General features: G+C 43.1%; 1 protein-coding gene and 1 pseudogene across 1 annotated transcript in view; both read right to left on the bottom strand.

The window, feature by feature from the left end:
• Positions 1-28,459: 28,459 nt before the first annotated feature.
• Positions 28,460-99,732, bottom strand: LOC137562632 (zinc finger protein 850-like; annotated as a pseudogene).
• A 27,594-nt stretch (positions 99,733-127,326) lies between these two features.
• The window catches only part of LOC137562115 (zinc finger protein 850-like), a 161,977-nt gene continuing 145,124 nt past the window's right edge, over positions 127,327-144,179 (bottom strand). The window contains exon 12 of the mRNA XM_068273449.1: positions 127,327-127,367. Coding sequence (XP_068129550.1) covers positions 127,327-127,367 — 41 coding nt within the window. The remainder of the gene's footprint in view (positions 127,368-144,179) is intronic.

The raw sequence follows: 144,179 nt of genomic DNA, 5'->3' as shown, positions 1-144,179 counted from the left end.
CGCCAGAGCGATTAATGAGGGCTGCCATTGAGGAGATGATGGGGCCTGATGTGGAGGAGGAGGTCTGGCTCAGGCCAGCATCCCAAGTTAATGTTGAGGACGATGAGGGGTCTGTGTCTGGGGATGTTGGGGTGGCAGAGGTGGTGGGTGGGTCAGACTCAGGAGAAGAGTTGTATGATGAGGATGATGATCGGGACCATCTGTATGTGCCTCAGAGTCCGACCCCGGAAAACATGTTGTATCGTGTGTTTAGGTACTAAAATCTGCGTTCCCTCCCAGTAGTGTTGGGCGAACAGTGTTTGCCACTGTTTGGGTTCTGCAGAACATCACCCTGTTCGGGGTGACTATATAGCAGACTATATAGCATTGTGTTTAATGCCACTCTGTGTACACGGCTCAGCCACACTATATAGCATTGTGTTTACTTCCACTCTGTGTCTGCTGGGAACAGTAGTACACCGCTCACCCGCCACTGTATAGCATTGTGCTCTGTGTCACTGCTGACAATAGTGGTACACCGCTCACCCACCACTGTATAGCATTTCTGTACTGCCACTGTACTGCTGCCAGTCAGCGTGTACTTTAAGGATAAGTGAAATGAGGAAGAAATCCGGTGAAAGAGGGAGGGGCAAGGGAAGAGGTGTTTCCCCTGACGGTTCACGTACAGGCCACAGGGGAGCACCCAAGAAAACCCACTCAATACTGCCCATGTTGTCCAGGACAACAACCCTCACAGATCCAAAAGAACAGGACCAGATAATTACTTGGATGACCTCTCAAGCGTCCAGCAGTGGGTTAAGCAGCACCAGCACATCACGCACGAGGTCCGAGTCCTCAGCCAGTTAAAGTCTGGGCTTTCTTTGAAGACTGCACTGAGGATGTTACCATGGCGATTTGCAAGGTGTGCAAGACCCGCCTGAGCAGGGGGAAAAGTATTAACAACCTCTCCACCACCAGCATGAGCCGCCACATTCTATCCAAACATCCCACTCTGTGGGCAAACGCGGCAGGACAGGGTACCACCAGCAACACTGCCTCCCTTGGGTTCACCAGACTCACCACCAGACCCGCCTCAGCAGCAGCAGTAGCCCAGCCATTGCGTGGTTCACAACATTCACAAACATCAGACGATGCTGACACTGTCACTTTCCGGACTAGTGCTCTTGAGGTCTCCCAGTGTTCATCAAACACAACAACCAACAGCCCTTCGGTGTGCAGCGCTACGGTTGAGTTGTCTGTTTCTGAGATGTTTGAGCACAAGAGGAAATTGCCAGCAAATGACCCCCGGGCCGTGGCAGTAACAGCCAGCCAGCATAGCCAAGCTTCTGGCCTGCGAAATGCTGCCATATCGAGTGGTGGAGACAAACAGCTTCAAGGGCATGATGTCAGTGGCCATCCCACGTTACGTGGTTCCCAGCCGCTACCACTTTGCGCGCTCTGCAGTGCCTGAGTTGCATGAGCACGTGGTCAGCTAAATAACCCGAAGCTTGAAGAATGCCGTTGCCTGCAAGGTTCACCTCACCACTGACACCTGGACGAGTGCGTTCGGCCAGGGTCGATACATCTCCCTTACCGCGCACTGGGTGAACCTTGTGGAGCCTGGCAGCGATTCCTCACCTGCTACGGCGCGGGTGTTGCCCACGCCGCAAACAGCTGGATAACAACAGCAGCACCTACCTCTCTGACTCCTTCTCCTCCAACGCATCTCAAAGCTGTACCTCATCCGGAAATGCTAACCCAGCACCAGCAGCAGTAGGATCGTGGAAGCAGTGCAGCACAGCTGTTGGCATGCGTCAGCAAGCGTTGCTGAAGCTGATCTGCCTTGGGGATAAGCAGCACACAGGGGAGGAAATTTGGAGGGGAATAAAGGAACAGACGGATTTGTGGCTGGCACCGCTGGACCTGAAACCGGGCATGAAGCTAGACACCTGGCACGAACTGGCAATGTACGCAATAGAGGTGCTGGCTTGCCCGGCAGCCAGCGTTATGTCGGAACGCTGTTTCAGTGCTGCCGGAGGCATCATCACAGATCGGCGTATCCGCCTCTCCACAGAAAATGCAGACCGTCTGACTCAAATTAAAATGAATCAATCCTGGATTGGAAACGACTACGCAACACTCCTGGACCCCAACCAAGTAACATGACCGATGAACATCTGGGATGGTTTAGCGTTTCCGGTCCCTGTTTATTGAACCTCTCATCTGTATTACATTTATGACTGCATGGCGGCAAAAAGCATTGCTGCTATATCCGCACGCTTTTTGTCCTCATGCAAGGCCTGGGTTGTTGTGTCTCACAAAGCGTGGCCTTCTCCTCCTGCGCCTCCTCCTGTTCCATCACGTGTGCTGCTGCTGCTGCTGGGTTACCGTTGCCGCGTGGTCCCTGTTTATTGAACCTCTTATCTTTATTACATTTATGACTACATGGCGGTACAAAGCATGCTATCCGCACGCTTTTTGTCCTCATGCAAGGCCTGGGTTGTTGTGTCTCACAAAGCGTGGCCTTCTCCTCCTGCGCCTCCTCCTGTTCCATCACGTGTGCTGCTGCTGCTGCTGCTGCTGGGTTAGCGTTGCCGCGTGGTCCCTGTTTATTGAACCTCTTATCTTTATTACATTTATGACTACATGGCGGTACAAAGCATGCTATCCGCACGCTTTTTGTCCTCATGCAAGGCCTGGGTTGTTGTGTCTCACAAAGCGTGGCCTTCTCCTCCTGCGCCTCCTCCTGTTCCATCACGTGTGCTGCTGCTGGGTTAGCGTTGCCGCGTGGTCCCTGTTTATTGAACCACTTATCTTTATTACATTTATGACTGCATGGTGGTACAAAGCATGCTATCCGCACGCTTCTTGTCCTCATGCAAGGCCTGGGTTGTTGTGTCTCAAAGCGTGGCCTTCTCCTCCTGCGCCACCCTCCTCCTGTTCCATCACGTGTGCTGCTGCTGGGTTAGCATTACCGGTCCCTTTTCCTGGAACCTCTTATATGTATTACATTTATGACTGCATGCCGACAAAAAGCATGTTACCTGTGCAAAGAAAACAGACATTTCCCGCATTTAAAAGACAGTTTTCCCTTTGAAACTTTAAAATCGATTTTCTCAAAAACTATAAGCTCTTTTTGCAAAAATTTTTTTTCCTCTTGTACCCACTCCCAAGGTGCACATACCCTGTAAATTTGGGGTATGTAGCATATAAGGAGGCTTTACAAAGCACAAAAGTTCGGGTCCCCATTGACTTCCATTATGTTCGGAGTTCGGGTCGAACACCCGAACATCGCGGCCATGTTCGGCCTGTTCGGCCCGAACCCGAACATCTAGATGTTCGCCCAACACTACCTAGGTTCCAGACAGCGGTCGTGCAGCCCACATTGTGTCCAAAGTCCAACCGCACAACTGGGACATGACAGTTTTCATCCCAGACACCTCCAAAACATTATGCAGCAATTGTGTTTTGGGTTAAATATAGGTGATATCAGCACAGCAGCAGTCACCTGTGGCAACCTGGCGGTGGGAGCAGCACAGGCAGCAGGAGCAGGGCAATGCAGCAACAGCAGGTGTAACATGTGCCAGGGGCATGCCGGACGTGGCATGTGGCACATGTACGTGGCACGTGGCATGTGTATATGGCACGTAGTTTTGGTGGTACCTCAACTGTAAAAAAATTGTGAACCAGGCGGCTTAGTAATAATTAATCAAGAGGAGCCAGGAGGTTGTGGAGGTGGTGGTGGTAAAGGGTGGTAAGGCACTCTAGTTACAAGAAGGTCTGCACTCCCAGAACAATCAACTAGCACATATGCAACATTTTGGACTTTAAAAGCCCTACACATACTATAAACATAGAAAACGACTCACACACCAGGCTTTATAATGCTCAAACATTTGTATTGAAAAATTTGTATTCAAGATAAGAAAGTAGTGCAAAATACATCATACAAATTTATATAGAACTGAGACAAAGGTATACAGCAAATGCACAATGGTCACTCAGTGACAGAAACCCACAAGCTGCATCTACATTCAGCTATGGTCACAATGAGTTATGCAGCATACAAATGGAGAAGCATACGATCAGACTGCCAAATTGCATCATCACAGTGGCATCATGACATCACTTCCGGTTCTGGCGGGCGCTGCTCAGAGCTGCCAGCGAAGAGGAGAAAACGAGCCAACCCCTCAATGGCTGCAGCATCTGTGCATTGCGGCGCTCGTCGGCCAGGCTTAGAAGAGCAACATAGTCTATAGCAAAAAGAGCAGAATATATCAGTGGGATCCTCAGGGTAACCCCCTCCCTCAGATAGCTCGGGTGAAGGCTCCACTGGCTCACCAGATTTTTTAGGGCCTCGCCCCAAGGGCAAGGGAAGAAAAGGAAAAAGTCGTGGAGAGGGAGGAAACGGTCCGATCGAGCAGAGGGTCACGAGGAGCCAGACATAGGGGAGGACCTAATTGTGAGTTTATCCTTTCGGACACTAACTGAGACCGAGAAAAAGGTATTGAGACGGGGTTTAGGGTTTGTTCCCATTCATCAAGGTAGCCGTCTGGAACTTGACTGTGACCTGTTTAACTTTTTTAGGACCTTACGAATTAAAGCGTTTTTTAGTGGACAAGAATCGGCCTCCCGTCCTACCTCTTCTACTACAAGTCCCTTCCCATCTGAGATCAATTTGACAATGTGCCATGCAAAAAGTAAGTGGCTTCCACCCACTACCTCCCATGCAGTTAAGACTTTTATTAATTTGGTCAAACATGATATCCACCTTGTCGGCCAGCCGAGCCACCAATCTCACACCAATCTTTCAGCTACAGAGCAACAAGCACTCCGATCATTATGTGCAGATCCTGAGCTGGTGGTGAAGCCGGCCGACGAGGGTGGAGCTACCATGATCATGGATAGAGTGAACTATAGGAGAGAGGTGTTACGTCAACTCCATGATACTGATGTTTATCTTGAACTTCCAGGCTATCCAACTTCGACCATTAAGAAGGAGGTTGACACTATGATCACTCGGGCTCTCCAGGTTGGCATCATTACACAACAGATCCACGACTTTCTTTTGACTCCATTTGCTCTTATCCCACTGTTTTATGTTCTCCTCAATAGTGATGCTCGGATACCCCTTTTTATTATTCGAGTTTGGTCGAATTCGAATAGTAAATTATTCGAATTCAGTCGAATATTCGAGTCGGATATTTTTTACTATTCGATTCGACCTCGGACTTCGAGCTCACTATTCGAGTCGGTATTCGAGCTCATTATTCGAGCTGACTATTCGAATTGGCCTTAAATAGCTTTCAACACTTGTTTTGAGGGTGAATGATGCAAGAAACATCTTTTTTTCCAAGTAACAACAGCAAGTGATTATGTGGGGATGTTCCTTTAAAAAAAAAAGGTGGAAAGAGAAGTTGTGTCCAGAATTTTGTTCAGTACTGTATATACTTCTTCTTCTTCTTCTTCTTCTTCTTTTTTATCTTCTATATCTTCTTCTTCTTCTTCTATATCTTCTTCTTCTATATCTTCTTCTTCTATATCTTCTTCTATATCTTCTTCTTCTTCTTCTATATTGTCTTCTTCTTCTTCTTCTTCTTCATCTTCTTCATCTTCTTCATCTTCTTCATCATCATCTTCTTCTTCATCTCCTTCTTCATCTTCTTCTTCATCTCCTTCTTCATCTTCTTCTTCATCTTCTTCATCTTCTTCATCTTCTTCTTCTTCTTCTTCATCTTCATTTCTTTTTCTTCTTCTTCATCTTCTTCATCTTCTTCATCTTCTTCATCTTCTTCTTCTTCATCTTCTTCATCTTCTTCTTCTTCTTCTTCTTCATCTTCTTCATCTTCTTCATCTTCTTCTTCATCTTCTTCATCTTCTTCTTCTTCATCTTCTTCATCTTCTTCATCTTCTTCTTCTTCATCTTCTTCATCTTCTTCTTCTTCATCTTCTTCTCCATCTTCTTCTTCTTCTTCTTCTTCTTCTTCTTCTTCTTCTTCTCCTTCTTTTTCTATATCGTCTTCTTCTTCTTCACTTATTTCTCTTTTATATTTTTTTTAAAGAAATGCAGCTATTTTTGAGCGTAATAAATAGCTGGTGGCGCACGCATGTTGGAAGCGCCATTGTATGTGCTACCTGGCAGTGGAAACACACAGACAGCAGGAGGTAAATTCAGCAGCAGCAGCAGGAGGAGGCGGATGATTGTGTGGCAGCAGGCAGTCAATGAGGCAGGCAGCGAGACATAATAGGCTGTGTGGTACCTAGCGGTGGTACCAGGCCGTAAATACACAGCATGAGGTTCCAGACAGCGGTCGTGAAGCCCACATCATGTCCAATACACAACTGGGACAACACAGTTTTCAACCCGGACACCTCTAAAAATAATATCACACAGTATTAATAAAAAGTATATATAATTTTTTTGTTTTTTTAAAGAAATGCAGCTATTTTTGAGCGTAACAAATAGCTGGTGGCGCACGCATGTTGGAAGCGCCATTGTATGTGCTCCCTGGCAGTGGAAACACACAGACAGCAGGAGGTAGATTCAGCAGCAGGAGGAGGAGGATGAGTGTGTGGCAGCAGGCAGTCAATGAGGCAGGCAGCGTGACATAATAGCCCTGGTACCTAGCGGTGATACCAGGGCGTAAATAAACACAACAGGAGGTCCCAGACAGCGGTCGTGCAGCCCACATTGTGTCCAATACACAACTGGAACAACACAGTTTTCAACCCGGGCACCTCAGAAAAATTAAACCTTTTTTTTATGGTTTTTTGGTTTTGTTTGTAAAACAAATTACACAGATATATAGCTATTGTTTGACGTAATAGCTGGTGGCAGAGTGGCAGCAGAAGGTAAATCTGTGTACCCTGGCGTTGGGAAACACAGACAGACAGCAGCAGCAGCAGGAGGAATGGAGGAGTAATTATGTGAGCAGCTATTGTTTGACGTAATAGCTGGTGGCAGAGTGGCAGCAGAAGGTAATTCTGTGTACCCTGGCAGTGGGAAACACAGACAGACAGCAGCAGCAGCAGGAGGAATGGAGGAGTATTGTGAGTGTGGCAGCAGGCAGGCAGCGTGACATAATAGCCCTGGTACCTAGCGGTGATACCAGGGCGTAAATAAACACAACAGGAGGTCCCAGACAGCGGTCGTGCAGCCCACATTGTGTCCAATACACAACTGGGACAACACAGTTTTCAACCCGGGCACCTCAGATAAATTAAACCTTTTTTTTTATGGTTTTTTGGTTTTGTTTGTAAAACAAATTACACAGATATATAGCTATTGTTTGACGTAATAGCTGGTGGCAGAGTGGCAGCAGAAGGTAAATCTGTGTACCCTGACAGTGGGAAACACAGACAGACAGCAGAAGGGCAGTACACAGCAGCCCACTGTAGGTGTAAAATGTGTGGCTGCAGGCGACGTAATAGTCAAAGTGAACCAGGCTGGCTTAGTGAGCAGGAGCCAGGAGGTGGTAAAGGGTGGTAAGGCACATTAACGATGGTTCTTCAGTTCATGTCCCCCTCTCGCCGACAACAGGGGCCAGGAACTTGCCTTCCACCCACGCCTGGTTCATCTTGAGAAACGTCAGTCTGTCCACAGACTTGTGAGACAGACGTGAGCGTTTCTCGGTGACCACGCCACCAGCTGCACTGAAGCAGCGCTCGGACAGCACGCTGAAAGGGGGACAGGACAGCACTTACAGGGCGTACTGCGCCAGCTTGCTCCAGATCTCCAGGCGCTTGACCCAATACTCCATGGGATCAACAGGGGCATCGCTGTCAAGCCCGCTGTAGGACCCCATGTAGTCAGCCACCATTCGGGTCAGGCGCTGGCTGTGACCGGAGGAGGATGCTGCTGCATGCACCTCCTCTCTAGTCACTGCTGCCGGAGCCTCTACAGTCCTGTAGAGCTCGTTGCTGAGAGACAGCAGGTCTGTGGGGCGCTTGCTGCTGGATGCAGGCACCTGCTGCTGCCTCTGTGCTGGCTGGACAGTGGGGGTGGAAGGCTGGGGGAAGGCTTCCTCCAAGCGCTCAACAAGGGCCTGCTGCAAGCTCCTTATTTGTTGCGCTGGGTCTCCTCCTGCAGGCGGCAGGAACTGGCTCAACTTCCCCTTGAGGCGTGGGTCCAACATCATGCTGATCCAGATCTCCTCCCTCTGCTTCATCTGGATCACTCTGGGGTCCCTGCGCAGGCACGCCAGCATGTGCGCTGCCATTGGGAAGAGGCGGACCACGTGTGCTGGCACATCGATGGCAGTGCTGCTGTCCTCATCCTCCTCCTCTGCCGCCTCATCCTCTCTCCACCCCCGCACCAACTCAGCTGCGCTGTGCTGATCCCCCTCATCAGCAGCAAGGTCAGGGACCTCCACCAAGTCCTCCTCCTCCTCCCCCTCAGAGGTGGACTGTGCAGCTGCTTGCCGCTCCTGCTGGTCCAAGGCTGCCGCTCCCTGTTCCAGCAAAGCATCGAGGGCCCTGTTCAGCAGACAAACCAGGGGCACCCACTCGCAGACCATAGCATGGTCCCTGCTCACCATGTTAGTGGCCTGCAGAAAGGGAGCCAGCACTAAGCACACCTGCTGCATGTGCCTCCAGTCATCATCTGGGACGATGGACGGGATGTTGCTGATCTTGTCCCTTCTCCGAGCGGCGGAAACAGTGGCCAGGGCAAGGTACTGGTTGACAGCGTGCTTCTGTTCAACCAGACGCTCCAACATCGCCAGGGTGGAGTTCCAGCGAGTCGGAACGTCAAGGATCAGCCGATGGCGTGGCAGCTCCAGCTCCTTTTGCACGTCTTCCAGGCTCGCACAGGCTGCAGCCGAGCGCCGGAAGCGACGCACAACGTTCCTTGCCGTTTCCAGCAGTTCGCCCATCCCCTGGTAGGTGCGCAAGAACTTCTGCACCACCAGGTTCAGCACGTGGGCAAGACAGGGGATGTGGGTCAGGTTTCCCCTGTCTATTGTGGCAACCAGATTGGCCCCATTGTCGGCCACCACCTCTCCGACTCTGAGGCCTCTGGGGGTCAGCCAAATCCTCTCCTGCTCCTGGAGTTTGGCCAACACATGGGTTGCCGTCAGCTTGGTCTTCCCAAGGCTGGCCAAGTGCAGCAGCGCTTGGCAGTGGCGGGCCTTCACGCTGCTGCTGAGGCGGGGGGTTTGGCCAGGTGTGCCGGAGGATGGCAGAGGATCAGAGGAACCTGCTGCAGTTCCCCTGACCCTGCGGGGTGGCACCACCCACTGTGTTGCTGCTGCTGCTGTGCCCGCTGCTGCTCTCCCATCTTCACCCCCTTCCACCAAGCTGACCCAGTGGACAGTGAAGGACAGGTAGCGGCCTGTCCCGAAGCGGCTGCTCCAGGAGTCCATGGTGACGTGGACCCTTTCACCAACCGCGTGCTCCAGCTAGTGTTGGGCGAACAGTGTTCGCCACTGTTCGGGTTCTGCAGAACATCACCCTGTTCGGGTGATGTTCGAGTTCGGCCGAACACCTGACGGTGCTCAGCCAAACCGTTCGGCCACATGGCCGAACTAAGAGCACATGGCCGAACGTTCCCCGAACGTTCGGCTAGTGCTGTGATTGGCCGAACGGGTCACGTGGTTCGGACCCGAACGCGCTCTGATTGGCCGAACTGTCACGTGGTTCGGGTAAATAAATACCGGAACCACGTCATATCTCCGCCATTTGTCTGTGGGTTTAGCTTTGGGTAGGCAGGCAGGGTAGTTCGCGCTCCAGCCACGCTAGCCAGGGTCCCCCCTGTCATTGTGTGTCGCTGCCTGCTGGGAATAGTAGTACACCGCTCGCTCAGCCACACTATATAGCATTCTGTTCACTGTTCTGTGTCTGCTGGGAATAGTGGTACACCGCTCGCTCAGCCACACTATATAGCATTCTGTTTACTGTTCTGTGTCTGCTGGGAATAGTAGTACACCACTCGCTCAGCCACACTATATAGCATTCTGTTTACTGCCACTCTGTGTACCTTGCTCAGCCACATTATATAGCATTCTGTTCACTGTTCTGTGTCTGCTGGGAATAGTGGTACACCGCTCGCTCAGCCACACTATATAGCATTCTGTTTACTGTTCTGTGTCTGCTGGGAATAGTGGTACACCGCTCGCTCAGCCACACTATATAGCATTCTGTTTACTGTTCTGTGTCTGCTGGGAATAGTGGTACACCGCTCGCTCAGCCACACTATATAGCATTCTGTTTACTGTTCTGTGTCTGCTGGGAATAGTAGTACACCGCTCGCTCAGCCACACTATATAGCAGGGGTCCCCAACCTGTGGTCCGCGGCCCACTAGTGGTCCGCAGGACATTTTACAGTGGGCCGTGGCTTCAGACTGATTTTTAACTTTCTCAGTGTCATTTTTAGTTTCTATGCACGGCCGCGGCCGTGCACGTCATAGTTCGCCTGTCCCGCCCCCTCAATCTGTAGCCAATCAACCCCCCTGAAGCACCGGCGAAGAACTTCATCTCGGAGGCGCCAGTCCTGCCTCCTTCATTAGTGGGACAATCATCGCAGCGCTCGGAGGCCTTCAGTCACGCCCCCTCCATACTTGTGGCCAATCACGCTCTTCCTCAAGCGGCATCACTGCGGGCAGCGACTTTGGTCACAGATACAGATGCAATTGGGCGCCATTAGAGGTGTGAGCTGACGCTGGGAGCCTGACCCTGGGACACTGGAAGCCGGTCACTAGGAGCCTGACCCTGGGACACTGGGGTAACTACCTGCTACACTGGGCTAACTATACTTACTATACTGGGCTAACTATACTTGATATACTGTGGTAACTGTACTTGCTATACTGTGGTAACTGTAGTAGCTATACTGGGCTAACTGTACTGGCTACACTGGGCTTACCATACTTGCTATACTGGGCTAACTGTACTTGCTATACTATGGTAACTGTACTTGCTATTTTGTGGTAACTGTACTTGCTATACTGGGCTAACTGTACTTGCTGTACTGGGCTAACTGTACTTGCTATACTGTGGTAACTGTACTTGCTATACTGGGCTAACTATACTTGCTATACTGTGGTAACTGTACTTGCTATACTGAGCTAACTATACTTGCTATACTGTGGTAACTGTACTAGCTATACTGGGGTAACTGTAGTAGCTATATTGGGGTAACTGTAGTAGCTATACTGGGGTAACTGTAGTAGCTATACTGGGGTAACTGTAGTAGCTATACTGGGGTAACTGTACTAGCTATACTGGGGTAACTGTACTAGCTATACTGGGGTAACTGTACTAGCTATACTGGGGTAACTGTACTAGCTATACTGGAGTAACTATACTAACTATATCGGGGTAACTATACTACCTAACTAACTATACTGGGGCAACTATAGTCCTTATACAGGGGCAACTGTGTTAGCTACCTATACTGGGGGCAACTATACCTAGATACCTACTTACCTATATACTACACTCAAAATCTGGAAAAAAAATGCCCCCGGGCCCAGGAGAAAAGTTTGGTCGGGATAGTGGGCCCCGGGCTCAAAAAGGTTGGTGACCCCTGCTATATAGCATTCTGTTTACTGCCACTCTGTGTACCTCGCTCAGCCACATTATATAGCATTCTGTTCACTGTTCTGTGTCTGCTGGGAATAGTGGTACACCGCTCGCTCAGCCACACTATATAGCATTCTGTTTACTGTTCTGTGTCTGCTGGGAACAGTAGTACACCGCTCGCTCAGCCAGACTATATAGCATTGTGTTTACTGCCACTCTGTGTACACCGCTCAGCCAGACTATATACCATTGTTTACTGACACTCTGTGTACACCGCTCAGCCAGACTATATACCATTGTTTACCTCATCCGGAAATGCTAACCCAGCACCAGCAGCAGTAGGATCGTGGAAGCAGTGCAGCACAGCTGTTGGCATGCGTCAGCAAGCGTTGCTGAAGCTGATCTGCCTTGGGGATAAGCAACACACAGGGGAGGAAATTTGGAGGGGAATAAAGGAACAGACGGATTTGTGGCTGGCACCGCTGGACCTGAAACCGGGCATGAAGCTAGACACCTGGCACGAACTGGCAATGTACGCAATAGAGGTGCTGGCTTGCCCAGCAGCCAGCGTTATGTCGGAACGCTGTTTCAGTGCTGCCGGAGGCATCGTCACAGATCGGCGTATCCGCCTCTCCACAGAAAATGCAGACCGTCTGACTCAAATGAAAATGAATCAATCCTGGATTGGAAACGACTACGCAACACTCCAGGACCCCAACCAAGTAACATGACCGATGAACATCTGGGATGGTTTAGCGTTTCCGGTCCCTGTTTATTGAACCTCTCATCTGTATTACATTTATGACTGCATGGCGGCAAAAAGCATTGCTGCTATATCCGCACGCTTTTTGTCCTCATGCAAGGCCTGGGTTGTTGTGTCTCACAAAGCGTGGCCTTCTCCTCCTGCGCCTCCTCCTGTTCCATCACGTGTGCTGCTGCTGCTGCTGCTGGGTTAGCGTTGCCGGTCCCTGTTTATGGAACCTCTTATCTTTATTACATTTATGACTACATGGCGGTACAAAGCATGCTATCCGCACGCTTTTTGTCCTCATGCAAGGCCTGGGTTGTTGTGTCTCACAAAGCGTGGCCTTCTCCTCCTGCGCCTCCTCCTGTTCCATCACGTGTGCTGCTGCTGCTGCTGCTGCTGGGTTAGCGTTGCCGGTCCCTGTTTATGGAACCTCTTATCTTTATTACATTTATGACTACATGGCGGTACAAAGCATGCTATCCGCACGCTTTTTGTCCTCATGCAAGGCCTGGGTTGTTGTGTCTCACAAAGCGTGGCCTTCTCCTCCTGCGCCTCCTCCTGTTCCATCACGTGTGCTGCTGCTGGGTTAGCGTTGCCGCGTGGTCCCTGTTTATTGAACCACTTATCTTTATTACATTTATGACTGCATGGTGGTACAAAGCATGCTATCCGCACGCTTCTTGTCCTCATGCAAGGCCTGGGTTGTTGTGTCTCAAAGCGTGGCCTTCTCCTCCTGCGCCACCCTCCTCCTGTTCCATCACGTGTGCTGCTGCTGGGTTAGCATTACCGGTCCCTTTTCCTGTAACCTCTTATATGTATTACATTTATGACTGCATGCCGACAAAAAGCATGTTGCCTGTGCAAAGAAAACAGACATTTCCCGCATTTAAAAGACAGTTTTCCCTTTGAAACTTTAAAATCGATTTTCTCAAAAACTATAAGCTCTTTTTGCTAATTTTTTTTCCTCTTGTACCCACTCCCAAGGTGCACATACCCTGTAAATTTGGGGTATGTAGCATGTAAGGAGGCTTTACAAACCACAAAAGTTCGGGTCCCCATTGACTTCCATTATGTTCGGAGTTCGGGTCGAACACCCGAACATCGCGGCCATGTTCGGCCTGTTCGGCCCGAACCCGAACATCTAGTTGTTCGCCCAACACTAGCTCCAGCCCTCGCTCCACATTGGCCATCACAAAGCGGTGCAGTGCAGGAATGGCCTTGCGGGCGAAGAAGTGTCTGCTGGGGAGCTGCCAGTCTGGGGCTGCACAAGCAAGCAGCGCACGCATGTCGCTCCCCTCCTGCACGAGCGTGTACGGCAGGAGTTGGGAGCACATGGCCCGTGCCAGCAAGCCGTTCAGCTGCCGCACGCGACGGCTGCTGGGAGGCAGAGCCCTAACCACCCCCTGGAAGGACTCGCTTAAAAGGCTCTGGCGTGGCCTTTTGCTGGCACGGGAATCAGCGGACACAGCAGAGGAGGCCACTGAGGACTGGCTGCCAGAACAGGCCTCAGTGTCGGCGGCAGGAGTTGCAGAGGGGGGAGGAGCAGTGCGTTTCCGCACTCCTGCTGGTGCTGCTGGAGGAGCAGGAGGGCGGGTGGCTGCTGTTGCTGCTGCTGCTGCTGCTGAAGGCTGTGCAGTGATGGGTGTGGTGCCACTGCCAGCACCAGATGCCTTCAGCCTCTGGAACTCCTCATGCTGGTGGAAATGTTTTGCAGCAAGGTGGTTGATGAGCGAGCTGGTGCTGAACTTTAAGGGGTCTGCACCTCTGCTCAACTTCCGCTGACAGTGGTTGCAAGTGGCGTACTTGCTGTACACTGTGGGCATGGTGAAAAATCGCCAGATTGGTGACAAAAACAACCCCCTACAGCATGGAACCGCTGCTGCCTGTCTCCCTGTGGTGGTTGGGGGGGGGGGCTTGGGTGCGGCTGGTGGTGGTACTGGCAGATGCTGCTGCTGCTGCTGCTGAGCCTGAGACACCAGCAGGCTGTGGGACCTGCCTACTGCTGCCAATGCTTGCAATGATGCACCTCCTTGCAAGGCCCACAAGCGCATCCTCCTCCTCCTCCTCAGAGCTGCTGATGACGACATCCCCTGGAGCTGGTGGTACCCAGTCTCTGTCTGTCACCGTGTCATCATCATCCTCCCCCTCCTGAAACATGTTCTGCTGGGATGATGACCCCCCAAACTCCTCTCCTGATGCATGGATGGGCTGCTTGACTGTCGCCACAGTCTTGCTGTCCAATCCCTCCTCCCCCAAAGTGCCCATCAGCATCTCCTCCTCAAAATCGCCAACAACAGCAGACAATACCCTGATGGTGCCTGGGGTAAAAAGACTGCTGAGTGACAGGTCGGCGACTGACGGTGAACTGGCCTCCTCCCCAGGCCCTGCTGGGCGGCTGCTGCGAACAGGGGTGGTGGTGGTGAGGGTGGAGGCCTCGGATGCAGAGCTGATGGCGGGCTGCTCATCCTCCGTCATCAGTTGCACCACAGTGTCTGCATCCTTTTCCTCAATGGGACGTTTCCGACCCGGCTGGAGGAAAATCGGAGCAGGTGCTACACGCTGCTGCTGCTGTGTCTCTGCAGTGTGAGTTGCAGATGCTCCTGCTGGGCGGCGCCCAAGGCGTCCACGGCCAGTGGCTATAGGAGGAATGTTAGCCACTGACGCTGCTGCTGCGGAACTGTGCATGGTGGCGCGGCCGCGCCCGCGGCTTGCCACAATGCTGCTCCTTCTCCTCCTGATTCCCTTGCTGCCCTTCCCCTTGCCCAAACCGCGCTGGCTGCCACTTCCAGATATCTTCGATGTTTTGGGCGTAAACCCAAAAGTTTTTTAAAAGGGCGGGTGAAAAGTGGGGTACTTTAATGGAGTGGGTTGGTGGGCGAGGTGACTGAGTGAGTGTCTAGTACAGTAAGTAAGTAGTAACAGTCAGGAAGTACAACTAGCAGTTACAATAATCAGTAGTAATCACAAGGAAATAGAGTGTGTGTACACTACAGACAGTGAGTGCACGCACGCGCAAACACGCGCATGAGCTAGCCTATGAACAGAGACTGAGTGAGTGTCCCTAGTACAGTAAGTAAGTAGTAACAGTCAGGAAGTACAACTAGAAGTTACAATAATAAGTAGTAATCACAAGGAAATAGAGTGTGTGTACACTACAGACAGTGAGTGCACGCACGCGCAAACACGCGCAGGAGCTAGCCTATGAACAGAGACTGAGTGAGTGTCCCTAGTACAGTAAGTAAGTAGTAACAGTCAGGAAGTACAACTAGAAGTTACAATAATAAGTAGTAATCACAAGGAAATAGAGTGTGTGTACACTACAGACAGTGAGTGCACGCACGCGCAAACACGCGCAGGAGCTAGCCTATGAACAGAGACTGAGTGAGTGTCCCTAGTACAGTAAGTAAGTAGTAACAGTCAGGAAGTACAACTAGAAGTTACAATAATCAGTAGTAATCACAAGGAAATAGAGTGTGTGTACACTACAGACAGTGAGTGCACGCACGCGCAAACACGCGCAGGAGCTAGCCTATGAACAGAGACTGAGTGAGTGTCCCTAGTACAGTAAGTAAGTAGTAACAGTCAAGAAGTACAACTAGAAGTTACAATAATAAGTAGTAATCACAAGGAAATAGAGTGTGTGTACACTACAGACAGTGAGTGCACGCACGCGCAAACACGCGCAGGAGCTAGCCTATGAACAGAGACTGAGTGAGTGTCCCTAGTACAGTAAGTAAGTAGTAACAGTCAGGAAGTACAACTAGAAGTTACAATAATCAGTAGTAATCACAAGGAAATAGAGTGTGTGTACACTACAGACAGTGAGTGCACGCACGCGCAAACACGCGCAGGAGCTAGCCTATGAACAGAGACTGAGTGAGTGTCCCTAGTACAGTAAGTAAGTAGTAACTGTCAGGAAGTACAACTAGAAGTTACAATAATAAGTAGTAATCACAAGGAAATAGAGTGTGTGTACACTACAGACAGTGAGTGCACGCACGCGCAAACACGCGCAGGAGCTAGCCTATGAACAGTGACTGAGTGAGTGTCCCTAGTACAGTAAGTAAGTAGTAACAGTCAGGAAGTACAACTAGCAGTTACAATAATCAGTAGTAATCACAAGGAAATAGAGTGTGTGTACACTACAGACAGTGAGTGCACGCACGCGCAAACACGCGCAGGAGCTAGCCTATGAACAGAGACTGAGTGAGTGTCCCTAGTACAGTAAGTAAGTAGTAACAGTCAGGAAGTACAACTAGAAGTTACAATAATCAGTAGTAATCACAAGGAAATAGAGTGTGTGTACACTACAGACAGTGAGTGCACGCACGCGCAAACACGCGCAGGAGCTAGCCTATGAACAGAGACTGAGTGAGTGTCCCTAGTACAGTAAGTAAGTAGTAACAGTCAGGAAGTACAACTAGAAGTTACAATAATAAGTAGTAATCACAAGGAAATAGAGTGTGTGTACACTACAGACAGTGAGTGCACGCACGCGCAAACACGCGCAGGAGCTAGCCTATGAACAGTGACTGGGTGAGTGTCCCTAGTACAGTAAGTAAGTAGTAACAGTCAGGAAGTACAACTAGCAGTTACAATAATTAGTAGTAATCACAAGTAAATAGAGTGTGTGTACACTACAGACAGTGAGTGCACGCACGCGCAAACACGCGCAGGAGCTAGCCTATGAACAGTGACTGAGTGAGTGTCCCTAGTACAGTAAGTAAGTAGTAACAGTCAGGAAGTACAACTAGCAGTTACAATAATAAGTAGTAATCAGAAGGAAATAGAGTGTGTGTACACAGACAGTGAGTGCACGCACACGCAGGAGCTAGCCTATGAACAGTGACAGTGAGTGTCCTAGTACAGTTACAGTATATAACTACAATACAAAATACAATCAATCAGTAGTAAAGGACAGCAGAAATACTGGTATAGATGAAAAATAAACAGAGGACAGGAGAGAACAGCTGCCCACACAGGCAGGCCCTGAGGCCTAAAGCTGTAAGCCTGCAGCAGCTGTCTCTCTCTATGTAACACAAAAGCTACTAACTAAAATACAATGTCTATCTAACTAACAACAATATAGGTGTATATAGGAGGTGTATGTGAGCAAAAACGCTAGGTGATTGACCACAATAAAGCTCTTGCTAAGCCAAAGCACAAAGGAGCAGATCTCTCTCTGTACAAAGTCAGGCAAGGACGGAAAAACCGAACATGGCGGCCGCTATTTATAGGGTAGGGGCTGGCCAGGGTCCCCCTCAGTGATTGGCTGCCGTCAGAGGGCCTGGGAGCCCTCTGATTGGCTCTAAGGACATCAATCTGGGCTATGACGCTATTCGAGCTCGGTATTCGAGCTCGAATAGCGCTGTTTGCTCGAATAGCGCGAATAGTGAATGAGCTATTCGAGTTTACTCGAATAGCCCATTCGAATACCTGCAGCTATTCGTAGCTCGAATACCGAGCTCGAATAGCTGAAAAAGAGCTCGAATATTCGAGCTACTCGAATATTCGAGCTCTGCTGAGCACCACTGCTCCTCAAAATTCACAAATCTATGGTTAACCCCCCAGGTAGACTGCTAGTGGAAGGCACTGGTTCTATCTTCCAATCACTTGCTATTTTTCTTGACCAGGTATTCAGGCCAAGGGTCTCTGGGATGCGGTCTTTTTTGCTTGAGACCACTGATTTTCTTTCCAAAATTTCCAGCTTTGGGTCTTTCCACACTCCTGTTCTCCTCTGCACTATGGATGTCACCAGGGCCAGGCCGAGGCATAGGCTGTAGAGGCTCCAGCCTCAGGGCGCAGTGTAGGAGGGGGCGCAGATTTCATTCAGCTGTCATTCATAATTGTGTTTGAAGCAGAAAGAAATAAGAAAAGGGGATACATGGAAGTGACTACAAGCCAGATAACTAGATATTAAGGTGTTGGGGAGGTTGTGGGCCCTGTGGCCCTCTTAGTCTAATAGCAATCAGTGTGTGACAGCTGAGGTGGGAGGGAGGGAGGGGCGCACTTTGGTGTCTCAGCCTTGGGTGCTGGAGGACCTTGTCCCGGCTCTGGATGTCACCAGCCTCTACACTTCCATTCTCCATTCTGATGGCATCAAAGTGATCCGTGATGTACTTACGAATATGTCGCTAACTCCTGAACTCTCCAGTTTCTTTCTGGAGTTGTTAAATATGGTTCTGACCAGAAACTATTTTTTCTTTGAAGATGTATTTTATCAGCAACAGCGAGGCACAGCTATGGGGAGCAATGTAGCCCCAGCTATGCTAATTTATTTATAGAGTATTTTGAGTCAACTTTTGTCTATTCCCATACTATGTACCTCAGTCAGTCTTTGTGGTGGCTGAGGTACATAGATGACATCTTCTTTATCTGGACAGGTTCTGAAGCGAGTCTAATTTCCTTCAAAAATGACTTGGAACATTGTTTCCCGAGCATTACTTTCAGTCTGGAGTACAGTACCACAGAGGTTCATTTCTTGGACGTCTTGGTCCAGATGAGGGAGGGGAATCTGCATACTGCCCCTTATAGGAAACCAACAGATAGAAACACATACTTGTCTGCCAAAAGCTACCACCCCCAGAGACTAAAGAAGGAGCTCCCCTATGGCCAATTCCTTATGACCATGACACTCTTAGCAGGGCCTTGTAACGAGCAGCTAGCCATGATAGGTCCTCTTTGTTACAGTTCAATCCCAGGAGAGAACAATTACGCATCCCCATGGTTTTGACATATTCTCCGCTTTCTTTACAGGCACAAAGAATTGTGAGACAACACTGGCATGCCTTGGGCAGTGACACTTCCCTTTGTCACATTTTTCGAGAACAACCGATCTGCGCATTCCGACGGTCGAGAAATCTTCGCAACTCATTGGTTCACACTAGGAGTAAAAGCTCTCCACCCGTCACACAAGGTAATTGTTTTTCCGATTTACCTAAACTGAGAGGAATGTTCCCATGTGGACATTGTGCCCAATGTAGTTATGTGCACCGGGGTGAGTCGTTTCCTCACCCGCGTACGGGAGCACGGATTTCTTTATATTGCTTTGCCAATTGTTCTACGAAAAATGTGATATACTGCCTTCTATGCCCTTGCGGTCAGCTCTATGTGGGGCAGACCACAAAGGAGATACGTGCAAGAATCAGTGAGCACCGCTGCAACATTCGCTGCAGTGACACTGACTCGCCTGTTGCAAGACATTTTATGACAGTAGGTCATAATGTCACTCAGTTGAGATACAGGGTGATAGAGGTGGTGCATCCCTCCTACAGGGGAGGAAACATAGAATAAAAACTTCTCCAGCATGAGCTATACTGGATGTACAAGCTCAACAGGATTTCACCACAGGGGATGAATGAAGATGCTGATTTAACCCCCTTTCTCCATTGATTTAATGTTGTGCTCTCTGCTTTATGTATAAATTGGTGGTTTTAACAGTTTTCTGACGAAGGGATTTTGGTCCTTTTTCCTATTTATGCTGCTTCACTAATTCCTGGTGTTTTTATTCTTTTTCATAGTGATTCAACTGGACACTGCAATGAAAATCCCGCCTCCTGGACCGACTGATATATGCTGCTCTTTTTGCTATAGACTATGTTGCTCTTCTCAGCCTGGCCGATGAGCGCCGCAATGCGCAGATGCTGCGGCCATTGAGGGGTTGGCTCGCTTTCCCCTCCTGGCTGGCAGCTCTGAGCGGTGCCCGCCGGAACCGGAAGTGACGCCATCACGCCGTGGTGTGAGCCGCGTGACGTCCTTCACATCATTAGGGCCGGCCCCAGTGTCCAGTGCGGGTGTCACTGATTAGACAAGTGTATTTAAACGATGTTGGAAGCCAGATTGTACTGCAGCAGCCACAGGAAGCCATTCTTACACCACCCTCTGACGAAGGACTATAGGTCCGAAACAGCGCTGTCAGGGTAATGGACTTTCCACCACTATTCATTCAGTGATGAACTCTTTGCATACTTTACTGCGATGATGCAGTTTGGCAGTCTGATCTTATGCTTCTCCATTTGTATGCTGCATAACTCATTGTGATCATAGCTTTATGTAGATGCAGCTTGTGGGTTTCTGTCACTGAGTGACCATTGTGCATTTGCTGTATACCTTTGTCTCAGTTGTGTATAACTTTGTATGATGTATTTTGCACTACTTTCTTATCTTGAATACAAATTTTTCAATACAAATTTGTGAGCATTATTAAGGCTCCCTGCACACTGCAAATCCGTTTTCCGATTCCGATTCCGATTCCGTTTCCGATTCCGATTCCGATTCCGTTTCCGATTTTCCTTGAATACATTCAACAGAAAAACGGATCAAAAAACGCAGCATGCAGTTAAGATTAAAAATCGGAATCGGATGTAAAAACAGATTAAAAAGCGGAATCGGAATCGGAAATGTATGCAGTGTGCAAGAGGCCAAAGCCTGGTGTGTGAGTCGTTTTCTATGTTTAAAGGGTGGTAAGGCAGGCATAGTGATTCCCAGCCACTTCACGTCCCCCTCTTGCCAACAACAGGGAAAGACTCACCCAACAAGGTCTGGCAACGTTTTTTCCTTGTACGGGAAGTGGTGTAGGGAGCAGGGGAGGCGACTGAGGACTGGCTGCCTGAACCGGCCTCAGTGTCTGCAGGGGTGGCAGAGGGGGTTCTGGTGCTCCGAGTCTGACCACTGCCAGTGCCAGCTTGCTTCTGCTTCAGCCAGATGATGTGGGGTACTTGTACTTTATTAAAATCGGGGTTGAACTTTAAAGCAAATCAGCACGGAGTGACAGACAGCAGAGGAGAAGACAGTGCACACTAACTGTCACACTGACACTGCTCAGCATAGCAGAACTGCAGTAATCTGTAGTAAGATAAAGCAGTAGTACTACTCTAACAACAAACTAGCACTGCAGTACTAACTACACAATAACACAGTAATCCTATTCCCTAACCTATACTGTGGCTAATAGCAGGCCAGCAGTAGTGTTGGGCGAACAGTGTTCGCCACTGTTCGGGTTCTGCAGAACATCACCCTGTTCGGGTGATGTTCGAGTTCGGCCGAACACCTGATGGTGTTCGGCCTTTTTAGTTCGGGTTCGCCCGAACTATTCAATGCCCGCCGAACAGGGCCGAACAGGGCCCCTGTTCGGCTGAACAGGGCCCTGTTCGCCCGAACATGCCGCAATACGGCCCCCCTATGGGGTCGCAGGCATAAGGGGGGAGCATGCCCCGATCGCGGGGGGGGGTCGGAAATTCCCCCCACCCCCTCCGCTAGCGCTCCCCCCTCTGCCCGCTTCCCCATAACAAAAGTTTGTTGAAAGTTAATACTAGTACCAGTGGCTGGCTGCTGGCCTGGCAGTGGAGTGAGTGAGGAGGAGGAGTCCGCCTAGGAGAGTGACGCGTTGAGGCCGGGCAGCAGGCGGTTCAGCGGTAGTACCCTTGTGGTACTTCCGCCCTTTCTCTGACCTCACGTCCTCTACGTTATGACGCATACGAGGGTACGCGTCACGCGTATCCTCGTATGCGTCATAACGTAGAGGACATGAGGTCAGAGAAAGGGCGGAAGTACCACAAGGGTACTACCGCTGAACCGCCCGCTGCCCGGCCTCAACGCGTCACTCTCCTAGGCGGACTCCTCCTCCTCACTTACTCCACTGCCAGCAGCCAGCCACCGGTACTAGTATTAACTTTCAACAAACTTTTGTTATGGGGAAGCGGGCAGAGGGGGGAGCGCTAGCGGAGGGGGTTGGGGTAATTTCCACCCCCCCCGCGATCGGGGCATGCTCTCCCCTTATGCCTGCGACCCCATAGGGGGGCCATATTGCGGCATGTTCGGGTCCCCATTGACTTCCATTGAGTTCGGGGTTCGGGCCGAACATGCCAAACATCTGGCCCATGTTCGCCTGTTCGGCCCGAACCCGAACATCCAGGTGTTCGCCCAACACTAGCCAGCAGCAGGCCTGGTCTCTGTGCACAGCACACACAGACACAGGACACAATAGCAGCTGCTACAGGGCTGCAGCACAAACTCTGACTGTCACTGAATGAAATCAAGCTAGCTACCTAATAAACAATAGAACAATAGTGTAGTGAAGGTGTTAATCACTGAAAAGCTTTAGGTTTATCACTGTATACAGCACTTGCTAGGCCAGGCAGCAGCACTGGAGCAAGTCTCTCAGTGAGCAGTTACACAAGCAAGGACGAGATTTCTCATCATGGCGTCCCTCCTTATATACAAGGGGGGGAGGGGCTGGCCAGGGTTCCCTTCTGTGATTGGGTGCTAGGGCTTAGGCTGGGAGCCCTTTGATTGGCTTAATGAGGTCAGGAGGGGCTAGCTAGAGTTCCCCTCTGTGATTGGTTACTAGGGCTTCTGCTGGGAGCCCTCTGATTGGCTCAATGATGTCATGGACATCATCTCCATTGGTTACAGTATCTGGATTCGGATATCAGCAGTATATCCAACCAGATATCCGTATTGCATATAAATATCCGCGTTACCCGGTAAGTGCTATTCAGATTTGCAAAGAAAGCCAAAATCCGGATCCGGGTTCGGATAGTGGAAAAAGTTTGGATTATCTGTGTAGTTCGGATATCTGGAATCCAGATGAGCACCACTGGTTCTAGAAGTCAAAATGCAGAACTGGGAACATAGTCAATATATCATGAGCATGTATGATGGGTCTGATAACACTATGGAGTTTACTGCTATGGTTATATGTTTATTTTTATTTTTTTGTATCATCATTATAGACACAGATGGGGGTTGATTCACTAACAGAAATAGCATGAGAAACCTCCTGTTACTCTGCTATTTTCTGCACGCTACGAGCGCTAGTGGCCGCGCAACGTGCATAATTAACCCCCAGTGACAGGAGCACACACTATGCTACTGCAGTGCAGCATAGCAAGCGCTAGTAACTTTACACCCACTATGTGCCAATAACGGGCACCCTACTCATCCCGCCCTTTGCCCCTTCAGGTCCAGTCACTTTAAAGGACGTAATCCCTGCACTGTGATTGGCCCAATAGGCTGCCTCACACAGAAGGACACAATAATTGCGGGAAAACATCCAAAAGACGCTCCTGGAACATGGACGCACCAGGTTTAGTATATTGCTATTTCCTGTTTTTTGCATCTTAAATTCCAGAGCATCTTATACGCCAAAAAGTACGGTGAGTATTAAGTGCTTTATTGATTACCCAAACTTGTGATGTAAATGTTTTTGAATGTACTATTTTAATGTAAACAAGCAAAGTAATCTTCCTAACGTCACTTGACCCACATGATGTGTATTATGTTACTATAGTGTGCAGCTTCCCACCTTAAATGACACCCTCTCTGCCTGGCACCGCGGTACAGAAGGGGCTACTGTAAAATCAATTGGACACAAATGTCATCATGCCTTTGCTAAGAATTATATATTATATTAGAAACATATATATATATATATATACGTATATTGTCTCGTCACTAACTGTCCCTCAGAGGGGCTCACATGTTAGTCCCTAGACTATGATACACGCACTCCATGATACATACATATTGTGTAGTGCATGTATCATAGTCTAGGACCAATTTAGGGGGAAGCCTATGTTTTTGGGATGTGGGAGGAAACCAGAGTGCCTCCAGGAAACCCATGCAGACACGAGGAGAACATACAAACTCCTTGCAGATGTTTTACCTGGCTGGGATTTGAACCAGGGACCCAGTGCTGCAAGGCGAGAGTGCTAACCACTGTGCCACCGTGCTGCCCTTCCCCTGTAATGGGTGGCCAATGATGCCCCTCCCTTATAGATAGCCCTTCAGTATAGGTAGGTAGTCAAAGTTGCACCCCCCAGCATATATAGTCACTTCCAGTATAGGTAGCATGGTGGCGTAGTGGTTAATGTTTTCGCCTTGCAGCGCTGGGTCACTGGTTTGAATCCAAGCCAGGGGTCCCTGTGTCTGTGTGGGTTTCCTCCAGGCACTCTGTTTTCCTCTCACATCCCAAAAGCATACAGATTAGTTTATTGGCTTCCCCCTAAATTGACCCTAGACTATGATACATGCACTACACAATACATACATCGACATGTCTATGGCAGGGACTAGATTGTGAGTCTACCTTAGAAACAATTAGCGACAAGACAATATACTCTGTACATCGCTGTGTAATATGTTGGCGATATATAAATACTTAAATAAATAATAAATAAATCGGTAGCTAAAGGTGTCCTTCCACCCATCCTCATCCCCATACATTGGGGTCAGTGGCCTAGTGGGGATTTCTAGGCTCCTGCAATCTCCCTTTCCCCAACACTCGCAGACCTGCAGATCAGCCATGACCCAAAGTGATGCAGCACACAGTAACCTTATGACACACATAAAATGCAGGAAATGAGCAATGACCTCACTTCCACTGCTCCGCTCTCCCCTCTGTTCACATTACCGCCGATCTGAGGTCTGTGTATGAATGATGGGGAGGCAGCAGCAGCCCTATAAGTAGCAGACAGAGCAATAATGGCAGCACAGGAGGACCCTGCTGTGGTATACATGGCGTTTTGCCTCCCAAACTTTTTGGCGTAGGGTGAGCCGAATGACAGCTTACCCTGCTGCTGCACAAAGTCTGAGTGGCATTAATTACTATTCCCCCTCTGAGTCGCAGCAACTAATTTGGGGTCCAGCGATCATTGGATCACTGAATTATCCTTGCGTGGACATAGACATAACAACGTTATGTCTATGGCAGCCCCCAGGTCAGGCGCAATGCTGGGCAGTGCGAGCGCCAAAATTATCTTCTTCACCTGCTGTGGGTGCACACCTGCTTGATTCTCCTGGGCCAAGCAGCACCCTTGTACCACCACACCCAGATATACCAGTGAAAAAAACTGAAAACTGGAGCTATCACAAGTTTTCAATGAAAATAATGTACAGGAAGACTGGCACAAGGGTTTGTGCTGCTCTCTCTTCCTCACATGCTCAGTCTTCTGTTCTAAAACATTTTTGTATGCTCTGTTGATTGATTTTGGTGAACCATGTTTTGGTGTATTTTTAATAGACAATGCTTTGGCAATCAATCTAAATGCCCATTTTATAGAATAACAATGCAAACTATTTCCAGCTCAGTAAAATACTAAAGAAATTACAGATTTTATTGAATTAAACTTAAAACACATAAACACATCAATCAATGAGCAGATAAAATCACATACATGCAAACTATTTTAACTACGGCCACCACAATTAGTCAAGTAGGGATGACAAAACAAAAAAAAATAACTGTAAAATGACATCATTTTCTAAACCACTTCAGGTTCCGGGGGTTTTTACCCCTTACGGTTCCTGACAATGTTGGCATATTAGCGGTGTCGCTTTTGATACAGCAATAACTTGTTATTACCTATGCCATCAAAGTGATACATATATATTTTTTTAGGACATTCCAGGCTTTCTTAGGGTAATATTTTTTTTGAAGTTTTTAATTTCACAGGAATTGTATTGAGACAAATTAAACTTAAACAAAAAATTACAATTGTTTTCATGTTTTTACCTTCCCAACTTGTGCATGACAAGTGCCAGAGCTTTAAAACACCTCAAAGTACTTTATTTGGCTTGTCCAGATTGAAATGATACCATACGTGCCATATTTCATTGCTAGTCGGGCATGTAGCGCACCATTATCGCCAGCCTGTGCATCTGTAGCGACTTCATGCGATCGCTAAGGCGCACAATATGGGGACCCCAGTGCTGTATAGATGCATTGCTAGGCAACAACATTTCAATGCATCTATACAGCATTGGTTCCCCCGAGCTGTCGCCATAGTGATCGCATCTGATCGCTATAAACGGCAGACATTTCAGGTGTCTATAAATCTTAAGGCCAAGTATAGGGTTAATAAGTCATAAAAAAGCACTGTATTTTATTATTTTACACTGTCACTTTACATTGGAAAAAAAAAATTGTAACTTTATGTGAATGACTGCTGCTACCGTGTTTCCCTGAAAGATGTTGTGTAAAACTCACATATTGTGCACAAATACTGCTGTTTAACCACTTCACCACTGAGGGGTTTTACCCCCTGACCACCAGAGCAATTTTCACCTTTCAGCGCTCCTTCCATTCATTCGTCTATAACTTTATCATTACTTATCACAATGAAATTAACTATATCTTGTTTTTTTTGCCACCAATTAGGCTTTCTTTAGGTGGGACATTATGCCAAGAATTATTTTATTCTAAATGTGTTTTAATGGGGAAATAGGAAAAAATGTGGGAAAAAATTATTATTTTTCAGTTTTCGGCAATTATAGTTTTTAAATAAAGCATGCTACTGTAATTAAAACCCATGAAATGTATTAACCCATTTGTCCCGGTTATAAAACCATTTAAATTATGTCCCTATCACAATGTTTGGCGACAATATTTTATTTGGAAATAAAGGTGCATTTTTTTCAGTTTTGCATCCATCCCTAATTACAAGCCCGCAGTTTATAAAGTAACAGTGTTATACCCTCTTGACATAAATATTTAAAAAGTTCAGTCCCTAAGGTAACTATTTATGTTTTTTTTTTTATTGTATTTTTTTTTTTTTAATTACAAAAAAAAAAAAAAAAATTGGGGAGTGTGGGAGGTAATGAGTTAATTTATTGTGTAAATGTAATGTTTGTATATGTAAAATGCTTTTAGGGTGTAGTTTACTATTTGGCCACAAGATGGCCACAGAGTGTTTGTTTACATGCGACCTGTAAGCGTCCGGAAGGTTGCTTACAGGAAGCAGTAGGAGGCTGGGAGACGCACAATGATCTCGCTGTTTCTGAAAGAAGCAGCAGATCATTGCGGGGGCTAGATCAACGAACGGGAATGGATTTTCCCGTTCATTGATCTCCGGGCGAGCGGGCGGCGGCGTGCACGAGCGGCGGGTGCGCGCGCACGAGCGGCGGTAGCGCGGAAGGTACGGATTTCTCCGTCCCTGGTTTTTTGGGAGGGAAAAAAGGGGCGGAGAAATTCGTACCGCTGGGGGTAAAGTGGTTAAGTTTTCCCAATAGCCATGTGTTCTTCCTTAGTGTGTTTCTCCCAAAATAAGACATTCCCTGAAAATAAGCCCTAGCACATTTTTGGAGCAAAAATTAATATAAGACACTGTCTTATTTTTGGGGAAACATGGTAGCAGCAATCATTCACAATGGGATTAGTGCACGAGCACATGCACGAGTGACGGGTGCATGCATGCATGCGCACATTCGCAACGGCAGCAGATTTTAGTGCTGCATGTAAGTCTCATGTCCAGAAATCTACAATGGCTCAAATGTGGAATGAAATTTGCATCCAGGAACCACAACTGGTTAAACTGATTGTCCACACACTTCACGCAAATATAGAAATATATAAATAATAACATTCAATTAATTTAAGATTGAAAGGTACATTTATAGATCTTTTACATAAAGGACATTTACTTAAAAGGACCACTATCGCCAAAAGTTAGATTTAAAGTAAACACATTCTTTACTTATACTTATAAGAAGTACAATAGCTGTCGCTAGCAATAGGTAATTAAAATCTGACAGATCTGACAGGTTTTGGACTATTTCACCTCCTCATGTGGGATTCTAAGTATTTCCTTTATTCTTTACAAAAGAATACATTCCCTGAAAAGAAGATAAACAAGAATGTTGGCCAGCCTCCCTACATGTGCATGTTTGTGCACTTCACTGGTAGCTGGACTGAGCACCTGCCATTCAGTTAGTACTTTTGAAAATAAAGAAAAACATAAAAATCCCCTATAAGGAAATGGATTAGTCCCACACCCGTCAGATCTGTTAGATTTATATGTTTTTCTTTATTTTCAAAAGTACTAACTGAATGGCAGGTGCTCAGCCCAACTACCAGTGAAGTGCACAAACATGTAGGGAGGATTGCCAACATCCTTGTGTATCTCCTTTCCAGAGATATGCTTGCAAATGTATGCAATCTTGTACATGCATTTCATTTGCAAACTGAATTAAAGGTATTGCACCATAGCGGTGCTTTCTTCTCTCTCCTTTTTTTATACATGTTTTAGTATAGTAGCTGATTAAAGTTCACTTTATCTGCAGTATTTATAATAAATCTCTAAAAAACATGTACTTTCTGTGTATCCACGTTCTGTGAAGTTACATAAGCTTCAGAAATGGATATGTTAATGAAACTTTTATCATTAAAAATCCTGATCCTGTGATATTATAACAAATATGTTCATTAAAATTAGTTTACAGGCTGACATCCACTCGCTCATGTATCTTCTGATGACTTCTCAGAGATGACTGGTGTGAGAAACTCTTGTCACATTGTGAGCAACTAAATTGCTTTTCTCCTGTGTGAGTTCTCTGATGCAGAGTAAGATTTACCTCCCATGTGAAGCATTTATCACATTCTGTACATTTAAATGGCTTTTCTCCTGTGTGAGTTCTCTGATGCTGAGTAAGATGTCCCTCCTGTGTGAAGCTCTTGTCACATTCTGTGCATTTATACGGCTTCTCTCCTGTGTGAATCCGGAGATGAATGTTCAACTTGATTTGAGTTCTGAAGGACTTTCCACATTCAGTGCAAGAAAACAACTTCTCTCCAGTGTGAGTCCTCTGGTGAGATAAGAGGTTTGATTCCATACTAAAACATTTCTGGCATTCAGAGCAAGAAAATGGTTTCTCTCCTGTATGAATCTTCTGGTGCCGTATAAGGTCTGACATTTGATTGAAAGATTTGTCACATTCTGAGCACAAAAAATTATTATCTCCAGTATAAATCCTCTGGTGTACTGTGAGGCTTGATTTCAGGGTAAAGCATTTCTGACATTCAGAGCAGGAAAAAGGTTTCTCTCCAGTATGAATCCTCTGGTGATCTTTCAAGCTTGATTTCACAGTAAAACATTTCTCACATTCAGGACAAGAAAATGGCTTCTCCCAGGTGTGGATACTCTGGTGTCTAATAAGCTTTGATGGACGAGTGAAGCTTTTCCCACACTCTGAACATTGATGTGGCTTATCTCCTGTGTGACTCATCATGGGCTGCTGGAGATCCACTTTGTTGTCAGATATTTCAGAGTAGAGCAGGAATTTAGCTTTTTATCACACCTGCAATTAAATAATTATATGTTAATTTTACTATATTACGAGACGTTCTGACAGTATATATATATATATATATATATATATATATATATATATATATATACTGTATATATATATATAGTGTGTGTGTGTGTGTGTATTCTATAAAACTAGTCTTCATATAAAGATCAAAAGATTGGTTTCTTAACAGAAAGCAAATAATTTGTTTGCCATAACATTTTAGTAAGAGGACTTTTAGGCCCTTTGTAGCCCCTTACACTCTCCTAGGAATCTGGTTCGCCATGAGCTTGCTAGGTACTCTGTATGTCCTATAATAATCCTGTCAGGCATTTGAAATTAGCATGGGGCAGCTTATAATGTGGCTTGTTTCTCATTAGATCATCATTTTCAGGAGTTACACAGAAAAATCGTCATCTCAGAAAAATGCAATTTGAAGAATTTGCTCCAAATAAATGCTGACATTGCACATGCTGATATTGTTTTCAGAAATATTTAAATGTTAGTGTTCCTAAGAAATCACAATGTAGTCATCACTCAATATCCTTATCACTTAATATCCTCATCACTCAATATCCTCATCACTCAATATCCTCATCACTCAATGTACTCATCACTCAATATCCTCATCACTCAATGTACTCATCACTTAATATCCTCATCACTCAATATCCTCATCACTCAATATCTTCATTGCTCAATATCCTCATCACTTAATGTACTCCTCTCTCAATATCCTCATCACTTAATGTCCTCATCACTCAATATCCTCATCACTCAATATCCTCATCACTCAATATCCTCTTCACTCAATGTACTCATCACTCAATATCCTCATCACTTAATATCCTCATCACTCAATATCCTCATCACTCAATATTTTCATTGCTCAATATCCTCTTCACTCAATGTACTCATCACTCAATATCATCATCACTCAATATCCTCATTACTCAATAACCTCATCATTCAATATCCTCATCACTCAATATCCTCATCACTCAATGTACCCATTACTCATGTTAAAAAGAAAAGTCTTCAGAGCCAGAACACAAGAACAGATACAATATTATCATATAATAGGATTACTTTCACACAGTAAAAATGAAAAATTATTATGGTGTTTGCATTAAGGCCCTGTTCACAGTGCTCAGTTTTGTTGCATAATAATTCTACATGCCAACTCACTGCCTATACAATTCTATGGGGCTGTTCACAGTACTGCATTGTAACTGATTGCTTTAATCTAACTCACTGCATGCAGGCTTTGTGTTATATTCTATGTCCAGCCTCCATTGCAGTTCACACTCATTATAAAACATTGTACAGGGTGTGTTATTCAACTGACCACCAGGAAACTGGCCTAAAGGAACAATTTAACCTAAAATCAACAACACAACAAATATAAAAGACACATTGATAATGCCTTTTCATAGAAAAAACAATTCTAACATTGTAAAGATAAGGAAACAAAATGCAAAGATTATGACTAACACTTTCACTATTGTCATGGTATATTTGGAAAGTTCCAACATATTTCACATCAGTGGCTGCATCACAAATCTATATGCAGAAAAAACAAACATTGATAAATGTGGCTTGTGTACACTAGTAAAAAAAAAAATACTTATATATACATGCATATCAGTGCTTCAATTGTACAAAAAGTGGTGTAAATGACTTTTTTCTTATGAAGCTGTCACTTACCGTAGGTATTATTATCTCACAGCCATGAACCTTTTGCCAACAGGTTATAGACTTGTCCAAGTCCTCATGGGGTATTCTCAAGATTTCCTTTTTTTCCAAATGCACTCCCTGAAAAGAAGTGCCCCAAAGCAGTTAATGTGGATGCACAGACAGTTTGTTAAATTTGGTGCTGCTATAAACCTCAATGTAAATTTGTGACTATGGTGTGCCAAACAATCAAATTAAGCAACTGAACTCTGCTTATTGACATAGGAGTGCAAAATCAGTGTTGGGGTGTTATATCGCCAAACTCTAGATTTAACGCAGTGCAGGTATAGCCAAATACTGTTATTCAATAAAAATATAGCTGAGTACTGTTATTGGCTGCCATGTGGGATGCTGGTTGAAAAGCTTGGCCAAGAGATTTGTGTTTGGCTTAGTTATAGCAGGGTTAATGACTGTTAAGGGATGGGGTTGAATGTTAGGTTTAGGCTTAGTTATAGGAAGGTTTGAGAGAGGTTAATAAAAGGTTAGATATGATAGTGTTAGGCAGTATGGGTAAATGCAACATTAGGATGTGTTAGAGATGATTAAGTGATGGCAATAATGGCACACAAATTAATGATGCTTAAATAATATTACAGTATCTTGAATGATATTCAAAATAACAGCAATCAATGTACTCAATGAAACACACACTTCTTTTACATATATGCAGAATGCACTCTCCAGCTGCCAGAGTAGTTTGGCATGAGTAGGGAGGCTGGCTGTGGCTGGCATCTTTGTATAGGCCCTTGCCAGGGAGCGCTCTTAAAGGATATTATATCAAGTGGGTTAAACAGTGTAAACTTGTGCTTACATAACATATGTCACAAATCAAAGATGGGTAATCTACAACAGAACATAAACAAAACAAGGTATTGTTCCATGACAATTTCTTCATCTGTAGCAACTTCTATTTTGCAGTTGTGATTTGAATTACACTCGTTATGCACAATTTTATTTACAATTAATCTTAAAGGACAACTGTAGTGAGAGGGATATGGAGGCTGCCCTATTTTTCCCCTTTTAAGCAATACTAGTTGTCTGGCTGTCCTGCTGATCCTCTGCCTCTAATACTTTTAGCCATAAACCCTGAACAAGCATGCAGTAGATCAGGTGTTTCTGACATTATTGTCACATCTGACAATATTAACTGCATTAAATTAACTGCATGCTTGTTTCTGGGCCAAATAGATCAGCAGGTCTGCCAGGCAACTAATATTGTTTAATGGGAAATATGGCAGCCTCCATATACCTCTCACTACAGTTGTGCTTTAAAAAAATAATAAACAAAGTTGACACAAAGAGAAACTTTCAGCAAGACGTTACGTCTCTTGATCACAAGCAAAAAATAATAAATAAATAAATAAATAAATAATAATTTAAAAAAAAAAATATATATATATATATATATATATATATATATATATATATATATATATATATATATATATATATATGATTTTTTTTCCTGTACTGCCCGGGCCTAAGACTGGCAGCATCAGTATTTTCCCTCACTCACTTTTGTACAGTATAAAATCAGACATGTGCCATCCAGTTATAGTGGTCACACATTAAAAAGCCTTTTCTGTATAATATTAAATGTATTAACATAATTGATTATTTCTCTTAACACTACAATCTAAAGAAGTCAAAATAACACAATACAATCCTAACTATAATGTATTTAGATTAATATTACAGGTGAGGTAATCAGTATGTTTATAGTTACCTGGTAGAAAGTAGTATTGGTCCCCTTACTCCTGTGGGCTTATTGTTAACAACAAAAGGTTTATTTACAGAGGTATGAAAGGACAGTTTCCAGACTTCTTTATTTAAACCTGCCTCCATCCAGCCAGGTGCTAATTTCATTAAAATTTCACAGTATAAACAAAAGGCAAATTGAAGAAATTATCTAAGCTGAAAATCTATCACTAACATAACAATAGATGAATACAATGTATAGGTCAATAGAGGATGGACAGTTTCAGTGTTCTGCCCATACAGAAAAAAAGTTCAGAACTAAACTCACAAATTTGGAAAGTACTCTCCTCTAAACCTCTCTTAAGGTCCGTACACACGCCGGACTTTAGGCAACGACGGGTCCGTCGTTGCCTCCCGCTGGGTGGGCGTGCCAGCAACAGTCCGGCGTGTGTACGCTCTGTCGTCAGACTGATACGGCTGTTCCTGAGCGATCCGCCCGGCGGATCGCTCAGGAACAGCCGTATCAGTCTGACGACAGAGCGTACACACGCCGGACTGTCGCTGGCACGCCCACCCAGCGGGAGGCAACGACGGACCCGTCGTTGCCTAAAGTCCGGCGTGTGTACGGACCTTTAGAATCATAGTCGTATATGTGTATCTTTAAATGGAACTTTTATTTTATTTTTATTTTATTTTTTTATTTGATATTTAATTAAATTTGATATTTGAATGTGAGAATGACTAGCATACAATAGCACAAGATTCTAATTTCTAATTTAACTTAATTTGTTAACTCTGTGTATGTTCTATCAGATGACCTCCCGTAATTAGCACTGTTTCATATTCCCTGCTAGCTGTGCTGTATATTGATGTTATTTATACATTTGAGTCAGTTTTCATTCTATACAACTAAAAGAAATTTCACTATGGTGTAGAAAACTGGTCAGTTTAATTTAAATTAAATTATACTTTGCATTTCATTCTAAAATATGAGTAATTGTTTATCTTTTCTGGTTCAATTTAGTATTTTCATTGTTGTAAAATTCAAATTTGTGTGCAAACTTGTCTTACCAAAAACTGCTAAAGTTCACCACAAAAATAATGAACATTACATTTTCTTCTTTAGGCTTCCTTTTGCACCTTGAAAAGGCAGATAGTTTTACTATTGTTTAATCATGCACATCTATATTCTGCAGTATTTTTTTTTTACTGCTTTGTAATAAATACTGTAGTGCTAAAGCATCTAATATCACATGTCCTCTTGTTGAATACAGTTTGCACAAAAGACCTTCTCTGGAAATGACAAGGGCAATTTATCTTTTGTTGAGGATAAACTCAATATTTTCAGATTGTCTCTGTGTATTACATGGATTAATGTGAAACGTTTTACAAGTGTTAAAAAAGGCTTTCTTCAGGTTATCAAGGCAAACAGTGTTTCAGCGTAATCACTTTGTTTGTATGGGTTGAAAAAAAACCATAAGGAATTCACAGTGCTTCTAACAGAAACTGGCAGGTAGGAGTTTCAATTTTTTCCACTAGTGAAACGACTAGTCTGGGTGTTGAAAATTAGTTCCAAACACTCTTCCCCTGTGCAGCTAATTGCTTTTGTGGCAAGAAGGGAATTTCTGGAGGGTCTCATCATAACAGCTCCTTAAATAGAGTACAGAGCGTATTGCAGCTGAGGCTCCACTAAAGAATATTTTCAGCTTACGGTCGGTTTTAGAAATTTTAGAAAAAAAAAATAACGTTTGTTAAAATGAAATGCATGCCAAGTGACAGGCAGCCTACTGGGTAAATCAAAGTGCAGGAAACTTGTCCTTTGAAGCCATTAGACCCGCCGGGGCTCAGGGCAGGTTCAGTGGAGCGCTCATTAAGTTTAACAAAGTGTTCGTTAAACTATATGAGCATAGCGTAATTGAGCAGGGCATGCTATGGCTGCATAGCCTGTGCTGGAGATTATTACTACACGCTGCTGTAGCAGTGCAGCTTAGTGAATCAACCCAGTGACTAGTATAGTGATTGGCTTCTGAGTTCCTCAAAGGGGCAGTTAGTCCCATGACTAAATACTGTCTAAAGAACTGCAAAGCAGAGTAGTTCAGAAATGTGCAGCACTTCCCCAATGTGCTGACGCAGTGTGACCAAGTTACCAGAAGGACACAAAATGGCCGTTGATCTCCCACAATCTGTGCCCGCCCCCTCATCACCTCTGCTCACCAGGCTGCCATAGCCGCCAGCACCTACAGCAAATCTATGGGCGATTCAGCACTGCATAAATATAATTTAAACATTATTCTTATAAAATAATTGGGAAACCAAATTCAGAATTTAAGGTAGTTGATAGGAAATTAATATTTATACTACATAAACAAACAGTATATGACTCATCCCAGGCGGTACTGACCTAACACTGCCTTTAAAAGTCCTTTACACACGCCTGACTAAGGGCTGGTTCACATGGATACTTTTGTGGCATTTCAGACTTTTTTCGGGTATACTCTGCCATCCAATAAAAGTAAATGGGAGCGTTTAGGGCTGGCTTTTGCAGGCTTTCATGCAAGCCTGGCAGTTGATCTCGGCATTGCGACTGGTCTCGAAAGCAACATGCAGCTTTCAGAGGCGGTAAACGCTGGGAAATCAGTGTAGGGACTTGAACCGCTAGCCTTGAAAGCTTCCCAAAAGCCTTCAAATGCTGGTGGTTAAATGCCAGCGTTTGAACCCCATGCTGAGCAAAACCTCGGCAGACATCCATGTGAACCAGCCCTTAAGTCGGCTGAGGTGGTCGATAACGACTATCTCAGCCAACAATCAGGAGTTTGTACAGCACCCAGCTACCCCCGATGCCCATCCTGGGAGCGATCTACGAAAATTGTTTGTGCCACTCCCCCGCCCACCACGTGATGTCATGTATTGCACTGCTTGTTTTCTCTTTATTGCCCACCCACCCTCATAGCACAGCTGACACATGTTTGTGCAGCCCAGCTCAGCAATGTTCCCCAAGGGGATCAGGTGCTCATCTCCAACAGGCAATATGCATTGGAAGTGTGTACAAGCCCTAATGCTTGGAATACACAATGAGTTATTCAGCAGATTTACTGGTCAATTGATTTTCCAATCGATTCCCATCTACTTCTATGAGAAAATCGATCTAAAAAAGATCTAACTCAGATCAGACCTTTTGGAAAATATCTATCAAGCCATCTATCTGCCAAAAAACTTATGGGCCCTTATGCAATTAACTTTTTCTCCCTAGTTATCTCCTAGGAGATAATTTTTCATCTTCGATTTAGAGCACATTTTTAGCACTTTGCAATGGAAAAAGTACCAAAATGTAGGTGAAAAAGTTTGATCAAAATTATTTGGAGTTTTTTTTGCTTGCTGGTGGTGTAAAATTAATTTTATTGACAAGTTTGAAAATATCACTGAGGAGAAAACTTAGGAGAAAAAATGAATTGCATTTGGGGCATGGTGTATTCCCAGCATAAGAATTCACTTCAAGTGAGAGCTTTACACCATCACACACAAAGGCCTTGTTTATTTACATTCACTAAGGATCCATTGAGACACTACAGTTCCCCAGTATGTGGTGATTGTCTATTTTACATAAACGCTCCACCTGAGCTTGTTTGGAGAAACAACACCTGCATATAAACTGAATAAAGAAACTTTTAAGAACTACAAATTCCTCCTTCTTTTTCTACTGTAGAGCTGTGTCTAATGCCAGCAATAAGAAAAGAACACTCTGCATTTAATTTATGCATAGCTCATGCAAGGTAACGTGTAGATTTACATTTCTGGAACAGCTGAGCCTTAGGGTGCATATAGCCACACTATAACTGTCACCTGCAGAGATATAAACTCATTCCCTAGGTAATGATGGACAAATATCATCAAAGAACACTTGCAGATCGTAAATTTCTCTGTAACAAAAGAAATGTCAATGGCTGCTGAATTAAGCAGTGAATAGCAAAGCTCCATACATGCTGGGATCACCAAATTTGCAGGGTGTGTCAAAACAACACTAACTATTTCAGAAGTGATCCAAATAATGAATACAAACTGAGAATATGAGAAACTATTACCTCTCTCACAATGGAAATGCAATAGTTTTCTTGGGGGAGGGGAACGATGGTTATATGTTTAAAAATGAGTCTTACAGCTTAAAGGGACTCCGAGCAGTGCAGTAACTATGGAAAGATGCATACCATTTTGAAGCTCTCTTTCTCCTCTTTCCAATTATATATAAACCGCCGCCCTACGTCTTTCAGTTTTTGCTATTTGCGCGATCGAATTTGAGGCCGCCGCCCCGGTTTATATATCATTGGAAAGAGGAGAAAGAGAGCTTCAAAATGGTATGCATCTTTCCATATTTACTGCACTGCTCGGAGTCCAGCATTGTATTACACAGGACGACTTTTCCCCAAAGTCGGCAGGAGCTGCACAATGCAATGAAATACAAGAAACCAAGGGGGATATAATTACAAACATCATGCTGGGAGGTGTGAGGATATAATTAATTAGTTGTGGGTATGCTTAAAGGCATACCCACAGGCACTGCTCGGAGTCCCTTTAACTAGATTAGAATAACTGATAAGTGCTGGTTCTTGATGTTCTAGGAGTCAAAATGTAGAACTGGGAGCATAGTCAATATTTCATGAGCATGTATGATGAGTATGATAACACTATGGTGTTTACTGTTATGGTCATATTTGTATGGTCATAATTATTATCATCATTAATGTCCACTATATGCCAATAACGGGCGCCCTACTCATTCCGCCCTTTGCCCCTTCGGGTTCAGTCACTTTAAAGGATGTGATCCCCGCACTTTGATTGGCCCAGTAGGCTGACTGACACAGAAGGACACAATAATTGGGGGAAACATCGACAAGACGCTCCTGGAACATGGACTCACCAGGTTTAGTATATTGTTTTTTCCTGGTTTTTGCCATAGGCGTGTCTTAAATTCCAGAGCATCTTATACACCAAGAAATACGGTAAGTATTAAGTGCTTTTTTGGTTACCTAAACGACTTGTGTTTTAACTACTTCAGCCTTCAGTGTTTCACCTTATGCATCCGAGCAACTTTCACCTCCCATTCATTCAGCAATAACTTTATCACTACTTATCACAATGAATTGATCTATATCTTGTTTTTTCCACCACCAATTAGGCTTTCTTTGGGTAGTACATTTTGCCAAGAATTATTTTTTTCTCAATGCATTTTAACGGGAATATTAAGAAAAAAATGGAAAAAAATAGTTATTTCTCCATTTTCAGCCATTGTAGTTTTAAAATAATACATGCTACCATAATTAACAACAACACCCCCACTCACACTGCAGGTCATACTCTCGACCTTAGATTCACTAAATCCACCACCATTGCAGACCTTGACATCGCACCCTTTCCACCCTCAGACCATCACCTTCTCACCTTCAACCTCCTCACGGAAAGCACCTCCAAATTACCCACCCACCCACCTGGTCGATGGCAGTGAGACCTACGCAAGCTCAACCCTAGTGTCCTTGCTGACCCCCTCCATGCCCTCTCCTCCACTCTCCCCACCCTAACCTGTCCTAATCTTGCTGCAGCTCAGTATCGCCAAACTCTCTCAAATGACACCTCACCCTGCTGCCGCACAAAGTCTGGGTGGCATTAATTACTATTCCCCCTCTGAGTCATAGTAACTAATTTGGGGTCCAGCGATCATCGGTTCACTGAATTATCCTTGCGTGGATATAGACATAACAACGTTATGTCTATGGCAGCCCCCAGGTCAGGCGCAGTGCTGGGCAGTGCGTGCGCCAAAATGATCTTCTTCACCTGCTGTGGGTGAGCACCTGCTTGATTCTCCTGGGCCAAGCAGCACCCTTGTACCACCACACCCAGATATACCAGTGAAAAAACTGAAAACTGGGGCTATCACAATTTTTCAATGAAAACAATGTACAGGAAGACTGGCACAAGGGTTTGTGCTGCTCTCTCTTCCTCAGATGCTCAGTCTTCTGTTCTAAAACATTTTTGTATGCTCTTTTGATTGATTAAATGGGATAAACCATTTTATTTTGGTGAACCATGTTTTGGTGTATTTTTAATAGACAATGCTTTGGCAATCAGTCTAAAGGCCCATTTCATAGAATAACAATGCAAACGATTTCCAGCTCAGTAAAATACTAAAGAAATTACAGATTTTATTGAATTAAACTTAAAACACATAAACACATCAATCAATGAGCAGATAAAATCACATACATGCAAACTATTTTAACTACGCCCACCACAATTAGTCAAGTAGGGACGACAAAAAAAAAAAAATAACTGTAAAATGACATCATTTTCTAAATGATTTTTTACCCCTTAACCACTTGAGGACCACAGTCTTTTCGCCCCTTAAGGACCAGAGCCTTTTTCTCCATTCAGACCACTGCAGCTTTCACGGTTTATTGCTCGGTCATACAACCTACCACCTAAAGGAATTTTACCTCCTTTTCTTGTCACTAATACAGCTTTCTTTTGCTGCTATTTGATTGCTGCTGCGAGTTTTAGTTTTTATTATATTCATCAACAAAATGACTTTTTTAACTTGCTGTGCTGACATTTTTCAAATAAAGTAAAATTTCCTATACATTTGAGCGCGAAAGTTATTCTGCTACATGTCTTTGATTAAAAAAAAACCATTCAGTGTATATTTATTGGATTGGGTAAAAGTTATAGCATTTACAAACTATGGTGCCAAAAGTGAATTTTCCCATTTTCAAGCATCTCTGACTTTTCTGCGCACCTGTCAGGTTTCATGAGGGGCTAAAATTCCAGGATAGTACAAATACCCCCCAAATGACCCCATTTTGGAAAGAAGACATCCCAAAGTATTCAGTGAGAGGCATGGTGAGTTCATAGAAGATTTTATTTTTTGTCACAAGTTAGCGAAAAATGACACTTTCTGACAAAAAAAAAGAAAAAAAAAGTTTCCATTTCTTCTAACTTGCGACAAAAAAAAAAAATGAAATCTGCCACGGACTCACTATGCTCCTCTCTGAATACCTTGAAGTGTCTACTTTCCAAAATGGGGTCATTTGTGGGTTGTGTTCACTGTCCTGGCATTTTGGGGGGTGCCTAATTGTAAGCACCCCTGTAAAGCCTAAAGATGCTCATTGGACTTTTGGCCCCTTAGCGCAGTTAGGCTGCAAAAAAGTGCCACACATGTGGTATTGCCGTACTCAGGAGAAGTAGTATAATGTGTTTTGGGGTGTATTTTTACACATACCCATGCTGGGTGGGAGAAATATCTCCGTAAATGACAATTGTTTTATTTTTTTTACACACAATTGTCTATTTATAGAGATATTTCTCCCACTCAGCATGGGTATGTGGAAAAATACACCCCAAAACACATTATACTACTTCTCCTGAGTGCGGCGATACCACATGTGTGGCACTTTTTTGCACCCTAACTGCGCTAAGGGGCCCAAAGTTCAATGAGTACCTTTAGGATTTCACAGGTCATTTTGAGAAATTTCGTTTCAAGACTACTCCTCACGGTTTAGGGCCCCTAAAATGCCAGGACAGTATAGGAACCCCACAAATTACCCCATTTTAGAAAGAATACACCCCAAGGTATTCCGTTAGGAGGACGGTGAGTTCATAGAAGATTTTTTTTTTTGTCACAAGTTAGCGGAAATTGATTTTAATTGTTTTTTTTCACAAAGTGTCATTTTCCGCTAACTTGTGACAAAAAATAAAATCTTCTATGAACTCACCATACTCTTAACGGAATACCTTGGGGTGTCTTCTTTCTAAAATGGGGTCATTTGTGGGGTTCCTATACTGCCCTGGCATTTTAGGGGCCCTAAACCGTGAGGAGTAGTCTTGAAACCAAATGTCGCAAAATGACCTGTGAAATCCTAAAGGTACTCATTGGACTTTGGGCCTCTTAGCGCACTTAGGGTGCAAAAAAGTGCCACACATGTGGTACCGCCGTACTCAGGAGAAGTAGTATAATGTGTTTTGGGGTGTATTTTTACACATACCCATGCTGGGTGGGAGAAATATCTCTGTAAATGACAATTGTTTGATTTTTTTTACACACAATTGTCCATTTACAGAGAGATTTCTCCCACCCAGCATGGGTATGTGTAAAAATACACCCCAAAACACAATATACTACTTCTTCTGAGTACGGCGATACCACATGTGTGACACTTTTTTGCAACCTAGGTGCGCTAAGGGGCCTAACGTCCTATTCACAGGTCATTTTGAGGCATTTGGATTCTAGACTACTGCTCATGGTTTAGGGCCCCTAAAATGCCAGGGCAGTATAGGAACCCCACAAGTGACCCCATTTTAGAAAGAAGACACCCCAAGGTATTCTGTTAGGAGTATGGTGAGTTCATAGCAGTGGCGGCTCCAGCTTCAGATTTTTGGGGGGGCTCAAAGGGGGCACGAGGGCTGGCAGGCCGGGCCTGGGGGGGGGAGCGCCGCGGCGAAAATTTGGGCGTGGTCATGATGTCATGTGGGCGGGGCTAACTTTAATGTAGTTGTACCAGCTAACGTAGTTACATGAAAAAAAAATGAAGTAAACACACATAATGACAGGTAGCCTTTCACCAGTAAATGCACATAAGAATCAGCTTTTCAGCAGTTAATGCACGTAATGACAGACTGCGTTTCTGCAGTAAATGCACATAAAGGGACAGCTTTTCACCAGTTAATGCACGTAATGACAGACTGCGTTTCCGCAGTAAATGCACATAAGAGCCTGCTTTTCACCAGTTAATGCACGTAATGACAGACAGTTTCCCCATTAAATGCACATAAGAGCCTGCTTTTCACCAGTTAATGCATGTAATGACAGACAGTTTCCCCATTAAATGCACATAAGAGCCTGCTTTTCACCAGTTAATGCATGTAATGACAGACAGTTTCCCCATTAAATGCACATAAGAGCCTGCTTTTCACCAGTTAATGCATGTAATGACAGACAGTTTCCCCATTAAATGCACATAAGAGCCTGCTTTTCACCAGTTAATGCATGTAATGACAGACAGTTTCCCCATTAAATGCACATAGGAGACAGCTTTTCACCAGTTAATTCACATAATGACAGACTGCGTTTCCGCAGTAAATGCACATAAGGGACAGCTTTTCACCAGTTAATGCACATAATGACAGACTGCGTTTCAGCAGTAAATGCACATAAGGGACAACTTTTCACCAGTTCATGCACATAATGACAGACAGCATTTCCCCAGTAAATGCACATAAGAGACAACTTTTCACCAGTAAATGCACATAATGACAGACAGACAGTGTCCCCAGCATAGGTAGCCAGGTGTATAGATGTCCCCAGTATATGTAGCCAGGCGTATAGCTGTCCCCAGTATATGTAGTCAGGCTGGTGGTGGTGGGCTGGGGGCCCCAGGGCACCTCAAGCCTGGCTGGTGGTGGTGGGCTGGGGGCCCCAGGGCAGCTCAGGCCTGGCTAGTGGTGGTGGGCTGGGGGCCCCAGGGCAGCTCAGGCCTGGCTGGTGGTGGTGGGCTGGGGGCCCCAGGGCAGCTCAGGCCTGGCTGGTGGGGGTGGGCTGGGGGCCCCAGGGCAGCTCAGTGGGTAGGAGGAGGGTGCCAGTGTGTGGGGAGGAGGGTACCTGTGGGTGGAAAGGAGGGTGCCACTGGGTGGGGAGGAGGGTGCCAGTGGGCAGGAGGAGGGTGTCAGTGGGTAGGAGGAGGGTGCCAGTGGGTGGGGAGAAGGGTACCTGTGGGTGGAAAGGAGGGTGACACTGGGTGGGGGAGAAAGGTGCCAGTGGGTAGGAGGATAGTCTCAGTGGGTAGGAGGAGGGTGCCAGTGGGTGGGGAAGAGGGTGCCAGTGGGTAGGGGGGTCGTCAGTGGAGGGGGGAGAATGCCCGTGGGTGGGGAGGAAGGTGCCCCTGTGTGTGAGGAGATTGCCCTGGGGAGAGAAGACAGGAAGAAAATGATCGAGGCGCCAGCCGCGCTAATAAGGGATGCGGGAGCCTGCTTTATTCCTCCCTCCCTTCTCCCTTCCTCTGAATGCCCCCACCTGCTGTGAATGTCCCCTCCGTAGGCAGTGTGTGCGGAGCAGAGCGGAGCGGTAGGTCCTCTTACCGCAATCCATGCTCACCGGCAACTAGTCTCCTGCTTCCTGTGATGTCATGGTAAACAGGAAGCAAGAGACTAGTTGCCGGTGAGCATGGATTGTGGTAAGAGGACCTACCGCTCCGCTCTGCTCCGCACACACTGCCTACGGGAGGGACAGTCATTCACAGCAGGTGGGGGCGCATTCATAGGAAGGGAGGAGGGAGGGAGGGAGGAATAAAGCAGGCTCCCGCATCCCTTATTAGCGCGGCTGGCGCCTCGATCATTTTTTGTCATCTGACAGCCAGCAGGCCAGCCCCTCTCCAATCCTCCTTCTCTTCTGAAAATACGCAAGTACAGACTTGCGGTGGCCACGGCCAGCGGGGGGGCTTTAAGAGGGGCTAACAAGTTGCCAGCTGGGGCTGAAGCCTGGGCAAGCCCCAGTGTAGCGCCGCCACTGGTTCATAGAAGATTTTTTTTTTGTCACAAGTTAGCGGAAAATGACACTTTGTGAAAAAAAAAACAATACATATCAATTTCCGCTAACTTGTGACAAAAAATAAAATCTTCTATGAACTCATCATACACCTAACAGAATACCTTGGGGTGTCTTCTTTCTAAAATGGGGTCACTTGTGGGGTTCCTATACTGCCCTGGCATTTTAGGGGCCCTAAACCGTGAGGAGTAGTCTTGAACCCAAATGTCTCAAAATGACCTGTGAAATCCTAAAGGTACTCATTGGACTTTGGGCCCCTTAGCACAGTTAGGCTGCAAAAAAGTGTCACACATGTGGTATCGCCGTACTCAGAAAAAGTAGTAGTATGTGTTTTGTGGTGTATTTTTACATATAACCATGCTGGGTGGGAGAAATATCTCTGTAAATGACACATTTTTGATTTTTTTTACACACAATTGTCCATTTACAGAGCGATTTCTCCCACCCAGCATGGGTATGTGTAAAAATACACCACAAAACACATTATACTACTTCTCCTGAGTATGGCGATACCACATGTGTGACACTTTTTTGCAGCCTAGGTGCGCTAAGGGGCCCAACGTCCTATTCACAGGTCATTTTGAGGCATTTGTTTTCTAGACTACTCCTCACGGTTTAGGGCCCCTAAAATGCCAGGGCAGTATAGGAACCCCACAAGTGACCCCATTTTAGAAAGAAGACACCCCAAGGTATTCCGTTAGGGGTATGGTGAGTTCATAGAAGATTTTATTTTTTGTCACGAGTTAGTGAAAAATGACACTTTGTGAAAAAAACAATAAAAATCCAATTTCCGCTAACTTTTGACAAAAAATAAAATCTTCTATGAACTCATCATACACCTAACAGAATACCTTGGGGTGTCTTCTTTCTAAAATGGGGTCACTTGTGGGGTTCCTATACTGCCCTGGCATTTTACGGGCCCAAAACTGTGAGTAGTCTGGAAACCAAATTTCTCAAAATGACTGTTCAGGGGTATAAGCATCTGCAAATTTTGATGACAGGTGGTCTATGAGGGGGCAAATTTTGTGGAACCGGTCATAAGCAGGGTGGCCTCTTAGATGACAGGATGTTTTGGGCCTGATCTGATGGATAGGAGTGCTAGGGGGGTGACAGGAGGTGATTGATGGGTGTCTCAGGAGGCGGTTAGAGGGGAAAATAGATGCAATCAATGCACTGGGGAGGTGATCGGAAGGGGGTCTGAGGGGGATCTGAGGGTTTGGCCGAGTGATCAGGAGCCCACACAGGGCAAATTAGGGCCTGATCTGATGGGTAGGTGTGCTAGGGGGTGACAGGAGGTGATTGATGGGTGTCTCAAGGTGTGATTAGAGGGGGGAAATAGATGCAAGCAATGCACTAGCGAGGTGATCAGGGCTGGGGTCTGAGGATGTTCTGAGGTGTGGGCGGGTGATTGGGTGCCCGCAAGGGGCAGATTAGGGTCTAATCTGATGGGTAACCGTGACAGGTGGTGATAGGGGGTGATTGATGGGTAATTAGTGGGTGTTTAGAGGAGAGAAGAGATGTAAACACTGCACTTGGGAGGTGATCTGATGTCGGATCTGCGGGCGATCTATTGATGTGGGTGGGTGATCAGATTGCCCGCAAGGGGCAGGTTAGGGGCTGATTGATGGGTGGCAGTGACAGGGGGTGATTGATGGGTGGCAGTGACAGGGGGTGATTGATAGGTGATTGACAGGTGATCAGTGGGTTATTACAGGGAATAACAGATGTAAATATTGCACTGGCGAATTGATAAGGGGGGGTCTGAGGGCAATCTGAGCGTGTGGGCGGATGATTGGGTGCCCGCAAGGGGCAGATTAGGGTCTAATCTGATGGGTAACCGTGACAGGTGGTGATAGGGGGTGATTGATGGGTAATTAGTGGGTGTTTAGAGGAGAGAAGAGATGTAAACACTGCACTTGGGAGGTGATCTGATGTCGGATCTGCGGGCGATCTGTTGATGTGGGTGGGTGATCAGATTGCCCGCAAGGGGCAGGTTAGGGGCTGATTGATGGGTGGCAGTGACAGGGGGTGATTGATGGGTGGCAGTGACAGGGGGTGATTGATAGGTGATTGACAGGTGATCAGTGGGTTATTACAGGGAATAACAGATGTAAATATTGCACTGGCGAATTGATAAGGGGGGGGTCTGAGGGCAATCTGAGCGTGTGGGCGGATGATTGGGTGCCCGCAAGGGGCAGATTAGGGTCTAATCTGATGGGTAACCGTGACAGGTGGTGATAGGGGGTGATTGATGGGTAATTAGTGGGTGTTTAGAGGAGAGAAGAGATGTAAACACTGCACTTGGGAGGTGATCTGATGTCGGATCTGCGGACGATCTATTGATGTGGGTGGGTGATCAGATTGCCCGCAAGGGGCAGGTTAGGGGCTGATTGATGGGTGGCAGTGACAGGGGGTGATTGATGGGTGGCAGTGACAGGGGGTGATTGATAGGTGATTGACAGGTGATCAGTGGGTTATTACAGGGAATAACAGATGTAAATATTGCACTGGCGAATTGATAAGGGGGGGGTCTGAGGGCAATCTGAGCGTGTGGGCGGATGATTGGGTGCCCGCAAGGGGCAGATTAGGGTCTAATCTGATGGGTAACCGTGACAGGTGGTGATAGGGGGTGATTGATGGGTAATTAGTGGGTGTTTAGAGGAGAGAAGAGATGTAAACACTGCACTTGGGAGGTGATCTGATGTCGGATCTGCGGGCGATCTGTTGATGTGGGTGGGTGATCAGATTGCCCGCAAGGGGCAGGTTAGGGGCTGATTGATGGGTGGCAGTGACAGGGGGTGATTGATGGGTGGCAGTGACAGGGGGTGATTGATAGGTGATTGACAGGTGATCAGTGGGTTATTACAGGGAATAACAGATGTAAATATTGCACTGGCGAATTGATAAGGGGGGGGTCTGAGGGCAATCTGAGCGTGTGGGCGGATGATTGGGTGCCCGCAAGGGGCAGATTAGGGTCTAATCTGATGGGTAACCGTGACAGGTGGTGATAGGGGGTGATTGATGGGTAATTAGTGGGTGTTTAGAGGAGAGAAGAGATGTAAACACTGCACTTGGGAGGTGATCTGATGTCGGATCTGCGGACGATCTATTGGTGTGGGTGGGTGATCAGATTGCCCGCAAGGGGCAGGTTAGGGGCTGATTGATTGGTGGCAGTGACAGGGGGTGATTGATGGGTGGCAGTGACAGGGGGTGATTGATAGGTGATTGACAGGTGATCAGTGGGTTATTACAGGGAATAACAGATGTAAATATTGCACTGGCGAATTGATAAGGGGGGGTCTGAGGGCAATCTGAGCGTGTGGGCGGGTGATTGGGTGCCCGCAAGGGGTAGATTAGGGTCTAATCTGATGGGTAACAGTGACAGGTGGTGATAGGGGGTGATTGATGGGTGATTGATGGGTAATTAGTGGGTGTTTAGAGGAGAGAAGAGATGTAAACACTGCGCTTGGGAGGTGATCTGATGTCGGATCTGCGGGCGATCTATTGGTGTGGGTGGGTGATCAGATTGCCCGCAAGGGGCAGGTTAGGGGCTGATTGATGGGTAGCAGTGACAGGGGGTGATTGACGGGTGATTGACGGGTGATTGACAGGTGATTGACAGGTGATTGACAGGTGAGCAGGGGGGATAGATGCATACAGTACACGGGGGAGAGGGGTATGGGGGGGGGTCTGGGGAGAATCTGAGGGGTGGGGGGGTGATCAGGAGGGGGCAGTGGGCAGGGGGGGGGGATAAAAAAAATAGCGTTGACAGATAGTGACAGGGAGTGATTGATGGGTGATTAGGGGGGTGACTGGGTGCAAACAGTGGTCTGGGGGGTGGGCAGAGGGGGGTCTGAGGGGTGCTGTGGGCGATCAGGGGGCAGGGGGGGGAAATCAGTGTGCTTGGGTGCAGACTAGGGTGGCTGCAGCCTGCCCTGGTGGTCCCTCGGACACTAGGACCACCAGGGCAGGAGGCAGCCAGTATAATAGGCTTTGTATACATTACAAAGCCTATTATACATACGTGCAGCGGCGATCCGGGTGCTAGTAACCCGCCGGCGCTTCCGAACGGCCGGCGGGTTACTACGAGCGGTGGGCGAAGCGAGTCCCCGGCGGCTGATCGCGTCACGAATGACGCGATCGCCGCATAGCCACTCCCGCAGCCGCCCCCGCCGATGGGCGTATGTCGGTCGTTTGGGCCCGGACTTTGCCGCCGCCCATCGGCTGGGGGCGGTCCTCAAGTGGTTAAGGTTCCTGACAATGTTGGCATATTAGTGGTGTTGCTTTTGATACAGCAATAACTTGGTATTACCTATGCCATCAAAGTCATACATATATTGTTTTTAGGACATTCCAGGCTTTCTTAGGGTAATATTTTTTTTTGAAGTATTTAATTTCACAGGAAATTAATTGAGAAAAATTAAACGTAAACAAAAAATTACAATTTTTTTCATGTTTCCACTTTCCTAACTTTTGCATGACAAGTGCCAGAGTTTTAAAACACCTCAAAGTACTTTATTTGGTTTGTCCAGGTTGCATTTCTACCACACGTGCCATATTTCATTGCTAGTCGGGCATGTAGCGCACCATTATCGCCAGCCTGTGCGTCTGTAGCGGTTTCATGCGATTGCTATGGCACACAGTATGGTGACCCCAGTGCTGTATAGATGCATTGCTAGGCAACAACATTTCAATGCATCTATACAGCATTGGTTCTCCCGAGCTGTCGCCATAGTGATCGCATCCGATCGCTATAAACAGCAGACATTTCAGGTGTCTACAAATCTTAAGGCCAAGTATAGGGTTAATTAGTTCATAAAAAAGCACTTTATTTTATTATTTTACACTGTCACTTTAAATTGGAATTTTTTTTTTGTAACTTTATGTGAATGACTGCTGCTAGCAGCAATCATTCACAATGGGATTAGTGCACGAGCACATGCACAAGTGACGGGCGCATGCATGCACGCGCACATTCGCAACGGCAGCAGATTTTAGTGCTGCATATAAGTCTCATGTCCAGAAACCTACAATGGCTCTGGAATGAAATTTGCATCCAGGAACCACAACTGGTTAAACCGATTGTCCACACACCTCTACGCAAATATAGAAATATATGAATAATAACGTTCAATTAATGTAAGATTGAAAGATACATTTATAGATCTTTTTCATAAAGGACATTTACTTAAAAGGACCACAATCGCCAAAAGTTAGATTTAAAGTAAACACATACTTTACTTATACTTATAAGAAGTACAATAGCTGTCGCTAGCAGTAGGTAATTCAAATCTGACAGATCTGACAGGTTTTGGACTATTTCATCTCCTCATGTGGGATTCTAAGTATTTCCTTTATTCTTTACAAAAGCATTCCCTGGAAAGAAGATAAACAAGAATGTTGGACAGCCTCCCTACATGTTTGTGCACTTCACTGGTAGCTGGGCTGAGCACGTGCCATTCAGTTTGTACTTTTGAAAATAAAGAAAACCATAAAAATCCCCTATAAGGGAATTGATTAGTCCCGCACCCATCAGATCTGTTAAATTTGTATGTTTTTCTTTATTTTCAAAAGTACTAACTGAATGGCAGGTGCTCAGTCCAGCTACCAGTGTAGTGCACAAACATGTAGGCCAACATCCTTGTTTACTTCCTTTCCAGAGATATGCTTGCAAATGTATGCAATCTTGTACGTGCATTTCATTTGCAAACTGAATTAAAGGTATTGCACCATAGCGGTGCTTTCTTCTCTCTCCTTTTTTTGATACAGGTTTTGGTATAGTAGCTGATCAAAGTTCACTTTCTCTGCAGTATAATAAATCACTAAAAAACCTGTACTTTCTGTGTATCCACGTTCTTTGAAGTTACAAAAGCTTTAGAAATGGATATTTAAATGAAACTTTTATAATTAAAAATCCTGATCCTGTGATATTATAACAAATATGTTCATTGAAATTAGTTTACAGGCTGACATCCACTCGCTCATGTATCTTCTGATGACTTCTCAGAGATGACTGGTGTGAGAAGCTCTTGTCACATTCTGAGCAGCTAAATGGCTTTTCTCCTGTGTGAGTTCTCTGATGCTGAGTAAGAGCTATCTTCTGTGAGAAACATTTATCACATTCTGTACATTTAAATGGCTTTTCTCCTGTGTGAGCTCTCTGATGCTGAGTAAGAGTTGTCTCCTGTGTGAAGCATTTGTCACATTCGGTGCATTTATACGGCTTCTCTCCTGTGTGAATCCGGAAATGAATGTTCAACTTGATTTGAGTTCTGAAGGACTTCTCACATTCAGTGCAAGAAAACGGCTTCTCTCCAGTGTGAGTCCTCTGGTGAGCTATGAGGTGTGATTTCATACTAAAACATTTCTGGCATTCAGAGCAGGAAAATGGTTTCTCTCCTGTATGAATCCTCTGATGATCTTTCAGGTATGATTTCCCGGCAAAATATTTCCCACATTCAGGACAAGAAAATGGCTTCTCCCCGGTGTGTCTCCTCTGGTGTCTAATAAGCTGTGATGGATGAGTGAAGCTTTTCCCACACTCTGCACAATGATGTGGCTTATCTCCTCTGTGACTCATCATGGGCTGCTGGAGATCCACTTTGTTGTCAGATATTTCAGAGTAGAGCAGGAATTCAGCTTTTTATCACACCTGCAATTAAATAATTATATGTTCATTTTACTATATTACGAGAAGTTCTGACAGACAGTATATATATATATATATATATATATATATATATATATATAAAGTGTGTGTGTGTTTGTGTGTGTGTGTATTCTATAAAACTAGTCTTCATATAAAGATCAAAAGATTGGTTTCTTAAAAGGAAGCAATCTTTTGTTTGCCATAACATTTTAGTAAGAGGGCTTTTAGGCCCATTGTAGCCCCTTACACTCTCCTAGGAAATCTAGTCCACCATGAGCTTGCTAGGTACTCTGTACGTCCTATAATAATCATGTCAGGCATTTGAAATTAGCATGGGGCAGCTTATAATGCGGCTTGCTTCTCATTAGATCATCATTTTCAAGAGTTACACAGAAAAATCATCATCTCAGAAAAATGCAATTTGAAGAATTTGCTTCAAATAAATGCTGACATTGCACATGCTGATATTGTTTCCAGAAATATTTAAATGTTAGTGTTCCTAAGAAATCATGTACTCATCACTCAATATCCTCATCACTCAATATCCTCATCACTCAATATCCTCATCACTCAATGTACTCATCACTCAATATCCTCATCAATTAACCACCCTAGCGGTAATGACGAGCTCAGCTCGTCCATTACCGCCGCAGTGGATATCTCCGGCCCCTGTGGGCCGATTTTTTTAGCGGTGGCGTAAGGGAGCCCCCCCCCGCCCAGACGCCTTGCACAGCTTGGCCAATCAGTGCCAGGCTGCGCTATGGGGCTGGATCGGACACCCCCCGATGCCATGACATGGATGACGTTGATGACGTCATCCCGATCGTCGCCATGGCGACGAGGGAAGCCAAGCAGAAAATCTTATTTACAAGGGGATTTTCTGCTTGCTATAAAAGCCGGCGGCGATCGGACTAGAAGGGCAGATGTGCCCTCTAGTGGTGAATCATGTAGCTAACTTTAAGTTAGCTACAATGATTAAAAAAAAAGTTGAAAAAAAACTGTCCGCACACCACCCTGGCGATTTTAATGTAATGCCAGGGTGGTTAATATCCTCATCACTCAATATCCTCATCACTCAATATCCTCATCACTCAATATCCTCATCACTCAATGTACTCATCACTCAATGTACTCATCACTCAATGTACTCATCACTCAATATCCTCATCACTTAATGTCCTCATCACTCAATATCTTCATTGCTCAATATCCTCATCACTTAATGTCCTCATCACTCAATGTCCTCATCACTCAATATCCTCATCACTTAATGTCCTCCTCACTCAATATCCTCATCACTCAATATCCTCATCACTCAATATCCTCATCACTCAATATCTTCATTGCTCAATATCCTCATCACTTAATGTCCTCATCACTCAATGTCCTCATCACTCAATATCCTCATCACTTAATGTCCTCCTCACTCAATATCCTCATCACTCAATATCCTCATCACTCAATATCCTCATCACTCAATGTACTCATCACTCAATATCCTCATCACTCAATGTACTCATCACTCAATATCCTCATCACTTAATATCCTCCTCATCACTCAATATCCTCATCACTCAATATCTTCATTGCTCAATATCCTCATCACTTAATGTCCTCATCACTCAATCTCCTCATCACTTAATGTCCTCCTCACTCAATATCCTCATCACTCAATGTACTCATTACTCAAGTTAAAAAGAAAAGTCTTCACAGACAGAACACAAGAACAGATACAATATTATAATATAATAGGATTACTTTTACACAGTAAAAAATTAAAAATTATTATGGTGTTTGCATTGAGGCCCTGTTCACAGTTCTCAGTTTTGTTGCATAATAATTCTGCATGCCAACTCACTGCCTATACAATTCTATGGGGCTGTTCACAGTACTGCATTGTAACTGATTGCTTTATTCTAATGCTTCATACACTCTTGAGATAAAAGTCTTTGGAAAAGGCAAGGTCACAGACCAATCTTACCCCCTTCCATGTAGTATGAGAGCCATACTCTACACAGTCTATTCTATGGAGCTGCACTCCCCATCAGATAAAATCTTTGCAAGATGCTGCACACGCAGATGCCCGTACACACTCAAAAGATCATTATCTGCAAAAGATCTGTTCCTGCAAAATATCCATTCCTGCAAAATGCATTCATAGTCTATGAGATCTGCAGATCATCATACACACCTTGTTTTACAGACTTCATCTGCATATCTGGCAATCATCTGCAGATCTGAAAATCCATACTGGTGGATCTGATCTGCAGATGATTGCCAGATGATTGTCTGTTAAACAAGGTGTGTATGAGGATCTGCAGATCTCATAGACTATGAATGCATTTTGCAGGAATGGATATTTTGCAGGAACAGATCTTTTGCAGATAATGATCTTTTGAGTGTGTACGGGCATCTGCGTGTGCAGCATCTTGCAAAGATTTTATCTGATGGGGAGTGCAGCTCCATAGAATAGACTGTGTAGAGTATGGCTCTCATACTACAATGAAGGGGGTAAAATTGGTCTGTGATCTTGCCTTTTCCAAAGACTTTTATCTCAAGTGTGTATGAAGCATTACTCACTGCATGCAGGCTTTGTGTTATATTCTATGTCCAGCCTCCATTGCAGTTCACACTCATTATAAAACATTGTACAGGGTGTGTTATTCAACTGACCACCTGGAAACTAGCCTAATGGAACAATTTAACCTAAAATCAACAACAAAACAAATATAAAAGACACATAATGCCTTTTCATAGAAAAAACAATTCTAACATTGTAAAGATAAGGAAACAAAATGCAAAGATTATGACTAACAATTTCACTATTGTCATGGTATATTTGGAAAGTTTCAACATATTTCACATCAGTGGCTGCATCACAAATCTATATACAGAAAAAACAAACATTGATAAATGTGGCTTGTATACACTAGTAAAAAAATAAAATAAAATACTTATATATACATGCATATCAGCGCTACAATTGTACAAAAAGTGGTGTAAATGACTTTTTCTTATGAAGCTGTCACTTACCGTAGGTATTATTATCTCACAGCCATGAACCTTTTGCCAACAGGTTATAGACTTGTCCAAGTCCTCATGGGGTATTCTCAAGATTTCCTTTTTTCCAAAAGCACTCCCTGAAAAGAAGTGCCCCAAAGCAGTTAATGTGGATGCACAGACAATTTGTTAAATTTGGTGCTGCTATAAACCTCAATGTAAATTTGTGACTATGGTGTGCCAAACAATCAAATTAAGCAACTGAACTCTGCTTATTGACATAAGAGTGCAAAATCAGTGTTGGGGTGTTATATCGCCAAACTCTAGATTTAACGCAGTGCAGGTATAGACAAATACTGTTATTCAATAAAAATATAGCTGAGTACTGTTATTGGCTGCCATGTGGCATGCTGGTTGAAGAGCTTGGCCAAGAGATTTGTGTTCAGCTTAGTTATAGCAGGGTTAATGACTGTTAAGGGATGGGGTTGAATGTTAGGTTTAGGCTTAGTTATAGGAAGGTTTGAGAGAGGTTAATAAAAGGTTAGATATGATAGTGTTAGGCAGTATGGATTAATTCAACATTAGGACGTGTTAGAGATGATTAAGTGATGGCAATAATGGCACACAAATTACTGATGCTTAAATAATATTACAGTATCTTGAATGATATTCAAAATAACAGCAATAAATGTACTCAATGAAACACACACTTATTTTAAATGTATGCAGAATGCACTCTCCAGCTGCCAGAGTAGTTTGCCATGAGTAGGGAGGCTGGCTGTGGCTGGCATCTTTGTATAGGCCCTTGCCAGGGAGCACTCTTAAAGGATATTATATCAAGTGGGTTAAACAGGGTAAACTTGTGCTTACATAACATATGTCACAATTCAAAGATGGGTAATCAACAACAGAACATAAACAAAACAAGGCATTGTTCCATGACCATTTCTTCATCTGTAGCAACTTCTATTTTGCAGTTGTGATTTGAATTACACTCGTTATGCACAATTTTATTTACAATTAATCTTAAAGGACAACTGTAGTGAGAGGGATATGGAGGCTGCCCTATTTTTCCCCTTTTAAGCAATACTAGTTGTCTGGCTGTCCTGCTGATTCTCTGCCTCTAATACTTTTAGCCATAGCCCCTGAACAAGCATGCAGTAGATCAGGTGTTTCTGACATTATTGTCACATCTGACAAGATTAAATGCATTAAATTAACTGCATGCTTGTTTCTGGGCCAAATAGATCAGCAGGTCTGCCAGCCAACTAGTATTGTTTAATGGGAAATATGGCAGCCTCCATATATCTCTCACTACAGTTGTCCTTTAAAAAAATAATAAACAAAGTTGACACAAAGAGAAACTTTCAGCAAGACGTTACATCTCTTAATCACAAGCAAAAAAAAAATAAAAAATAATAATATATATATATATATATATATATATATATATATATATATATATATATATATATATATATATATATAATTTTTTTTCCTGTACTGCCCGGGCCTAAGACTGGCAGCATCAGTATTTTGCCTCACTCACTTTTGTACAGTGTAAAATCAGACTTATGCCATCCAGTTATAATGGTCACACATTAAAAAGCCTTTTCTGTATAATATTAAATATATTAACATAATTGATTATTTCTCTTAACAGTACAATCTAAAGAAGTCAAAATAACACAATACAATCCTAACTATAATATATTTAGATCAATATTACAGGTGAGGTAATCAGTATGTTTATAGTTACCTGGTAGAAAGTAGTATTGGTCCCCTTACTCCTGTGATCTCTCTGTGAACCTTCTGCCTGACTGAGGTCTGACCCATTTTATATTCACTTCTCCTCCATTTACCAACATGAAGTGGTTTGGGATTGGCTAAAAAGGGCTTATTGTTAACAACAAAAGGTTTATTTACATGGGTATGAAAGGACAGTTTCCAGACTTCTTTATTTAAACCTGCCTCCATCCAGCCAGGTTATAATTTCATTAACATTTCACAGTATAAACAAAAGGCAAATTGAAGAAATTGTCTAAGATGAAGATCCATCACTAACATAACAATAGATGAATACAATGTATAGGTCAATAGAGGATGGACAGTTTCTGTGTTCTGCCCATACAGAAAAAAAGTTCAGAACTAAACTCACAAATTTGGAAAGTACTCTCCTCTAAACCTCTCTTAGAATCATAGTCGTATATGTGTATCTTTAAATGGAACTTTTATTTTATTTTTATTTTATTTTTTTATTTGATATTTAAATAAATGTGATATTTGAATGTGTGAATGACTAGTATAGAATAGCACAAGATTCTAATTTCTAATTAGACTTAATTTGTTAACTCTGTGTATGTTCTATCAGATGACCTCCCCTAATTAGCACTGTTTCATATTCCCTGCTAGCTGTGCTGTATATTGATGTTATTTATACATTTGAGTCAGTTTTCATTCTATATAACTAAAAGAAATTTCACTATGGTGTAGAAAACTGGTCAGTTTAATTTAAATTAAATTATACTTTGCATTTCATTCTAAAATATGAGTAATTGTTTATCTTTTCTGGTTCAATTTAGTATTTTCATTATTGTAAAATTCAAATTTGTGTGCAAACTTGTCTTAGCAAAAAACTGCTAAAGTTCACCACAAAAATAATGAACATTACATTTTCTTCTTTAGGCTTCCTTTTGCACCTTGAAAAGGCAGATAGTTTTACTATTGTTTAATCATGCACATCTATATTCTGCAGTATTTGTTTACTGCTTTGTAATAAATACTGTAGTGCTAAAGCATCTAATATCACAGGTCCTCTTGTTGAATACAGTTTGCACAAAAGACCTTCTCTGGAAATGACAAGGGCAATTTATCTTTTGTTGAGGATAAACTCAATATTTTTAGATTGTCTCTGTGTATTACATGGATTAATGTGAAACATTTTACGTGTGTTGAAAAAGGCTTTCTTCAGGTTATCTCCATGTATTGAAGGCAAACAGTGTTTCAGCTTAATCACTTTGTTTGTATGGGTTGAAAAAAAACCATAAGGAATTCACAGTGCTTCTAACAGAAACTGGCAGGTAGGAGTTTCAATTTTTTCCACTAGTGAAACGACTAGTCTGGGTGTTGAAAATGAGTTCCAAACATTCTTCCCCTGTGCAGCTAATTGCTTTTGTGGCAAGAAGGGAATTTCTGGAGGGTCTCATCATAACAGCTCCTTAAATAGAGTACAGAGCGTATTACAGCTGAGGCTCCACTAAAGAATATTTTCAGCTTACGGTCGGTTTTAGAAATTTTAGAAAAAAAAAATAACGTTTGTTAAAATGAAATGCATGCCAAGTGACAGGCAGCCTACTGGGTAAATCAAAGTGCAGGAAACTTGTCCTTTGAAGCCATTAGACCCGCCGGGGCTCAGGGCAGGTTCAGTGGAGCGCTCATTAAGTTTAACAAAGTGTTCGTTAAACTATATGAGCATAGCGTAATTGAGCAGGGCATGCTATGGCTGCATAGCCTGTGCTGGAGATTATTACTACACGCTGCTGTAGCAGTGCAGCTTAGTGAATCAACCCAGTGACTAGTATAGTGATTGGCTTCTGAGTTCCTCAAAGGGGCAGTTAGTCCCATGACTAAATACTGTCTAAAGAACTGCAAAGCAGAGTAGTTCAGAAATGTGCAGCACTTCCCCAATGTGCTGACGCAGTGTGACCAAGTTACCAGAAGGACACAAAATGGCCGTTGATCTCCCACAATCTGTGCCCGCCCCCTCATCACCTCTGCTCACCAGGCTGCCATAGCCGCCAGCACCTACAGCAAATCTATGGGCGATTCAGCACTGCATAAATATAATTTAAACATTATTCTTATAAAATAATTGGGAAACCAAATTCAGAATTTAAGGTAGTTGATAGGAAATTAATATTTATACTACATAAACAAACAGTATATGACTCATCCCAGGCGGTACTGACCTAACACTGCCTTTAAAAGTCCTTTACACACGCCTGACTAAGGGCTGGTTCACATGGATACTTTTGTGGCATTTCAGACTTTTTTCGGTATCCTCTGCCATCCAATAAAAGTAAATGGGAGCGTTTAGGGCTGGCTTTTGCAGGCTTTCATGCAAGCCTGGCAGTTGATCTCGGCATTGCGACTGGTCTCGAAAGCAACATGCAGCTTTCAGAGGCGGTAAACGCTGGGAAATCAGTGTAGGGACTTGAACCGCTAGCCTTGAAAGCTTCCCAAAAGCCTTCAAATGCTGGTGGTTAAATGCCAGTGTTTGAACCCCATGCTGAGCAAAAACTCTGCAGACATCCACATGAACCAGCCCTTAAGTCGGCTGAGGTGGTCGATAACGACTATCTCAGCCAACAATCAGGAGTTTGTACAGCACCCAGCTACCCCCGATGCCCATCCTGGGAGCGATCTACGAAAATTGTTTGTGCCACTCCCCCGCCCACCACGTGATGTCATGTATTGCACTGCTTGTTTTCCCTTTATTGCCCACCCACCCTTATAGCACAGCTGACACATGTTTGTGCAGCCCAGCTCAGCAATGTTCCCCAAGGGGATCAGGTGCTCATCTCCAACAGGCAATATGCATTGGAAGTGTGTACAAGCCCTAATGCTTGGAATACATGATGAGTTATTCAGCAGATTTACTGGTCAATTGATTTTCCAATCGATTCCCATCTACTTCTATGAGAAAATCGATCTAAAAAAGATCTAACTCAGATCAGACCTTTTGGAAAATATCTATCAAGCCATCTATCTGCCAAAAAACTTATGGGCCCTTATGCAATTAACTTTTTCTCCTGAGTTATCTCCTAGGAGATAATTTTTCAACTTCGATTTAGAGCACATTTTTAGCACTTTGCAATGGAAAAAGTACCAAAATGTAGGTGAAAAAGTTTGATCAAAATTATTTGGAGTTTTTTTTGCTTGCTGGTGGTGTAAAATTAATTTTATTGACAAGTTTGAAAATATCACTGAGGAGAAAACTTAGGAGAAAAAATGAATTGCATTTGGGGCATGGTGTATTCCCAGCATAAGAATTCCCTTCAAGTGAGAGCTTTACACCATCACACACAAAGGCCTTGTTTATTTACATTCACTAAGGATCCATTGAGACACTACAGTCCCCCAGTATGTGGTGATTGTCTATTTTACATAAACGCTCCACCTGAGCTTGTTTGGAGAAACAACACCTGCATATAAACTGAATAAAGAAACTTTTAAGAACTACAAATTCCTCCTTCTTTTTCTACTGTAGAGCTGTGTCTAATGCCAGCAATAAGAAAAGAACACTCTGCATTTAATTTATGCATAGCTCATGCAAGGTAACGTGTAGATTTACATTTCTGGAACAGCTAAGCCTTAGGGTGCATATAGCCACACTATAACTGTCACCTGCAGAGATATAAACTCATTCCCTAGGTAATGATGGACAAACATCATCAAAGAACACTTGCAGATCGTAAATTTCTCTGTAACAAAAGAAATGTCAATGGCTGCTGAATTAAGCAGTGAATAGCAAAGCTCCATACATGCTGGGATCACCAAATTTGCTGGGTGTGTCAAAACAACACTAACTATTTCAGAAGTGATCCAAATAATGAATACAAACTGAGAATATGAGAAACTATTACCTCTCTCACAATGGAAATGCAATAGTTTTCTTGGGGGAGGGGAACGATGGTTATATGTTTAAAAATGAGTCTTACAGCTTAAAGGGACTCCGAGCAGTGCAGTAACTATGGAAAGATGCATACCATTTTGAAGCTCTCTTTCTCCTCTTTCCAATTATATATAAACCGCCGCCCTACGTCTTTCAGTTTTTGCTATTTGCGCGATCGAATTTGAGGCCGCCGCCCCGGTTTATATATCATTGGAAAGAGGAGAAAGAGAGCTTCAAAATGGTATGCATCTTTCCATATTTACTGCACTGCTCGGAGTCCAGCATTGTATTACACAGGACGACTCGGCAGGAGCTGCACAATGCAATGAAATACAAGAAACCAAGGGGGATATAATTACAAACATCATGCTGGGAGGTGTGAGGATATAATTAATTAGTTGTGGGTATGCTTAAAGGCATACCCACAGGCACTGCTCGGAGTCCCTTTAACTAGATTAGAATAACTGATAAGTGCTGGTTCTTGATGTTCTAGGAGTCAAAATGTAGAACTGGGAGCATAGTCAATATTTCATGAGCATGTATGATGAGTATGATAACACTATGGTGTTTACTGTTATGGTCATATTTGTATGGTCATAATTATTATCATCATTAATGTCCACTATATGCCAATAACGGGCGCCCTACTCATTCCGCCCTTTGCCCCTTCGGGTTCAGTCACTTTAAAGGATGTGATCCCCGCACTTTGATTGGCCCAGTAGGCTGACTGACACAGAAGGACACAATAATTGGGGGAAACATCGACAAGACGCTCCTGGAACATGGACTCACCAGGTTTAGTATATTGTTTTTTCCTGGTTTTTGCCATAGGCGTGTCTTAAATTCCAGAGCATCTTATACACCAAGAAATACGGTAAGTATTAAGTGCTTTTTTGGTTACCTAAACGACTTGTGTTTTAACTACTTCAGCCTTCAGTGTTTCACCTTATGCATCCGAGCAACTTTCACCTCCCATTCATTCAGCAATAACTTTATCACTACTTATCACAATGAATTGATCTATATCTTGTTTTTTCCACCACCAATTACGCTTTCTTTGGGTAGTACATTTTGCCAAGAATTATTTTTTTCTCAATGCATTTTAACGGGAATATTAAGAAAAAAATGGAAAAAAATAGTTATTTCTCCATTTTCAGCCATTGTAGTTTTAAAATAATACATGCTACCATAATTAACAACAACACCCCCACTCACACTGCAGGTCATACTCTCGACCTTATATTCACTAAATCCACCACCATTGCAGACCTTGACATCGCACCCTTTCCACCCTCAGACCATCACCTTCTCACCTTCAACCTCCTCACGGAAAGCACCTCCAAATTACCCACCCACCCACCTGGTCGATGGCAGTGAGACCTACGCAAGCTCAACCCTAGTGTCCTTGCTGACCCCCTCCATGCCCTCTCCTCCACTCTCCCCACCCTAACCTGTCCTAATCTTGCTGAAGCTCAGTATCGCCAAACTCTCTCATCAGCCCTAGAGAAAGCTGCTCCACCAATATTTCGCCGCCACCGACCCCCTAACCCCCAGCCCTGGCGCACTACCCATACTCGCAACCTCCAGAGGAAAACACGCGCCACTGAATGGAAATGGAGAAAAACTAGACTTAACCAGGATTTCCTACAGTACAAGACCAACCTGCTGCAGTTCCACACTGCCCTTGCTCATGCGAAGCAGGAATACTTTACCAAGCTCATCGGAGCACAAGCTTCCAATCCCCGGCGTCTTTTTGCCACTTTCAACTCCCTGCTTAAACCCACCCCCCCATCCTCAGTTTCCTCCCTCTCTGCCACAGATTTAGCCACCCACTTCACCAACAAAATTGTCTCCATCCGCCAAGAAATATCCAATCTCCAATCTTCACCTCCCACCTCCTCCCAACCAGCTCCTCCTCCACCCTATCCTCCCCTCACAACCTTCACTCCTACTACCACCGAGGAAGTCAACCACCTACTGCAGACTTCCCATACCACTACTTCGCCCCTTGACCCCATCCCTTCTGATTTACTCCAGCCTCACTTCACGGAATTGGCCCCAGTCCTCACTACCCTGTTCAACCTCTCCCTATCCACAGGCACCTTCCCTTCAGACTTCAAGCAGGCCACTGTACTACCCCTGCTCAAGAAACCCTCCCTCGACCCCTCGCTACCCTCCAACTACCGTCCTATCTCCCTCCTCCCCTTTGCCTCAAAACTCCTGGAGCGTCTGGTTCACAAATGCCTGACCCAGTACCTCAATGCCAACTCAATCCTAGACCCACTGCAATCTGGATTTCGGCCTGCCCACTCAACCGAAACTGCTCTCACCAAAGTGGTCAATGACCTTGCCTTAGCTAAAGCTGAAGGTAAATACTCCATTCTCCTCCTCCTTGACCTTTCAGCAGCTTTTGTAACACAACAAAAGGTAGAGCTATAAATCAATAATTGATTCAATTGAGCTGGACAACATGTTAAACACAACTAAGAAAAGGAGCCCAATCAGTAAAGGCCATCAATTGTCAATAAATGCTGAGAATCGTCTCAATATATCAAAATTATAATTTATTGAAGACTGAATTACACATCACAATTGATAAAAACAAATAATTAAAACCCCCTGTCTAAATCCGAAGGTAATCGGAAATCCTAATAGCAGCAGCAAGAAAAAAGTGCCTAGTGCTGAGTGGGATGTAATGCGGACCTGAAATAGTGCAATCATAGAATAAAGTGCTAGGTGCTGGGAGTGCAGGAAATACAAAAATACAAAAATAGCAAAAAAAGAGATCCACTATAGTAAAGTGGAATAGAAAACTGGACCATGTATGAGTAATTGGCATATATAAATTACACTCAGTGAATACAAACCGTGCAACGAACATGAATCAATTAATACCATAAATGCAATAAGAGTCCTACATGCTGGTGCAGATAAGAACAAGTGTAAAGTGCTTACCAAAGGTTGGGCTGCATCCGAGGAGACTGGGCGATATCCCCCAGTCTCCTCGGATGCAGCCCAACCTTTGGTAAGCACTTTACACTTGTTCTTATCTGCACCAGCATGTAGGACTCTTATTGCATTTATGGTATTAATTGATTCATGTTCGTTGCACGGTTTGTATTCACTGAGTGTAATTTATATATGCCTATATGCCAATTACTCATACATGGTCCAGTTTTCTATTCCACTTTACTATAGTGGATCTCTTTTTTGCTATTTTTATATTTTTGTATTTCCTGCACTCCCAGCACCTAGCACTTTATTCTATGATTGCACTATTTCAGGTCCGCATTACATCCCACTCAGCACTAGGCACTTTTTTCTTGCTGCTGCTACTAGGATTTCCGATTACCTTCGGATTTAGACAGGGGTTTTTAATTATTTGTTTTTATCAATTGTGATGTGTAATTCAGTCTTCAATAAATTATAATTTTGATATATTGAGACGATTCTCAGCATTTATTGACAATTGATGGCCTTTACTGATTGGGCTCCTTTTCTTAGTTGTGTCTTTCAGCAGCTTTTGACACAGTAGATCATCCCCTACTCCTCCAGTACCTCCAGTCCTTGGGCATTCACGATCTCGCCCTGTCCTGGCTTTCATCCTACCTCTCCAACCGCTCCTTCACGACCGCCTTCAATGAGTCCTTGTCCACCCCCAACCACCTCTCGGTGGGAGTCCCCAAGGTTCGGTCCTTGGCCCCCTACTGTTCACCCTATACACATCCTCCATTGGCAAGGTTATCTCCTCCATGGGTTTTAACTATCATCTGTATGCAGATGACACCCAGATCTACCTCCACACCCCTGACATATCCACCACTACCATGGACAAGGTCTCCTCCTGCCTATCAGCCATCTCCTCCTGGATGTCCGCTAGGTTCCTGAAACTAAATCTAGACAAAACGGAATTTATGACCTTCCCACCCCGGCCATCCACGAACCTCCCAGATGTGCATGTCACTGTTAACCACACTACCATTTGCCCTACCTTTCAAGCCCGTTGTCTGGGTGTCACCCTGGACTCCGCACTCTCCTTCACTTCCCACATCCAAATCCTCACAAAGTCCTGCAACTTCCACCTTCATAACATCTGTAAGATTCGCCCTTTCCTGACCTCTGTCACCACCAAACTCCTCATCCATGCCCTCATAATTTCCCGCCTTGACTACTGCAATGCCCTGCTGTCTGGTCTCCCTATGACCCAAACAGCCCCACTGCAGTCCATCATGAATGCGGCAGCCAGAATTATCCACTGCTCCCATCGCTCCACCACGGCAGATCCCCTCCTAGAATCCCTCCACTGGCTTCCTATCCAGTCCAGAATCAAATTCAAGATACTGTGTCTGACCTACAAATCAGTCCACAAAACCTGTCCAACCTACATTTCCGATCTTACTCAGAGGTACACACCTAGCCGCTCACTCCGCTCTTCCAATGAACTTCGCCTACCCGCCCTCCGCATCACCCAGTCCCATGCACGCCTCCAGGACTTCTCAAGAGCTGCTCCAACACTATGGAACTCCCTACCTCCACCCATTAGGGCAGTTCCCTCCTTCAACATCTTCAAGAAAGCCCTCAAAACTCACCTTTTCACTCTGGCCTACTACCCCTCACAAGTGCTCTAAACCTACAGCTGAACTTTGGCCCCCTACCGTTCGTGTCCTTACCTCTCCCTCTAGATTGTAAGCCTTTGGGCAGGGTCCTCCTCCTTTTGTGTCCTACCTGATCATGCACCTCCATTATTGTGAACCCATGCTATGCATCTGAGTGAACCTAACTTGCCTAATCTCCATGCTCCCCTCCAGTGACTGACTAAGTATTACCTTGTACTCATACTGTGCTGTGTGATCTGGTTTTCTATTATTCCTGTATTGTCATATTGCTGTATGTCACCCCTAAATATTGTCTGTAACCTAAATTAATGTTCAGCTCTGCGTAATATGTTGGCGCTTTATAAATACAATAAATAATAATAATAATAATACTAATAATAATAATTAAAACCCACATATTTTATTTACCCATTTGTCCTGGTTTTTACACCATTTAAATTCTGTCCCTATCACAATGTATGGCGCCAATGTTTTATTTGGAAATAAAGGTGCATTTTTTCAATTTGCATCCATCACTATATACAAGCTTATAATTAAAAAAATAATAGTAATATACTCTCTTGACATGCATATTAAAAAGTTCAGACCCTTGGGTAACTATTTATGTTGTTTTTTAATGTAATTTTTTTATTTATTTTTTATTAAACCATTTTTTTTTGGAGTGAGGAGGTACACAGATAATTTTAAATGTAATTGATTGTGTATATTTAAAAAAAATGTATGTAGATGAAGTTTTACTATTTGGCCACAAGATGGCCTCAGTAATTTTTGCTTTTGTTTTTCATCCTGTAAGCGAGAGTTCTTGCTCACAGGAAGTGAAGGGAAGACATGATACTTAGAAAAATCGCGGCTTTTCAGAGAAGCCGTCAGTCTTTCATACGGAGACATAGATCAATGAATGGGAGCTTTGGCAGTTAGTGCAGCCTATCTGGATGAGTATATCCATCCAGATAGGCTGAAGTGGTTAAATATTTTTTTGAATGTACTATTTTGATGTAAATGGGTTTTCTCCCAGTGTCAACACCCTAGCTGTGAATGTAAACATGCAATGTAATCTTCTTAAAGGACCACTCCCACGAAACACTTTGTTTTTAAAGGGGCACTATGGCAAAAAATTGTAAAATGTAAAATATGTGCAAACATATACAAAATCTGACAGAAGTTTTGGATCAGTCCATCTCTTCATAGGGGATTCTTTATAAAGGTATTCCCTAAAAAGGATTTAAACAATGATCCTGGCCAGCTTCCCTGCTCGCTACACAGTTTTTTGGCAGTTGGACAGAGCAACTGCCATTCACTAAGTGCTTTTGAAAATAAATAAATCCCTGAGAATCCCCTATAAACAGATGGACTAGTCCAAAACCTGTCACCTCTGTCAGATTTTTACTACCTACTGTAAGTGACAGCAACATAGGAGAAAAGTAATTTATGGCTCATTTTACTCTGGAAAAAATGTACTTCTTATTTGTATATGTTTGCACATATTTTACATTTTAAAATTTTTTGCCATAGTGCCCCTTTAAAAACAAAGTGTTTACATTTACAATTATTTGCTGTAGTGCCCCTTTAAGTACCCCCACAGTAGTTACTGCATACATGCAGAAGAATCACTGTGTATTTCCTTTTAATTGTTAGTGGGTTTTTTACCATCCGCGTGAGCCCTGTATGCTGGCTCAGTGCGGACGCTGAGCTGAGCTGACGGATTCTGAGATATCTAAATAAACAAACTGTCTTTTTTTCCCCTCACCCTCCATCATATAAATCATTGGGACCACTCGTGTTGTTTCTCCCGTGGCTCACACACACATCAAAAGACTCTCGCACTTCCCCCTTCCCTTTGCAACCACCAAGGTAGCTTTCTGCTGCTGGAGCCTCCCGGAAGTCCAATCGCCACAGTAAAGGACTATTTGTTTATTTAGAGAGCTCCCAGAGTCCGTCAGCGATCTCTGCACTAAGCCTTGTATCCCAGCATACAGGGCTCACATGGATGGTAAAAAAAACACCAACAATTAAGAAGAAATACACAGTGATTCTTCCTTTAACATCACTTGACCCACAGGATGTGTATTATGCTACTATAGTATGCAGCTGTGGTACAGTAGATGCTATTGTAAAATCAGTTGGATAAATTTGCCCCTTATACCTTTGCTAGGAATTATAAATTACAATATATTACTAATTATATTTAGTATATACATATATATTTTTTCTGTATGCATAAGTATGTATATACAGTTACCACCACAGGGGTGCTGCTAAGGTTTTTGTGGCCCCACATGGCACATTTGTGGCTCTTCTCAACCGTGCCAGTCAGAGGTCCCTTCTCCTGTAATAATAGGTAGCCAATGGTGCCCCCTCCCCAATAGGAAGCCCTTCAGTATAGGTAGGTAGTCAAAGTTGCACCCCCTGCATATATAGTCAACCCCTACAAGTAGTTTGCATGTTCTCCCCAGGTCTGCATAGCTTTCCTCCAAGCACTTGGGTTTCCTCACACATACAGATACATTTATTGGCTTCCCCCTAAATTGGCCATAGACTATGATACATGTACTACACGATACATACATAAACATATGACTATGGTAGGCACTAGATTGTGAGCGCCTCTGAGGGACAGTTAGTGACAAGACAATAAATTCTGTACAGTGCTGCATAATATGTCGGCACTATATAAATACTTAAATAAATAATTAATTAGTAGCCAAAGCTGTCACTCCACCCATCCCCACCCAACCTCCCTTTCCCCAACACTCAGAGACCTGCAGATCAGCCGTGACCCAAAGTGATGCAGCACTCAGTAACTATATGACACACATAAAATGCAGGAAATGAGCAATGACCTCACTTCCGCTGCGCCGCTCTTCCCTCCCTCTGTTCACATTACTGCTGATCTGAGGTCTGTGTATTAATGATGGGGAGGCAGCAGCAGCCCTACATCTAACAGACAGAGCAGTAATGGCAGCATGGAAGGCCCCTGCTGTGGCATACATGGCATTTTGCCACCCAAACTTTTGGGCACATGTTGAGCAGAATGGCATCTCCCAGTGGCATTAATTACTATTCCCCCTCCGAGTTTTAGCAACTCAGAGGGAGAAGTAGTTTGGGATCCAGTTATCATCGGATAACCGAATTACCCTTGCGCAAACATGGACATAACAATATTATGTCCATGGCAGTGCCCAGGTCAGGCTGCAGAGCGGGACAGTGCGAGCACCAAAATGACCTTCTTTACCTGCTTTGGGTGTGCACCTGCTTGATTCGCCTTGGCCAAGCAGCACTCCTGTACCACCACACCCAGATATACCAGTGAAAAAACAGAAAACTGGGGCTAGCACAATTATTTAATGAAAAGAAAGTACAGGAAGCATGGCACAGGAGAATCCCTATGATAGTTTTCACTTTCCCTTTTCCTAGGGAAGATATGTATGTTTTGTTTAATCATTCTAGAAGGTTAATACTATGTACTGTGCTTTAACGTCATCAGTTGTTTTAGATCGTAACCTCACAGTCAATACCTGTAACTTTCTGTTTCTTTGAGATTTGTTAAACTTTGCTCAATAAAACCTTTTTTGAGAGTAAAAAAAAAATTCCTGTGTCGCTGCATCCAGCTGTCCCTGTGTCCCTGTTTTTTGCTACTGCGCATGTGCACAGTAATGGACAGCTGGACGGGACCAGGCGGGTGCAAGCGAGGTGGGCAGGCGAGCGAGGTGGGCGAGGCGGGTGGGTGTGGTTTGCGTGCAAGCGTGCGGAGCGCACACGCGCATGCACCCTGGCAGCTGCAGAAAAAAGACCTAGAGCCCATTTTTAAATGGGCTTGGGTCTACTAGTATATTTTATTCTTCATTTTTTTTACCATGATTTTTGTTACATTAATTTCTGGTGCTAATTTATCTAACATGGGCCTTTATGGTTCCCTTATTCTTATATATATTTTTTTTCTAATGTTTTATATATTTATATATATATATTTATTTTATGAGGGAGTGGACACATGATCACATTACCTGTATATAATTCCATGATTGACTTTTGTATTTCTGGGTTTTAGCATATGGTTATTATGTGGTGCAATATGTTATTTAAACACTAGATGTCATCTTCATTCACTGTGTTATTTCTGTTTTCAAAACATTTTTATTAGTGGAAGACATGTTAAACAAACCGGGTTAATGGCGTTGAGTATACAACCGCATTTTGAAAATTATTTTTAAGTACTCTCAGTGTTTAGTCAACAAGTACTCCTGTATGGGGTCTTAATAAGGCTTAAAAGGAAAAAGCCAGCACAAAATTCCAAACAACTGAAAGTAAAACTACACAGAACAATAACTGTAACAGTAGCAATACCAATAGGAATTATCTTCAAAGAAGAAAAGGAAAAAGTAAGTAATAATGAGGCAATACATAACACAGAGCATCCTAGTCTATTACTGTATTGCCGTGACACTATGTTATTATGACATGATATAGCCCCACCCTAATTCTGCTATCTGCAGGCCAATCCAATTCAGAATTTAGTATACAGCAAGCGAGAAGATAGTCGGCACATGCAAACAAGATGGCATATAAAAAAGCTTTATTCCTGAGGCTTCATGCAGTTTGCATAATAACAGAGTCCATGATAAAAGTAGTCCTACCCGTTACTAAGATGGCTGTGGGGTGAGGTGGAAGCAGTGGGGGCCGCCTAACGACCGTTTCGCTCTCCTGAGCGTCTTCTGAGGCAGTGCGCATTGCCTCAGAAGACGCTCAGGAGAGCGAAACGGTCGTTAGGCGGCCCCCACTGCTTCCACCTCACCCCACAGCCATCTTAGTAACGGGTAGGACTACTTTTATCATGGACTCTGTTATTATGCAAACTGCATGAAGCCTCAGGAATAAAGCTTTTTTATATGCCATCTTGTTTGCATGTGCCGACTATCTTCTCGCTTGCTGTATACTATATTCTGCTGTATTCCAAGTCTGAGCACGCAATTTGAGGCATGACCTGTTACTAAACCTCTAGCAACATACTATCGCTTATAAGCACGTTTTTCCCAAGCAGCTGCAGTGCCGGTTCTGTTGTGTTTACTCTATTTTTTCCAATTCAGAATTTCTCATAATCCTAGTTGTCACTCAGTCTGGGCTATCTATTAACCTTAACATATTACTGAACATAGTTATTACCCCACAGCTCCCAGTTTCTCAGAAATAGATTTGGATAGATTTCTGAAAAACTGTGCTTTTTTCTGGCTTATAGGCCTATTCATATATATATATATATATATATATACATATATATATATATATATATATATATATATATATATATATATATATATATATATATATATATGAGCGGTGTACTCTATATGTGCCATTTTCGGCATATTTATTAAATTTGATATATTCTTTGATTGTATTTATATAATTTTTGTATCACATTCATATTATTCATATAATTTAACAATGAACACCCTGGGATTTGGCCGGCCTGACAACAAGGCTTGAACTTGCATATATGTAAGATCCTGTGTGTGCATCATTATGCGCGGCAGGGTCTCACAAAGGGTGTGGTCATGCCCACTGGAACTCGCAGGTCTCTTAGTTTTTTAGGGACATCTTAGTTGCGATTATTCTCCGATGAAGGACAGTGTTACATCCGCATGAGCTCAGACATGGTTGTCCAGTCTTGGTGTGCGGTTTTGTCCCCATCCCAGAGTGAGTCGATTTTGGTTGACCATCTGTCACTACTATGCAGTTTATCTGCCCTGCACAGCGGCCACGTTGCAGCACTATTTGGTCTGCTGTGCAGGCACTTGTGTTATTATACATTGCTATATGGGGTGACCTTACACCCTACGGGTGTCTACTATCTGAAATATAGTGTTTACATTATTTGTTACCTCGGCTGTATTCCCACCTGGTGTGTCTTGTGGTTTTAATTTGGTTTTAGAAGATATGTCCCTTAATAAAGATATTTGTTTATACTTCATGGTGTGATATATATTTATATTTTGGTTTGCCATGGATGTCTTTTGTTTGAGATAGCTCAGTGACTATGTCCATGGTAATGGACTCTTTTGCATACCTGTTGCTCTATTGTTTGGCTACAATGCTTTGGAAATTAGTATTAAGACCCATTTCATAGAACAACGATGTAAACAATATTTCTATCACATAAAAAATACTAAAAAGATATTACAGGTTTTATTGAATTAAACTTAAAACGCATAAACACATCAATCAATGAGCAGATAAAATCACATACATACAAACTATTTTAACTGTCCCCCCACCATTAGTCAAGAAGGGATGAAAATATATTGAATTTAGGGGGCGTGGCTAGCCACGGAGACATGAGCAGCTAGACCCAAAGAGCTCCCGCTCTACACAGCGCTTCCAAACAGAACGAACAGCAGATTAACCTTCTAAACCACAAAAATGTCAAGGCGAAAGCAGACTAAATCTGCCAGAGACCTCCGGACTGCTGAAGCGGGTACAATCCCAGAGCTATTCAAGCCTAAACCTGGCATGGGGAAATCTAAAGCCTCCAAGATGGCGCCCGCTCCTCAGAAAGAGTCACAGCATGGCGCCCAGCCCTCAAACTCGCAACAGCCTACCGCGGGAAACAGTCACAGAAGTCGCTCACCGGGCACAGTAAGCCTACCGGAGAGGAGTGAGAGGACTCTCAGGAACACGGGCTCTCCGACATCAGACCCGGAACACCGCTCTCAAAAGCTATCACATAAGGTAGGCCACAATACTGACCCTCTTGGCCTCTTACAGCTGTCACCACCGCATGCTAATACGGATGTCCGCAACAATCCACCCCCGAGACTAAGCGAGGATGCAGACGCTGACAACGTTAACCAGGGCCGCGCATCACCTCACTTAATACTGACCGAGCAGACAAGGGCACGAGGCAGCCTCTCACCTAACTCATCCCCTACGGAGGATGAAGCCCCACCACCGGCCATCAAGAGAGCATATAAATACAGCAGACAGGATAGCTGGGGGTCCCGGAGTAGACGCTCTGATAGTTCACAAAGCGGCTCAGACCATTTTTCAAGAGCATCAAGAGGCTCAGGAAGATCTGATATGGCAGACTTAAAAGAATACATCCGCTCATTACCCACCATTAAGGACTTTAACCGCTCACTTCTAGATTAGAAAACACCTACAAAAAAGAAACGCAGTCCCTTAAATCAGAAATTTTGCATATTGGAAATAGAGTGGAAGAAATTGAAACCTCTATTGATAAAATAAACGCCAGACTGGACACTCACCAAATGCCATTGTAGCTCAGGCCGACCAACAGCAGAATTTTATATTTAACATGAAGAACCGCAACAGGCGGAACAATATAAGAGTAAGAGGAGTTCCCGAGACAGTGGAACCTAAAGATGTGGAAAAGGCAGTGCAGAAAATATTTCAGCAACTATTGCAGAAACCGGACCCGATAGAATTAGACAGGGCCCACAGAGCCTTAGGCCCCAAAAGCACTGATCTGTCCAGACCACGAGACATCATCGTACGAGTCCACTTCTTTAAGGTTAAAGATGACATTATGAATGCCGCCAGAACACAAGATGCCATCTTATTTAATGAAGACACCATACAGCTTCTACCAGACCTCTCCAGACAAACTCTTTTCTTACGGTGGGCTTTGAGACCACTCCTGGCAGCCCTTAAGGAATGAGACATAAAATACAAATGGCGATATCCCTTCCAGCTCACTGTAACCCATAACGGGAAAACGGCATTTTTCAAAAACATAGGCGACCTGCCTAACTTTCTGGAAGTGACAGAACTCCCAAAAATTACTCTCCCAAACTGGCCCTTCTCCACTAACCCATTAAACCCTCCTCCTGGGAAAGAGAAGTGGCAAACCACTCAATCTAGAAGACAAAAAAGACAGAAGAATCGCAACAATAACTCAGGTCCATGATATCCATTGCCTGAATCTATATTGATGGCCCCACTACATTTTCTATTTGATGACCTTGGCTTAATCTACCTGACCTTATACCCTTAAAATTCAGTGCATAAGATAACTATGCTAGAAACTGGGCTACATCAAGGACATTGAGAAAGACTATCCAATACAGGTTCAATATACCAAAGGTCAAGTATAAGCTAAATCATTAAGATGTCAATTAGGTATAACTGTTACTTTTGTCTGTGTTCTTTTTCTTCTCCTTCTGCTGATATAAGCTCCACTATGGTTACTATAAGGTTATAACGTTGAAATGTTTAAAAAAAAAAAAAAAAAAAAAAAACAGTCCCTAAACTGCGGTTCGTTCTTAAACAAAATGTTAGCTTTTAAATAACTAAATTGTTGGGCTAGAGGTTAAAGCTGGCTCGTGGTCCTAATAGAGCTTACCACGGTTCTCCACACTTACCCAGAAGCCTGGGAAATTCTTATCCAGGCATGCAGGTTATCCTGTTACCCCTCCCCCATCCGCACTCATAACCCTAGAGGTCAAACCACCATTAGACTAAAACATATACCTTTAAATACGTAAAATGGCTACACCCATTAGAATCAAAATCTGCTCTTATAATGTACAGGGCATCAATTCACCTAATAAGCGCTCAAACATATTGAACTTTATGCACAAATCCCACTCCCAAATATTATTCCTACAGGAGACACACTTTAAATCCACACAAACCCCTGCCTTAGACAGAGGAAATTACCCTCTATGGATTCATAGCACTAACCCAGATTCCAAAACCAAAGGAGTTTCCATAGCATTCCACAAGACACTTCCAGTTACCATCTTAGAACAACAAACAGACCCTAATGGCAGATATGCCTTAGTCAAAGTGTCTCTATATGGAAATATATACACCCTAGTAAATCCATATCTCCCAAATACTGACCAGATCTCATTCGCTATTACTTTAATCAACCGAGTGACATCCTTTGCCTCTGGAACCGTGATACTCGGAGGAGACTTAAACTTTTCACTAGACCCTAAAGTAGACACATCATCCGAGAGACACTCTCTCTCACTAGGGGCCATACACTGTTTTAAAAAGAAAATTAACCAGCTTGGCCTATTAGACATGTGGAGAATCCTAAACCCACTCATAAGAGACTACACTTATTATTCCAATCCCAATAAATCATACTCAAGACTGGACTATTTATTTGCTCCTGCTTCCATACTAGACCTTTACCCAGCAGCAGACATAGGTTCAATACTACTATCTGACCGCTCTCCCATCTTTCTATCTTTCCAACTGCCCAACACCATTGCCCCTCAATGGTCATGGAGACTGAATGAAAATTTATTAAAAGACTCACAATGTGTTGAGGAAATTCAGTCCACCATTAATCATTTTACACAAGACCATTCAGATGATACCACAGCCGCCCCAATCAAATGGGAGGCCCTCAAATGTACCTTAAGAGGTGTATTCATTAAACACGGGTCCAGGATAAAAAAAGAGGACAAATTTCTACTAGCGAACCTCCTTGCCCAGATAAAACAACTGGAACTTATCCATAAGCGGAATCTCTCAGAACAAACTGCAATATCCCTGTTGAATTGCAGAACTCAACTAAAGCTATTAATAGATAAATGATTTCTTATTGCAAGAGATAAAACTAAAAGACTATATTTTGAGCAAGGAGGTAAATGCGGCAAACTCTTAGCATCACAATTACACCCTAGATCTAACAACACCCATGTTCGATCAATACATACCAAACAAGGTTCCCCTACACATAGTCCCAAATTAATTTCCGCTACTTTCCGAGACTTTTACCATACCTTATATAACATCCCTGATAAACTAAAAGATCTCACCCAGGAACAAATATCAGAGAAACTACATACCTATATTAATAAAACAGCTCTCCCAACTATCTCTGAAATAGAAAAACTGGAACTGGAAAAAGATTTCTCTGAAGAGGAACTTTCACATGCCCTAAAACATACCCCAACAGGGAAATGCCCAGGCCCAGACGGATTCACAACCAGATTCTACAAACAATTCAAACACTACCTTTAATCCCTATTCTTAGAATCCTGCAACAACATATCCCCTTCCTCACCATTCCCCAAAAAGGCACTGGAAGCACACATATCCGTAATATACAAACAGGGTAAAGACCCCTCTTCATGCAGCAATTACTGCCCAATCTCCCTAATCAATGTGGATGTGAAACTCTACTCAAAAATGATAGCTAATCGCCTCCAACAATTTCTCCCCAAGCTAGTGTCCGGAGATCAGGTGGGATTTGTCCCTAAAAGAGAATCAAGAATGAACACTACTAAAACCCTGAACTTAATTTCATATGTACAATCTCACTCCATCCCTACATGTCTTTTAAGTGTTGACGCTGAGAAGGCCTTTGACAGGGTGGGATGGAGGTTCCTCCAGGCCACCCTGTCACAAATAGGACTAGGTGAATCCTTCATAGACAGAGTCATGGGCCTTTATACGAACCCCTCTGCCCGTATAAGAATAAATGGCACACTATCCGAATCTTTCCAGATACGAAACGGCACCCGCCAAGGCTGCCCCCTTTCCCCCCTACTTTATGTACTAGTAATGGAACACTTAGCCAATGCCTTAAGACTAAATTCCGGAATCCATGGAGTAACAATTGGGAGAGATGTACATAAAGTAGCACTATATGCCGATGACTTATTAATATACATAACCCAACCAATTATATCCCTCCCACTTGTCCTAAAAGAATTCCAGGAGTTTGGAGGACTTAGTAACTTTAAAGTAAATCTATCAAAAACTGAAGCCCTAGACATCTCCCTTCATCTACACACAAAAGAGGCACTGAGTTCCTCCTTTCAATTTAAATGGCAGGACTCGGCAATACAATATCTAGGAGTTCAGATCCCGAAGGACTTGAATAAGCTATACCCACTTAACTTTATCCCATGGGCAGCACGGTGGCGTAGTGGTTAGCTCTCTCGCCTTGCAGCGCTGGGTCCCTGGTTCGAATCCCAGCCAGGGCACTATCTGCAAAGAGTTTGTATGTTCTCTCCGTGTCTGCGTGGGTTTCCTCCGGGCACTCCGGTTTCCTCCCACATTCCAAAAACATACAGATAAGTTAATTGGCTCCCACTAAAATTGGCCCTAGACTACAGTACTTACACTACATAATACAGACATATGGCAATGGTAGGGATTAGATTGTGAGCTCCTTTGAGGGACAGTTAGTGACAAGATATATATATACTCTGTACAGCGCTGCGTAATATGTCGGCGCTATATAAATACTAAATAATAATAATAATAATCCCATTGCTCAAAGATGTCCAAACCCAGCTGAAATCCTGGTCGGGCCTGCCCTTGTCGTTCACAAGCAAAATTAATATTATTAAGATGGATACACTCCCCAAGCTATTATATAAATTTCAAACAATCCCGATAACCCTTCCCATGGATTTTTTTAAATCTCTAAAATCCATGGTGACTAAATTTATTTGGTCTCCAGGTAGACCACGTATAAAATATAAATTACTGACCAGATCCAAACAGGAAGGAGGTCTCGGGTTACCAGACCTTCACCTATACTACAAGGCGGCACACCTGGCCAGGATTATTGAATGGAACTTTTCCAAAGCCGATAAGAGAGAAACATACTTTGAGGAGTCCATATCCAACTATAGCCTGAAAACTCTTCCCTGGATTCCCAACCATATAAAATCTCCAGGTCTAGACATTCCTTACCTAAGCAAACATACTCTAAAATGCTGGAGACAGCTTCAAATTAATCTTCATCTAGCCCCTCCAATTAGTCCTCTGATGCCCCTGTTCGGGAACCCCTTATTCATGGAAGGGAACAAAAAACAACAGATATTTCAATAGGATAGAGAGAAATGGCCTACAATCAAAGAGGTTATACACTCTAACCCCAACATAGTCTCCTTTGACAATCAAAATTGGCTATTGTATAGACAATTAAAAGGATTCCTACAGCCCTGCAAAGCTCTTGGGTACTCAGACAGAGCCCTCACGAAATTTGAACAACTATACTCAGCCCATATCAAACCAGAGCATCTACTATCTCTCTCCTATGAATTACTAAGGACAACTGTCCACAAAGGCCTTCCACAATTTTCATCTTACTGGGAAACCGCCATAGGTAAACAATTCTCCCCGGAGGATTGGCAAAAAATTTTCTCTCTTACACATTCCCTCTCAGTATGCAATACGTTACAAGAACGAAACTATAAAATTATAGCTCTATGGTATAGATGTCCCACAAGATTAAAACAAATGTTTCCTGACACTTCAGACCTTTGTTGGAGATGCAAAAAAGAAACTGGCTCTCCATTTCATATTTGGTGGGAGTGCTCCTTAATTCAACCTTTTTGGGAGAAAGTATTTGATATATATAAAGCAATGACACTAACTGAGATAGAGTGTACCCCTGAAATGGCCGTCCTCTCTCTTATCCCAGGCTCTGTTACCAAAATTAAAAAAGGTATCCTCAAACACTGCCTGACAGCTGCAAGAACAGCCATTGCCAGAACCTGGAAAAATCCTACTCCACCCTCTATACAAAACTGGCATGAAGCTATGAATGAGCTAATGAGGATGGATGAACTAACTGAAATAAACCCAGAAAAACCAAACTCCTTCACCTCAATATGGTCTGTTTGGATAGACTACAGAGAATCTCAGCCATATCTAAATGTATTATAAACATTAAGGTAAACTTCCCCAGAGAATGCAAGCCCACTCGAGATTGGCTACACCAGTAGCTTATAGATGCCCATAAGGCCTATTAGAACCTAGGTTATGGTACCTGTACAGAAATAATGTAAGCACAAGAACTATATATATATATCTTTTTCTTCATTGTCAAAGTGGTCTAAAACCTCTACCTTTAACCCCCCCCCCTCCCCCCCCCTGACCACAACCCTTCCCCCCCCCCCTCCACCCCCACCCCCCCCCCCCCCTCCATACTTCCCTACCCCTCTTACCCCATTACCCCTTCCCCCCTTCCCCTCCACTCCCAATTCCCCTCCCCCAACCAGCAGTATACAGGTTCCTCTCTCTACCTGCAAGTGTAAAGACTAAGCATACATCATCCCTAAGTGGGACTTTGACACGGTTATACTTTTATAATGTATGGATATCCCACTGTTCAAGATATATAACAGCATCTTCCTTGAAAGTCTCAAAATGTTACTTGCATGTTTTGTTACCTTATTCGGTACTTGCAAACCTGTTATACAATATGTTCTGAAATGTCTGTATAAGTGAAATGAACTTGTATACTTTCTGTTTGATGAAAACTTTAATAAAAAAAAGATTTAACAAGAAAATATATTGAATTTAAAATGACATCATTTTCTAAAACTGATTGTCCACGCACCTCCACGCAAATACAGAAATACATGGATAATCACGTTCAATTAATGTAAAAAACAGATATATTTACACATCTTTTATATAAAGATAATTTACTTAAAGGACCACTATTGCAAAAAGTAGTTAGATTTAAAGTAAATGTTTACACATTCTTATAAGAAATACAATAGCTGTTGCTAACAGTAGGTAATGAAAATCTAATAGATCTGAAAGTTTTTTGATTATTCCATCTCCTCATGTGGAATTCTCAGTATTTCCTTTATTCTTTACAAAAGCATTCCCTGGAAAGGAGATAAACAAGGATGTCGGCCAGCCTCCCTACATGTTTGTGCACTTTATTGGTAGCTGCACTGAGCACCTGCCATTCAGTTAGTACTTTTGAAAATAAAGAAAAACATAAAAATCCCCTAAGAGGATTTGGATAAGTCCAACACCTGTCAGATCTGTTAGATTTTTACAAACTACTGCAAGTAAAAGTGACAGAAAATAAAGGTTTCAATGGCGTTTTACACTTTGACAAATGCATTTTATAATTATACATACACATGGATTTCAAAGTTTACATTTTTTTTCCATAATAATGGACTGTAAATAAAACACTGATTTAATGGATATCCTTATGTTATTATCGTATATTGTGCAAAACAATGTAGTCAGTTAGGATTTAGAAGTTCACTTCATCTGCAGTTTTGTACTTTCTGTGTATCCATGTTTTCTGAAGCTATCTATATAAGCTTCAAAGATGCATATGTTAATGAAACTTTTATAATGAAAAGTCATAATCCTGTGATGCTGCAACAAAAATGTTCATTGAAATTAGTTTACAGGCTGACATCCACTCGCTCATGTATCTTCTGATGTTTTCTCAGAGATGACTGTTGTGAGAAGCTCTTGTCACATTCTGAGCAGCTAAATGGCTTTTCTCCTGTGTGAGTTCTCTGATGCTGAGTAAGATTTCCCTCCAGTGTGAAGCTCTTGTCACATTCTGTACATTTAAATGGCTTTTCTCCTGTGTGAGTTCTCTGATGGTGAGTAAGACTTGACCTTTGTGTGAAGCATTTGTCACATTCTGTACATTTATATGGTTTTTCTCCTGTGTGAATCCGGAGATGAATGTTGAAGTTTTTTTGAGTGCTGAAGGACTTCTCACATTCAGAGCAAGAAAATGGCTTCTCTCCAGTGTGAATCCTCTGGTGAGCTATGAGGATTGATTCACTGGTAAAACATTTCCGGCATTCAGAGCAGGAAAAAGGTTTCTCTCCAGTATGAATCCTCTGATGAGCTTTCAGGCTTGATTTCACAGTAAAACATTTCTCACATTCAGGACAAGAAAATGGCTTCTCCCCGGTGTGACTCCTCTGGTGTCTAATAAGATTTGATTGACAAGTGAAGCTTTTCCCACACTCTGAGCAGTGATGCATTGTGTCTCCTCTGTGACTCATCATGTGCTGCTGGAGATCCACTTTGTTGACAGATACTTTTTAGGTGTAGAGCAGGAATTCAGCTTTTCATCACACCTGCAATTAAATAATTATATGTTATCTTTACTATATTATTAGAAGTTCTGACATTATAGTAAGATATCCTATATAATAAACCCCCTGCGTCTCTACATCCTCCTGTGTCTGTGCTTCCAGAACTGACAGTTTGCTGTTTGTAAACCTCATTGCATTGTGGAAAATAATAGCTTTTTCCAACTGCCAAGCAAACAATATCTCACTGTATGCATACTGTATACTGTGGTGGGGCACGAGCAAGCGGGATGTGTTCTGGGGTGTGTGTGGGGGGGGGGGGGGTAGCAGCCCTGGCCTAGCACTGCCTGTTTAGTAAGCCAGCACCTATTCAGTAGGAGACCTTAGGCAAGTCTCCCTAACACTGCTACTGCCTATAGAGCGCGTCCTAGTCGCTGCAGCTCTAGCGCTTTGAGTCCGCCAGGAGAAAAGTGTGATATAAATGTTATTTGTCTTGTCTTGTCTTTTAATAGGCAGGTCTTTTTACTAGTATATATATATATATTCTACAAAAGTATACTTTATAGAATAATCGTTTCAGGCATTTGAAATTAGCATGGGACAGCTTATAATGCTGTTTGTTTTTCATTAGATCGTCATTAACGAGAGTTAAACAGAAATATTGGCATCTCAGAAAAATGCAATTTGAAGGATTTGCTCCAAATAAATAAACATATTGCCCATGACGACATTATATTCAGAAATAACTAATTTTAACATTCTTTAGACATCACAGCTGCTGCATGAGACATCCCACAATTGCCTCATCACTTAAGGAACCACTATCATGAAAAAAGGAGGCAGTTAAAATCTGACAAAACCGACAGGTTTTGGGATAGTCCATCTCCTCATGGGGGATTCTCAGGGTGTTCTTTGTTTTCAACGGCATTTCCTGAACAGCAGTTTAACTGTCAAAATTGTTAGATACCAGCCAGCCTTTCTACTCACATGCACACTATTTTGTCATGTAGACTTGGCAACTGCTGTTCAGGAAATGCTCTTGAAACAAAAGTAAATCCTGAGAATCCCCCATGAGGAAATAGACTGGCCCAAAACCTGTCAGGTCTGTCAGGTTTTAACTGCCTACTTTTTTCTTGATAGTGTACCTCTGAAGGGGAACTCCAGTGAAAATAAAATAAGTGCTTAATTTTTTACAATAATTATGCAAAAATGGTTTAGTCAGTGTTTGCCCATTGTAAAATCTTTCCTCTCCCTGAATTACATTCTGACATTTATCATATGGTGACATTTTTACTGCTGGCAGGTGATTTCAGTGGAAGGAGATGCTGCTTGCGTTTGTTGGCAGTTGGAAACAGCTGTTATTTCCCACAATGCAACAAGGCTCCACACAGAGAGGGGTTTCAACACAATGGGCTTGATTAACAAAAGAGTTCTAACTGTTTGTGCGCGTAAAGTTTAGTGCGCATAAAGTTTTGCGCGTGTAATGTTTTATGGGCACTACTTCAAAATCAGCTGCTTCACGTGCTAAGTAGAGTAATAAGCATACTTTGCACGTGAAGCAGCTGCTTTTGCATGCGAAGTAGTGTGCGTAAAACTCTACGCGCGCAAACTTTTATGTGCGCTAAAATAGCACGCGAAAAGTAACAGCTTTGCCGTGCAAACTACTTAGCACCCTAGTTTGCACATGCAAAGCTTTTAGGCGTGCTAACTGTGTTAGCACCCTTTATTCAATCAAGCCCAATGTCAGCCATACAGAGCCCCCCCGATGATCCGTTTGAGAAAAGATAAAGATTTCTCATGGGAAAGGGGGCATCAGCCACTGATTGGGATGAATTTCAATCCTTGGTAGTGGTGCTCGGATACCTCTTTTTGATATCTGGATTGTTCTGGATCTGGATAGCAAAAAATCTGGAAAAATCCAGATATCTGGATTCGAACCATTTGGATATCTGAGACTATCCAGAAATCCGAACCCATTATCTGCATTGAATCCGGGATCTGGATTGCAAACCGGAAGTGGCCTTTAAATTGCTTCCAAAACGTCTTTTATCGTAAATGATGCATAAAGCATCATGTTTTTTTTTAAAAGAAAAATAGCAATTGTTTATGTGGGGAGGTATAATACAAGACAAAAAAAAATGGCTATAAATTAACATCAGGAGGTTCCAGAAAGCGGTCATTGGGCTTGATTCACAAAGCGGTTCTAACCCAGTTAGCACGCCTAAAAGACTTTAGGCGTGATAACCAATGCACCACGCTGGGGAAAAGCCAGTTTAGGCGTGATAAGTTTAGACGTGATAAGTTTAGGCGTGATAAGTTTAGATTGCGCGCAAAGTCCAGCACGCAAAGCAGTGCCATTAAACTCTATGAGAAGTGCACCAGACTTTGCTAGCGCAAAACTTTTGATCATCTGTGCACTGCGGTGCTAACCCAGTTGGTGCTCTAGTTATCACGCCTTAACTTATCACGGCCTAAACTTATCACGCCTAAACTTATCACACCTAAACTTATCACACCTAAACTGAGTTTAGGCGTGATAAAGGGCTTTTCACCAGCATGCTAACTGTTAGCACTGCTTTGTGAATCAAGCCCATTCAGCCCACATTGTGTCCAATGCACAACTGGGGCATCACAGTTTACAGCCCAGACATCTCAAAAAAAATTATACAGTATTTTTTCAACAAAATACAGCTATTGTAGTGGCGTAATAGCTGGTGGCAGACTGGCAGCAGAATATTTGTTCTGTGTGGACCCTGGCGGTGGGTAGAGATCTCTGTTGTAGAGCTGGTGGTGGCCTGCTCATCCACCATCAGCTCCATCACAAGCTCGGCGTCTTTCTCCTCCAATGTGCGCCAATGACCGTGCTGGAAAATGGCCGATACATGCTGCTGCACCTCTGCAGTGTGACTCCCCCTAACAGCTGGGCACCCAGTGCGTCCACGGCCAGTGGCTAGCGGTGGAATGGACACTGCCGCAGAAAAACTGCCTACGGTGGCGGCAATGCTGCTCCCTCTCCACTTGCCTTTGCTTTTCATGCTGCCCCTCCTATGGCTGCCAGTGCCAGCAGACATAGTACAACTTTATATGTGTCCAAATGAAGTGGGGAACTTATACTTTATTCAAATCAGTAGTACTAGTAGATAGTAGCAGTAGTTGAACTTCATCTAACGGAGTGACAGCAGAGTAGCACACACTGACACACTAACTGTCTGTCTATCTGTCACACTGTAACAGCACTGCAATTAAAGTAAGCTAGCTCTCACCTTAGAGAACTTTTCTAACACCTCCTATTACAAAATTAATCAAGCCAAATCCTTTTTACTAGGATCTCATGTCCCTAAACACATCTCTCAATCCATTAAAGATTGCTATCCATTCCCCTGGGTCTCAGACTCAATTGCATACCTAGGAATTAAATTAACCAGAAAATCAGCAGACCTATACAAAGCAAATTATATTGCACAAAATTAAATCAGAACTACAAGACCTATCCTCCCATCATTTATCCTGGGCTGGAAGGATAGCTGCATTTAAAAGGCAAACACTGCCTAAAATAACCTACATTTTTAGGACAGTTAATATCCCAATACATCGTTCTTTCTTCACAAAAATGAATAAAATAATCGCACAATTTATCTGGCAAGGTAAAAGACATAGAACAGCTTTCAAACCCCTAATAATACCTAAAAGAACTGGTGGGATTGGAGTACCTTGTATTTTATCTTTATACCATGTGTGTAACCTTGAAATAGCTAAATAGTGGTGGCACACACCCAGAGAAGTCCCACTATGGGTATCAATAGAACGCTCTTTTGTTAAAGGAGACCTAAGTGATTTCCTACTGGCGAAATTAATACAAGGCCCTGACAAGAAATCTCCCTTCCCGACCTTAAATGCCACAGTCAACTCTTGGCACTATATTTTGAAACAAAAAGTTCCAGAAGGAACGCACATTCCAAATATTCCATTATCAGTAGCTTCTTTCCTAATAGAATCTCTAAGCCTAAATCAATGGAAACATCCGTCACTCTCCAACTTTGACGACCTCCTCATTGAAGAAAGATTTAAATCTTTTACTTAACTCCAATCTGAATTCCACATTCCAGCTTCCGAATTTTTAACATACAACCAACTAAAACATCTATGGGCTTCTATACAGAATTCTCTCCCCTAAATCCCTAAAACGTTATTTCAATTCGTCAGAACATCCACTATTCTCAAAAAAGGCATCTCCCTATGCTACTTGGAAATCCTTAGGTCTTCTGATTTCCAACTTAAGAAATATTTACGCTATTGGTCTCATGAATTATCAATTGACATCTCTCTTGAACAACTACAGCGTGCCTCTTCCCACATATCTAAATACTCCAGATGTACCACCCACTGGGAAAGGTTCAAAAACTTTTACTGCACTGGTATGTCACCCCTCTACGACTAGCAAAATATAAGGAGGACCAATCCCCTGAATGTTGGAGAATATGTGGATCCTTAGGATCACTCCCCCACATTTTTTGTATTGCAAACACATAAGAAACCTTTGGAGAGAAATCTCTCTATATATTACTTCTCATATCTGGTCCTCATTTACCCTAACCCCACAGCTAGCCATATTACATATAGGTTTAGACACAATACCTACTCCATACCGTCTAGAAATCTCCCAAATTTTATGTGCTATGCACCATATGATTGTGATTAATTGGAGAACTCCCACTCCACCCTCCCTGGAACAAACTCTTGCTCTAGCAATAGCTAATATTAATATAGAAAAGACCATACGTCTACTAATTACTTAATTACATGCTAGTGATATAAGTGTATAATACCTCTTGCGCAGATTACCTTCTCCCTCCATCACTCTTCACCATTAATAAAATTGGAAAAAAAAATCTTTACCCTCCACTCGCATAGTACTGTGAGTATACCCACCTAAATGCATCCTCATATTTCTTTGCTAAGCAGCTTTCTTTTATAAGGATGTTCTGCCTTTCACATGTTGACCATTATAATGTTGAAGTTTTTGTTCTATACCACTGTTTATATACAGTGATAACAACTACAAAAATAATAATAATTAGCCAATTGTAAACATTATTTCAGGTTATTTGTGTTTATATATTTAAATTTTGCTTTGGCACAAATGTATTACTGTTAAAACTTTTGTCAATAAAAAATGAATGTTTAAAAAAAAAAGTAAGCTAACTCAATACAAATTACCTATATATAACTGGTAGTAGTAGACTAGTTGTAGTAGTACTAGTAGAACTTCAACTGATGGAGTGACAGGAGCACACACTAACTGTCTATCTGTCACACACTGACTGACTAACAGCAGCACTGCAGTAACTATCTGTAGTAAATGAAGGTAACACAGTAGTAGTACTCTTTCTAACAACTAACTATACACAATATAAGACTAGTAGTAATACATTAATCTAATCCCTAATAACCAACAAGCTATACTGTAGCTAAGGCTGGCAGCAGGCCTAGCCTGTGCACACAGCAGGCCCTAACCTATCCTAGCAGCTGCAGCACTAAGTCTGACTGACACACTGACTAAAATCAAAATACAAGCTAGCTAACTAAAAAAACAATAAAATACTGGTGTAGTACAGGTGTTTAGGAGCAAAAACACTAGGTTTAACACAGTATTACAGCACCTGCTTAGCCAACAGCACGGGAGATGTCTCTCAGTGAGAAGTCACAAGCAAGGATGAGATTCTCATCATGGCGCCCGCCTTATATACAGGAGGGGCTGGCCAGGGTTCCCCTCTGTGATTGGTTGCTAGGGCTTCGGCTGGGAGCCCTCTGATTTGCTCAATAACATCATGGACGTCATCTCCGTGGTTACGCTATCCGGATCCGGGTACCCAAACTAGGTATCTGGACTGATTTCCAGATACCTAATACGTATCTGGGTTCACTCGGATAGTGCATTCCAGATTTATCCAGCTATCTGGAATCTGTATCCGAGTTTGGATACCAGAAAACAGTTTGGATATCTGGATGAGCATCACTGATCCTTTGACATGGTTTCTTTTAAGTTAAAGAGAAACGTCTTCACAGCCAGAATACAAGAACAGATACAATATCTCCTAATAAGATTACCTTTACACAGTAAAAATTAAAAACTACTTAGATGTGTGCATAAAGGAACAATTTTGCCTTAAGCCAACAACACAACAGATATAAAAGACACATTTATAATTCCTTTCCAGAGAAAAAAAAAAACACAATTCTAACATTGTAAAGATAAAGAAACAAAATACAAAGATTATGACTAAAACTTTCATTATTGTAATAGTATATTTGGAAAGTTACCACATAGCATCAGTGGATGCATCACAAATTTATATACAGGAAAAAAAATGATACCTGTGGCTTGGGTACACTAGTAGAAAAAGGTGACATTTAAAATATGTATACATAAATGTCAGTTACAATTGTATAACCCTTGTGTGTCTTGGAATGTTATTCATTTAATAGCTTGCACTCTGCTATACATTTTATTCTTCATGTTACATCTGCTATTGTAATCATGTTACATCTGCTATTGTAATCACCAGTTCTGTACTTTGTACCAGTGTCTATATCTGATGTATATAATTATGTATGCCTTGTTTGTTTTCCTACTTTGTACAGCGCCACAGAATATGTTGGCGCTTGAAAAATAAATATTCCTATGAAGTTGTTGCTTACTGTACGGATTATTATCTGACAGCTGTGAGCCTTTTACCAACAGGCTATAGGCTTGTTCAAGTCCTCAAGGGGGATTCTCAAGATTTCCTTCATTTTTAAAAGCACTCCTTGAAAAGAAGTGCACCAAAGCAGTTAATTTCAAAGATGATTGGTGAAATTCGGTGCTGCTATAAACCACAGTGTACATGTGTGACTATGGTGTGCCAAGCAATTAAATTGGGCAGCTCATCTCTGCTTGTTTGCATAGCATGCATATTGGCATAGGAGTGCAAAATCAGTGCTGAGTTGTTATATCGCCAAATTCCAGATTGAGTGCAGTGCAGGTATAACCAATACTGTTATTGATAATGTCATGTAGGATTAGTGGTTGAAAAGCTTGGCTAAGAGATTAGTACTAGGCTCACTTATAGCAGGGTTATTGTTAGGGGGTGGTGCTAAATGTTACATTGAGGCTTAGTTATAGTAAGGTTAGTGTTTTGAGAGAGGTTAGTAAAAGGTTAGATATGATAGTGTTAAGAGGTATGGGTTAATTTAATATTGGGATGTGTTACAGGTGATTAAGTGATGGCAATAGTGGCACACAAATTACTGACACTTAGATAATATTACAGTATCATGACTGATATTCAGAATAATGGCAATCAAGGCACCCAAATAAACACTCACTTCTTTTAAATATATGCATAATGCACTCACCTCAAATGTTATACCTCTCTTTTATAATGTTACATAACCTTATCATGATAGCGCTACACCTGATAATCTATGTGAACATTTGTTCATCTGTAGTAACTTATTTTTTACACTTGTGATTTCATATACACTCTTTATGGACACTTTTATTTGCAATTAACTTTATAAATAATAAACAAAGTTGACACAAAGAGCCCCTTTCAGCAAGAAGTTACATCTCTTGATCACAAGTAAAAAATATGTTCTGTATAGCCCAGGCCTAACACTGGCAGCGTCAGTGTTTCCCCTCTAACAGGTTTACTTTTGTACAATATAAAATCAGACATGCATCATCCAGTTATGAGTCACACATGCAAAAGCCATTTCTGTACAATATCTAACTTATTAACATGATTGATGATTTAAAGAAAGCAAATCCTAACTACAATGTATTTAGATCAATATTGCAGATGAGGAAATCAGTATGTTTATAGTTACCTGGTAGAAAGTAGTATTGGGTCCCCTTATTCCTGTGATCTCTCTGTGAGCCTTCTGCCTGACTGAGGTCTGACCCATTTTATATTCACTTCTCCTCCATTTACTAATATGAAGTGGTTTGGGATTGGCTAAAAATGTCTTATTGTTACCAACAAAAGGTCTATTTACAGACCTATGAAAGGACTGTGTCCAGGCCTCTTTACTGAAACTCACACCCACCCACCCAGCAAGGTGTTAACTTCATTAACATTCCACAATATGAACAAAAGGCAAATTGAAGGAATGATCTAAGCTGAAGATCACTAACATAACAATAGATGAATACAATGAATAGGTCAGTAGAGGATGGACAGTTTCAGTGCTCTCCCCATGCAGAAAAAAATGTTCAGTACCAGATGAAAGATACTTATCTCTCAATCTTTCAGATCTGATCTGCAGATTACTGTGCATTAAACAAGGTGTGTACGAGAAAGGAAGTAACTAGAATCTTATGCTAGGTAAACACGATACAATTTTCTGTTCGATTTACCTGGCAGATCGATTTTTTTCCAACATGTCTGATCTTAATTTTGATAGATTTTCTGTTTGATTTCCACTCAATTCTATAGAAATCAATTGAAAAATTGATCTAAGTTAAGGTCGGACATGTTGGAAAAAAATCAATCTGGCAGGTAAATCTAACCGAAAATTGTGTAATATGTACCTAACATCAGAATAGTAAAGAGATATCTTTAGATTGATCAGTCTTTCAAACTTTCTTACCTATGTGTTAGATTAATTTTGCAAAGGTTTTCATTTGAACGGTGTACCCAGCTGAAGAATAGACTATGTAGGTATGGCTCTCCTGCTACATGGAGGTAGTAAAAGTGGCCTTTGAACTTTCATTTTCCAAAGACTTTTATCCCATGTGTGTACCCAGCTTTTTGCATCTTGAAAAGGCAGATAGTTTTGCTATTGGTTATTCAGATTCATCAATATTCTGCAGTATCTTTTACTGCTTTATAATCATTACCGTAGTGCTAAAGCATCACACATATCCCTCTTGATGAGTATAGTTTGCACAGAAGACTTTTGGCTTTCTCTGGAAATGACAAGGGCAAATCAACTTTTGTTGAGGAAAACTAAATATTTTCTGATTGTCTCTATGTATTGTATAGATTATTGTGACACATTCTAAGTTTGTTGAGGAAAAACTGTTTTCAGGTTATCTCCATATAGTAAAGGCAGGCATTGTTTCAGCTTAATTGCTTTGTTTTTATGTGTTGAAAAAACATTTGCTATTTGCTCTTGTGGCAAGAAGGGAATATCTGGAGGGTCTCATCATAACAGCTCCTTAAAGGGGCACTATGGCGAAAAATTGTAAAATTTAAAATATGTGCAAACATATACATATAAGAAGTATGTTTTTTCCAGAGTAAAATGAGCCATAAATTACATTTTTCCTATGTTGCTGTCACTTACAGTAGTTAGTAGAAATCTGACATCACCGATAGGTTTTGGACTGGTTTATCTCTTCATGGGAGATTGTCAGGGATTTATTTATTTTCAAAAGCACTTAGTGAATGGCAGTTGCTCTGTCCAACTGCAAAAAAACTGTGTAGTGAGCATGGAAGTTGGCCAGCATCATTGTTTAAATCCTTTTTAGGGAATATCTTTATAAAGAATAAAAGCCTTGCTGAGAATCCCCTATGAAGAGATGGACTAGTCCAAAACCTGTCGCTTCTGTCAGATTTTTACTACCTACTGTAAGTGACAGCAACATAGGAGAAAAGTAATTTATGGCTTATTTTACTTTGGAAAAAACGTACCTCTTATTTGTCTGTTTGCACATATTTTAAATTTTACAATTTTTCACTATAGTGCCCCTTTAAATAGAATACAGAGCGTATTGCAGCTGAGGCTCCACTAAAGAATATTTTCAGCTTATGCTCGGTTTTAAAAATTCTAAAAATATTTATATGTTTGTTTGTTTTTAACAAAAGTGGAATTTCCATTTAATTACAGGTGCCTTAACACTAGGTATTCATTTTTAGTTACAGAACATCCAAAATAATATGAAATATTAAACACTCATACTAACCTTTCTAATATTTTTAAGTTCTCTTGTCCTACCAAAACAATGTTTCCTATGTAGGTATGGGGTCAACAAGATCCCTAAAGGTGTCTACAATTATTCATTCTTATTCATTCAAGTTCATCTTAGAAAAAGATTCCTGCTCTTGGCACACTTGATCATTAGAATCAGACTGACTTGGACACAGCTACAAGGTCATGTGCCTCATAGGTATTCATTTTCAGTTGTTAACACAGAATATCAAAAACAATATACTATCCTTCCTAATATGTTTAAATTCCCCTAATCCTAATTAGGGGCACCTGTTGTTATCTATGACAGGCAAGGGAAGTAAGAGGGAAGTGACAGCTGGGCCAGCCAGCACACTTGCGCTGCAGTTGGGTTTGTAGGTTCATGGAGGGGGAAATCTAAGGTGCCAGGACACCTGTGCCTATAGGCTTCTGTGAGGTAAATCCAGGCCTGCAAAATTATGTAGGTATGGGATCAAAAAGACCCCTAAAGGTGTCTTGTGAGATCTGACACAAAAATGTCTTCAGCAAATCCATTAGCGTCGCCTGAACTCAAAACTTGCTCTCTGCTCTAAAAGATAAGCAACAGCATAATAGCCTTTTAAAAACCATTTCTGTGTTACAGCTGATACAAATCCTGCAACAAATCTGCAGTGTGCCTACTTCCTGCTTTCATGAAAGGAGACTTAGGGTTAACATCCTGTGTTTACAAATTAGCTGCAATTTAGCTTGTCACGGCAGCCAGCTGACACCACTGAGAGATCAAATTACAGTTGATTAGTCACAGATGAGGGAGAATTAGTCAGGCTAAACTCTCTAAATACATGCAGGGTGCATTTCTCCATGTTTTCCTTCTGTCCTGTGAAAGAGTTAATGTCCACTTTAAAATGACATTGTATGGATAGAGATATGGAAGCGGCCATATTTCTTTTTAAACAATACTTGTATGGTTGTATTTTTGGTTTTCTGCCGTTAATGATTAATGCCACAGGAGATCAGGTGTTCTGACTAAAAGTTGAACGAACTAAGCATATGCTGAATGTCTGAAGCCAGAAAGAGCAGCAGAATAGATACGGACATTTCTTAAAGGAGAAAATGGCAGCTTTAATTTGAGATGTATCTTTTACATACTTGAAAATTCTACAAACAGAAAGAAACAACAAACTCACACACAACCATTCGCATAATCTAAAATAAATGTGACTGATCAGAACAGGCCACCATGTTCAGTCCAGATGTCCACAAGGCTTTAGTCATTGGTCCTCTGACTGCTCTGCAGGTAGAAAGCCCATACATAGCACACTACAATGCACTGTGCATTCTGGAACCTGTCTACCATGGCTGGCATGAGGTTCCCGGTGATTTGCACATCAGTATCATTTCAGTGCAGCGTAATATGTTGGCGCTTTATAAATACAATAAATAAAAATAAATAAATATGTGACTGGACCAGATAGGTTAGCCCTCCCTCCCCAAATGTATCAGTTAGCCGTAGAGGCCCATGGCCATGTCATCTAACCACAAGGATATTACTTTCCTCTAAGTCTCTGAGAATCTTATGTTTTCCTATTTTTGTGCTTCCAAGACATCGCTGACTGATTGCTCACTTACTAATAGACCCCCCAACAGGCAACAATGTACTGAGATAATCGATATACTTACAGTGCACAGAATCATGTCACTAACTGCCCATCAAACGAGCACCCACTTTAATACCTACCATTGTCACATTTTACTCTCCTTACCATCATGTTTTGGGATGTGAGAGAAAAACTGTTTTCCCAGAGATAACCAACACAAACATTGGGGAGAACATACAGACAATGTATCTAGGCTGGGAAAATGCTGCACAAAAGAACATCAATCACTACACCTCTGTGCTGCTAAGTGTCTCTCCTAACCTGTTAGTAGAGATGGCCCGAACTGTTCGCCGGTGAGCAGTATTCTTCAAACATCCGCTGTTCGCATTTGCGGCGAACAACGAACATTTGGCGTGTTCGATTCACCCCCTATATATTATCATTGACCCTAAATTTGACCCCTTACCTCACAGTCATCAGACACATGGCAGCCAATCAGCTAGCACCCCCTCCTGGACCCCCAAAAAGCAGTTGCGGTGGCCATATTGGATAAGTTCTCTGTTGGCTGCTGACTGTTAGTGAGAGCAGGGTCAGACTTGCTGCAGATAGATAGGGAAAGCATTAGCTAGGCCTGTGTTCTTGTTTCTCACTTGCTGTGAAAGCATCCCAAACAGCCCTGTTGAGGGCTAGCACATCGGTCTCCTGTGTTTTTTGTGTGTGTGACGCTCCACAGCCCAATGACACCCAGAGCTGTGTGCACACTACTGCTGTGCTGTTGCCTCATTAAGTTGCAGGCACAGAATAACTCCAGTGCATTATTATTTCACTGTATTCTGATAGATTTCATTTCTCTGTCTGTGCCACTCCACAGCCCACTGACATCCAGAGCTGTGCATAATGTGATTTCTGCCCTTTAGGGATTAAAACCCGACCGTCATTTTTGGTGGGATTTGGCATGGATCCCCCTCCGGCATGCCCCTATTCAGATGTTAGACCCCTTGAAACAACTTTTTCATAACTTTTGTGGCCAGAAACAGTCTTTGTAGGTTTTTAAATTTGCCTGCCCATTAAAATCTATGGCAGTTCGCTAGATTCGCCTGTTCATGAACATTTGCGGAAGTTGGCATTTGCCGTTCACAAATGGAAAATTCTATGTTCGCGACATCTCTACCTGTTAGTAGTTTTATTACTATAATAAATAGACACATATCATTATATTGAGCATTATTATGTTGACTTCACATCAACACTTTATTATTATTATGCAATCATTCTACATAGTGATAAGAGAGTGGAAAGGTAATTATTCATATAAAAAGGAACATATGCATATAGAAGCATAGTAGATAGCTCTCTTGCATTACAGTGCTGAGGTTCCAGGCTCAAATCTGGGGTGGGGCAGTATCTGCATAGGGTTTGTATGTTCTCCATTTGTAGTATGGATTTTTGAACACACTTCCCTCTCACATCCCCAAGAAGGTATAGATAAGTGAACTGTTCCCTCCCCAAGTGAATTGGACATTGAGATATTAGACAGTGGCTATTATAATGATTAGCTTTTGAGTTCCTCTAAGGGGCACTTAGTCCCATAACTATAAACTGTCTAAAAAAACTGCTGAACATGTTAGCACAGCGTAATTACAATGCTTGGTGTGATTTGCCTTCTTAAAACAGAAGGAAACTTGCAATAATTCAGCTATAAGTGAACATTTGTGGTTACCCACAATGCACCACTGCTGCATAAGCAAATTATCTCTTTATGCCCCTGAAGTTTCCTTCTGTTTTAAGAAGGCAAACCACACTTAGCATTGCTTTTTAGTAGGAGGGCTTTTCAGTCTCTTTTAGTCCTCTATACTTTCCTAGTGGTTTGGGTGACCCCGAGCTGCTCGGTTGCTCATAAAATCAATTTAAACATTATTTTTATAAAATAATTTGGAAACCAAATTCAGAAGTTAAGGTATTTGCTAGAAAAGGAATATTTATACAACATAAACAAATAGTATGTGACTCAGCCCAGGGGGTACTGACCAAACACTGGCTTTCATAAGAGTTCACTCCAAGAGAGAGCTCTACATCATCACATACAAATGCCTTGTTTATTTACATTCACTAAGGATCCATTCAGTCACTACAGTTCCCCAGTATGTGATGAATGTCTATTTTACATACACATTTCCCCTGAGCTTGTTTGGAGAAAGAACACCTGCAAGTAAACTGAATGAAGAACAGGGGCGTAGCAATAGGGGTAGCAGAGGTTGTGACCGCATCGGGGGCCCATGGGCCAGAGGGGCCCCGAAGTGCCCTCCCTCAACTACAGTATTAGCTCTCTATTGGTCCTGTGCTGGTAATTATCACTTCTATAAATACGTTGAATAATGGCAATCATTAACAAACTATTCCCCATCCCCTTCTTGCACCTCTGACACTGTAGTTGCCATTGGCAGGTTTTGGTGCGCCGTATCAATTGTTATGTATAGAGTGCTTGGGGGGCCCATTATAAAACTTGCATCGGGGCCCACAGCTCCTTAGCTACGCCACTGATAAGGAAACTTATAAGAGGTACAACTTCCTCCTCCTTTCCCCAATGGAAAGCTGTGTCTAATGCCATCTAATGCCATCATTGATGAGTGAAAATGCCAATTTTCTTTTTAGCATACATTTTCATGAACATTATGTTAAATTCATTTTTTTTTTTTAGCAAACATGCCATCAAAAATAAATTTGGGGTTTTGTTTTTTGCATTTTTTGCAAATTTTCGTGGAAAACAAAATTAGATTTTTTTCACGGTAAAAAAAATTGCATTTAAAATATCGTTTTCTGAGCTCTCAGGCTTTTTTTGCGGTCAAATAAAAATACTAGATACTTTTGCAAACATTTTCTGGAAATTGAAAATGCCCTTTTCAATGCAAAAATGACTGAATGCCAGCAAAGAAAAACAAAAGAACACTCTGCATTTAATGTATGCATAGCTCATGCAAGGTAACAAGTAGATTTACATTTCTGGAACAGCTAAGCCTAATAAGGGTGCATATACCCTCACTATAGCTGTCACCTACAGAGATATAAACTTATTCTCTAGGTAGTGATGGACAAACATCATAAAAGAACACTTGCAGATTATAAGTTTTACTGCAAAGCGGCGAGCTCCAATGATGGCAGGCGAACCTCTAAAATCTTCAGGGCATCTCTGCAACCAGGATTTCTTTAAAAAAGGAGTATAAGATGTCCAAATACCCAGACAAAGGCATGGCAGAGGAGGATCAATGGCAAAAAATGCATCAAAAAATACAAATTTTATGTAAACGCTTTTAATTTTTTTTTTTATTTCAATGGCCGCCAAATTAAGCAGTTAATAGCAACGCCCCCATACATGCTAGGATCATCACATTTGCAGGGTATGTTAAGAAGAACAGTGGAAACAAGGGGAAAATGCTCCTAGAGTGAGCTGTTATAACAGAGATGAGGATGCCTGGAGAAGACAGATCAGCAGTAGAGATGGGCGGTGATAACTACTCTATACCCCCACTGCCATGCTACTCTGCATGGAAGGGGCCTGCCACAGACCCCATTATTACCCCTCATACCGTGGCCTCCATGGCTACATCACTGATTGAGCATGTATATACTGTATTCTTTATGTGCGATACAACAAAAACAAAAAACCTCCTCCCCTTTTATTTAAAGTGGAATCCCATTAACATTTAAAAATGTAAAGAAATAATAATATAGGAATCTAATTCCTTTGAATTTAGTAATTATTTTGTTTTTTTATCGAAAAACTTATAGTAAAAATAATTAATTAGAACTTCCCTCCACATAACATCTCTACCTCCTTAAAGGACAACTGAAGTGAGAGCGATATGGAGGCTGCCATATTTATTTCCTTTTAAGCAAAACCAGTTGTCTGGCAGCCCTCCTGATCTATTTGGCTTCTGTAGGGTCTGCATCACACACCTGAAACAAGCATGCAGATAATCTTGTCAGATCGGACAGTAATGTCAGAAACGGCTGATCTGCTGCAGGCTTGTTCCGGGTCTATGGTTAAAGGAATTAGAGGCAGAAGATCAGCATGATAGCCAGGCAACTGGTATTGTTTAAAAGGAAATAAATATGGCAGCCTCCATATCCCTCTTGCTTCAGATATCCTTTAATATTGTTGTCATTGTGAGTGTGTTTTTTGTATTTTTTTTTCATTAATTTATACTTATCCTCTTTATATAATTACATTTTTGTACAAATTTTAGAATATTCTATTCCATTCACTTTCCCTATGCACCCAGCACCTTTAATGCGTTTATACAGTGTGGTTATTATACTGTTATCACACTATTTTGATTTATATATACACTTCCGGGTCATGTTGCCAGTCTCTATAGTAATATACATGACAAGGAAGTGTTACCAAGGAGATATGCAGAAGGAGGAGTGCCCACGGTGCCAATTAAACTAAAGACCAAGGGAAAGTACTCTGCCACAGAGCCTCAGAAGATCTGTAGTGCGCAAAACAGTCATTGCGCAGGCCACCACTCCTATGCTGCCCCACAGCCTCACCAAAAATACCACAGAATGTAATGTCCATGCTTGCTATGAAATAAAGCTATTTACTCTATATAAGCAGTGCTGGATTTACATTTGAAATCTGATTTGCAATTCCAATTTGCAATTCCGATTTTCCCTGGATGCTATCAGAAAAAAAAGACGCAGAAAAAAACGCAGCATGCAGTACTGATTAAAAATCGGAGATTGGAATCGCATGTAAAAATCAATTAAAAATCAGAATCGTATTCGCATGTAGTAGTGTGCAAGAGGCCTAAAGGGACTGACAATGTACATACCTTGATAAAACTTGCATTCTGTGCACACTGCAGGATACTTATCTGACACACCCACAGAGGTGCACAATACAAAGAATTCTACTCTGATGGTACAATGTGCCAGCAAAAATATCTAAATATCACCTGTTTCTGTTTCACATGAATGTTGGAGAGAATGCAGGGGGTCGTGGAACCCTACACATATGGTGTGAATGCCCATATATTCACCCTCTTTGGCACAATATATCAGGTGCAATATCCAGGTTCTCAGGAAACATGTTTACACTATCCACACAACTAGCAGTTTTTTAATATAAGTGTGCCTTTTCTTCCATTGCACTCCCAAAATGTAACGCTTTGGAGGTTACTGTTATAGTTATAGTTGTATTTTTTTTATTATCCTCATTATAAACACAAATTGCCTGTTATGATAACCTGCACTAAGTACAGCTATACAAAAATGTAATGAACTGTTTATTTTTCAAAAGGCATGGAACCAAATTGTAATGCCTTTACATGACCAATGTGTTGTAATTCATGTTTTGTTAGTATGCCAATAAAATATTTGTACCGTATTTTTCAGCATATAAGACACACTTTTTCTCCCCCAAAATGGTGACAAAAAGGCCCTGCTTATATGACAAATTAAGGGAGTCACCATCTTATGAATGCCTACTGATAGGAACCGCTGACCTGCAGCGACATCGTGGACTCCCTGTAATGTCCCCCCGTGTATCTCTGTGTGTCTCTGCTCCCCTGTATATAATTAGCAGCGTCAGGAGCGAGTCTCACCTAATCCATGGCTCCCTGTGTGATCGCAGACCTGCACAGCTCCCCTAGTGTTGGCTTCTGCTGATCGCTTCATCAGCAGAAGCCATTGCTAGTGGAGCTGTGAAGGAGAAAAGGTCACACTGGGTACAGAAAGGGACACACTGGGGACAAGAGGGGACACACTGGGGACAGAAAGGGACACATAGGGACAGAAGACGACACATGGGGACACGGGAGGACACAATAATTTACGGAGAACGACTACAAGATGCTCCTGGAACATGGACACACCAGATTTAGTTTATTTTTTCCCTGTTTTTGCCCTCTAAACTTAGGGGTGTCTTATATTCCATAGTGGCTTATATACCACAAAATATGGTAAGTATCAAGTTCTTTATTGGTTACCCAAACTTCTGATGTTCTGAATTATTTTGAATGTACTATTTTGATGTAAATGTGCTCTCTCCCAGTGTCAGTACCATAGCTGTAAATGTAAACATGCAATATAATCTTCCTAACATCACTTGACCCACATGATATGTATTATGTTACTATATTGTGCAGCTTCCCACCTTAAATGACACCCTCTCTGTCTGGCACCGCGGTACAGAAGGTGCTACTGTAAAATCAATTGGACAGAAATGTCATCATGCCTTTGCTAGGAATTATATATTATACTATATTAATGGTGTCCAATTGATTTTACAGGAGCACCTTCTGTACCAGGCAGAGAGGGGGTAATTTAAGGTGGGAAGATATATATACATTACATTTTTTGTTGCCCCAAGTAGCAAACAATATATGGCCCTTCTCCCCCCTGCAAGTCAGAGGCCCTTCTCTGCATATGCAGCCAAAGGTGTCCCCTCCCCAATAAATATCCCTTCAGTATAGGAAGTTCGTCCAAATTGCACCCCCAGCAAAGACAGTAACATCCAGTATAGTTAGACAAGGTGTCTCCCCAGTTTAAATAGCCACTCCCAGTATAGGTAGCCCAAGGTGTCCTTCCACCAATCCCCCCATATAGGGCATTGGTGTCAGTGGGTACGTGGGTGTATCTATCTTCTTGAAATCAGCATGAGAGCAGCACAAAGTAACCATGTGGCACACTTCAAATGCAGGAAATGAGCAATGACCTCACTTCCACAACAGCAGTGGCCACTGTGACAATCTTTCCTCTGTTTTCATTACTGCTGATCTGAGGTCTGTGTATGAATGATGGGGGGGGGGGAGATGCAGCAGCCATACAAGTAGTAGACAGGGAAGCCCTGGCAGCACGGGAGGCCCCTGCTGTGGCATATATGACGTTTCACCACCACCAAGTTTTTCGGAGCACCCTGCTGCCGCACAAATTCCAGGCCGTGGTAATTACTAGTCCTCCTCTGAGTTGTAGCAACTCAGAGGGAGAAGTAATTTGGGAAGCGGTGATTGCCAGATCCCTGTATTACCCTTGCATAATAACATTATGTCTATGGTGGTGTCCAGGTTAGAGGCAGTGCGGGCACCAAAATGACCTTCTTCACCTGCTGTGGGTGAGCACCTGCTTGAGTGGAGGAGAGAGATGAGGTGGAGCCAGCACTGCAATTCGGGTAATTTATTCAATCAATAAAAGCAAAAGCACTTACAGTCAGCAAGGTCGGATGCAGAGCGGAAAGGTGGGCGCCAGGTCTATGTCCCCCTGCGGATGTCCGTTTCGCGCCGCTGGCGCTTGTTCACCGCAATGGTGAACTCTCCCCATTGCGGTGAACAAGCGCCAGCGGCGCGAAACGGACGTCCGCAGGGGAACATAGACCTGGCGCCCACCTTTCTGCTCTGCATCCGACCTTGCTGACTGTAAGTGCTTTTGCTTTTATTGATTGAATAAATTACCCGAATTGCAGTGCTGGCTCCACCTCATCTCTCTCCTCCCCACAAGTTTGCCTGCTACCTTATAGCCTGTGCACGCTCTTTCAAGGGAATTACTTTGCCACAGTCTTATGCTAGGAGTCGAGTCCAGTCCCCTGTTGTAGTTTTGAGAGTGCTGGAGTCTCATCTTCTCTACCTTCTACCAACGAGCACCTGCTTGAGTCTCCTGGGCCAAGCAGCACCCCTGTACCACCACACACAGATATACCAGTGAAAAAACAGAAAACTAGAGCTATCACAATTATTCAATCAAAAGAATGTACAGGAAGACTGGCACAAGGGTTTGGGCCGCTCTCCCTTCCTCAGATGCTCAGTCTTCTGTCCCAAAACATTTTTGTATGCTCTGTTGATTGAATATATGGGATAAACCAGTTTGGTGAGCCCTGTTTTAGTGTATTTTTTAATAGACAATGCTTTAGCAATCAGTCTAAAGGCCCACTTCAAAGAATAACAATGCAAACAATATTTCCAGCAAAGCAAAATACTGAAGAAATGTCAGGTTTTATTGAATTAAACTTAAAACACATTAACAGATCAATCAATGAGCAGATAAAATCACATGCATGCAGACTATAGTAACTCCCCCCACCATTAGTCACAAAGACGAAAATAAATCAACTTTAAAATTACATCATTTTCTTAAACCACACACCTCTGTACACATATAGAAATCATAGATAATCACATTCAATGAATGCAAAGTAACCAATTGTAAGATACATTTACAGATAATAAACATAACCTTCTGGGCGGGATGCCTGACTCTGTGCAGGGCAAGAAAAATGGGCTGAAAGTGGTATACCCGATGCAGTGCCAGGCATACCATCCAGGAGCCCTCCTCTGCCCATGTTTGTCCTCCTCTGCCCCCCAATTATCCTCCACTAACCCCCCCCCCCCCCCACTCCCATGTGTCCTCTTGTGTACTATGAGAAGCAGCAGCATGGCTCACCTAATCAATGGCTCCAGCTGCAATCACAGACCTCTCCTTTCCTTCACTGCACCTCTAGTGCCGGCTTCACAGCAGATTGCAGCTGTAACTGTTGATTAGGTGAGCCATGCTGCTGCTTTGCATAGTACACCTTAAGGGGGGGAGTGAAAGGACAAATGGGGGTTAGCAGAGGATAAACAGGGGGGCAGAGGAGGACACACAGGGAAGAGGAGGACACATGGGAGACAGAAGGGGATACACTGGAGACAGAAGGGGACAGAAGGGGTTATGAAAATAAATTGGATCACTCCATGCACAGAAATGCACCAGAAACTGAATTCCAGGGAGGTTAAAGGACCACTATCGCAAAAAAAAAAGTAAGTACACATGCTTATTAGAAGTACAATAGCTGTCGCTAACAGTAGGTAATATAAATCTGACAGACCTGACAGGTTTTGAACTATTTCATCTCCTCATGTGGGATTCTCACTATCTCTTTTATTCTTTACAAAAGCATTTGCTAGAAAGGAGATACGCATAGATGCTGACCAGCCTCCCTACCTGAGCACCTGCCATCCAGTTAGTGCTTTTGAAAAACATAAGATTCCCCTATGAGGAGATGGATCCTCTGTCAGATCTGTTAGATTTTTACAAACTACTGCAAGTAACAGTGGCAGGAAAAATATTTTTAAAGGTATTTTACACTTTGAAAAATGCACATTTTATAAATATGCATACACATGGATTTCATTTTTTGTATGATAAAGGTCATTTAATAGTAAGTAAAACACTGATTAGATGGATTTCCTTATAGAATTACTGTCTATTATGCAAAAAATGTAAAAGTATATTTAGTAATCAGTTAGGTTTTAGTGTACTAGCTGATTAAAGTTCACCTCATCTGCAGTTTTTTGTAATAAATCACCATAAACATGCACTTTCTGTGTATACTGCACATAGTTTCTGAAGCTATATAAGCTTCTGAAATGCATATTTAAAAAAGAAACTTTTATAATTAAAAGTAATATTCCCGTGATATTACATCAAAAATGTTCAATGACATTAGTTCACAGGCTCACAACCACTCACTCATGTATCTTCTGATGACTTCTCAGATGGAACTGGTGTGAGAAACTTTTGCCACATTCTGAGCAACTAAATGGCTTTTCTCCTGTGTGAGTTCTCTGATGGTAAGTAAGACTTGGCCTTCGTGTGAAGCATTTGTCACATTCTGTACATTTAAATGGCTTTTCTCCTGTGTGAGTTCTCTGATGCTGAGTAAGATTTACCTCCCTTGTGAAGCATTTGTCACATTCTGTACATTTAAATGGTTTTTCTCCTGTGTGAGTTCTCTGATGCTGAGTAAGATGTGCCTCCTGTGTGAAGCATTTGTCACATTCAGTGCATTTATATAGTTTCTCTCCTGTGTGAATCCGGAGATGAATGTTGAAGTTTTTTTGCGTTCTGAAGGACTTCTCACATTCAGAGCAAGAAAACGGCTTCTCTCCAGTGTGAATCCTCTGGTGAGCTAAGAGGCTTGATTCTCTGGTAAAACATTTCCGGCATTCAGAGCAAGAAAACGGCTTCTCTCCAGTGTGATTCCTCTGGTGAGCTATGAGGGTTGATTCTCTGGTAAAACATTTCTGGCATTCAGAGCAAGAAAATGGCTTCTCTCCTGTATGGATCTTCTGGTGTTGTATAAGGAATGACATTTGAGTGAAAGATTTGTCACATTCTGAACACAAATAATTCCTCTCTCCAGTATGAATCCTCAGGTGTGCTGTGAGGCTTGATTTCACAGCAAAGCATTTCTGACATTCAGAACAGGAAAAAGGTTTCTCTCCAGTATGAATCCTCTGATGATCTTTCAGGCTTGATTTCACAGTAAAACATTTCTCACATTCAGGACAAGAAAATGGCTTCTCCCCGGTGTGACTCCTCTGGTGTCTAATAAGATGTGATGGATGAGTGAAGCTTTTCTCACACTCTGAGCAGTGATGCGGCTTGTCTCCTCTGTGACTCATCATGTGCTGCTGGAGATCCACTTTGTTGTCAGATATTTTCAGAGTAGAGCAGGAATTCAGCTTTTTATCACACCTGCAATTAAATAATTGTATGTTATTTTTACACATTTTAGGCAAAGTACGAAACGTCTGTTTTTATTACGTACTTTGTCTCTCTCCTCTCCTGTTATGTCTGCAGCTCTTTTTCTCTTCCTTACTTTAGTTTTTCAGTAGTGCTCTCTAGTCTGTGCCTCTGCTTTGCTTTGTCAGCCTCACCAATGGCTGGTCTCTTCTTTAGTCTCTGACTCTATTTTCTCACAGAAATCATGCTTATTTCTTGCTGCAGTAGAGCATTGTATCATGACTCTAAACTTATTTTTTTCTGCATCATGGCTTTTCAGGCCCCTCCCCCTCACTAGCCTTGAGGCAGGGAACACACTTGACTGTTTAAGTGCTCGTTTTCTGCACAGAAAAACTGAGAACTCATGTTAATCAATGGGCTAGTTCACACTTAATATGTTGTTCGCACGCAGAAAAAAACCTGACATTCTGCATGATGACTCCGCACATTTTGTCAGTTTTCTCTATCAATTACATCAGCTGCTATGAAAAAACGTGCACGTTTTCCTGCATAGAAACACACTTGGGGCTTGATTCACAAAGCAGTGCTAACTGTTAGCACGCCTGTGAAAACCCCCTTAGCACGTCTAAACAAGCTTTTCGCGCATAAAACTTTACCCGCGCAAAACTTTATGCGCGTAAGACTTTACGCGCGTACCGCACAGAGCACAGGGCGCTCCGTGCAAAGTGCCCATTAAAGCCAATGGGACTTAGCGTGCGTAAACCTTTGCGCGCGTAAAACTTTGCGCGCGCAAAGTTAGTGCGCGATCTGATTGAGAAATCCGGTGCTAACCTACTTAGCACCCTGGTTAGCGCGTCTAAAGACTTTAGACGTGCTAAGTAGGTTAGCACCGCTTTGTGAATCAAGCCCTAGGTGTGCAGAAAAAGTATGCAGAAAAAACGCGCACAGAAAACTGAAAGACAAGTGTGTTCCCTGCCTCAACTGCCAAAAACCAACTGCCAATTTCCCCTGCACACATCCAACTTTTCTCTCCTCTTTCCTGCTCATGGGCTCCCCCTGGCAGCACCTGAAGGCTCCTTCACAGCAGCAATTTCCACAAATAGTAAATATCAGCATGCATGCACCCATCATCATCATCACTAGCCTCACTGACAGCATAGGTATGCAGCTGTTACAGTCAAAGTGTGAAAAAAGCAGGCATTCTATACAGAACCGGGTATTCTACACTTTGTCTGAACGATTTCAGGCATTCTATAGCATGCCTAGGCAACGTACGTAATGAAACAGACATTTCGTACTTTGCCTAATCGCTTCAGGCATTCTAAAGAATGTCTGATTTTGTACTTTACCTGTAACATATATATATATATATATATATATATCTATATATATACAGTATATATATATATATATATATATATATATATCCTACTAATATAATAAATGGGAAAGTTCGGATGTTTGGATGTTTGGATGGTTGGATGTTTGTTACTCGATCACGCAAAAATGGCTGAACGGATTTGAATGAAATTTGGCACACACATAGTACATTACCTGGAATAAAGTATAGGATACTTTTTATTCCCATAACCAAAAAGGGGGCGGAGACAAATACAAATTTCACTGGAAAATGTAAACTGCAGCCATTCTTACACTGTTAATGGTAGGGTTCCCAAACTTTGCACAGTTGGTTACTGGGTGACAGGCATTCATATTCAGAAAAGTGGATGGAGTCTATAAAAGCCAATCAAAATTAACCTATTGATTTTCAAAGGGAATATTTACGCTGCTGCCATTCTTGCACTGTTAATGGCACAAGCCTCAAACCTGGTACAGTTGATCGTTGGGTGACTAGGGTTCAATTTCAGAAAGGGGGTGGAGCCACAAACAGCCAATTAGATTTGTTTCATTTCAATCCAAATTATTGATGCCAAACACCGCAAAGATCACAAACTTGGTAATTGATTAATTTGTGTGTTAGGGTTAGAAAAGTAGGCACAGCCAACACCAGCCAAATACATAAGCGGGCAACGCCGGGTCATAAGTGGGCGGAGACAAATACAAATTTTACTGGGAAAATGTAAACTGCAGCCATTCTTACACTGTTAATGGTAGAGTTCTCAAACTTTGCACAGTTAATTACTGGGTGAATGGGATTAATATTCAGAAAAGGGGGTGGAGCCTACAAAAGGCAATCAAAAATTACCTATTGATTTTCAAGGGGAATATTTACATTGCTGCCATTCTTGCACTGTTAATGGCACAAGCCTTAAACCTGGTACAGTTGATCATTGGGTGACAGGGGTTTAAATTGATAAAAGGGGGTGGAGCCACAAACAGACAATCTTATTTGTTTCATTTTAATGCAGGTTATGGATGCCAAAAACCGCAAAGCTCACAAACTTGGTCATTGAGTAATTGAGTAATTTTGTGTTAGGCTTAGGAAAAGTGGGCGCAGCCAACACCAGCCAAATATATAATCGGGCAATACCGGGTCATCAGTGGGCGGAGACAAATATACATTTCGCTGAGAAAATGTAAACTGCAGCCATTCTTACACTGTTAATGGTAGGGTTCTCAAACTTTGCACAATTGGTCACTGGGTGACTGGGATTAATATTCAGAAAGTGGGTGGAGCCTACAAAAGACAATCAAAATTCACCTATTGATTTTCAAGGGGTATATGTAATTGCTGCTATTCTTGCACTGTTAATGGCACAAGCCTTAAACCTGGTACAGTTGGTCATTGGGTGACTGGGGCTCAAATTTAGACAAAGGGGTGGAGCCACAAACAGCCAATCAGATTTGTTTAATCTCAATGCAAATTATTGATGCCAAAGACCACAAAGCGCACAAACTTGGTCATTGAGTAATTGTGTGTTAGGGTTAGAAAAAGTAGGCGGAGCCAACACCAGCCAAATACATACCCGGGTAATGTCAGGAAATCAGTGGGTGGAGAAAAATACAAATTTCATTGGGAAAATGTAAACTGCAGCCATTCTTACACTGTTAATAGTAGGGTTCACAAACGTTGCACAGTTGGTCACTGGGTGACTGGGATTACTATTCAGAAAGTGGGTTGAGCGTACAAAAGCCAATCAAAATCCACCTATTGATTTTCAAGGGGAATATTTAATTGCTGCCATTCTTGCACTGTTAATGGCACAAGCCTCTTGCACTGTTAATCACCTGTACCTGGTACACTTGGCCATTGGGTGATTTGGGTTCAAATTCAGAAAATGGGTGGAGCCACAGCCAATCAGATTTATTTTATTTCAATGCAAATTATTGATGCTAAAGACCGCAAAGCTCACAAACTTGGTCATTAAGTAATTGTGTGTTAGGGTTAGGAGAAGGGGGCATGGCCACTGGCGTAACAATAGGGGATGCGACCCCTGCTGCCGTGGGGGGGTCCGGGGCTTCCCTAGAGCCTGCTCATGGACTTTTGTGAGGCAGGAGGGGTCGCAGCATAAGAGGAGAGCGTGCCCACAAATCGGTGGGGAGGGGGGACATTCCCCCCCCCCCTCCCTCACCTCAGGCTCTCCTCTCTGTGATCCCCCTCCTGCAATTATTGGTGGCATCGGGCAGCGGTGGCAGGCAGGCTGAACACATACCTCCTTCTCGCCGGAGGTCTTCCGATCACTAAGTGCTTCATAGAATTTCCTGTGTAAACAGGAAGTTCTATTAAGCACTTAGTGATTGGAAGACCTCCGGCGAGAAGGAGGTATGTGTTCAGCCTGCCTGCCGCCGCTGCCTGCTGCCACCAGTAATTGCAGGAGTGGGAGCGCAGAGAGGAGAGCCCGAGGTGAGGGAGGGGGGTATGTCCCCCCCCTCCCCACGATCTGCGGCCACACTCTCATTTTATGCTGCGACCCCTCCTGCCCCACAAAAGTCCCTGAGCGGGCCCTAGGGAGGTGGTAGGGGGGGGCCGGATTTTTTTATGCAGGGGGGCCCGGAGATTTCTAGGTACGCCCCTGAGCGGGGCCAACACCAGCCAAATACATACCCGGGCAACGCCGGGCGTCCAGCTAGTATATATATATATATATATATATATATACAGTATAATACAAACCGAGGAGCGTGCAGGAGACCAAGGACACTGGGAAGAGAAGAGGAAGGCTCTATAGAACCCAGAGCCTTCCCTCTCCTTAGATAAGTATCTGTTTTTTGTTTTATTTTACACTTCAGATTCACGTTAAAGGGGAACTGAAGTAAGAGGTATATGGAGGCTGCCATATTTTTTTCCTTTTAATCAATACCAGTTGCCTGGCAGCCCTGCTGGTCTATTTCTCTGCAGTAGTATCTGAATAACACCAGAAACAAGCATGCAGCTAGTCTTGTCAGATCTGACATTAATGCCAGAAACACCTGCTCTGCTGCATGCTTGTTCAGGGGCTATGGCTAATAGTATTAGAGGCAGAGGATCAGCAGGAGGGCCTGGCAACTGGCATTGCTTAGATGGAAATAAATATGGCAGCCTCCATATCCCTCTCACTTCAGTTGTCCTTTAAGTTATAAAGAAAAGTCTTCACAGCCTGAACACAAGAACAGATACAATATGATCTCATAATAGGATTACTTTTACACAGTAAAAACAAAACATTATCTAGATGTGTGCATTGAGGCCCTGTCCACAGTGCTTAGTTGTGTTGCATAATAATTCAGCATGTCGGTTCCCTGCCCATACACACGGATGTTCACTCGGATTCTGCGGAACTGAAATCTCCACATTTCCGGTCGGTAATCGTAATTTTTTATCAGAAATTGGAAAATGGAATTCCGATTTACCGCAACTAAGTCATTTTAGCCCAATCACAGAACTCAGAAGCATCAGACAATGCAGAATTGTTCCGCAAAAATTGGATTACCGAAGTAATTTTAGATTTTTTAATTTTTTTGCATTCTCTGATGCAAAAAAAATACAAACACAATACTCCTCAGAAATCGGAAAAATGGAAAATGAAAAATCAGAAAAAAAAGGAAATTGGAAAATCGGAAATTGGAAAAAAATAAATAAAAAGACGGAACTTTTGAAATTTGGAAAAAAGGAAATCAGAAATTGGCATTGGTGGAAAGCAGCATTTCCTCAGAGTCAGAAATGGGCATTGCCCACCATCCCTACCCATACAGTTCCATGGGGCTGGTCACATTGTGACTGATTGCATTATTCTAACTTGCTGCATGCAGGCTTTGTGTTATGGTCTATGGCCAGTCTCCATTGCAGTTCACACTCATTATAATGCATTATTACGTGTGTGTTATTCAAATGGCTTCTGTAAACCTAGCCTACAGGAACAATTTAGCCTAAAATCAACAACACAACAGACATAAAAGACACACTGACAATTCCTTTCCAGAGAAAAAATCAATTCTAACATTGTAAAGATAAGGAAACTAAATAGAAAGATGACTAACGTTTTCATTATACTTATGGTATATTTGGAAAGTTCCAACATATTTCACATCAGTGGATACATCACAAATCTATATACAGGAAGCAAAGCTTTGTGTATATGTGGCTTAAGGTGCCCATACACTCGTCAGATTAGCAGCAGATAGATCATCAGATGGATTTCTTATCTATCTGATGTGTTTTTAGAACATTTTTTACTAGGATAGAATTCCAATAGATTTCAGTTTGAAATCTATTGAAATCCGATCTGATGGCATTTTTTTGCCATCAGATTTCCATTAGGGCCAATGCAAAATGATAAGCAATCTCATCAGATCGACCTAGATTTTCCATCCTGCCAGTTCAATGGAAATCCATCAAAATCGATCGAAATCGGCCGTGGATCGGTCGATTGGCCAACCGATTTGCAATCGATCAATCGATTTTGATCGATCGGTCGGCCAGAAAATCGGCTGAGTTTATGGGCCCCTTTAGGTTCATTAGATTGTAAGTGTATTCTTTGAGTGCATGTACAGTGCACATATACAGTGCTATAAAATATTTTGGCACTAAATAAATAATAATAAAAAAAACAATAATAAATGCTGATGTATACAGCGGGAGAATGGAGAGGACCTAAAGGATGCTGAGATTCAGATCTGTCTAATAATATGCACTAATGAGTAAGCTGTCTAGGCAGATAGATCTGCCTTTTTTGTTTTCACATAGCCTACTCCTGGAGCAGCACCAGTGGCAAGACACGATATTACCTCTTATTCTCTCTACATCCTTCTATTCTCCTGAGAATACATACAATATGAAACAAAGGTATCATAAAAAGTGGGATACTCACAAAATCAGGCTAGAGCCCACAAACAAACAAGCACTTTCAGGTAAGTCACAAATGACCACCTAAAGATAAATTCCCCACTGGGGTTGTATTTCTTAGGGTAAGGAGAAGGCAACAGAAAAGAATAATAAAAGGTTTAAAAACAGTAAAAAAAAAAAAAGGTATTTATCTACTTATTTGACAAGACTGATGCTAATCATTAAATAAAGAGATGCATTTATATACTTGACAGAGATTGGGCTTGATTCACTAAGACAAATAGGATGCCTTATGCTACTTAACGCGCCTTATCAGAGATAACGCTCCTTATCAAAGTTAACACACCTTATCAGGGTAGCATAGCCTGCTAATTGGCAATGATGAGAGCTCCAGTCATCCTGCCCTGAGCCCCTGCGGGTTCATAGCATTCTCTATGCTATTCTGATAAGGCATGTTACCTTTGATAAGGACTGTTATCTCTGGTAAGGTGTGTTAACTCGGATAAGGCATGCTATTTGTCTTAGTGAATCAAGCTCATACTATCTTCACTGTTTCAGTGATGTCTTCCTTATTTCTAAAGTCAACAAAAAGTGTATGGAAACAAGTCAGAGAGTAGAAGCATCTGTCCCAGCCTTGCAGACTTGTCTGCAGACAAGTCTACTATTGACATTAGTAATCAGGACAACACCTTTGAAATGGTTCATCTAGCGAGCCATGTGCATGAATAAACTTCTATTTCACTGATTGGTGTCTCTCATCTGAGGTAAGTTTATCTCTTTTTATTAAATTGGTTTACATTTTTCAACATTCTTATAGAGCGCCTCCTCCCTAGTCCCTACCCTAAAGTACCTAATATCAAACTCATAAATATAACTTATATTTCATTTAAAAACACACATTAAAGAAAGAAAAATACCACAACAAAAAGAGAACAAAAATGCAATTAGAACAAGATTGCAGCTGAGGAAATCAGAAAGGACATAGTTACCTTGCAGGACGTAGTATTGGGCTCCTTATTCCTGTTGTCTCTCTGTGATCTTTCTACCTGAGTGACTGATGTTTGGCCCATCTTATAGTCACATCTCCTCCATTCACTAGTATGAGGTGGATTTTGATTGGATAAAAAGGATTCATTGTTATCAACAAAGGGTTTATTTACAGTAGTGTTAAAGGACAGTTTCTAGACCTCTTTATATCAACCCAACCCCCCAGACAGGTGATAACTTCATTAGCATTCCACAAAAGAAACTAAAGCAAATGAAGGGAGCTGATCCAAGCTGGAGACTCTTCCCTAGCATAACAATAGATGTAATTACAATGCATAGGCCTGTAGAGGATGGGCAGTTTCTATGTTCTCCACATGTGGATTAATATGTTTAGTACTAAATTCACAGATTTAGAAAACGACTTTCCCCAAAATATTATCTTGCTAAGAATCTTACATGAAGAATCTTACATGAATATGTGTATCTTAAATGGTATCTTTATTTTTATTCACTTTCTAAAAGAAATATAAAGAACAGTTATTACTTCTCATACATTCCCCTTAGAAGAGAATTGCTGCTGATGGGACACTGGATGGTAAGAACCAGACTGATGTGGATATAAATACAAATGCAAGTGATAATACAATGCATGTTGTATTGCCTGGGATATCCATGCAGCTTTTTTTTAAGGTTATTCTTGCATTTGAATCAGTTTTTACTCTATAGTACTATGTGAAGTGTCATTATGAAGTAGTTAGATAACTTATCAGGCTATTAAACTGCTCTTTTTTTGTTATAATGAATTAAGATTGAAAATAGTAAATCATACAAGTCTTAAAAAACTAGATTTAACCACTGGAACAAGAAACGGTACAGTTTTTTCACAGACTTTTTTGGCAGTATAGTATAAAATAACATTGATTGTTAAACTCTGCTGCCAGTCTACATGTAACTATGTGTGCAGAATGTCTGCTGATTTGGGAATGTATTTATTTTTGTATAAAACAGAGACTTGCAACAACTCACGGTAGCATTTAGCATAAACTGAGATAAATAGGCTGAGAAGAAAACCACACTCTGTGGGAAATACCTGAAATCAATTGCATTTCTATGTAGTAGAACCTCACCTACCTCAAACAAACAATGCAAATTACATTAAAAGTCCACGGGGGGACATTGATCATGAGTGTCTGAGACAAAATATTGGTAGGTTTTTAGAAATCCATGTAGAACGGTCTCAGACATCTTAAGAAATCACTAGATAATGCAGTTTCCTTCTTAAACTGTGGTAAAATAGGAGGAATCTGGAAGGTTTCTTAGACAGTGCAGTGTGTGAGAGAGATTGTTGTTGCTGAGGTAACCAATACATCTGCTGTATTGCATCAATGCCCAGCACTGGAATGGTTAAGCACAGAACAGCTTCACAGGACACCTGGCAGCAGGAAGGAGGAGCAATTCACAAATCATGTCAAGTTTACATTGCTGCACAAGATGTAGATGTGCTATTAACCACTTCTTAATCTGTGGCAATTTAGGGATGGATTTGCACTGTTCTTAACTGTGGTGCTGTTCTAGAAATTCATGCTAAGCTGCCACTGTTAAGTAGGATTTAGTAATCTTCTTATTACCATGCAGAACTGTCCCCCTGCTGATTAGCAAAAATCTATTAACCCTTCGCACTCTCGCATGCTAATGTTCAAACAAATGCATCCACAGATTCACTCATCCAGGCACAACTGTCATCCATCCTTACAGCTAAGTTAAAAGCCGGGGTTTTAGTTCACAGAAGAATGCATTCTTATTCTTATTCACCTATACTGCGCAGAGGTACCCAGGTAAACATAGGTGTCCTAACTCTGGCCCTGTAACATGCATAGTGCAGACATGCAAACACATTAATTGCATCAAACCTATCAATGGTTTAGGAGCACACATCCTGACGTCCTCTCCTGGGACAGACAGTGCATCTTACCAATCGCACAAGGGAGCTAACGTTATGTGTCCATGTGCACCATGCACATACACCAGCATAAGCTGTGTGCATGCTGACAAACATACAGGGGAAGGAGGGAGTGCACTGAATTAAAACCCTAGCCACAGGGGTCAGTAACAAGAAAAAAAAAAACATATATCCAGGCACATCGCCTCTAGTTAGGACGTTAAATAAATTATTAAGGAAAGGGAGGTGCTAAAGGGGGTGTGGCTAGTAAACAGCAAAAATCTATTAACCCTTCGCACTCTCGCATGCAAATGTTCAAACAAATGCATTCACAGATTCACTCATCCAGGCACAACTGGGCAGTATAGGTGACTAAGCATAAGAATGCATTCTTCTGTGAACTAAAACCCCGGCTTTTAACTTAGCTGTAGGGATAACAGTTGTGCCTGGATGAGTGAATCTGTGAATGCATTTGTTTGAACATTTGCATGCGAGAGTGCGAAGGGTTAATAGATTTTTGCTGTTTACTAGCCACACCCTCTTCACCACCTCCCTTTCCTTAATAATTTATTTCATGTCCTAACTAGAGGCGATGTGCCTGGATATATGTATTTTTTTTTTTTCCCCTGCTGATTAGAACTGTTTAAGAAGAAAAAACTGTCAGTAATGCTTTGATAAATCTGGCCCCACGTACCAAAAGAATACACATCATGGTGTTTACAGGATCTGTAGTACTGAATGATGCATTCATCTGTTATCTGCATCAATAAAATATACAATAGACACTTAAAGTGAGACTCGTCTTTTGTTAAGAATTGCTCTGTATTTTTAGTTTGGCTCCATGTATTGAAATAACTTTTGTTGAAAAACCCAAAGTGGTCGAGTTTGGATCCATATATTGAGGACACTTATTGTTTCAGCTTAATTGATGATTTTTTTTCTTTATTTGCATACTATGTTGTAACGGAAAGTGGCAGGCAGGAAAAATTTCAAAGTTTGACACCAATTAACTGATCGGTCCAGGTGTGGAGAATAAGTAGAAATACAGATGTTTAATAGCTACGTTTCCTCAGACCTCATGGATCCACAAACCTTTGGCAAATTTATTTTGTGAATTGCTTTAAAGTCAGGGACCAAAATTAGTGGTTAATAGCAAAGCCCCCATACATACTAGAATCAAAAAATTTGCTAGGTAAGTTAGAGAGAACAGTAGGAAAAAAAGGAAAAGTAAAAAAAAAAAAAGACCTGTTTAGTATTTGAGAAAATAAAATTGAAAGTGGAAAGGTGTTTTTTTAATGTTGTTTTTTTTTTTTAAATGTGGTAAAATAGCAGAATTTGTAACTAGTTAAAAGGGATCAATGAACCTGTTTATGGGATATGGGACTGGGAGCAAAGTGGACTACCCAGAAGACAGTCACACAAACACCAGCTGAAACATACAGACTACAAGATGCAGATGCTATACCCGAAGCGTGATTTTTCTAGAAAAAAAAAACTTTTAGAAAATGGAAACTAATGTGATGTACAGAACAAAAAGATTTGTTGCTACTTTACAGCTTGATGATGATATGCATGCCTGTCAAATACATAAAATAAACATAAATAGACATAAAACAGTGAAAACATTAGGCTGGAATTGGGGCCTGAGAATGAGACGGCAATGCTAAATGACAGCTCAGAGCACTGGCTGTAGGCTGGGCAGACAAAGCAGCAGGGTACCGCATTGCTAGCCGGAGACATAACTGGATGATATCATGAAATAATTCCATTCATAAAGCTGTCTAGAAGTAGTAGAAAATATTAGGCCCAAGGATGGAGGACCTGAGTTGGAGTGGGGGAAGGGGGGCAGCAAGAACAGTTGCAGTGTGGCTTTGTGTCAGCTTTTGCCAGGGGAAATATCCTGACATTTTTGTTAAAAATTAAATTCCAACAGATTACTTGTGTGGTGGAGTGATCCAAGGGCTTCTTGGGCAGTGGGTCTTCTGTCCCTGAAGGAAAGCAGTTGCAGGAAAGCACTTTCAGCACTGCCTGGCAAGGTGGATGTTTGAGGGATTCCTAGTGGCCTGTCTTAAGCACATTCTCCTTTCTGTGTGGACTAGCTGGGAGAGTGGCAGAAATGGAGGTAGAGGCAGAAGGGGAGTGGTGAGGACCATGCCCATTTAAACCCAACCCAACCTTGGTGGAGGTATGAGGTGCTTTAATGTGTGCTGCCTATGATTGTTTATAGAACCATGGTAGATAAACTAATGCTGGGAATACGCAATGAGGATTTTTTTGGGGGGCAGATTTACTTTCCAAACGATTTTTTTCCTATTGATTTTCCGATCGTTTTTCCGATCGATTTCAATTCACTTCTATGAGAAAATCGATCAGAAAAATGATCAACATCAGATCAAACCTGTCAAAAATTGGCTATCCAGCCATCTATCTGCTGAAAAAACTCATGGGCCTTGATTCACTAACCAGCACTAAGCCAGTTAGGGAGCCTTAATACTGGGTTAGTGAGCCATACTTTGCCTTATCAGAGTTAAGGGGCCTTATTGGTGCCTTATCAGAGTTAAGGGGCCTTATAGGTGCCTTATCAGATTTAAGGGGCCTTATCAGAGTTAAGGGGCCTTATCAGAGTAGCATAGCGAGCACTACAAACTTATGCCTGCTAATTGGCAATGAAAAGAGCTCCACTCATCCTACCCTGAGCCCCTGCGGGTCCAATCACATTAAAGGACATTATCCCCACACTTTGATTTGCCCAATAGGCTGCCTGTCACTTGACAAGCACAAACAACCTCAAGAATCAGAATTCCCACTCTGAAATCCTAATTGACAAAATCAAAATTAATCACTGCTTCACTGTTAAGAAACTATTGTATCAAATGTGCGTGATTAAAAACAATGTTAAAAATAAGGCATGGTCACATGACATCCATAAGTCTGTATAAAGACTAATAATAAATAGGCAAGCCTCTATATTTCCTATTATGCAGATTAATATACAACATAATAACAAACTATGCCAAATGTCTAGTAATACTAATGGCACAAACAGTATATATATATATATATATATATATATATATATATATATATATATATATATATATATATATATATATATATATTTTATTATTATTATTATTTTTTATTTATATAGCGCCAACATCTTCCGTAGCGCTGTACATAGTACAAACAAATAATGGGGAACAAATATACATAAGAAATACAAGACACTGTACAGTCATGACATTGAATAGAATAAATACAGATACATACATAGTTGATATGTAGTTGGTACATGTGCATATGTTAAAATTACAGCAGTATGATAAACACTGGGAGGAGGTCCCTGCCCTTGCGAGCTTACAATATACATTATATATATATATATATATATATATATATATATATATATATATATATATATATAATATTACTATAAAATGTGCAATCTCCCAAGAACAGATTGCAAAACAGAAAAAAATATAAAAATATTTTCAGTGAAGCATACAATAAAAATGCAGAAAAAAAATATGCATAGCTCTGTGCAATTTTGTTAATATTCATAGATATCACATGGTGCTGGTGTAAGGGAGATAACACCATAAAAAATGCCAACAATGTGAAAAAGTATTTAGAGTGAAGCATACCAATGAAAGTGCTAGTGCAAAAAGATGGCCAATATAGACAAAAAGTGCCAGTGCGAACCTATACAGCGTATCCCCCAAGAATATAATGCAACAGAAAGTATCAATAAGAAGTATTATAGAGGAAATACCACTTCTGCAGTGAATAGGAGCAGGAACCAAAGTGAAGTGATGAGAGATGCAGAGTAGTGAGAGTCAGTGAGGAATTCTGACTCTTGAGGTTGTTTGTGCATGTCAAGTGACAAGCAGCCTATTGGGCCAATCAAAGTGCGGGGATAATGTCCTTTAAAGTGATTGGACCCACAGGGGCTCAGGGTAGGATGAGTGGAGCTCTTGTCAATGCCAATTAGCAGGCATATGTTCGTAGCGCTCGCTATGCTACTCTGATAAGGCCCCTTAACTCTGATAAGGGAATGGGATCAATGTGTGTGGTACTGTCCATCGGTCATCAGGGGAGGGATTCTCCATCATTCACCGGGTACCAAGAGGATATGGCACTGGATCATTTCTGAGGACACTGTCATGCGAATAATGAAAGATAAGTATTTATGGTTAATTAAGATTATTAACCACTTCAGCCTTCAGTCATTTTTCACCTTATGCATCTGAGCAATTTTCACCTCCCATTCATTCGCCAATAACTTTATCACTAATTATCAAAATGAATTGATCTATATCTTATTTTTTTCCATCACTAATTAGGCTTTCTTTGGGTGGTACATTTTTCTATGAATTATTTTTCTAAATGCATTTCAATGGGAATATTAAGAAAAAATGAAAAAAAAATCATTATTTCTCAGATTTCGCCCATTATACCTTTAAAATAATACATATCACCATAATTACAATCCATGTATTTTATTTGCCCATTTGTCCCGGTTATTACACCATTTAAAATGTGTCCCTATCCCAATGTATGGCACCAATATTGTTTTTGGAAATAAAGGTGTATTTTTTTTCAGTTTTGCGTCCATCACTATTTACAAGCAAATAATTTAAAAAATAATAGTAATATACCCTCTTCTCATGCATATTAAAAAAAAAAGTTTAGACCCTTAGATAACAATTTTTTTATTGTATTTTGTTTTTATTAAAACAAATATTTAAATATTAAAACAATTTAAAACAAATATTACAAATTAAAACATATTTATTTAAAAAAAATGTATGTAGATGTAGTTTTACTATTTGTCAATTTTTACAGGATGTGACGGGAGGACAGGAAACTTTTTTTCCTTTAGAAAGATTGAGGATTCTGAAATAAGTCTTTCTAATGGGGACTTAGATCAATGAATGGGAACTGTGTTCTAGTGTTGGGCGAACAGTGTTCGCCACTGTTCGGGTTCTGCAGAACATCACCCTGTTCGGGTGATGTTCGAGTTCGACCGAACACCTGATGGTGCTCGGCCAAACCGTTCGGCCGCATGGCCGAACTAAGAGCGCATGGCCGAACGTTCCCCGAACGTTCGGCTAGCGCTGTGATTGGCCAAACGGGTCACGTGGTTCGGGCCCGAACGCGCTCTGATTGGCCGAACGGGTCACGTGGTTCGGGCCCGAACGCGCTCTGATTGGCCGAACGGTCACATGGTTCGGGTAAATAAATACCCGAACCACGTCATATCTCTGCCATTTCTCTGTGGGTTTAGCTTTGGGTAGGCAGGCAGGGTAGTTCGCTCTCCAGCCACGCTAGCCAGGGTCCCCCCCAGTCATTGTGTGTCGCTGCTGGGAACAGTAGTACACCGCTCGCTCAGCCACACTATATATAGCATTGTTTACTGCCACTGTGTACCTCGCTCAGCCACGCTATATATAGCATTGTGTTTACTGCCACTCTGTGTACACGGCTCAGCCAGACTATATAGCATTGTGTGTACTGCCACTGTGTACCTCGCTCAGCCACGCTATATATAGCATTGTTTACTGACACTCTGTGTACACGGCTCAGCCAGACTATATAGCATTGTTTACTGACACTCTGTGTACACGGCTCAGCCAGACTATATACCATTGTTTACTGACACTCTGTGTACACGGCTCAGCCAGACTATATAGCATTGTTTACTGACACTCTGTGTACACGGCTCAGCCACACTATATAGCATTGTATACTGCCACTCTGTGTACACCGCTCAGCCAGACTATATAGCATTGTTTACTGACACTCTGTGTACACCGCTCAGCCAGACTATATAGCATTGTTTACTGACACTCTGTGTACACGGCTCAGCCACACTATATAGCATTGTATACTGCCACTCTGTGTACACCGCTCAGCCAGACTATATAGAATTGTTTACTGACACTCTGTGTACACGGCTCAGCCAAACTATATAGCATTGTGTGTACTGCCACTCTGTGTACACGGCTCAGCCAGACTATATAGCATTGTGTGTACTGCCAGTGCCACTCTGTGTACACCGCTCAGCCAGACTATATATCATTGTGTGTACTGCCACTCTGTGTACACCGCTCAGCCAGACTATATAGCATTGTTTACTGACAATCTGTGTACACCGCTCAGCCAGACTATATAGCATTGTTTACTGACACTCTGTGTACACGGCTCAGCCAGACTATATAGCATTGTTTACTGACACTCTGTGCACACGGCTCAGCCAGACTATATAGCATTGTTTACTGACACTCTGTGTACACGGCTCAGCCACACTATATAGCATTGTATACTGCCACTCTGTGTACACCGCTCAGCCAGACTATATAGCATTGTGTGTACTGCCACTCTGTGTACACGGCTCAGCCAGACTATATAGCATTGTGTGTACTGCCAGTGCCACTCTGTGTACACCGCTCAGCCAGACTATATAGCATTGTGTGTACTGCCACTCTGTGTACACCGCTCAGCCAGACTATATATCATTGTGTGTACTGCCACTCTGTATACACTGCTCAGCCAGACTATATAGCATTGTTTACTGACACTCTGTGTACACGGCTCAGCCAGACTATATAGCATTGTGTGTACTTCCACTCTGTGTACACCGCTCAGCCAGACTATATAGCATTGTGTGTACTGCCACTCTGTGTACACCGCTCAGCCAGACTATATAGCATTGTGTGTACTGCCACTGTGTACCTCGCTCAGCCACGCTATATATAGCATTGTTTACTGACACTCTGTGTACACGGCTCAGCCAGACTATATAGCATTGTTTACTGACAATCTGTGTACACGGCTCAGCCAGACTATATAGCATTGTTTACTGACACTCTGTGTACACGGCTCAGCCATACTATATAGCATTGTATACTGCCACTCTGTGTACACCGCTCAGCCAGACTATATAGCATTGTGTGTACTGCCACTCTGTGTACACCGCTCAGCCAGATTATATAGCATTGTGTGTACTGCCACTCTGTGTACACGGCTTAGCCACACTATATAGCATTGTGTGTACTGCCACTCTGTGTACACGGCTCAGCCAGACTATATAGCATTGTTTACTGACACTCTGTGTACACGGCTCAGCCACACTATATAGCATTGTATACTGCCACTCTGTGTACACCGCTCAGCCAGACTATATAGCATTGTGTGTACTTCCACTCTGTGTACACCGCTCAGCCAGACTATATAGCATTGTGTGTACTTCCACTCTGTGTACACCGCTCAGCCAGACTATATAGCATTGTGTGTACTGCCACTCTGTGTACACCGCTCAGCCAGACTATATAGCATTGTGTGTACTGCCACTCTGTGTACACGGCTCAGCCAGACTATATAGCATTGTGTTTACTTCCACTCTGTGTCTGCTGGGCCTGGGAACAGTAGTACACCACTCACCCGCCACTGTATAGCATTGTGCTCTGTGTCGCTGCTGGCAATAGTGGTACACCGCTCACCCACCACTGTATAGCATTTCTGTACTGCCACTGTACTGCTGCCAGTCAGCGTGTACTTTAAGGATAAGTGAAATGAGGAAGAAATCCGGTGAAAGAGGAAGGGGCAAGGGAAGAGGTGTTTCCCCTGACGGTTCATGTACAGGCCACAGGGGAGCACCCAAGAAAACCCACTCAATACCGCCCATGTTGTCCAGGACAACCACCTTCACAGATCCAAAAGAACAGGAACAGATAATTACTTGGATGACCTCTCAAGCGTCCAGCAGTGGGTTAAGCAGCACCAGCACATCACGCACGAGGTCCGAGTCCTCAGCCAGTTACAAGGAGCCAGTGGGCACAAAGCTGACACAACCGGCAGCGACACCACGCACACAACTGCCAGATAACCAGTCCGATGAATTACCTCAGGACACAATGGGGTATTCGCAGGAGCGATTCCCAGGCCAACAAACTTCCACCTTTGAAAGGTCAATGGAGGAACAGCCAGAAATGTTGTGCCCGGATTCACAACCATTAACTGTGGGAAATGCACCGGGCACTGAAATACAAGGCGAGTCCGAGGACTTTGAAACCCAAATCCCAGAGCAAGTTGGGCAAGAGGGGTTGCAATTGCAGGAGGTCGGCCGAGAAGATCTGGAAGACGATGTTGGAGTGAGCTGTGCAGAGGTTGTTCTGGGGAGCTCTACTCCACGGCGGCGGCCCCCCACAATGACATATGACGAGTTTCAGGAGATGGAAGAGGAGGGTATGGACAATGTGGACATAGACCCAGATTTTGTTTGTGAACGAGAACATCGCCGTCGTAGCAGCAGCACAGATGAGTCTGTTGAAGAACCCACTGCTGCACGAGTTCACCTTGTGCCACAAGGTAGGCGGCGCGCAATTTCAGGCACCACAAGCGTGGAAGTTCAAGTGAGAGGCAAAAGTGGCGCAAACAGAAATCACCAGCAAGGCAGGTGCTCCAAAGTCTGGGCTTTCTTTGAAGACTGCACTGAGGATGTTACCATGGCGATTTGCAAGGTGTGCAAGACCCGCCTGAGCAGGGGGAAAAGTATTAACAACCTCTCCACCACCAGCATGACCCGCCACATGCTATCCAAACATCCCACTCTGTGGGCAAACGCGACAGGACAGGGTACCAGCAACACTGCCTCCCTTGGGTTCACCAGACTCACCACCAGACCCGCCTCAGCAGCAGCAGTAGCCCAGCCATTGCGTGGTTCACAACATTCGCAAACATCAGACGACGCTGACACTGTCACTTTCCGGAGTAGTGCTCTTGACGTCTCCCAGTGTTCATCTAACACAACAACCAACAGCCCTTCAGTGTGCAGCCCTACGGTTCAGTTGTCTGTCTCGGAGATGTTTGAGCGCAAGAGGAAATTGCCAGCAAATGACCCCCGGGCCGTGGCAGTAACAGCCAGCATAGCCAAGCTTCTGGCCTGCGAAATGCTGCCATATCGAGTGGTGGAGACAAACAGCTTCAAGGGCATGATGTCAGTGGCCATCCCACGTTACGTGGTTCCCAGCCGCTACCACTTTGCGCGCTCTGCAGTGCCTGAGTTGCATGAGCACGTGGTCAGCAAAATAACCCGAAGCTTGAAGAATGCCGTTGCCTGCAAGGTTCACCTCACCACTGACACCTGGACGAGTGCGTTCGGCCAGGGTCGATACATCTCCCTTACCGCGCACTGGGTGAACCTTGTGGAGCCTGGCAGCGATTCCTCACCTGCTACGGCGCGGGTGTTGCCCACGCCGCGAACAGCTGCACCGCCGTCCCTCCCACTGGATAACAACAGCAGCACCTACCTCTCTGACTCCTTCTCCTCCAACGCATCTCAAAGCTGTACCTCATCTGGAAATGCTAACCCAGCAACAGCAGCAGTAGGATCGTGGAAGCAGTGCAGCACAGCCGTTGGCATGCGTCAGCAAGCGTTGCTGAAGCTGATCTGCTTTGGGGATAAGCAGCACACAGGGGAGGAAATTTGGAGGGGAATAAAGGAACAGACGGATTTGTGGCTGACACCGCTGGACCTGAAACCGGGCATGGTTGTGTGTGATAATAGGAGTAATCTCATTCGCGCTTTAAGGTTGGCTAAGCTGACACACATCCCTTGCCTGGCGCACGTGATGAACCTAGTAGTTCAGCGGTTCCTGAGGACGTACCCAGGCGTGCCCGATCTTCTGTTGAAGGTGCGTCGAGTGGCCAAACATTGTAGAAATTCCAGTACTGCTTCGGGGGCACTCGCCAAGATGCAGGAGCGCTTCAATCTCCCCCACCATCGCTTGCTGTGTGATGTCCCTACGCGCTGGAATTCTACGCTGCACATGCTAGCCCGCTTTTGCGAGCAGAAGAGTGCAGTGGTCCAGTACATGACGGCGCAGTACCGAGGCGCATCCGGACAGCTGCCAAGCTTCTGTGGATCCGATTGGGCCAACATGTTGGACCTCTGCCAAGTCCTCCAAAATTTTGAGCAATCCACGTTGCTTGTGAGCAGTGACAACTCTTCAGTCAGCATTACCATACCACTGCTGTGTTTACTGAAGAGGTCAATGTTGAAAATCAAGGAAACAGCTGTCATGATGCAACTGGGGGAATCTGACGGAGAAAACGATCAGCGTAATGGTACCAACATCAGGCCATCCGCCTCAGGAAACGCTGGCCCCAGCAGCTATGATGAAGAAGAGGAGGAGGAACAGCTGGAGTTGGAGCAGGAATTTCCTGCCAGCACTGACGAGGGCCAGAGCGGTGCACGTTGGACTTCCACAATTCAGCGCGAATGGTCAGCAGAAGCAGACCAGGAGGAAGGTGACGACTATGATGCATCACAACAACTATCACAACGCTCACAAGAGGATGATGAGGATTCTGGTAGGACTCTGGCACACATGGCTCAATTCATGCTAGACAGCATTGAATGCGACCCACGCATTGTGCGCATTCTGGACAACACCAATTACTGGGTTTATACCCTTCTGGATCCACGGTACAAACACAATGTTCCAAAACTGCTTGAAGAAAGAGTCAGACAGGTCAAAATGGAAGAATACCAGCAGGCCCTTGTGGAGACTTTAGAGAGGAGATTGACATCCTCCCCCTCCTCTAGCCAGTTGTACGCCGACAGACTGACTTCCGCAAACCCAGGACGACCAGGAGGGCAGCAAACAACGCAAGCCGCAGCTAGTGCCCAAAAGGGAATGGTATCGGCAGTGTCCTTGGAGTGGGAAAATTTTCTGACACCCATGCAGCAGCAGCCCACTGAACAGCAAGCGTACAGATCCACCTCCAACACCGATCGCCTGGAGAAGATGGTCAAGGACTACATGTCAGATGGCATAGCTGTGTCGAACAATCCATCTGCACCCTTCAACTATTGGGTATCGAAGCTAGACACCTGGCACGAACTGGCAATGTACGCAATAGAGGTGCTGGCTTGCCCGGCAGCCAGCGTTATGTCGGAATGCTGTTTCAGTGCTGCCGGAGGCATCGTCACAGAACGGCGTATCCGCCTCTCCACAGAAAATGCAGACCGTCTGACTCAAATTAAAATGAATCAATCCTGGATTGGAAACGACTACGCAACACTCCAGGACCCCAACCAAGTAACATGACCAATGAACATCTGGGATGGTTTAGCGTTTCCGGTCCCTGTTTATTGAACCTCTCATCTTTATTACATTTATGACTGCATGGCGGCAAAAAGCATTGCTGCTATATCCGCAAGCTTTTTGTCCTCATACAAGGCCTGGGTTGTTGTGTCTCACAAAGCGTGGCCTTCTCCTCCTGCGCCTGCTCCTGTTCCATCACGTGTGCTGCTGCTGCTGGGTTAGCGTTGCCGGTCCCTGTTTATGGAACCTCTTATCTTTATTACATTTATGACTGCATGGCGGCTAAAGCATTGCTGCTATATCCGCACGCTTTTTGTCCTCATGCAAGGCCTGGGTTGTTGTGTCTCAAAAAGCATGGCCTTCTTCTCCTCCTGCGCCTGCTCCTGTTCCATCACGTGTGCTGCTGCTGCTGGGTTAGCGTTGCCGGTCCCTGTTTATGGAACCTCTTATCTTTATTACATTTATGACTGCATGCATGGCGGTAAAAAGCATGCTATCCGCACGCTTTTTGTTCTCATGCAAGGCCTGGGTTGTTGTGTCTCACAAAGCGTGGCCTTCCCCTCCTGCGCCTCCTCCTGTTCCATCACGTCTGCTGCTGCTGCTGGGTTAGCGTTGCCGGTCCCTGTTTATGGAACCTCTTATCTTTATTACATTTATGACTGCATGGCGGCAAAAAGCATTGCTGCTATATCCACACGCTTTTTGTCCTCATGCAAGGCCTAGGTTGTTGTGTCTCAAAAAGCATGGCCTTCTTCTCCTCCTGCGCCTGCTCCTGTTCCATCACGTGTGCTGCTGCTGCTGGGTTAGCGTTGCCGGTCCCTGTTTATGGAACCTCTTATCTTTATTACATTTATGACTGCATGCATGGCGGTAAAAAGCATGCTATCCGCACGCTTTTTGTCCTCATGCAAGGCCTGGGTTGTTGTGTCTCACAAAGCGTGGCCTTCACCTCCTGCGCCTCCTCCTGTTCCATCACGTCTGCTGCTGCTGGGTTAGCGTTGCCGGTCCCTGTTTATGGAACCTCTTATCTTTATTACATTTATGACTGCATGGCGACAAAAAGCATTGCTGCTATATCCGAACGCTTTTTGTCCTCATGCAAGGCCGGGGTTGTTGTGTCTCAAAAAGCATGGCCTTCTTCTCCTCCTGCGCCTGCTCCTGTTCCATCACGTGTGCTGCTGCTGCTGGGTTAGCGTTGCCGGTCCCTGTTTATGGAACCTCTTATCTTTATTACATTTATGACTGCATGCATGGCGGTAAAAAGCATGCTATCCGCACGCTTTTTGTCCTCATGCAAGGCCTGGGTTGTTGTGTCTCACAAAGCGTGGCCTTCTCCTCCTGCGCCTCCTCCTGTTCCATCACGTCTGCTGCTGCTGGGTTAGCGTTGCCACCCGGTCCCTGTTTATTGAACCTCTTATCTTTATTACATTTATGACTGCATGCATGGCGGTAAAAAGCATGCTATCCGCACGCTTTTTGTCCTCATGCAAGGCCTGGGTTGTTGTGTCTCACAAAGCGTGGCCTTCTCCTCCTGCGCCTCCTCCTGTTCCATCACGTCTGCTGCTGCTGGGTTAGCGTTGCCGCCTGGTCCCTGTTTATTGAACCTCTTATCTTTATTACATTTATGACTGCATGCATGGTGGTAAAAAGCATGCTATCCACACGCTTTTTGTCCTCATGCAAGGCCTGGGTTGTTGTGTCTCACAAAGCGTGGCCTTCTCCTCCTGCGCCTCCTCCTGTTCCATCACGTCTGCTGCTGCTGGGTTAGCGTTTCCGCGTGGTCCCTGTTTATTGAACCTCTTATCTTTATTACATTTATGACTGCATGGCGGTACAAAGCATGCTATCCGCACGCTTCTTGTCCTCATGCAAGGCCTGGGTTGTTGTGTCTCACAAAGCGTGGCCTTCTCCTCCTGCGCCTCCTCCTGTTCCATCACGTGTGCTGCTGCTGGTGCTGGGTTAGCGTTACCGGTCCCTTTTCCTGGAACCTCTTCTCTGTATTACACTTATGACTGCATGGCGACAAAAAGCATGTTACCTGTGCAAAGAAACATGACATTCTCCACATTTAAAAGACCGTTTTTCCTTTGAAATTTTACAATCAATTTTCTCAAAAACTATAAGCTCTTTTTCAAATATTTTTTTCCCCTTGTACCCACTCCCAAGGTGCACATACCCTGCTAATTTGGGGTATGTAGCATGTAAGGAAGCTTTACAAAGCACGAAAGTTCGGGTCCCCATTGACTTCCATTATGTTCGGAGTTCGGCGCGAACACCCGAACATCGCGGCGATGTTCGGTGAACGTTCGCGAACCCGAACATCTAGGTGTTCGCCCAACACTACTGTGTTCCCATTCATTGATCTCCGGGCTAACGGATGGCGGGAGCGTGCAGTAGCATAGTAGCAGCCTTTTGGAAGTAGCAGCTATGTCCAAAAAGCTAAAATGGTTAAAGGACTTTTTTGTGGTTACTTTTTTATTTAATTTTAAGTCTTTGTGGAAATGAGTGTGGGAAATATTTTGGTGATAAAGGAAACCTTGTCAAACATGAGAGAACTCACACTGGTGAGAAACCACCTTCATGTGCTGAGTGTGGGAAATGTACAGCACAATTTGTAATTTGTACAGCACATGTTTTGTATAGCATTTCCCACAGCTCATGGATTGGGCCTCTCACCAGTGTGTGATCTATCATGTGTGACAAGGTCTGATTTCTGGGCAAAACATTTCCCACACTCAGAACATGGATAGGGCTTTTCACCAGTTGGATATTTCTTATGCATGATAAGGTTTGATTTACTCCCAAAACATTTCCCACACTCAGAACATGAATAGGGCTTATCACCAGTGTGTGACTTTTCATGTGTGACAATAACTGATTTCTATGCAAAACATTTCCCCCACTCAGCACATGAATAGTGATTTTCACCAGTGTGAGAGGGCTAGTTCACACTCTGAATGCAAATTGAAACAAAGCATTTCCCACAATCAGCTCATGGATAGGGATTCTCACTAGTGTGAGATCTTTCATGTATTATAAGGTTTTCTTCCTGACCAAAACATTTCCCACTCTCAGCACATGCATAGGGCCGCTCACCAGTGTGTGAGGGATAGTTCATACTCTGAACCCAAATTGCGATTGCAAACATGATTGCTATTTTGCATTGCAATTTTGCTGTAATTTGTGTTGTGATTCCCATTCAACAGAATGTGAATCACATTGCAATCATCCCCCAAAGTGCTGCGTGCAGCATATTTTCGATTCATGCAAATCACAAATACTGTAGTGAGAATTATCCCATAGGATGAACCTGACCTCTGATATGCAACAAGAATTGATTTCTGTACAAAACATTTCCCACACTCACCACATGAATAGTGCTCCTCACCAGTGTGAGACTTCTCACGTCTGACCATCAGTGATTTATGCCCAAGAAATGTCCTACACTCAGAACATGAATAGGGTGTATTCCCAGTGTGAGAGACGCCAAGTGAAACAAGCTCTGATCTGTGAGCAAACCATTTCCCACACTCAGCACAAAAAAAGGGCTTCTCAGTAGTGTGAGATCTCTCATGTGTAACAAGTTGGGATTTCTGTGCAAACCATTTCCCCCACTCAGCACATGAATGTGGCTTCTCACCAGTGTGACGATAAAGACAAAGGAAATACCGAGAGCCCAATATAGTGTAGTATGCAAAACAAGGGGTTTGAAATGAAAAGTATATAATATATATACTCACAAACGTGGGTTACCTCCTAGGTAACCACTGTATAGGCAGGTGAGGAGATTAGACCTGTCCTCACTCAGGATTAAAAGTTGCTCTCTGTAGATAAGGAAATAAGGGGCAACACCCCTCCACCAGGGGTGGATATTGATAATGTAAGAGTGAACAGAGGCGCCAGCAGGATAAAAGGTTCTAAAAGGCTTAAAATCCCCCAGGAGGTGCTGGGAATGGGATAGACTCGTGTGACCCTGTCTGTCGGTCATCAGGGCAGGAATTAATGCATCTCTGTCGTTCATTGGGTATCGAGAGTATATGACACTGGATCATTTCTGTGGATACTGTCATATGAATAATGAAAGGAAAGTTATGGTTAATTAAGATAATTAAAGGAATTTTTAATGGTTGCCTTTTTATTTCATTTTAAGTCTTTGTAAAAATGTTCAGAGTGTGGGAAATATTTTTGCGATAAAGGAAACCTTGTCAAACATGAGTGAACTCACACTGGTGAGATTAATGTAAGAGTGAACAGAGGTGCCAGCAGGATAAAAGGTTCTAAAAGGCTTAAAATCCCTCAGGATCTTAATGAACCATAACTTTCCTTTCATTATTCATATGACAGTATCCACAGAAATGATCCAGTGTCATATACTCTCGATACCTGATGAACGACAGAGATGCATTAATTCCTGCCCGGATGACCGACAGACAGGGTCACACAAGTCTATCCCATTCCCAGCCCTGGAATTGCTATACTAAATATGGCAAGCCCCAGAGCAATGACATTCTGAATTCTGCTGCAAAATGTTGTTTTGCTGACTTTAAAAACATTTTTTTGTTTTGAAGTATTCAAAATCGATATCCTCAAAAACTACAAGATCTTTTTGAAAAAAAATATTTTTTTCTTCCTCTTGTTCCCGTAATTCTCCTTAGCATACCCTGCATATTTGGTGATTCAAGCATGTATGGGGGCTTTGGTATAAACCACTAAAATCAGAATAACATGATCCGTTACAACGCAGTTCTGTGAACAGCCTTATTTTGGAACACAATTAAGTACTGAATTAGCCCTCGGGCAGCAAAATAAAAAAAAAACGAAAACAGCCTTGTTATGAATATGTTTTGCGCTGTACATACACATGTTTATCTTATCATGTCACATGTCGCCTCCGGTACCCTTTAAAGTCTGCATGCTAGGTATGCTGGGAGATATTGCCTGTGGTATAAAATGGTGCTTATTAGGATTATACTAACCTATGCAAGAGAGTCAAAATGGAAACAGACTTCCCTACCCATGCAGTATGTGATTGGATTAATGTGGTAAATGCCAGCAGCTACCCCTTTATAAACTTACATATCAGTCTAGAGCTCAATTGACTAAATTGGATTGGATAATATATAAAATATGTGCTTGGAATCATCTCATACAGTAATCCCACGCCTCAATATTAATGCCATAATCCATGACCTCCAAACTAGAGATGTCCCGAACGGTTCGCTGGCGAACTTCCGGTGGTTTGTGTTCGCCATGTAACGCAAACTTTTCCGGAAGTTCGGTTCGCCCCCATAGTGCACCATTAAGGGTCAACTTTGACCCTGTACATCACAGTCAGCAGGCACATTGTAGCCAATCAGGCTACACTCTCTCCTGGAGCCACTCCCCCCCTTATACTGTATAAGGCAGGCTCCGCCGGCCATTACACTCACTCGTGTGCCTGCAATAGTGAGAGAAGGGACAGTTGCTGGCAGACTCTCATAGAGAAAGATTGGTTAGGCTGTTATAGGCTTGTTAGCTTGCTCCTGGCTGATTCTTATTGCTAAAATAGCACCCCACAACAGCTCTTTTGAGAGCTAATCTTGTTCTTGTGATCTATTTTTTTTCTATGTGTCCCACTGACACTTGTGTTGCATAGACAGCCTTGCTAATTCATACTGGGTGTGCCACTACCAGGCCCAGCGAATTCAGTGACTACCTGTGTGTGTGACAGCAGGTGCACACTGTAATACCCATCACTGCATATACCTAGTACCTGTTGTGTTGAGTGAACCCACCTGATCCCAGCATATACCTAGCTGTTATGTTCAGTGAACCCACCTCATCACTGCATATACCAACTTAGCTGTTGTGTTCAGTGAACCCACCTCATCACTGCATATACCTACCTTTTGTGTTGAGTGAACCCACCTCATCATAGCATATAGCTAGCTGTTGTGTTAAGTGAACCCACCTCATCACTGCATATACCTAGCTGTTGTGTTAAGTGAACCCACGTCATCACTGCATATACCTACCTTTTGTGTTGCGTGAACTCACCACATCACTGCATATACCTACCTTTTGTGTTCAGTGAACCCACCTCATTACTGCATATACCTAGCTGTTGTGTTCAGTGAACCCACCCCATCACAGCATATACCTAGCTGTTGTGTTCAGTGAACCCACCTCATCACTGCATATACATAGCTGTTGTGTTCAGTGAACCCACCTCATCACTACATATACCTACCTTTTGTGTTGAGTGAATCCACCTCATCACTGCATATACCTAGCTGTTGTGTTCAGTGAACCCACCTCATCACTGCATATACCTAGCTGTTGTGTTCAGTGCCCGCTCACTTACAGGATGTGAAGGGAGGACTGGAAACTTTTTTTCTTTAGAAAGAGCACGGATTCTGAAAGTAGTCTTTCTAATGTGGACTTAGATCAATGAATAGGAACTGTGTCCCCATTCATTGATCTCTGGGCTAACAGACGGCAGGACCGCACAGTAGCATAGTAGCAGCCTTTTGGACGTCGCAGCTACATCCAAAAGGTGAAAATGGTTAAAAGACTTTTTTGTGGTTGCCTTTTTATTTCATTTTAAGTCTTTGTGGAAATGAGAGTGGGAAATATTATGCTGGTAAAGGAAACCTTGTCAAACATGAGAGAACTCACGCTAGTGAGAAACCACCTTCATGTGCTGAGTGTGGGAAATGTTTGTACAGCATTTCCCACACTCAGCTCATAGATAGGGCCTCTCACCAGTGTGTGATCTCTCATGTGTGACAAGGTCCGATTTCTGTACAAAATATTTCCCACACTCAGAACATGGAGAGGGCTTTTCACCAGTATGATATTTCTTATGCATGACAAGGTTTGATTTGCTCCCAATACATTTCCCACATTCAGAACAAGAATAGGGCTTCACACCAGCGTGAGATCTCTCATGTATGACAAGGTTTTGTTTATGACCAAAACATTACCCACACTTAGTGCATGAATAGGGCTTCTCACCAGTGTGTGACTTTTCATCTGTGACAAGAACTGCTTTCTGTGCAAATAATTTCCCCCACTCAGCACATGAATAGTGATTCTCACCAGTGTGAGAGGGCTAGTTCACACTCTGAATGCCAATTGAAACAAAGCATTTCCCACACTCAGATCATGGATAGGTCCTGTAAACAGTGTGTGATCGCTCATGTGCGACAAGGTCTGATTTCTGGCCAAAACATTCCCTACACTCAGAACATGAATAGCGCTTTTCACCAGTGTTAGACTTCTTATGCATGACAAGGTTTGATTTGCCCCCAAAACATTTCCCACTCTCAGAACATGAATTGGGCCTCTCACCAGTGTGAAATCTTTCTCCAGCAGCAAAATAAAAGAAACGAAAACAGCCTTGTTATTAATATGTTTTGCACTGTACATACACATGTTTATCTTATCATGTCACATGTCACCTCAGGTACCCTTTAAAGTCTGCATGCTAGGTATGCTGGGAGATATTGCCTGTGGTATAAAATGGTGCTTATTAGGATCAAACTATTCTATGCAAGAGAGTCAAAATGGAAACAGTCTTCCCTACCCCTACATTATGTGATTGGATTAATGTGGGAAATGCCAGCTACGACTTTATAAACTTACATATCAGTCTAGAGCTCAGTTGACTAAATTGGATAAGGTATGAAATATGTGCTTGGAATCAGCTCATACAAGTATCCCACACCTCAATATTAATGCCATAATCCATGATCTTCAAACTAGAGATGGCCCGAACGGTTCGCTGGCGAACGGTTCCAGGCGAACTTACGGTGGGTCGTGTTCGCCATGTAACGCAAACTTTTCCAGAAGTTCGGTTCGCCCCCATAGTGCACCATTAGGGTCAACTTTGACCCTGTACATCACAGTCAGCAGGCACATTGTAGCCAATCAGGCTACACTCTCTCCTGGAGCCACTCCCCCCCTTATACTGTATAAGGCAGGCTCCGCCGGCCATTACACTCACTCGTGTGCCTGCAATAGTGAGAGAAGGGACAGTTGCTGGCAGACTCTCATAGGGAAAGATTAGTTAGGCTGTTATAGGCTTGTTAGCTTGCTCCTGGCTGATTCTTATTGCTAAAATAGCACCCCACAACCGCTCTTTTGAGAGGTAATCTTGTTCTTGTGATCAATTTTTTTTCTGTGTGTCCCACTGACACTTGTGTTGCATAGACAGCCTTGCTAATTCATACTGTGTGTGTCACTACCAGGCCCAGCACATTCAGTGGCTACCTATGTGTGTGACAGCAGGTGCACATTGTAATACCCATCACTGCATATACCTAGTACCTTTTGTGTTTAGTGAACCCACCTCATCACTGCATATACCTAGCTTTGTGTTGAGTGAACCCACCTCATCACTGCATATACCTACCTTTTGTGTTGAGTGAACCCACCTGATCACAGCATATACCTAGCTGTTATGTTCAGTGATATACTCAAAGTCAGCCAAGCGCTTCCTTCATGTGCTATATGACCTCCTCTTTTAGCACACTGCCATGGTCCACTACACCTCCACCAGGGTCACCCTGTGTGATCCGAACTCACCAAATATGGTGGGCCATATATTACAGTGGCCTTTCACACTTCTGGGGCATTAACAGGCTCCCCACGCCCTCGAATTCTCCTCTTCTTAAAACACCATCAGCCCATTTCTCTTCAATAATCAGCAGCATAAATTTCCACAGGCATATACCTCAATGACAATAAAACGCTTTCATTGCGCAGTATAGTTAAAAACAGTGTACTTTATTCTGATGTTACACTCACATTTAGCAGGATTTGGTCAGGCATGTGGAGTTACTAACGAGCTCCCCCCCCCCCGTTCGGCCTCCCGGGCTGACCGCCGTGTTGTTGTTAACCAGGGTGCACGTTTGCTTCCACCGCCAGCCTCCCTCCGCTAGACACGAGACTTCTTCCGCATGTGGCTCCTCCCAACTAGTTTTGTCAAGGTCACACGACTCATTCAGGGGATGGAGCCTTCATGCGGTATTATGCTTATATGCAGTGCGCTCAGCCCCGCCCCGCCAGACGCATCCCCTCCGTTTCACGCGTCCAGGAGCCCGGAAGCCCACACTATCCACCATAAAACTTTATTAGTACAAAAGCTACTCCATTACAAAATTATTATACCACAATAAAAATCAATTAAAATTACATATATTCACAAAAATACATTCTTATCAGTACATCATAATATGTCATCATGAAGTTTGACATTATATTCAACATACAGCCAGACATGGTGAGCAGGACATCCACTACCAATTTAAGTTAGTCCAAACATTATGAATTTCTTATATATTCCCATTAATTACATCCACCCCCTTCTTATTACCCTTATTAATTTAAATGGCAAAACCTGGAGTCCAGCCCCCCAGTCCAAAACACACTCCAAGAGGAATCCCTATTTCATGAACTCCCCACCCCTAAGCATGCATGGGGATAAATGCCATTTAAATTAATAAGGGTAATAAGAAGGGGGTGGATGTAATTAATGGGAATATATAAGAAATTAATAATGATTGGACCAACTTTGAATTGGTAGTGGATGTCCTGCTCACCACGTCTGACTGTATGTTGAATATAATGTCAAACTTCATGATGACAATGTTAGTTTTATTGTGATGTACTGATAATAATGTATTTTTGTGAATATATGTAATTTTAATTAATTTTTAAATGTGATATAATAATTTTGTAATGGAGTAGCTTTTATACTAATAAAGTTTTATGGTGGATAGTGTGGGCTTCCGGGCTCTGGGACGCGTGACACGCGTGACACGGAGGGGATGCGTCTGGCGGGGCGGAGCTGAGGGCACTGCATATAAGCGTAATACCGCATGAAGGCTCCATCCTCCCTCCAACTAGTTGGGAGGAGCAACTTGTGGAAGAAGTCTCGCGTCTAGCGGAGGGAAGCTGGCTGTGGAAGTGTACGCGCACCCTGGTTAACAACAACACGGCGGTCAGCGCGGGAGGCCGCACGGGGGGAGCCCGTTAGTAACTCCACATGCCTGACCAAATCCTGCTAAATGTGAGTGTAACATCAGAATAAAGTACACTGTTTTTAACTATACTGCGCAATGAAAGCGTTTTATTGTCATTGAGGTATATGCCTGTGGAAATTTATGCTGCTGATTATTGAAGAGAAATGGGCTGATGGTGTTTTAAGAAGAGGAGAATTCGAGGGCGTGGGGAGCCTGTTAATGCCCCAGAAGTGTGAAAGGCCACTGTAATATATGGCCCACCATATTTGGTGAGTTCGGATCACACAGAGTGACCATGCTGGAGGTGTAGTGGACCATGGCAGTGTGCTAAAGGAGGAAGTCATATAGCACATGAAGGAAGCACTTGGCTGACTTTGAGTATATGTTTGAGAGGGGGAATTGACTCATTCCTAGGAACAGCAGCGCTTTTTTTACTAGGTCCTTTGTATGATTTTTGGTCACAACTCCCAAGACTTTTGCATTTTGAAAGATATACACCACATTGGCCGGTTTATTTATTCATATTGATTTAAATATATGTGCATTCATTTGTCTGTAAACCATATTGGTAGTGGTTGATCACAACTATCCTAAGCGCTGTGTGTTTTTTGTGTATACGTTATGTTCAGTGAACCCACCTCATCACTGCATATACCAACTTAGCTGTTGTGTTCAGTGAACCCACCTCATCACTGCGTATACCAACTTAGCTGTTGTGTTCAGTGAACCCACCTCATCACTGCATATACCTACCTTTTGTGTTGAGTGAATCCACCTCATCACTGCATATACCTACCTTTTGTGTTTAGTGAACCCACTTCATCACTGTATATACCTAGCTGTTGTGTTCAGTGAACCCACCTCATCACAGCATATACCTAGCTGTTGTGTTTAGTGAACCCTCCTCATCACAGCATATACCTAGCTGTTGTGTCCAGTGAACCCACCTCATCACTACATATGCCTAGCTGTTGTGTTCAGTGAACCCACCTCATCACTGCATATACCTACCTTTTGTGTTCAGTGAACCCACCTCATCACTGCATATACCTACCTTTTGTGTTGAGTGAATCCACCTTATCACAGCATATACCTAGCTGTTATGTTCAGTGAGCCTACCTCATCACTGCATATACCAACTTAGCTGTTGTGTTCAGTGAACCCACCTCATCACTGCATATACCTACCTTTTGTGTTGAGTGAACCCACCTCATCATAGCATATACCTAGCTGTTGTGTTAAGTGAACCCACCTCATCACTGCAGATACCTACATTTTGTGCTGAGTGAACCCACCTCATCACTGCATATACCTAGCTGTTGTGTTCAGTGAACCCACCTCATCACTGCATATACCTAGTTGTTGTGTTCAGTGAACCCACCTCATCACTGCATATACCTACCTTTTGTGTTGAGTGAACCCACCTCATCACTGCATATACCTAGCTGTTGTGTTCAGTTAACCCACTTCATTACTGCATATACCTAGCTGTTGTGTTCAGTGAACCCACCTCATCACAGCATATACCTAGCTGTTGTGTTCAGTGAACCTACCTCATCACAGCATATACCTACCTTTTGTGTTCAGTGAGCCCACCTCATCACTGCATATACCTACCTTTTGTGTTGAGTGAACCTACCTCATCACTGCATATACCTACCTTTTGTGTTTAGTGAACCCACCTCATCACTGCATATACCTAGCTGTTGTGTTCAGTGAACCCACCTCATCACAGCATATACCTAGCTGTTGTGTTCAGTGAACCCACCTCATCACAGCATATACCTAGCTGTTGTGTCCAGTGAACCCACCTCATCACTGCATATACCTAGCTGTTGTGTTCAGTGAACCCACCTCATCACTGCATATACCTACCTTTTGTGTTCAGTGAACCCACCTCATCACTGCATATACCTACCTTTTGTGTTGAGTGAATCCACCTCATCACAGCATATACCTTGCTGTTGTGTTCAGTGAACCCACCTCATCACTGCATACACCTAGCTGTTGTGTTCAGTGAACCCACCTCATCACAGCATATACCTAGTTTTTGTGTTCAGTGAACCCACCTCATCACTGCATATACCTACCTTTTGTGTTCAGTGAACCCACCTCATCACAGCATATACCTAGCTGTTGTGTTCAGTGAACCCACCTCATCAAAGCATATACCTAGCTGTTGCGTTCAGTGAACCCACCTCATCACAGCATATACCTATCAGTTGTGTTCAGTGAACCCACCTCATCACTGCATATACCTAGCTGTTGTGTTCAGTGAACCCACCTCATCACTGCATATACCTACCTGTTGTGTTCAGTGAACCCACCTCATCACTGCATATACCTACCTTTTGTGTTCAGTGAGCCCACCTCATCACTGCATATACCTACCTTTTGTGTTCAGTGAGCCCACCTCATCACTGCATATACCTACCTTTTGTGTTGAGTGAACCTACCTCATCACTGCATTAACCTACCTTTTGTGTTTAGTGAACCCACCTCATCACTGCATATACCTAGCTGTTGTGTTCAGTGAACCCACCTCATCACTGCATATACCTACCTTTAGTGTTGAGTGAACCCACCTCATCACAGCATATACCTAGCTGTTGTGTTCAGTGATCCCCACCTCATCACAGCATATACCTAGCTGTTGTGTTCAGTGAACCCACCTCATCACAGCATATACCTAGCTGTTGTGTTCAGTGAACCCACCTCATCACTGCATATAGCTAGCTGTTGTGTTCAGTGAACCCACCTCATCACTGCATATACCTACCTTTTGTGTTCAGTGAACCCACCTCATCACTGCATATACCTACCTTTTGTGTTGAGTGAATCCACCTCATCACAGCATATACCTTGCTGTTGTTTTCAGTGAACCCACCTCATCACTGCATATACCTAGCTGTTGTGTTCAGTGAACCCACCTCATCACAGCATATACCTAGCTTTTGTGTTCAGTGAACCCACCTCATCACAGCATATACCTAGCTGTTGTGTTCAGTGAACCCACCTCATCACGACATATACCTAGCTGTTGTGTTCAGTGAACCCACCTCATCACTATACCTACCCTTTGTGTTCAGTGATCCCACCTCATCACTGCATATACCTACCTTTTATGTTGAGTGAATCCACCTCATCACAGCATATACCTTGCTGTTGTGTTCAGTGAACCCACCTCATCACTGCATATACCTAGCTGTTGTGTTCAGTGAACCTCATCACTGCATATACCTACCTGTTGTGTTCAGTGAACCCACCCCATCACTGCATATACCTAACTTTTGTGTTCAGTGAATCCAACTCATCACAGCATATACCTAGCTGTTGTGTTCAGTGAACCCACCTCATCACTGCATATACCTAGCTGTTGTGTTCAGTGAACCCACCTCATCACAGCATATACCTAGCTGTTGTGTTCAGTGAACCCACCTCATCACTGCATATACCTAGCTGTTGTGTTCATTGAACCCACCTCATCACTGCATATACCTAGCTGTTGTGTTCAGTGCACCCACCTACCTACGTGAGTGCACGCAGTGTGATATACCACTCCGTGCATACCTGTTAAATGTGGAGAACTGTGAGAACAAAAGGAAAAAACATCTTTCAAAAAGACCTTGTAGTTTTTGAGAATATTGATTTTGAATATTTCAAAGTGACATTCTGCAGCATAACTCAGAATGTCATTGCTCTGGGGCTTGCCATACTTAGTATAGCAAGTCCAGGGCTGGGAATGGGATCAATGTGTGTGGTACTGTCCATCGATCATCAGGGCAGGGATTTTCTGTCATTCATCGGGTATCAAAAGGATATGGCACTGGACAGGGGCGTAACTAGAAATCTTCATGCCCCCCTGCGAAAAAAATCTGGCTCCCCCCCCTCCCCTAGGGCCTTCTCAGGGACATTTAGGGGACAGGAGGGGTCACAACATAAGAGGAGAGCGTGGCCGCAGATTGGTGGGGAGGGGGGACATTCCCCCCCCCCTCCCTCACCTCGGGCTCTCCTCTCAGCATTCCTCTCCTGCAATCAATCATTAGTGGCAGTGGGCAGTGGCAGGCTGAACACATACCTCCATTGCGCAGGAGGTCTCCGATCTTTAATAGCTTCATGCTACTTCCTGTTTACACAGAAAGTAACATGAAGCACTTACTGATGGGAACCTCCAGTGCTAAGGAGGTATGTATTCAGCCTGCCACCGCCCACTGCCACTAATGATTGATTGCAGGAGGGGAGCGCTGAGAGGAGAGCCCGAGGTGAGGGGGGGGGGGGAATGTCCCCTCTCCCCACCAATCTGCGGCCACGCTCTCTTCTTATGTTTCAACCCCTCCTGCCCCCCAAAAGTCCCTGAGTGGGCCCTAGGAGGGCCCCAGCGCCCCCGCGGGGGCAGAGATCACATCCCCTATTGTAACGCCTGTGGCACTGGATCATTTCTGAGGATACTGCCATGCGAATAAAGAAATGTAAGTATTTATGGTTAATTAAGATTATTAACCACTTCAGCTTTCAGTCGTTTTTAACCTTACGCATCCGAGCAATTTTTACCTCCCATTCATTCGCCAATAATTTTATCACTAATTATCACAATTAATTGATCTATATCTTGCTTTTAACATCACTAATTAGGCTTTCTTTGGGTGGTAAATGTTGACTTGGCGGTGGGAGCCGCACAGGCAGCAGGAGCAGGGCAATGCAGCAGCAGCAGCAGCAGCAGGTGTAACGTGTGCCAGGAGCATGCCACACATGGCATGTGGCACATGTCCGTGGCACGTGGCACGTGTACGTGGCACGTAGTGTTGGTGGTACCTCGACTGTAAAAAATTTGCGAACCAGGCTGCTCAGTAATAGTTAATCAAGAGGAGCCAGGAGGTTGTGGTGGTGGTGGTAAAGGGTGGTAAGGCCCTCTAGTTACAAGAAGGTCTGCACTCCCAGAACAATCAACTAGCACATATGCAACATTTGAGTTGAAGATAAATCGAGAGCCCAATATGGTGTAGTATGTCAAAATTAATTGCATAAATGAAACAGTGAGATGGTAATACTCACAAACATGGGTTACCACCTAGGTAACCACTCATTAGGCAGGTGAGGAGATTAGACCTGTCCTCACTCAGGATTAAGAAGTCGCTCTCTGTAGATAGGAAGAAAGGGGGTAGATCACCCATCCACCTAGGGGGGGGACTCAAATATATTGGTAGGTGAACAGAGGCGCCAGAAGGATAAACGTACATAAAATTTAAAAAAAATTGCTGGGAGGAAGTGGTGGACTCGCCTCCAATAAAGCAGACACCAAGGACTGTAAATATATAGATATACACATTTATTGAAAATACCCCAAAGATGCAACGCGTTTCGCGGGCACAGCCCAATTCTTCAGGCAATAAGCAGGGGATAAACAACAGCAATTCAGTTATAGCAAGCAGAGCACCTCTGAGGTTTGTTTATCCCCTGCTTATTGCCTGAAGAAGTGGGCTGTGCCCGTGAAACGCGTTGCATCTTTGGGGTATTTTCAATAAATGTGTATATCTATATATTTACAGTCCTTGGTGTCTGCTTTAACGGAGGCGAGTCCACCACACTTCCTCCCAACAATTTTTTAAAAATTTTATGTACTTTTATCCTTCTGGCGCCTCTGTTCACCTACCAATATATGCAACATTTGGGTTGCAACTATAGCACATATGCAATATTTTGGACTTTAAAAGCCCTACACATACTATAAACATAGAAAACGACTCACACGCCAGGCTTTATAATGCTCAAACATTTGTATTGAAAAATTTGTATTCAAGATAAGAAAGTTGTGCAAAATACATCATACAAATTTATACACAACTGAGACAAAGGTATACAGCAAATGCACAATGGTCACTCAGTGACAGAAACCCACAAGCTGCATCTACATAAAGCTATGATCACAATGAGTTATGCAGCATACAAATGGAGAAGCATAAGATCAGACTGCCAAACTGCATCATCGCAGTGGCATCATGACATCACTTTTCTGGTTCCGTCAGGCGCTACTCAGAGCTGCCAGCCAGGAGGGGAAAACGAGCCCACCCCTCAATGGCCGCAGCATCTGTGCATTGCGGCCAGGCTGAGAAGAGCAACAAAGTCTATAGAAAAAAGAGCAGCATATATCAGTGGGATCCTCAGGGTAACCCTTCCTCAGTTAGCTTGGGTAAAGGCTCCACTGGCTCATAAGATTTTTTAAGGCCTCGCCCCAAGGGCAAAGGAAGAAAAGGAAAAAGACGAGGAGAGGGAGGAAACGGGCAGATGGTCACGAGGAGTCAGACACAGGGGAGAACCTAATTGTGAATTTATCCTCTCGGACACTAAATGACACCGAGAAAAAGGTACTGAGAAGGGGTTGAGGGTTTGTTCCCACCCATCAAGGTAGCCGTCTGGAACTTGACTGTGACCTGTTTAACTTTTTTTAGGACCTTACGAATTAAAGCGTTTTTTAGTGGACAAGAATCGGCCTCCCGTCCTACCTCTTCTACTACAAGTCCCTTGCCATCTGAGATCAATGTGCCATGCAAAAAGTAAGTGGCTTCCACCCACTACCTCCCATGCAGTTAAGACTTTTATTAATTTGGTCAAACATGATCTCCATCTTGTCGGCCGGCCGAGCCACCAATCTCACACCAATCTTTCAGCTACAGAGCAACAAGCACTCCGATCATTATGTGCAGATCCTGAAGCCGGCCAACAAGGGTGGAGCTACCGTGATCATGGATAGCTATAGGAGAGAGGTGTTATGTCAACTCCATGATACTGATGTTTATCTTAAACTTACAGGCAATCCAACTTCGACAATTAAGAAGGAGGTTGACACTATGATCACTCGGGCTCTCCAGGTTGGCATCATTACACAACAGATCCACAACTTTTTTTTTTTACTCCATTTCCTATTATCCCACTGTTTTATGTTCTCCCCAAAATTCACAAATCTATGGTTAACCCCCCAGGTAGACCGATAGTGGCAGGCACTGGTTCTATCTTCCAATCACTTGCTATTTGCTATTTTTCTTGACCAGGTGCTCAGGCCCAGGGTCTCTGGGATGTGGTCTTTTTTGCTTGACACCACTGATTTTCTTTCCAAAATTTCCGGCTTTGGTTCTTTCCATACTCCTGTTCTCCTCTGCACTATGGATGTCACCAGCCTCTACACTTCCATTCCCCATTCTGATGGCATCAAAGTGATCCATGATGTACTTACGAATATGTCGCTATCTCCTGAACTCTCCAGTTTCCTTCTGGAGTTGTTAAACATGGTTCTGACCGGAAACTATTTTTTCTTTGAAGATGTGTTTTATCAGCAACAGCGAGGCACAGCTATGGGGAGCAATGTGGCCCCAGCTATGCTAATTTATTTATTAATTATTTTGAGTCAACTTTTGTCTATTCCCATACTGTGTACCTCAGTCAGTCTTTGTGGTGGCTGAGATACATAGATGACATCTTCTTTATCTGGACAGGCTCTGAAATGAGTATAATTTCCTTCAAAGATGACTTGGACCATTGTTTCCCGAGCATTACTTTCAGTCTGGAGTACAGTACCACAGAGGTCCATTTCTTGGACGTCTTGGTCCAGATGAGGGAGGGGAATCTGCATACTGCCCCTTATAGGAAACCAACAGATAGAAACACATACTTGTCTGCCAAAAGCTACCACCCCCAGAGACTAAAGAATGGGCACCCCTATGGCCAATTCCTTATGACCATGACACTCTTAACAGGGCCTTGTAACAAGCAGCTAGCCATGATAGGTCCTCTTTGTTACAGTTCAATCCCAGGAGAGAACAGTCACGCATCCTCATGGTTTTGGCCATGTATTCTCCGCTTTCTTTACAGGCACAAAGAATAGTGAGACAACACTGGCATGTCTTGGGCAATGACTCTTCCCTTTCTCACATTTTTCTAAAACAACCGATCTGTGTATTCTGACGGTCGAGGAATCTTTGCGACTCATTGGTTCATGCTAGGAGTAAAAGCTCTCCACCCGTCACACAAGGCTTTCCGATTTACCTAAACCGAGAGGAATGTTCCCATGTGGACATTGTGCCCAATGTAGTTATGTGCACCGGGGGGGTGAGTTGTTTCCTCACCCGCGTATGGGAGCATGGATTTCTTTATATGTTAACTTGTTCTACGAAAAATGTGATATACTGCCTTCTATGCCCTTGCGGTCAGCTCTATGTGGGGCAGTCCACAAGGGAGATACGTGCAAGAATCAGTGAGCACCGCAGCAACATTCGCTGCGGTGACACTGACTCGCCTGTTGCAAGACATTTTATGACAGCAGGTCATAATGTCACTCAGTTGAGATACAGGGTGATAGAGGTGGTGCATCCCTCCTACAGGGGAGGAAACATAGAATTAAAACTTCTCCAGCATGAGCTATAATGGATGTACAAGCTCAACAGCATTTCACCACAGGGGATGAATGAAGATGCTGATTTAACCCCCTTTCTCCATTGATTTAGTGTTGTGCTCTCTGCTTTATGTATAAATTGGTGGTTTTAACAGTTTTTGTGACCAAGGGATTTTGGTCCTTTTTCCTTTTTATGCTGCTTCACTAATTCCTGGTGTTTTCTATTCTTTTTTATAGTGATTCAACTGGACACTGCAATGAAAATCCCGCCTCCCGGACCCACTGATATATGCTGCTCTTTTTGCTATAGACTATGTTGCTCTTCTCAGCCTGGCCGACGAGCGCCGCAATGCGCAAATGCTGCGGCCATTGAGGGGTTGGCTCGCTTTCCCCTCCTGGCTGGCAGCTCTGAGCTGCTGGAAGTGAGGTCATGACGCCGCGGTGTGAGCCGCGTGATGTCATTCACATCATTAGGGCTGGCCCCAGTGTCCAGTCACTGATTAGACAAGTGTATTTAAATGATGTTGGAAGCTGGATTGTACTGCAGCAGCCACAGGAAGCCATTCCTACACCACCCTCTGATGAAGGACTATAGGTCCAAAACGGCACTGTCAGGGTAATGGACTTTCCACCACTGTTCATTCAGTGATGAACTCTTTGCATACTTTACTGCATTAATGCAGTTTGGCAGTCTGATCTTATGCTTCTCCATTTGTATGCTGCATAACTCATTGTGACCATAGCTTTATGTAGATGCAGCTTGTGGGTTTCTGTCACTGAGTGGCCATTGTGCATTTGCTGTATACCTTTGTCTCAGTTGTGTATAACTTTGTATGATGTATTTTGCACTACTTTCTTAGATTGAATACAAATTTTTCAATACACATTTTTGAGCTTTATAAAGCCTGGTGTGTGAGTCATTTTCTATGTTTAAAGGGTGGTAAGGCAGGCATAATGATTCCCAGCCACTTCATGTCCCCCTCTTGCCAACAACAGGGAAAGACTCGCCCAACAGGGTCTGGCAAAGTTTTTTCCTTGCACGGGAAGTGGTGTAGGGAGCAGAGGAGGCGACTGAGGACTGGCTGCCTGAACCGGCTTCAGTGTCAGCAGGGGTGGCAGAGGGGGTTCTGGTGCTCCGAGTATGACCACTGCCAGTGCCAGATTGCTTCTGCTTCAGCCAGATGATGTGGGGTACTTGAGCTTTATTAAAATCAGGGTAGGACTTTAAAGCAAATCAGCACGGAGTGACAGACAGCAGAAGAGAAGACAGTGCACACTAACTGTCACACTGACACTGCTCAGCATAGCAGAACTGCAGTAATCTGTAGTAAGCTAACACAGTAGTACTACTCTAACAACTAACTAGCACTGCAGTACTAACTACGCAATTACACAGTAATCCTATTCCCTAACCTATACTGTGGCTAATAGCAGGCCAGCAGCAGGCCTGGACTCTGTGCACAGCACACACAGACACAGTAACCAATAGCAGCTGCTACAGGCCTGCAGCACAAACTCTGACTGTCACTGAATGAAATCAAGTTAGCTACCTAATAAACAATAGAACAATAGTGTAGTGAATGTGTTAATCACTGAAAAGCTTTAGGTTTATTACTGTATACAGCACTTGGTAGGCCAGGCAACAGCACTGGAGCATGTCTCTCAGTGAGAAGTTACACAAGCAAGGACGAGATTTCTCATCATGGCACCCCTCCTTATATACGGGGGGGGGGCTGGCCAGGGTTCCCTTCTGTGATTGGGTGCTAGAGCTTAGGCTGGGAGCTCTTTGATTGGCTTAATAAGGTCAGGAGGGGCTGGCCAGGGTTCCCCTCTGTGATTGGTTGCTAGGGCTTCTGCAGGGAGCCCTCTGATTGGCTCAATGATGTCATGGACATCATCTCCATTGGTTACAGTATCTGGATTCGGATATCCGCCGGATATCTGACCAGATATCCGGATTGCGTATAAATATCCACGTTACCCAGATAGTGCTATTCGGATTTGCAAAGAAATCCGGAATCCGGATCTGGGGTCAGATAAAGGAAAAAGTTTGGATTATCTGGGTAGTTTGGATATCTGGAATCCGGATAAGCACCACTGGTTCTAGGAGTCAAAATGCAGAACTGGGAAAAGAGTCAATATATCATGAGCATGTATGATGGCGCGCTCCATCTTTTTCTGATTTCTCCGCATGTATGATGAGTCTGATAACACTATGGAGTTTACTGTTATGGTTATATGTTTATTTTTTTATCATCATAATAGGCACAGATGGGTGTTGATTCACTAACAGAAATAGCATGAGAATCCTCCTGTTACTCTGCTATTTCCTCAGCGTGCCTTAATGTGAAGATTCTGCATGCTACAAGCGCTAGTGGCCGCGCAGCATGCGTAATTAACCCCCAGTGACAGGAACGCACACTATGCTGCTGTAGTGCAGCACAGCAAGTGCTAGTAACTTTACACCCACTATGTGCCAATAACCAGTGCCCTACTCATCCCGCCCTTTGCCCCTTCAGGTCCAGTCACTTTAAAGGACGTAATCCCCGCACTTTGATTGGCCTAATAGGATGCCTGACACTGAAGGACACAATAATTGGGGGAAACATCCACAAGACGCTCCTGGAACATGGACGCACCAGGGTTAGTATATTGTTATTTCCTGGTTTTTCCCCTAGGCGTATCTTAAATTCCAGAGCATCTTATACGCCAAAAAATACTGTTAGTATTAAGTGCTTTATTGGTTACCCAAACTTGTGATGTTTTAAATATTTTCGAATCCACTATTTTCATGTAAATGTGTTTTCTCCCAATGTCAATACCTTAGCTGTGAATGTAAATATGCAATGTAATCTTCCTAACATCACTTGACCTACATGATGTGTATTATGTTACTATAGCATGCAGCTTTCCAGATGAAATGACACCCTCTGTGCACCGCGGTACAGAAGGTGCTACTGTAAAATCAGTTGGACACAAGTGTCCATCATACCTTTGCTAGGAATTATATATTATATTAGAAATATATATGTGTGTGTGTGTGTGTGTGTGTGTGTGTGTGTGTGTGTGTGTGTGTGTGTGTGTGTGTGTGTGTGTGTGTGTGTGTGTGTGAGAGAGGGAGTGTGTGTGTGTGTGAGAGAGAGGGAGTGTGTGTGTGTGTGTGTGTGTGAGAGAGAGGGAGTGTGTGTGTGTGTGAGAGAGAGGGAGTGTGTGTGTGTGTGTATATACATATATTGTCTCGTCACTAACTGTCCCCCAGAGGGGCTCACAAGCTAATCCCTAGACTATGATACATGCACTACATGATACATACATATTGTGTAGTGCATGTATCATAGTCTAGGGCCAATTTAGGGGGAAGCCTATGTTTTTGGGATGTGGGAGGAAACCAGAGTGCCTGTAGGAAACCCATGCAGACACGAGGAGAACATACAAACTCCTTGCAGATGTTTTACCTGGCTGGGATTTGAACCAGGGACCCAGTGCTGCAAGGTGTGAGCGCTAACCACTGTGCCACCGTGCTGCCCTTCCCCTGTAATGGGTGGCCAATGATGCCCCCTCCCCTATAGGTAGCCCTTCAGTATAGGTAGGTAGTCAAAGTTGCACCCCCCAGCATATATAGTCACTTCCAATATAGGTAGCATGGTGGTGTAGTGGTTAACGCTCTCGCCTTGCAGCGCTGGGTCACTGGTTTGAATCCAAGCCAGGTCTCCCTGTGTCTGTGTGGGTTTCCTCCAGGCACTCTGGTTTCCTCTCACATCCCAAAAGCATACAGATTAGTTTATTGGCTTCCCCCTAAATTCACCATAGACTATGATACATGCACTATGATACATGCACTACACAATATATATGCACTACACAATATAATAATATATGATACATACATAGACATATGACTATGGTAGATTGGGAGCCCCTCTTAGAAACAGTTAGTGACAAGACAATATACTCTGTACATCACTGTGTAATATGTTGGCGCTATATAAAAACTTAAATAAATAATAAATAAATAGGTAGCCAAAGCTGTCCTTCCACCCATCCCCATCCCCATACATTGGTGTCAGTGGCTCAGTGGGGATTTCTACGCTCCTGCAACCTCCCTTTCCCCAACACTCACAGACCTGCAGATCAGCCGTGACCCAAAGTGATGCAGCACACAGTAACCTTATGACACACATAAAATGCAGTAAATGAGCAATGACCTCACTTCCGCTGCGCCGCTCTCCTCTCTGTTCACATTACCGCTGATCTGAAGTCTGTGTATTAATGATGGGGAGGCAGCAGCAGCCCTATAAGTAGCAGGCAGAGCAATAATGGCAGCACGGGAGCACACCCTGCTGTGGTATACATGGCGTTTTGCCACCCAAACTTTTTGGCGCAGGGTGAGCCGAATGACAGCTCATCCTGCTGCCTCACAAATTCTGGGTGGCATTAATTACTATTTCCGCCCTGAGCAACTCAGAGGGAGAAGTAATTTGGGGTCCAGCGATCATCGGATCACCAAATTACCCTTGTATGGCAGCCCCCAGGTCAGGCGCAATGCTGGGCAGTGCGAGCGCCAAAATGATCTTCTTCACCTGCTGTGGGTGCGCACCTGCTTGATTCTCCTGGGCCAAGCAGCACCCTTGTACCACCACACCCAGATATACCAGTAAAAAAAAAGAAAACTGGGGCTGTCACAATTTTTCAATGAAAAGAATGCACAGGAAGATTGGCATAAGGGTTTGGGCCGCTCTCCCTTCCTCACATGCTCAGTCTTCTGTTCTAAAACATTTTTGTATGTTCTGTTGATTGATTTTGGTGAGCCCTGTTTTTGTGTATTTTTAATAGACAATGCTTTGGCAATCAATCTAAATGCCCATTTCATAGAATAACAATGCAAACTATTTCCAGCTCAGTAAAATACTAAAGAGATTACAGATTTTATTGAATTAAACTTAAAACACATAAACACATCAATCAATGAGCAGATAAAATCATATACATGCAAACTATTTTAACTACCACCATTAGTCAAGTAGGGACGACCAAAAAATTAACTGTAAAATGACATCATTTTCTTAACCACTTCAAGTTCCGGGGTTTTTACCCCTTAAGGTTCCTGACAATGTTGGCATATTAGTGGTGTCGCTTTTGATACAGCAGTAACTTGTTATTACCTATGCCATCAAGTGATACATATATTGTTTTTAGGACATTCCAGGCTTTCTTATGGTAATATTTTTTTTAAGTATTTAATTTCACAGGAAATTTATTGAGAAAAATTAAACGTAAACAAAAATTAATTTTTTTTTTCATGTTTCCACCTTCCTAACTTTTGCATGACAAGTGCCAGAGCTTCAAAACACCTCAAAGTACTTTATTTGGCTTGTCCAGGTTGAATTGATACCATACGTGCCATATTTCATAGCTAGTCAGGCA

This window comes from Hyperolius riggenbachi, chromosome 3, assembly GCF_040937935.1.
Source record: "Hyperolius riggenbachi isolate aHypRig1 chromosome 3, aHypRig1.pri, whole genome shotgun sequence".
Taxonomy (NCBI): domain Eukaryota; kingdom Metazoa; phylum Chordata; class Amphibia; order Anura; family Hyperoliidae; genus Hyperolius; species Hyperolius riggenbachi.
Note: the sequence above shows the minus strand (reverse complement) of the source record. Positions and strands in the feature narration are given on the sequence as shown.